Source organism: Myripristis murdjan, chromosome 1, assembly GCF_902150065.1.
Source record: "Myripristis murdjan chromosome 1, fMyrMur1.1, whole genome shotgun sequence".
Taxonomy (NCBI): Eukaryota; Metazoa; Chordata; class Actinopteri; order Holocentriformes; family Holocentridae; genus Myripristis; species Myripristis murdjan.
The window spans coordinates 7,657,643-7,786,432 of NC_043980.1; the positions used below are offsets into that span (position 1 = coordinate 7,657,643).

Sequence of the window (128,790 nt, forward strand, 5' to 3'; positions counted from 1 at the left end):
CGATCTCTGAGGCAGACAAAAACAAACAGCCACTCATCTCAACCTCTGTGCGCATACCACCCACTCACACACACACACACACACGTACACACACACACACACATATATATACAGAGCTTGCAGAGCTGAGCACCCAAACCACCCACACACAGTGACAGGCATGCGCAGTTGCTACATGAAGCCAGACACACACACACACACACACACACGTATGCAGCACATAGATCTAGACGCAGACCCGGGCTGGCATAGGCATGCGCATTAAACACACACACACACACACACACACACACACACACACACACACACACCCTCTGTGCTGCTGTCAAAAGCTCTTCGTGTGAGGAGGCAGACATTAACACGCATGACTCCATAAATGGCAATGGAGGGAAGAGAAAGGGAGGAAAGGAAAAAAAAAAAAAAAAAAGTAGCATACATACATTAACACACATGCGCACGCACACACACACACACACCCACACACCCATTATGCATACACACACACATTAAACACACCCACGCATTATATTCGCCCACAAACACACACACAAAGCCTTTACAAACAGCGCCCGAACCCACCCAGCACATCACACACACACACACACACACACACACACACACAGCAGTATGCATGCATGCATTCACACCGAATCATCCAAGCATCCCGTCCACCCCCCCCCCTCCACCCCCCACCTCGCTCGTCCCTCCTCCCCGGAGAGACTCTCCTCTCTCTCTCTCTTTCAGGCACAGACTATTATTTTTTTTTTCCTTTAAGGCGGTGGTTTCAAACGTCGCGTTTGAAAATAAACAAACGAAAAAAGAAAAAACAACACAACGAAATGTGCAAATTTCTCTCCCCCCCACCCCTCCACCCCGCCTCCCCCCCTCAGCCCCCCCGAAATTTATTTTATTTTCTCTCTCTCCTGCCTCATTCCTGTCGGTCCTCAGTCACTGAACTTGGTTAAGTCTTCATGGGTCGTACCATGTGCTTGGTAATAGAGAGGAAGGGTGTGTGTGTGTGTGTGTGTGTGTGTGTGTGTGTGTGTGTGTGTGTGTGTGTTGATTTAATACACAAACACTTTTTCAAAAAATTGAAATGAAAACAGGACCGCCCAACCCTCCCTCTCCCTCTCCTCCTCCTCCTCTTTAGCCGTTTGTGTTATATAAAAACAGGAAGAAAACAAAAATGATACAAATATATCAAAACAAAACCGACAGTCACGTAAACATCTCGTTTCGAAAAAGCCAGGACCTTAAAAAAAGCAGACAAATTATTTTTTTTTCTTAATAACACTGATCTAAAAAAAACATTGGTTCAGGTGAATGACGACAGGTTAGACGACAACTCGATGGCTTTTTTTTTTTTTTTTTTTTTGGTTCGTCTCCGGGGGGGGGGGTTTTCCAACGTCGAGATTCAACATTTGTGCCGTTTCTGTGTTTAGCTTACGCTGTGTGAAAGTGTGTGTGAGTGTGTGTGTGAGTGTCAGTCCGAACATAAATATAAACCTGCAGCGATGTTACACAGACCGACGCCGCTGCCCACTTCTGACGCCGTGTCGACGATAAGGTGCTCGAGGTTTCTCCTCTTGTAAACGAAAGAAAAACAGCAACACAGGCCAAACCTTCGTTAAAAAAAAAAAAGCAAAACATCAGCGGGAAAAGTCTTAGGGTTCCTGTCCGTTTTACATTTTAAATGTCCCCTTAGCTTCTTGCCTGGGTTCGGTCGGTGTAACAGTGAAGAGGCCGTGTGACTTTGGATCTTCACGACAAAAATCAAAAACAAAAAAGGATCACGTAGATTTTGCCCCGGCTTTCCAAGTTTCCCTACGTCTCTGCAGAAACTCAGGAATCCGAACTGCGGGCCGATCTGTTCCTCTTTGCCAAACCCTCCAGCGGTGCCACACACACACACACACACACACACAGAGAAATCCAGAGAGTTTCCCCCAGTCGTGTCACTGAATATTTTCTCTAAAAAAATCGTCTTGAGATGCTGATTTGGAACATGACATAAGCAAATACTACAGTCATGTTTTCTAAAGCTACAAAAAAAAAAAAAAAGTCTAGTCCATTTGATAAAGCCTTCGATTTGGCCGCATCACCAAAAAAAAAAAAGTGAACCGTTTCTCCAGCCTCAGCTCAGTTTGTCGTACCTGAAATTTCTTTTATTTCAAGACTGGACGAGATTATCAACGTGGTGCCGCCGCATTTGATTTTTTATTTTCTTTTTTTAGTGAGATTTGATCTCACACTCCCTTCATGCAACGGGAACGCAATTTCGAGGCAGACCGACCCCTGATTTTGATTGTCCGGCTTCGTCTGGGCTGGGGTTCGGGTTTTTTTTTTTTTTAAACTCTGCAGCACCATCTAGTGGCAAACAGAAATAAGCAAAGCTGCCTGATAAAAATCGATGGCATCGCTTACTGTAGCGGATTATCTGTAGCTTATCCTAGTGAAAATAGTAAGAAGCAGGACTAAAATATCCACTGCTGCTGCCATCAGTGCCACAACTGGGGAAAACAAACAAAAAAAAAACAGTCTGGAGCCCCGGTGTCCGAGCTAAACTACGACAAAAGGCGCTTGTTCAGGATTTGGTTGATCACAGTGTTTGAGCTGCTTGGCGAGAGAGCGGAGGCGTCAAGGCCGCGTTGTGAATCTGGACTCGGCGGGGCGGCAGAGGGGAACAGATTTATTTCACTATCTTAAAAAAAACGTCCTTCTAAAAAGCTAGCCTCACGAATAGGAGCATCAAGGTGAATTTCACTCTGAAGGGCCGTGATTATGCAACTATTTTATTCACAAAGCAGGTTCTCTTTTTCGTGATGTAAATGCCTAACAGATACAGGAATGTGGCTTTTAATTTTGCAGTTTTGGCTTTCCTAAGATCTCGAGAACTCAAAAAAAAAAAAAAACAGGGAATACGTTTTTCCTACTTTTGCTGACCGACAAGCCTTTCCCTTCTACTTTGGTGTAATTCCCCTTTAACCACGCTGATGTGGTGGACTGAGGCTGATCCGGCTGACAGCACCCAAATGTGTATTAGCGTGTGTGTGTGCACACAGCGGTGATGGATGAATGACTCGACCATGCGTGTGTGAAAACACGCCGTCTGGCCTCTCTCTCTCTCTCTCTCTGCCGCAGCACACGTGACCACACACACACAAGCAAGCCGTGTGGCCATTCAAACACACACACACACACACACACACAGCTCTATTCCTTGCTGTGTACCGATGCCTGAATTAGCACCTTTGTCCATGGCAGGCGAGCGTGCATCCAGCCGGCAGAGCTCGAGGGCACTTCTGCTGCTCACAGTCGTGGCCATGAATATTCTTAGGGAGCAAATTAACACACGTGGCGAAAAAACAAAACGTCACCGCTCTATTCTCACACACACACACCGACGCCCACACACACACACAACTCCGTGCTAAGCTAAGAAACTTCTGACTTTCCCTCAGTTTAAAAACAAACAAAAAAAAGGGTGTTAAACAGGTATAAATTGGGATTTTAGCTCGTATACACTTTTTTTTCCTCTTAATAATAAAACCACCCTCCCCACCCTCCCCTCCCCCCCCACCCCCCTTCTCTTTCTGATACGTACAAAAACGTAGCTCGATTGTACTCATACCGCAGGAAAAATGAACACAGTGCATTTTTTTTTTTTTTTTTTTTAAATCACTCGCGAACTCGGCGCGCCGCTCCGCCCGGCGATCGTCGTAACAGATTTCCTCTCCTTTGCAAGCCTTGCCAGCAGAAATCACACGCGAGAGGATGATTCAGAAATCAAACGCGTAGAAAAAGTACACAAGCAAAAAAAAAAAAAAAAAAAAAAAAAAAAAAACAGAAAATGGTCGTTTTTTTTTTTTGTAGGATCAAAAGTGGGGCAGGGGATTTAGAAAGCAAATCGTTTTGGGCTGGCGAATCCCGACGTCCACCAGCCAATCAGGTTTTTGAGATTATGCGAGCGCCTAAAATGAGCATTTACCATTGTTTATTCTCTGATGGCTGGTGGGCCGTTCCCTTCCCAGCATGCCACTTGTAAGGATTTAAAGAGCGAGGGGGGGGGCAAAATGGGGGGCGAAGGGGCTGCAAGGGGTGCGAGGGTTCAAAACCGTGCCAATATACATATTAAAATCGTCGCAACCCCTTTGCCGCCGCCCGCCGCCGCTGCTTGTCACTCTCTGCAAAAGCTTTCAATCTGGACATCCAGCGTCTTGGTTAACAAAAAAAATTTAAAAAGAAAATTAAAAGAAAAGAAAAGAAAAAAGCCCGGGACAATCTCATTCAACCTCCGCTGGCAACGCTGTGGTTCGGATGCATCGGCACGCGTACATTCAATATCAAAACGACAGTGTTACCGGACTCTGGGGGAGGAAATACCACTTTCCAAAATGTTATCACCCCCCCCTCCTCCCCTCCCCCCATTTTGGATCCCCAAAGCAGGCTTAGCTCCCCTCCCGTCCCCCCCACCCACCCCGTCCCATTAGGGAATGTGTGTGATTGAATATGGTAAGGAAAGGCCTTAGTGACAGTAAACACTTTTAAAAAGAAAGAAATATATATATATAAGGGTTGACACAATCAGAAGAGTCTCGAAAGGTAGGAGCAGAGGAGGGAGGTGTGTTTGTGTGTTGGGGGGGGGGTGCAATTTGTCATCAACCTCCTCTCTCTCTGCCCCCTATCTTTCTTTCTCTCCTCCTTTCGGTCAGTCGTTCTGTTTCTCTCCGCACGGAAAGGAAGGAAAAGGACCAGAGTGAGGCGTTCTGGGCCGCAGAGAGAGACGGAAACGAACAAAAGGAGTAAAAAAAAAAAACGAGTCGCGGGTAAAAGGAAAGCGTTAAGTGAACGACGAGGAAGTGAAAGAAAAGAGAGGAAGAAAGAAAAAAAAAAAAAAACAACAACGACAACAAGAGTTCCCCAAACACGTGGCGGCGAGGGGGAGGAGTGATATCACGACCACGGTGGCCATCGTTCTTGACTCGTCGCCCCCAGAGAAACCATCCCTCCCTCCATCCCACTCGTTCCCTCCCTCCCTCCCTCCATCCAATCCATCCAGTCTGTCCGTTCACTCGTTCGCTCGTTCAGCTGTCCGCTCGCTCGCTCGCTCACTCACTCAAAACAAAGTGCTGCTGTCTCCTCCCGCCCCCTGCAGGGCGTCCGCCGGCGTGGCGCCGCCTCCCGCGTCGTTACTGTTGCCCGCCCCCGCCACTGCAGCCGCGGCCTCCAGGGAGGCGGGGTCAAAGCCTTGCTCCGCCCCCAGCGCGTCGGCCTCCATCTTGACGCTGTCGGCCAGGAAGGCGGAGTAGGCGTCGCCCTCGGCCATCAGCAGCTTCAGCTTGGGGATCCAGCTCTTGCGGACGACGCGGCGGGCGTTGGTGCACATGTCGGCGGCGATGGCGTTCATCTCGCTCTCCTTGAAGCTCGGCGCAAAGTTCTGGCAGTAGACTAGAGGGAGACGGGGGATGAAAACGACAAAAAGATAAACCGGAGAAAGCATAAGGCAGAGGAGAGAAGCAGGGGAAAGAAAATAAAGACCAGTCTAGCGGCTGCAGATGGACGTTCACGTCTCCAACTGGCAGTCAGATCAAGTCTGAGCTTCAACACCAAAACTGCGTGTAACGTGGAAACGACGGCACACATTGTACGCTCATGTACGCTCATGTTGTACGGAGGACAGAACACAAATCTCAAACAGACTCAGACTCAAACCCTCCTGTTATGTTTAGGGCCAATTTGACCCCATTCAATGTTTAACATCTCTACATAAACGATTAACATCATTTTTTTTTTGCTTCATATTTAATGAGTGTTCCTAATGTAATGGGTTCTACCGGGTAAAGATGAAATTCACATGATGATCTGTTTTCAATGTCCTGTACACACTTTGTAACGCATTGGTTATAAATAACAAAAATCTCTACTTAGAAATAATACAAAGCCATTAAAACACCAAAAATTAATCTTTCTTTCCGATTTTAGGTCAATCAGTGAGATTTTATGGTGATTTGCATATTTTCCCATTGTCGCGTAATAGGAATACTGGATGTATAAGTGGGGGTGGATGGGGTGGGAGGGGGGTTATGTTTTATTTAAAGGGCTATTTAGGTCGTCAACAAAAAAACAAAGTACCTGACACATAAACTTTGATAACCATTTTCATTATAATAATTTTGTGGAAGTTTAAACTGCTGCGGTGAAATTGACCCCGAACATAAAAGATGTTTGTAAATTTGAACATAACAGGGGGGTTAATTAGGTTTAGGTTTCAGATTTTTACCTTTTTCCTACTAATTTAAACTAGGGCTGTCAAGTGATTCATTATCAAAATCGTGTTAATGACATGGATCAATCACAAATATATCACGATCATGTTTTAAACTAGTGGCTCGCTTGCCCTGTCGCTGTTTGTGTTGTGTGTTTTGTGAACAACTGTTGCTCTTCAAGGGGGTTTACATGATGGATTTCTCTGATGCAATCTGCATGATGCTTTTCAGCCCGTTGTCTACAACAACACTGGCAGGCCCACAGTCCATGGAAATCCATTTAGCGGCTGCATTGGTCGATTTTTTTTTAATATATATATATATATATTTTGCGTTGACAGATTTTCCCCTTTTCATTTCTCGAATGTCGCCTGACAAGCCCCCGCTGCCCGTCGCAGTGCTGCTGCTACAGTCAGAGGCACAATCAAAAAATGTCTGGCAATTAGGTGATATTTTAAACGGGATGAGCTCCGATAGCACGACATTTCACTGCTGCGGTGTATCCATATCTGTGTTTCTGTCCACAGATCCATCGGGGTATTTGACGGAAAATTTGCCATTCAAGTGGGCCGCAGGTTGTCTGGTCATTCATTTTCTCTGCTGTCTGTATTCAGCTGCTTTCAACACTGCGTTCATTTTTTTAATAACGCGTTACAACCCTCCAATTAATAACATGCATTAACGTGATAACTTTGACAGCCCTAATTTAAACAATTAACTGATACTGGAAGTTATTAAAGTGGTATTTAAACTATTTTGGATTAGGTTTTTGGATTATATCGACTGATACAACAATCGGTTAATTGAGCAATATCACATGAGAAACAGCGCTGCTCTACCGAATATTTGCACAGCTGTGATTCCGTCACAGGTCGAAGGTAATCACAGCTGTTGTTTGTGAAACGGTTCTGTTAACGACGCCATTCATCAGTCAACGGCAAGTTGTATAGGCATTTTGTGACAAAAAGGGGCTGAACCTAGGAAAAATTGCAACAGAAACTCTTTCAACTTTTTTAGTCTCATAAATATGTTGGTTATAACATATCAAAAGTCCTAAGAAATCCCAGTGGTGGACAGTTTTGAAAATCACCTATTTATGACCACATATTACCAAAAACCACTGTTTTTAACACACAGGGGAAAGGGGTTCAAAATTTTACTTTCAGATATCACTATAAAAACTCACAAATTGATTACACACACAAAGACAATGAAATAAAGTCATTTACTAGTTCTTTGAATTATTCTGTTTACACATGCATATCACATATTATCTGATTTGATATGCGCTAATTGGAATATAAGGAATAAATGCCAGAACAGATATTTAAACAGTGAATTTAAAGGTTACTATATATACAGTAACCTTTTAATTCACTAATTCAAGGTTACTATATATATAGTTACTATATAAAAGTTGAGTTTCTGTTGCAATTTTTCCTAGGTCACTTTGCATAATGCCTATACAAAAGGAGCGACAGCAGGTTAACCGATTTATTTGTTCTGTTTTAGCTCCGCCAACACAAACAGCTCGGCAGAATTCAAGCTTCAACTAAACCGAACACAAACGGCTTCGCGACTTGTATCTGCTCATGGTGCTGTGTTCCTCATCTTAACTTATGGCCCTAAACACAACCTTAACAGCGCTTTCTGCAACAAGTGACAGCTTCCCATCAAATGTTGATCCCCATGCATGAATATACATATACGTCTATAGCATGTGTGCAGCATAGGACCACTAACTAAGCTAGCAACCAATGTGATTTATGTCACACGCCAACAAATCATTTGATCGGATCTACCTGTGGCATAATTTACAACCTCCCTTCATTTTTCAAATTGGTGGCGGGCGTTGTGTTAAGTTTATTTTAGAGCCTAAAGCTAATTTCAAAATATAAATGCCAGGTTTGATGGAGGCTCTGGCTGACGGCGGTCAGTTTTGGATCCGGTTTAGCGGCTTCGGCGAGGTCGGGCTTCACATTTTATTCTGGTTTGCAATTTGGGTCGCGCTCCGACAAAAGTTTTCTCCGGCACAATCAGGCTGGCTTCAAGATATCAGGCCTGATTCAAGCTCACGCTCGGTAAATTGGTCACTTTGCTATTTTGATTCATGACTTCCTCTGGGTTCCTAGCAGACAACATCGTTTTCTTTGGTCAAATAAGCCAAAATTACAGACTCAATTATGGCGGGATGGGATAAACTTCACTGTTGCAGCCCGACTTTGTGATTTAGACTGAGTAACGGGTTACTTTTACATAAAATAGTCAAGCCTGAAGTGCCTTTATGAAACACTACATTCGCTGTAATGGTGTAAAGTCATGATGACAATGGAGGTGCACGGAGAATATTTTTGGTATTTAGACGTGGTGCCTCAAGGCCTCCAAGGACTCGGTACACGTAGCTGTTTTAACATTGGTGCTTTAACAAAACCGCTTTGGTGCAGCAAAATACTTTTCCAGTGGAAAAAAAAGAAAGAAAGAAAGAAAGAAAGAAAGAAACGTCTGCAGCGTGGCAGTTCAAAGTGCCAGCTGTGCCAAGCTGAGGTGTCTGACAGAGTTGAGACGAAGCAGCTCCTTCACGGCAGCCAGAGACAGAACAATACTTCAATTAGACAATCCCGCCTTCAAAATAGAAGTGTTTACTTTGTCACGGTCACTTTGGAAAAAAAAGAATTATTCATTTATGTTGGTGTGAATATATGGTGTTAACAGGACTTCATGAAGAAAAAAAAAAAAAACAGGTCTTTTTTAATTCTCTATAGAATGCCGTCTTAAATATATTCATAAGCTTGAGTGCAAAATGTTTATCGATATGGGTTTTATTCTGAAGTTTTGTCCAAAACGTTGACTGGTGGTGGAACCAGCATGAAAATGCCAGAACATCAGCAGTGGGAAAAAATAAATAAACAAACAAACATACTTTTATCAGTTAGAGTCGGGCGATAAATCAAATCACAGATTAGATATCATCTGGGATTTTGGATATTGTAATATTGTGATCTGACATAAGTGCCGTCTCATCCTGGATTTAAAGGCTGCATCTCAGTAAAGACATGATTTTTTTTTTTTTTTTTTTTTTTTGGCTGTTGTAGCTGTTATGCTATTTGGCTCTACTCTGCATTATTACTTATTGTTTATCAAAAATCTTGTGTTCAAATATCTCATGCAAGCACCAATAGTCACCCATGCTGTACTGACACTATACTGATGTTGATGTGTTCAGTCAAACATACAGTGACATTTGATTTTCTCCAGACCACCCAGCCCATATATATATATATATATATATATATATATATATATATACACACACACACACACACATATATATATAAATAACACTACATGCCTGTAGGTGGCATGAATGATGGGTTATTGAGTGGCCACCGCTCTTATCAGCCGATCTACTTAATAGAAGGACCCTGTTCTCATATCAGTTCTGAAAAAAAGGCACTGGAGCACAAAAAGATAAGATGGAAATCCAATGATCCTGGTGGGGAAATTGGATTACAAGGCTGTGCGAGGTAACGGCGGTATAACTGCTGATGTACAGAGAAACGTGCAGGCAGAATATGTACAATATGAAGATGTGATAAAATTATGAAAATGAGATGGACAGGAAAGTGTGAGCAGACAGATGTATGAATTTACAGCAAATGGACATGCAGGACATGCATCACGCTTAGATTAACCAATTAACACACTCTTTCTACGTGTGTGGAGAGAGAATGGAGGTACGATGTGAAAACTACACAGCTTGTCAGTGTTTTCACTGCAGTTGCAGATAAAATACAGTAGGTACAGTATGAGCTGATTTGGATGTAAAACTCCAGATGGAGGTACCATATGTACAGAAAATGACAATGTGTGATCCAGTAGCTGTGTGTGTGTGTGTGTGTGTGTGTGTGTGTGTGTGTGTGTGTGTGAGAGAGACTTACACTTGACAGCGTGCAGCACTCTGTTGTCCAGGGGTTTGCGACTGGGGTCGTTGGTGGAGGAGCGGATGCCGGTTCCACAGCTGTTAGCCAGAGTGCTCCTGAACACACACACACACACACACACACACACACACACACACACAACCAGATATCAATATTAGGGATTAGGTTTTGACTGATAGGCTGATGTCTTCCGATTTTTGAGGTTATTCTCAACTTCTTTTCTTTTTTTCTTTTATTTAAAATATTTTTTGATCATACCTCTCACCTTTTTGCAATATTCTCTTTCTTAGTTTGGTATATTCAAACATTTCATTAAGAATAGATTACTCTAGCAGTAGTTTTATTCTGCTTTTTTTTTTTTTTTACTTAGTAATTTTCATTTGAATAGACTGAATTAATAAAGGCACCAAATGCTGGTTATTGGCAGCTTCAGTAATAATACAAATAACATATCAGGCTTGTGCATTTCAACTAATTTCAATGATGCTTAAAATTAAATTTGGCAAATTATTATACCACTAGCCTAAAAGGAAAGTTTTCAGAAAACCCCACTTCTCTCTGCAAGGTCTAACACAGTTGGAAAAAAAAAGCCTGTATGTGCAGTAACAGCTGTTGGAAAGGCTTGGGCAAACAGGCCAATTTTTTGAAATCCTGTTGAAAAATGGCACACTATTGAATGTGTGCTATTATGAAGATGCATCACAGTGGCAGTCTGGGAAAAAAAAAAATTACGCTACATATCGAGCCACAGCTCATTGTGAGCAAAATAAGAGACGGATTAATAAAACTATTCATGAAATTAATAAAACGTGCCCAAGAAATTAAATGAAAGTGGCCTTGGCATATGAGTGTGTGTGTGTGTGTGTGTGTGTTCCTTCATAGCCACTGCACGACTCCCTGCTCATTGTTAATTTTAATGTAAAGAAATGAAGACTGCAGTATTTCCAGCAGGAGCAGCGACATTTCGCCGTGCAGTCGCCCAGTTCTGCAGATCCCTACTTGATATCTAATACAAAACTGGTGAGCTCCGATTGCAACATACACCTATGGATTCGGAAATTCAAAAACACTAGAACAGGTGTGCACACTAACACACACTAACACACACACACGCACTTCCCATTCAAAATCAATTTAGAAAGTCGATTCTCTTCAAAATCCAAAAGGCTTTCTTTAACACGGTCAGATCAGCGCGGGACCTGATAACCTCGGGTGATTCAACGCCAAAAGCGGCGAGCGCTTTAATAAATGACCTGTCTTTTGCCACAAAACGGTATATATCCAGTTTTATAAGAATTTATTGCGAAAGAAACTCCTCCCGTTGGGCAATCTGCAGTCTCAATTCACCTGTTAAATTGAGTCAAATGAAAGTGAATTGACTAAACCTGACACACACAGCCTCGTCTCTCGCAATGAGGGACGTGAGATCGGCGTATATCCCCGTTTATCTGCAGATGGCCGCCGAGAAGGGGGGGTAAAAAACCAACAAAATAACAGCATGGCAGACACACATTAGTTTACATTCTATACTGTCAACAAACCACATCTTAGTATCTATTTTACGTTCCTGTTCATGACTTTGACCACCACAAATTTGTTTCTTTCTGCAGCCAAGAGCCTGCAAAAACGGTGAGGATCAACCAGCGGCGAATGCTAAATTTTAAGTTTCTTCTTCTCTCCTCCCTGTGGCATTTAACTAACTGTAGTTCAGAGGTCCTGTTGAAGGAAAATCCACCACTGAAACTCAGTTACTTGATACGATCAATCTGATTTTCATAAAGTAAAACATAAAGTAAGAACACACGATGAAAAGTATGTGCATATCAAGCTGTGGGGCGACTTTGTGGAACAGTTTGGAGCAAGAGATAAAACAAAGTACAAACATAAATATATTTAAAAAGAGGTACAAAAAATTATTTATAAATAGGTATATGGAAGATGAGGGATAAAATAAATTGCTAAACTGATAGGGGATAAGCGGATAGGGGTAATTATGTAGTATAGACCAATGATTATATAATTTAATGGATGTTTATTGATGTGGATATCTATGTAGCATATATACAGTGATATGGATAAAAATGTAGTATATATATAGATCTATATATAGATCTATATCTATATATATATATATATATATATATATATATATATATATATATATAGATCTATATATATATATATCTATATCTATCTATCTATATCTATATATCTATAGATATATATATATCTATAGATATAGATATAGATATAGATATACACTATATTACCAAAAGTATTCGCTCACCCATTCAAATGATCAGAATCAGGTGTCCTAATCACTTGGCCTGGCCACAGGTGTATAAAATCAAGCACTCAGGCATGCAGACTGTGAAACAAGACATTTGTGAAAGAATGGGCCGCTCTCAGGAGCTCAGTGAATTCCAGCGTGGAACTGTCATAGGATGCCACCTGTGCAACAAATCCAGTCGTGAAATTTCCTCGCTCCTAAATATTCCACAGTCAACTGTCAGCTCTATTATAACAAAATGGAAGCGTTTGGGAACAACAGCAACTCAGCCACGAAGTGGTAGGCCACGTAAAGTGACGGAGAGGGGTCAGCGGATGCTGAAGCGCATAGTGCAAAGAGGTCGCCGACTTTCTGCACAGTCAATTGCTACAGAGCTACAAACTTCATGTGACCTTCAGATTAGCCCAAGTACAGTACGCAGAGAGCTTCATGGAATGGGTTTCCATGGCCGAGCAGCTGCAGCCAAGCCACACATCACCAAGTGCAATGCAAAGCGTCGGATGCAATGGTGTAAAGCACGCCGCCACTGGCCTCTAGAGCAGTGGAGACGCGTTCTCTGGAGTGATGAATCACGCTTTTCCATCTGGCAATCTGATGGACGAGTCTGGGTTTGGAGGTTGCCAGGAGAACGGTACATTTCAGACTGCATTGTGCCGACTGTGAAATTTGGTGGAGGAGGAATTATGGTGTGGGGTTGTTTTTCAGGAGCTGGGCTTGGCCCCTTAGTTCCAGTGAAAGGAACTTTGAATGCTTCAGGATACCAAAACATTTTGGACAATTCCATGCTCCCAACCTTGTGGGAACAGTTTGGAGCGGGCCCCTTCCTCTTCCAACATGACTGTGCACCAGTGCACAAAGCAAGGTCCATAAAGACATGGATGACAGAGTCTGGTGTGGATGAACTTGACTGGCCTGCACAGAGTCCTGACCTGAACCCGATAGAACACCTTTGGGATGAATTAGAGCGGAGACTGAGAGCCAGGCCTTCTCGACCAACATCAGTGTGTGACCTCACCAATGCGCTTTTGGAAGAATGGTCAAAAATTCCTATAAACACTCTCCTCAACCTTGTGGACAGTCTTCCCAGAAGAGTTGAAGCTGTAATAGCTGCAAAAGGTGGACCGACATCATATTGAACTCTATGGGTTAGGAATGGGATGGCACTTCAGTTCATAGTATGAGTAAAGGCAGGTGAGCGAATACTTTTGGTAATATAGTGTATATAGATATATAGATATAGATAGATAGATATAGATAAAGTTGTAATAGATATATAAACTATAATGGGTAGGGAAGGGGTGGGGATTTTAAAAAAGTGCATACTTCTTCCCACTCCTGTTTCGAACTTGTGTTTATTATGATTTGATGATGCTTGTATTATTATTTTTGTTTTGTTTTACGTATGCATGCATGTATGTATGTACATACACTTTTTGTTTTAGTATTTCTTTCTTTCTTTTAGACATATTCGAAATAAAAGTTCATTCATTCATTCATTCATTGCTTTTCAGGAGCGCTGTAATTCACCCTCTTTCCCCTCAGCCTGTCTGCCTCGTCTTAGGGAGCTCTTATAATTTCCCAAAATGCCTTTCGATAACCCTGAGAGAGAGAGCGGGGTTGATGCGCCAGGCTGTGAGTTACACCTGGAGGCGGACGGAGCGATTATGATAGTATAGTGAGAGTGAGCGTTTCCGGCTGAGAAAGAGCGAAACTGGCACCTGTTAGTCAGAAAACAACGAGACGCGTGGCTGTGTGGCTTTTCTTTGCATTCATCCGACAGCGGCTCCTCAGCCGATACACAAAAAACGTGCACATGCATGAGGCCGTTTTCTGTCGACAATCAGCTTGTGTGTGTTCATTTTAAAGTTTTGCATTCTGATTATAATCCTCATTTAACGTTACGCCATTTTATCATCCAGACATCGGCGAAACGGGACCAAAAGTCTGCAGCCGTGTCGCCACATTTGCCTCTTTTTGGGCGCTCCCATTTTGTGCAGAACAGCGTGACAGGAAGCAAATCAGGAGCCTGCTAGATGCAGATTGTTTTACTTTGATTTGACTGGCTCACAATCACAGAGTTAGAGACGGTATATAACCTGTGGGGCTACAAATGATGATTATTTTCATTGTAAACCAGCCCAGAGGTTCTCAAACCTTTTTTTCAGTAATGTACCGCCATTGAAATATTTTTGCAGCCAAGTACTCCCTCACTTTTTCTCCCAAAAAAAACTCCATCAGCGTCTGAAACAACAACCTGATACTGAGGATATTTAGTCGGCTCTGTTTTTGCTTCTTTTTCTCTTCTTCTCCCTTGTTTTCAGCTGCATCGCTGCTACGCTTCAACCACTAATCCATTTTCTGGATTTTTTTTTCTTTTTTTTTTTGTCTTGGGGTCCTCGGTCATAGTGAACAAACGTCCTCGCTCGCCGACCACAGCAGCCGATTCAAACCACAAACACACACACATCTGACATCTTCGGGAAAGCCGGAGGAAAAACTGAATCCTATTACAACACAGGCTACTTATTTTAGGAATTGTGAATGACTCATTTTTAAAATCAACTTTTAAAAAAAAATCCTATGTACTCCCTGCAGTACAACAACGCACCCCTAGGGGTACGCACACCCTCATTTGAGACTCACTGAACTAGTCTAGTTTTTGACACTTGATATACCAAACGATTAATCAGTTAATCAACATAAATGAAGACAAATGCACATGAGAAGTCAGCAGAGCCCAAAGTGTTGTCTTTAAATTACTTCTTTAGTCGGACAAGCTGCCAAAAAAAACCAAGGTATTGATTTTATTATGGGAAAAGTAAGCAAATTTTAGCATCTTAGCAAAGCTGGAATCAGTTTTTTGGGGGATTTTTTTTACTTGATGAAACACTCAATATCAAAATTATAACTAATCAATGTCGTGTTGATTGACTTACTCGACATTTCAGCGCGAGTAACTGATGAATCCCTAAGAAAAGTCGACACGGTGGGTGAAACTGTGAGGCTTGGTGGGTGTCGGCTGTGGACCCTGACCTGTCAAAGAAGGCGGCCAGCAGGCGTCGGAGCAGCACTTTGTGGCGGGTGCCGGCGCTGACGTGGCAGTTCATGAGCTGGGCGCGGGAGATGAAGACGCAGGTGCCGGTCACCAGCTCCAGCTTCTCGGCCGGGTCCCCCTCCTCGTACAGCTTGGGGTGGCAGCGGTTGCCGATCTGGCTGATGAGCTCGGCGGGCAGCGACGCCAGGTCCTGCCGGGAGCGGCTGCCTCGCCCGCCCCGCCCGCCGCCGCCGCCGCCCGACTCGGCCGCCAGGTCCGGCAGAGCCTCCACCCGCTCACCGGCAACTGAGGAAGACGGATCACGTGTTATTTAGAGAGCGGAAGGTCGATTTACATTTTCTGAATTACACTCTGGATTTAGACAGTGGAAGGCTGAGAAGTTAGGCAGAGGAAACTCTACCTCATACACTTTTTCACCAGTTATTTTCAGCGACTTCTTCATAAATTTTAGCTCATTTTCATGATGACATGAACTACGCTTTAAAGTTGCCACTGCACTGCAAAAAGTCAAAATCTTACCAAGATTATTTGTCTCATTTCAAGTAAAAATGTCTTATTTCTAGTCAAAATATCTCATTACACTTAAAATAAAACACGATCAGCTCAGAAATTACTTGTCTTTAGACAATTTTCACAACAAGTAAAAATTTGCTTGTTCCATTGGCAAAATTTGTTTCTTGTTTCAAGCTAATTTTCCCTTGTTTCAAGTAGATTTTCACTTGAAACAAGTGAAAATTGTCTAAAGACAAGTTATTTCTTAGGTGATCATGTCTTATTTTAAGTGTAATGAGATATTTTGACTAGAAATAAGACATTTTTACTTGAAATAAGACAAATAATCTTGGTAAGATTTTGACTTTTTGCAGTGTGCAAGGGTTTTAAAATGATATATGTTGTGAAACTTCATCTATATTTCAAATATTATATATGAGACTCTCTTGCACAAATGAGTTAACACACAGACCTCCATATGTGTGTTGATGTTTTAATTCCCATCCAAGCTGAAAGAGCATAATTAGCAAGTGTTTTGACCTGAAATGCAGGTAGTATTTCCTTGCAGAGGTAAAATGAGCTATTTTCCATTTTCTTCACCAGAGTGAGACTTTTCAGATTTTTTTGTGTGACTGTATGAACCCTGAGAACAGAAAGCTCTCGAGGATTCATTTCAGATTCGAGAGGTAAGGAAAAAGAACGACATGCACGATGCAACTCTTCAAAATCAGGAATCAGGAATCAAACCTGTGATCCTGTGGTCTACCTCAGACACTGATACTGAGGTCCAAGTAACGGCCAAAACACGCAGCGTGCACACATGTTGTTAGGCTGACTGGGAGCAAATGCAGCTCAAAGCCTCTGATTCATGCACGTTTCATATTTTGGACAAACTGGAGTTCAGAATTTCTGTCACTTTTTTGGTGTGGTGAAATATTTCACTCCATGCAGCGATCTGTGCCTGACACGTTGGAGTTAACACACTATAAACAATTTAGAAGTTGAGGACGGGATCCTCAGCTCACACGTTTCGGTGTTTTTGAACATGTCACTCTCCCAAACAACCTCCATTCCAGATACGTTTGGATAAACAAACTTTATAGGACTTGTAAACAAACGACAACAAACTCTAGCAAGAGCTTCTGAGTAGTTTGCAGAGATCAGAAGATTAAAAAAAAAAAAAAGCTGTATTTTTGCATGGAAACTCAGTAACCTTAAAATGAACTCACCCTCTCTCTCTCTCTCTCTCTCACACACACACACACACACACACACACACACACCTCAGTTTAATGCTTTCATGTGCGGTGTGTTTACCTGCGGCTCCGACGTTCAGCATGCTGTACATGGTGTACATGTTGCAGATCTGTCTGTACTGCTCCTCGGCACTCTCGTCCGTTATGTCGTCCTCCTCCTCGTCGTCGTGGTAACTGATGGGCGAGTCGCTCGTGTACATGCTCAGCGTCCCCGGGCTCGTGCCCTCGGGCGTCCCGCCGTTGTTGTTGTTGTTGTTTTGGTTACTGTTGAGCCCGCCTCCCACGGGAACGCCGCCGCCGCCCACCATGGCCGTGCCGACCGCGGAGCCACGCCCACAGGGGTCCTGGGCGGCGGCCGAGGAGGAAGAGGAGGAGGAGGAGGAGGAGTAACGTGCGGCTTTCCTCATCCCGCCTCCCCCGCCCCCTCCGGACCCTCCTCCCCCATCGCGGTTGCCCCCCTCCCACAGCCGCTTGGCCACAGGGGTGCAGACCACCGAGTAGGGAGACGCCTCCTGTTGAGGGGAGAGAGAGAGAGAGAGAGAGAGAGAGAGAGAGAGAGAGAGAGAGAGAGAGAGCAGTTGAGTTCAGTTTATTAGACTACATAAGAAAGACATTTACATATCTTAACCGTGTTTGTCGAGGATAAAGAAAGCATTCAAGTGCATCACTCTAAAATGAAGTTTAACAAAAAAAAGAACAAGAAAAACAAAGATAAGAATATTCCAAATGCATTAAAAAAAAAAAAAATCACACAAAAATGGGTGTAAAATACTGCAGCTATCCATAAACCTTATATCTTATCAAGGAGCCGCTCCTTGACTTTCACTCTAAAACTACCTTCTCTTCACTGGAAAACCTGTATGAACTTTAAATTTTGTTTAACAGGAAGTAAAAATCATGTGAGGTCGTTTCATGGGGAATTTAATGTGTCATGTCTGGTGTCAGAAACACTGCTGCTTGAGGCTTGAGGACTTTTTGGCCTGCTGGTGGCGCTGCAGCAGAAAAAACAAAACAAAAAACAACAAAACAACAACAAATCATTACCCAAAGTTTTATTAAATTTGAGCGAAATACTAAACGTGAGGCTTAGGGCGCTGTAGGCCTGATGGTGGCGCTGTAGAGGGCCAATCAGGATTATATTCAAAACGCCAGACCCCTAATCAATGTCAGAATGCATCATTCCTCACAAAATGCAATTCTTAGCACTGGCCCCTCCATGATGTTTGATCATGACGGATAATAAAACGGATTTCACTTTCATTTTTCATTTTTTCCACTCGTCAGTTTGTACCTTGGTTTTTAGGACGGTTCAGCCTCTATCACGCTGACCTGACGCTGAATTCAGATGCTAAAACATTGATGCCCAAAGCATTTGTTGACAAATGTGCACGTCTGATGCTCAATTGCCCCTCCTCCTTATCAAATCTGAAGATTTCTGATGATCACAGCACGGCGTTGCCTCTCCCTCCACAGAAAATCTGGCAACACTGCTTCAAAATTTTCCTCCTTGGACTTTAACTAGCCAGACATGAGTAACGGAAACAATTCCTGCATTCACCTCAAAATGAATTATAAACACAATCCACGGCGTGAGTGAGCGAGCAGATTTTTAATTAATACTCTCAACTGTCTGCACTATCTGCACATTGTACATACGTCGATAAATAATTAAACAGCAAAAAACACTAACAGGGTGACACGTTTTATTAAAAACCTGTATTACATTTGGCCAGTAAAAATTATGCTCAGCAGGCAATTTTTTTTTGTTTTTTTTTTTTAGTTTTACAGTTTTACTTGTGGCATGTGAACCGGAGTTTGTCTTCACAGTTTCCTGATGTGTGTGATTTCATGAATTTGGACACTTTAACACATTATAAAACTTTAAAACTCTTATCCTTCAAAATTCAGCAAAATTCAATTCAGCAAAAAAAAAAAAAAAAAAAAAAATACAAAAATAAAAATGAAATAAAAATAAAAAAAAACATAAAATAAAAATAAATAAATAAAAATAAAAATCACCTTAAAAAAAAAAAAAGATTTTTCAAAATAACTGATTGCACAAATTTTAAATAAATGATGTTGGCTTTTGAAACATATCAGATGATTTCCTGGGATGACACAATGATAATAATCCTCTTTATTGCGGTAATACTTAAAGATAACCTTCAGGTAAAGGATATCGAAAATGGAAGCGTAGCGTTTTGGAGAGGAGCCTTTCAGCTGCCATTACAATAGATAAGTAGATTAATTTGTTGGAGCTGCAGCTATCTGGAATAGCAGGAACGGGCTTTCTTTGAAAATCTTGTCAAAGCCTTTTTTCGAATTTCTAACTCCAAACCAAAAGCAACACCCACTCACGACCTCATTTTTAAGTGATGTGACACTGAATGCCCCTCCACCTCTATACGGCTCTTTTTTCTTAATTCAAGGCCGTACAAGGCGAGAGGCTGTGAACGTTCGGCTTGTAAGACGCGGCGGGTCCTACCTGCTGCGGGGCGGGCTGAGGTGTGGTGGCCGTCTGTTCCGTCTTCACCTTGGACACCAGGGAGAGGGGCGTCAGGCAGGAGGCGGGCCTTCCCGCAGCCGTGGCGACGATACCGGCTCCGCCCCCTCCCACCGTTTGAGTGACGGGGCTCTGGGGCTCGGAGGGCGGGGTTTCCTCGGAGTGGAGCCCCTGGGAGTCACAGCTTGGAGATGAAACCTGGACACGGGGCGGTGGCGGCGGCGGCGAGGGGACGGGAGGGGGGGGAGCGGGGACAACGGAGACACATGCATCAAACACGCTTGATATGCAAAGAGTGATTATGTGTAGTGACCTGCACAGATGTAAATAGTATGGAAATAACAACTGCTATCATCCTTCGTGCTTCCGCCGTTTCAAAATGTCACAATTCCCATTCTCATGTTACTGTAAAAAGCTCATTGGTCAATCAATTCTTTTCGGGCTGCAACGACTGATTAGTTTATTTGTTGATTAACATACTGGATATTTTTTTCAATTAATCAATTGGTCTATAGCGTGTCAAAATAATAAGTCATGTCCAACGTGATGCCTTCAAATTGCTTCATAATTTCTGACTAGCAGCCAAAATTGATTGAACCCTGATTTTGTAATAACAGCAAATAAAGTTGAGCGAATCTTAAGAGTCTCACTGATCTTGGTGATGCTTAAGTTGGCAAATATTTGGCATCGCCGCTTAATTATGAACTGAAATGGTGCATCGCTTATCAAAATGATAATTCTGTTATTTTCTGTTGATCGTTAAGCAATCACTTCTATTCATTCGCTCCTTCATTCTCCTAACAGGACGCTATTTCTTGTTTTCTAAAAAGTCAGCTCACTATTTTTCAACTTACATTTATTTTTAGCCTCAGAGACAACTTCCAAACTGTACTTGGCTACCGGCCAAAGCAGCTGGTAGACTGAACAGACTCTACAATACCCAACAGGGCTGACAGATTACCAACATTTGACCGGTGGCTGGTGTTTATTTCCAAATCTGATACAAACCGAGAATTCGTGTCGGCTCATTATTGTTGGGCCTGCGGGGGCTCGAGAGCACTTTTCTGACTCGTGCCTGTTTTAACTCATCTTGGTCACTACTAGATGGACCTTTTTCCTGCCAAATATAAACAAGAGTCTCATCGGTCTCACCATAACCACCACGATAAATTCGACATCATCAATTACGCTAATGAGGTCATAAATTAAGGTATTAAATGCATTTATTAGCAAATGTTCCTAGGTTAGCATAGTTATCTTGGCGTAACACATGGGAGGTGTTAATATGAACTCTGTTGGAGTTATAGTAAGTTGAAGGAAATCTATCTTGCCTCATTAATATGCAAATGCTTGCAGCTAGGGTGCTCCAAATCTAATCATTTACTCTGCAGGGAAACCCGTGGTGAAGTTTCTATTGTATTATATTGTATATTGTTTTCACAAGAACCTGTCCATACAAGTTAGACGCCACATGCTCTCCCCGTGCACCAGCAGCCATGTTGGCAGGATGCAAGAATTTATTTATTTTAATCGATAATAATAAATGATCTCACCTGTGGAAACACATGTAACGAATGGTCATTGATTTCTTATGTACTGTTTAGTTATTTGCCAACACATCTACGCCTTTGTTCATACTTCAAAAAAAGGATTTTCAAAAAACAAAGAAAAAAATTACATCAAATTAATAAATTAGCTTGTAATAGCCAAAAATGTATAGGTGGTGGACAGGTACACAATATTAGAATATGATATACATTTGTTTTCTTTACATTTTGAGTGTCTTGTTCATTTGGGGATAATTACCCAAAAAAAAAAAAAAAGCATAATCTTCTTTCAAGAGATGTGAACAGTTTACATGACATTTTGGTCTTGGTCTTAAATGAAACTCATCCACCTGCCCATCACGCACAAGAGTCAAATATAATGGTTTTAGAGACACATTTTAGTTAAAGACTTTTTTTTTGGACAAATCGCGTCTTCATTATTCAAATAAGCAAAGCAGTTTAAGCTCTGAATATTTTGTGCAATGCAGAGGTCAGCTTTAGGTAAGAATATGGCCAGTTAGATGATTTTATGATCTGTTATTACAACGGTTTCTTTTAGGTTAGACAACAAGATGCTGCTCTAATACATGTAACCAGGACCTTTTTCCACAAAGCGTGTGCCCTACTTTTTGTGGTAAATAAAAGGATTTTCTTGGCTTTCTCTCTGCAGGTCAGTATGGCCAGTAAGTAAAGCGTGAGTTGGTCATTTTCCCAGCAGGTGAATGCAGCAGGTCAATATAAAGGCAGGATTCAGCTCAGCGGTTTTGACATCACATTTATTCCGATGCATTTTGACTAAAGAAACACATGCGATAAATGAAATTAGATTGTGTTTGTAGACATTAAGACCTGATAAATTCAAATCTAAGACTTCATATTTTTAAGAGTTAATATTTATAAAAAAAATAAAAAAAAACAGGCTGGTTACCTTGAGGAAAAACTCGGTGCCTTTCTCCATGATCTGCTGGATCTGGAGGAAGCCGGCGGTGTACATGAGGAGGAACTGATCCCCGACGTTCATGCTGAGGCGCCCTGTGTAGCAGAAGGCCAGGATCTGCTGGAAGCTCTGCGGCTGCACGGCTGGAGGCAGCTCCACCACCGAGCTCTTCCCCCCGGCGTTGAACAGATCACGGAAGTAAGAGCTGCTGGCTGCCAGCACCGCACGGTGGGCCTGGGCGGCAGGAGAGGGAGAGGTGAGCCATGTGGCCAGAGACAGCACAGATAAATGACTTCATGTTGTTTAAAAGCATGACCCCAGCTATTTTCCACTGTGAACCACGTTTGTCCCATTTTGCTGACTGATTTTGACCAACGTCATGTCCGGCTGCTTCACTACAGAGCGGATTCTGTCTTGCTGTAAACTCTACAGTCCAACAGGGTCGTGCTCTTAACCCAAGGCCGACAGTCTGCAGCTTTTCATTTCAGCCAAAACAATCCACCAGGTGGCTTCACTGATTACAGGGTTCCCACTCTGTCAACTGTAAAATTCCCTAACATTTCCATGACTGTGCATGGCTAAAATAAACATAACACGAGTTTTTCTTTGATCATCAACACAATGGAAAATAGCCTAAATATTTGATTTGGTTTGATTTCTAACTAGTTACTCGTTTTTATTTTTAATTGAAGCTAACAAAATGTCATAGTATTCTATGACTTATCACACAGATTGACCAAATTTCCCCCATCTGGAAAAGACTTTTCAAATTTCCGTGACTTTAAAGAAATTTCTCCTGTCTGGTTAAAGGTGTTAATCGATGAAATCACTTTGACTGTGGTCTGTATCTTCTTAGCATGTTAACCAGTGGAACAATCCACCAAAAACTTCTCATGTCTTCCTTTAAAAGAACACTTTCCTTGACACACGTTGAGCTGTCTTGAATATCTCACAACTAATGTTTTCAGTCACACACTATTCTCTTGGAGAATAGTTACAAACACTGTAGCCATTTCTGGTCAATTTAACAGCTGTGTGTCAAAAGTACACTGGTTTGGGATGTACAGAAAACACAAATTCAGAGATTATGCTGCAAGGAGAGTCTGAGAATGTGAAAAGCACATTTTCATACCTTTTTGAGTCACTGATCAACTCGTTTTGAAACATTTAAGACAACTTAAATGAGTCAAAATATCGTTTTTGGGTGAAATACTCCTTTAAGCAGGACACTTCACCACTGGTTACTCTAGTGGAGATGCTCAGCAGCCAAGAGCACAAATCTGTGGCTGTACTGGTCAGCTCCCAGGTGACAAAGTGTGACCTATGGCTATAAATCACCCTGGATGTTAAAGAAATAAAATAAATAGCACGGCACCTTGAAGGCGTGTCCCTTGACAACCACGGACACATCACAGTAGAGGCCCTGCAGCCGCTGTTCGTTCAGACACTCCAGGACGTTGTTGCCAAAGTTAGGGATCGCCATCTGCAGCGTCTGAGCCATAACGCTCTGCCCAGCACCACAGAGTCTACAGGAGAGACGGATGGAGAGAAGATAAGACGGATGGAGGGATGGGCCGGGGAAGGCAAGACCACAGGGGAGAAAGGAGGGACGGTTAAATGGGCATTAAAAAGGGCATGAGTTGCAAAAATGACAAAAAAAAAAAAGCGAATGAAAAGAAGTGAGGACGAAGCGGGGAGAAAGCAAGGAAGAGATGGGTGGATGGAGAGAATGATAAGAAGAAGAAATTGCAGGACAGGAAAGGAAGAGAATGGAGAGACGGGCGATGTAGAGGAGGAATAATGGTGACAAAACATGGATGTGTAGGAAGCAGAAGAAAAAAAGCAGGCGAGACAGAAATGAAGGAGAGAGAGAGCACAAAAAAGGAAATGGGTAAGCAAAGTCTATGATGATTAATGAATTAAGTATTTGGTAAACAACTTTAATGCATAAATCTAAGTTTGAAAATGAAAGAGAATTTTGGGCCACCAGCGACAGTTATATAAGCCGTCTTTCTACTTTTTTTTTTACCTTGTTTCATTACATCTAATTCACAGTTAATAGACTCTTTGGCGGCTTTTGGCCTACTTTGTTATTTTCTCATCGCTCCCTCTCATTCAAAACACAGCCGCTTACATAACTCGTCTATTTCACTTGTCTTCGTCACCATCCGCCGAAGAAGCCTGTGATCAAAAGCGGAGGAACTGTCAAACTTGCCATGCAAGAAAAAACAAGGAATCTATATAAAAATTAAAACACATCTCTGCTTGGGAATGAACGCATCACTTTAGGGTGGACTCTTTTATGTTCGTTCATAATCAGACACAAAATAGATGTATGGCGTTATATTCTTTCTAGGTAATTAGAACCATATTTTCTAAGAAACTGAGAGAATGCCTCAACCAGCGAGGCAGCACGCCAACTATTTTGTTCGCCGGCCACAGCGACTAGAACATCGCACTATTTTACATAACAATCAGATTTTTTTATCCAAGAACATGACCTCTAAGTACTGGATGGTTAGCTGCCAGCGCAGAAACGCTTACTGGACACACTGAAAGATTTAGCAGCACTTGGCTAGTAGCTGGCAGAGAGGTCCCGCCTTGGCTACAACCCAAAACAAACCACTAATAGGAAAACTATAAGGTAGTGATTACCCTCGTCCATCCAGGGGGAAGAAGAAGACTTCCAGACTAGACCTAGTAACCCAGAAAAAAAAAAAAAAAAAAAAAAAAAAAAAAAGCAGGCTGCTACATCATCTCCACTCCTCCTCATCAACAGCAGAGAGGGAGGACGCTGATGCAGCAGCAGAAGCCCTGAGTTTGGAGAAACAGACAGGGCGCCAGAAGCTTCAGCTCACTGTGATGGCTATTCTCACAGCTGCAAAATTTAAAAAACACAACTCCCCCCATCCCTCAAAAAAGGCAAATCTGAGCCGCAAAAAATTTGCTCATTTGCATAAGTACTGATACAAATTAGCATAATGGCATAATCAATTATATACATATCCTATACATATCATATACATATACATATCCAACTTTCGTCTGCAACTCTTAAACTGCAACACCTGCTACAGCCGTTCCTGGAGAACAACACCTCGACCGGACGAACCTATAAATCTGAAGGAAAAGGTGTCCACAGGTACATTTAATGCCACAAAAAAAAAAAAAAAAGGCATACAGGAGCACTGTGTTGGTCTGCAATCAGGTAAACGAGAATCAGGTGCTTGTCTTTGGAGAGGGTGAGATCAGCGGAAAATGCTTAAGTTCATCTCCATCCTGTGGAGAATATGACCGGCAAACTTAAACAATATTCAAGGCATGGTTGGAAAAAATAGTTTAAAGCCTTTATTATTACATGGTTAAGCACAATGTAAAAAAAAAAAAAAAACTGGATGCTGACCAACATGTTTCAGCTCTGGGAGCCTTCATCGGGGGGAGAAGGGCTACCTAGTTACATTTAATGCTTTTTAAGAGAAATTTTACTGAAATTTAAAACTGGCTGTTGGACAAATCATCTTTGTCTTATTCAAATAATAATAATAATAATAATAATAATAATGATAATAATTGCAGGCAGGTATGAAGGTAAGTAGAACATTTGGTCCAGTGCAGAGATGAGTTTTATGTAGGATGATGGTTGGTTATTAACTAGACTGATTCCATAAACTCTGGTTATTATAACAGGTTGTTTAAGGTTAGACAGCAAACTGGCATAAGTCAAACCAGGACTTCTTCCACAGAACTTATGTCCAAGGATTTTCTCACATTTCTCTCTGCATTTTTAAGTATGAACTAAAGCTCATACTTAACCTGTAGAGAGAAATGTAGCCGGCCATTTCCCCAGCAGGTAAGTGCTGCAGGTCAGTGTAAATGCATGATCGACTTCAATAGAGAGATAGAGAGATTAATAACACCAGAAATACTGATTCTGATGCAGAAAAATCAGACTCGTTTTGACAATAAGGAATGCACACATATGAACGAAATTGTATTATATTATGCAGATAAAAAGGTCTGTTGGAATTAAGACTTCATTCTAAATTGGATGACTTTTAAGGCCCCACGTGATGACCTGTAGACACCCAGGAGATGTGCACTCAATCAACTTCACCAGCTCTCTTCTTCAACAGCCGCTGTCAAGGTGTCAAAGCCAAAAAAAAAAAAAAAAAAAACACCACTAAAACACATAAATTTGTGATGTACCTTCAATTTCTGGGCCCCTTTTTTTTTTGTTGGTGCATCTGTCTTATTGTAACTACTTGCAGGTGATCTGCCAACACATCGAGACAGTTGTCTGATAGCAGGAAATTTTTCAGCTATCTAAAATATGATCAGCTTTCGGCGTCTGCACCTCAGAATCAAAGCCGAGTCGACCTTCAATAATCATACAGAGAGAAATGCATTGTAGGAGTAACAGGGAGAGCACTTTCTCTGCTCAGAGTAACCTCAATAAACCAGAGTGCAGTGCAACCACACTCTGCATCTTTGCGGATCTGTTGCCGGCAACATGTGAAATACAGCGCCTTCTTCAATGGCTTTTATGTTATTTGAACATCCAGGCAGGGCAGACCGCAACATTGTTCTCTCTCCACTCTCACTTTTTCTCATCTGGAAAAAAACACCAACACCATTGCTACACCTACACACATGCAACACAGAGAATCCCCTTCTCTAGCAGTTGTTGAAAGTTGCAAAACTCCATCACAAAATAACTCCCAAAGCGCCCTGAACATCACAGATAGATGTTATATAGCGGTGTAAGAGTATCAGACGGTGGAATTTTCCTTTAAATCCAAACTTTTCCTGCGGAGCCGCTCGCTGACCGACAATAAAGACTGTGGTTGTACTGGGAAGCTCCCAGGTGTGAATGTGAAGCTGGGTGTTACTGAAAAGGAGCATGCATGCTCAGCAAACCTTCACTAGATAAATAAAGGGTAAAAAAATATGTGGGCTAAAGCAATCCTTGGCTTGAGCCATATGACTACATGAGGGCAGCACAGAGAGTAATGTCTCATTACAGAGCCTTGAGCATTTCAGCATAATTAATTTTTAACTGATTTATAGCAACTAATTAACTGTGATAGATATAGGCATATTAAGATAAGGCACTGGGGCTGAGTAAAAGGGTAAAGCCTGCCTCCTCGCAGTTCCAGCCCTACATATTTCATCGACATTGTTTCACGATTAAATTGCCAGAAAATGCGATCATAATTATTCATAATGATGATTTTCAGGAACAAAAATAAGCACTTCTGGCATCTGACACCAACATCTTTGATTATTTTTTAACTACAGCTGGCATTTCATTGAAAACGAAATGCTTCTATATTGCCAATATGCCAATATTCAATGAGGACTAATTGTGGAAACTACAGTAACACACACACACACACACACACTGCTTATTGGACTGGGAGCAATTTGTACTATTTGGAACTGAAAAAGATCCCCATTATCGCAAAACACTGTAAATCAAGTGTATGAATGAAGTTGCTAATGTGCAAGCATCTCTTTTTCCCTACTTATTTCAATAAAATCAAAAAATATATTGGTATAACTAAGTTATTGTTTATCAGCCACTGTACTGTGGCAAAAGTGCACTGTGACATTTTGTGCCATTGTAGAGAAATCAATATGCATTAGACTAATGTGATTATAATTCAACCCAAGCAGCTTGAAATGAAATTTTCTCCGTGTATTTTGGGTCTCGTCCAGGATTTGTTTACATATATTAGCCCTACTTAAATGATTAAATAACAATCTATAAGATAATAACTTGTGGATTTCCTTGTCCAACCAAAATGGTACAGAATGACTGGGCATGTGGCGGCAGGAGAGTAGCGCGGCAGGCTTGTGACTCAAGAAGCTGCTGGTTCAAATCCCGGGACTGAATGGGAAAACTCATGGCAGTGAAAATGGATTTACTGGCTACACTTAAGGTGGCCTTGAGCGAGGCGCTGAACCGACAACCTGACTGCGGTTACATGGGCTGTTTCCAGGTATGAATGTGTGCGTCTGCGTTAAAAAATAAGCAGGACGGCGCTAAGAAAGAGCATTTGTTTACGGAAAACCATCCACAGACAAAACAAAAGAGGAAAAAACAAAGCGGTAATTCAATCACTGAGCCCGAAGCCGATTCTCATGAAGCCACACTAAAATGTGTGATAAAATTCATAACCATGAATCGCCCACAGCTAATTAGCCCGTGCGTTTCTATGTGAACTGCTTGCTTGATTTGACTTGGGCGCACTGAAAAGCACTGAGATGTCATCCAAGGCCATCCTATTAGCATGGGCTACCGTTTCCTCCTCGCAGGTCACAGGGGTCACCACAACTTCCAGGAAACATAAAGGAGAGTTAATTTCCACCACTTGACCTTTGGCCTGTGGCCCCCATGTGCTCCATTATGTGCTCTCATGACACCGACATGCTAACCAGCGTGTGACTCTGTGTGTGTGTGTGTGTGTGTGTGTGTGTGGGTAGTGCAACTTGCAAAATTAAACTCAAATTCACCTCCAATGCCACAAACTCAGACTTACTTTTTACATGCAGACTGATCACATGCTATACAGTGCTTTTTCTTAAAAACTAATTTTGATAGCTGTGCACTGAACATGTTGGCATAAAACCGATCAATACTTGCATTTAGATCAAAACTAACACAGGCATGTGATATCCACATCAATCACTAACTAATCATACCCAGTTTCCTGGTTTAGGGAGGTTAAAGGTGGCCTGTTAGCAAGTAGCAAGCTAAAGCTAAGGCTAAAATATGCATTAATAAAATTAGGTACCCATGTGTGTAATTAATGAACACGCCTGTAAATCACGTGCACTCACTTTCGACCTTGTGTAGTTGTGACTTTAAAAACATTGAACGCCGAATAAGAACTGTTTATCGAGACTTTAGCTACATAGTCACACACACACACACAAAAAAAAATGTGGCTACAGTGTAGCCTCCCCTGAGCACGACCAGAATCCAAACTTCAAAAACGGGATTATTATTATACATGCACTTATTAATTATACATTAATTAATCTCACATGAAAGTCTAGCAGAGCCGATGTCTCGCCGGTAGTCGCCTCGGGAGAGAAAGAGAGTGCCGCCAGCGGGGCAGCAGGGCAGTCGGAGCGGGCAGAGAGCTCTCGGTGCCCCGCCGTGTGCCAGCCTCGATGCCCGGTAGGATTTGGGAGTCCTCGGCTGGCCCGGGCCGGTGTGTGCGAGTGTGTGTGTGGCGGAGAGGCGGGGAGGAGGAGGGGGGGCAGCGGACAACGGACAAAAAAAAAAAAAAAAAAAAAAAAAAAAGAAAAAGAAAGATAGCTCCCCGCTCCTTTCTTTTGTATGTCAACCGGGTTTCCACTCCCCCCGCCTGTCCGACGACAAACCAAATCTGCCACAAAAATAGTCGAGGGGATAAAATATTCAGCAGTTGTGCGCTCTCTCCGCTTCCCCTCTCTCCGTGCCAGCGCGGTGTGATGTCGGTTAGCCCGAGTTGCCTCCTCCTCCTCCGGCCTAACAGCAGCTACCGATACGGGACAGACACGCTGTTACCCCCCCTCGAAAAAAAAAAAAAAAAAAAAAAAGAAAGAAATGTCGCTTATGTTATAGTCACGGCGATTTAATTATTTAATTAACCTCAGCAACACACACACACACGCACAAATCTATACAATAACCTGTGCAACCCGCGTTCACTTAACTTAATCCAGCGTAAATCTTCACGGGTTAATTTTTTTGTACCGGAGAGGGGGGGTCTATAGCGGAGGGCGATCCTCGCACTCCATCTTTAGCCGACATCAACAGGTCATCCCGGGACACAAATGCGCTGCAACTGTGGGCGAGACAGACGGATGGATCCGGCATGGCGAGAGGAGAGAAAGGGAAGGGAGGGGAGGGGGTTGGCTGTAATCTTAACCCGTTTACCGACAGGACAGTGATTTGCGTCCCTTAAAAAGAAATTAATAGATTCAACGCAATCCGCGTTGACTGACTGTGTGTTAACGGTCGAGCAAATGCATGAGATGTGCATGTACCTCCGGCTGGTGTTTTATTATTATTATTATTATTTTTTTTTTTTTCTTGACAAAAAAAAAAAGTTCAGGAATGCGGAGAAAGAGCAGCGGAAGACTCATCAAGTCATTCACCGAGGAGAAAGGCGACAACCCGCGGCGATGAGTGAAGTCGGTGAAGTGGTTAAAGTTTGGTTGCCTGCCGTCCCTGCCTGCAAGCCCATCCCCCATAGTAGCACACCTTCCCCAAAAAAGAAAACAATAGCTAACCCCCACTTCCACGCACCACACACACACACGCACGCACACACACACACAAAACACCACCACCACCACCACCACCCCTCTTCAAATTCACCCAAACCGAATTCAGACCCCCCTGGACGGGCACCATCACCGACCCGCTCACGCCGGCTGACCGCGGCCGACCCGCCTCACCGACCGAGCCCTTGTCCTCGGTGACCCGCCGTGTTCAACTCACCCCCTCGCTGTATTCCGCCGGTGAGTGTTTCAATGGAGGAGCAGCGCAGAAGAAGCGGTCTAGTGTCTCCCTCCGCCTCGCTACAGGCAGCCATTCATTGTGACTGAACCAGCAGCCGGAGCACGCACACCACCACATACATACACACACGCGCGCATAGGCTACATATACACACACACACACACACACGCACACATACACATACACACACGTAGGCGAGACGAGGAACGCAGAGCTATCGAGAGGGGACGCAGAGCGTTTTTTTTTTCCTCCCAGGGGTTGCAGACAGATCACAGAGCAATCGATTTGGCAGACAGACATGCAGACAGACAGACAGACAGGAGGAGAGACAGTTGTCTGTCTGTAGTTACTGTACTCTCATTAACATATAGTGTAACAATTTTAAGCCTTTACCGGTAACATTACAGCTACATGCAATAGGTGTAATAGTAAATGAAAAGGCCAGGTAATAGGCCTATAGTATATGAACAGAATACAAATTAAATTAAAAAGACCATGATTTATACTTTTGCCACTTTTAAAAGCTTATCTTCTCATAACTTGTGTCACTTTGACACGACCACATTGCTTTGGTGCACAGGCCTAAGCTACTATAAACTTACCCCATAAAGATGGATGGCAGCCTACAAAAGGTGGTTTAAACTCTATTAGGCCAAGCCAATTAAAACCATACACCCCTGATTACAAATCGAAATAAAATGAGTCGTTACTTTTGTTTCACGGCCTTTAAAAGTCAGACTGCATGTGAGTTACTGTCCATCCACTCCCACTCCCAATTCGTTTTCTTCCTTATTACATGAGATGTATAAAACAATTGTTCATAATTCGTTGCCTGTTAGCTTGAGTGTATCCGACAAAATGAGAAGACTCAATAACACTGAATAAATTCTGCTTGGTTGGCAACGAAAGTGATTTGATATACTACTTTTACTTAATTTTATTTTTATTTTTAATAATCAGGGCCATAGAACCAGACAAGTAAGGGAAGGAAAACGCACACTGAACAGGGGCTGCAATAATTATTCTCATTGTACATTAATTTACTTATTTTTTGTCTGAAATGATGGATTAATAATTTTAATTATAACATATGCCAATGGGAACGCAATGTGATGCCTTCAAATCACTTATAGTCTTACCAGCAGCCAAAAAAAAAAAAAAAAAAAAAAAAAAAAAACTAAATATTTTAATTTTATGATGATATAAACAGACAAAAAGCAAGCAAATATGAGTATATGTACTCTAAGTGAAGCTGTAATCAGCGTTTAACTTGAGCTAAATGACTCCAACTATTAATCGGTTAAGGCAGTGCCAATCGATTAACCGACTCAGCACTGGAATCGGGAGGTAACTACAGAAACACGCCGAGGTTACATTTGTAACGAGTGGTATCCGGGTAATAGAGTAACACTGCAGGTAGGCAGGCAGGCAGGCAGGCAGCGTCCTCAGCCGACCCGACTGCCCGAGGCGCTCAGCCCCACCCACCACTTACCAGGGCGCCTTTCTCCCTTGGGTGGGACTGGCTCTCCTCCCTCCCCGCCTTCAATGCAGACACCGGGCCGTGGAGCCGGAGCCGCCGGTTCGAGCCCGAGCGCTATCTGCCTCCGACCGTGCGTCTGGTCTAGACTCGGGGCAGGTGAGCCCTCGGAAGCCTCGAGGCGGTGCAGCGCGCGCTGAATACTAAACAGGAGACTGAGGAGACTGCATGCAGGCAGGGAGCGGAGGGAGGGGGAAGATGGAGAGGGGAGATGGGAGGGATGAGGGGGGGGCGCCTGCTCGCCCGCCCGCCTGTACCCCCCCTCCCTCCCTCCTCTCCACTCCCTCTGTCATGCCAAACACTATTAACTCTATAATTCTTCAGTGTCAGATGTATAGCACGACGCTGTGTGGACGCTCATTGTCATAGCGCCTCTCCAGATGCTGCAGGTTTACGTGCACGCAGGGTGGTGCAATTATTATTTTCCTTATATAGGCCGAATCATCCGTGAGTCATTTTATTGTTGGGAGGAAGTGGGTGCAAAAAAAGAAAAAAGAAAAAAAAAATCACTAAACTAAACACAGTAAGTCATGGCACTGAGCGATGCGTGTTTCTACAGTGATTGTTGCAGCACTAAAAATAAAATAAAAATAAAAAATAAAAAAAGTAGTTAGCCAGCATCATGTTGATGCCCTAATAAAACAGTATTGCACTGCTCATGGCTTTGCGGTGTGCCTGTAGTGAGCTTTCCCCCCCCCCCCCCCTATACTATTAGTGTTTTAATCTCCTGATAGATTGTTATTCTTTTCGTAAGGGTTCGCCGCGGACTAACAGGCACGCTAAGATTAAACTGGATTATTCATAAAGGCTGACTGGTGGATTTTTTCCCTTCCCACTCTGCTCACATGTTCACTGCGGGGAAACTAGGCCAGTGTGTACAGCGGCTGACTGAACGACCCTCTCTGTCCTCACATCACACCGCTTCTGACATTACATGGCACCGCCACAGGGGCCCGGCTCCCGTCCTCAGCGCACACTGCACGACTTGAACCGTGCGGGCTTCCATAGTGACGCCGGCAAACATGGCTGCGCCCTGGTGCTAACGTGAGTGCTGGGGCTTGGGGGAAGTGTGTGTGTGTGTGTGTGTGAGCCCATAGCCGGCGACAGTAAACACACCACCGCTTGCATCGCTGCTTAAGTTAAACCCTCGACGGAAAATAAATAAAAGTAACTTCCGCCCGGTGGAGGTGAGTAAAAATCCGTTCCACTGCACTTCGCCTGGTTAGCAAAGTGGCTAAGTTGTGGTAGCTTTGGTAGCCTGCAGCAGCTGAGGTGCTTTCCCCCCTTTCCCTGCAGTTTTGCTCACCATGACTTGGTTGTTTTGCTAAGAAGCTGACGTTGGCTTGCCTAACCTAGCCGTATTAACAAATAAATGCATTTCTCATTAAAGTGTCATGCACATTTATGCCCCATCCCGCACGGAACTGCAAGGCAGCTTTTAGAAAGCACACTAACCAGCAACACACAGCCATGTGTGCTAAATAAAACAGATTCCACACTAATTTAAATATCCTGGAAATATGTAAGAGTAACGGTGTTGACTTGTTAGCTCAATGCTGTGTTTGTTGCCAATGAGATGAATCACTGCGTCATTATGCCATTTGAAGTAAAGGTTCATTTAAGGTGGTGTGTTTCAAGTTAAACCCATTGGTTGAAGCCTTTAGTTTCTAGCTACAGCACATTAAAATACAAAGTGCTGCACAATGTCAGACAGATTAAAAAAAACAAACAAACAAAAAAAACATTAGAACAAATGTAAAAACAAGTTGAAACCAAATTAGGACATTAAAATTATAAATTTAAAAAAAAGTTGCACAACATCAAATGCGAGTAAAGACTTTCAAACAAAATAAAACAAGTTAAAAAAAAAACAAACAAAACAAATTAGGGCCTTAAAGTGAAGTTAAAAACAAATTCAGATTCAAATTAGGTGACGGGAGCAAGTTTACTCAGCTGGTTGCTGATCTGTGCTCTCGAACCCTTTTAAGACTGGCGTATGTATGTGTAATATCATAATCTGATTAAGGTTCGGGGGCAAAATGAGGTCATTTGTAGTTTGCAAACTGCATTTTTGGCCTGTGTGCCACTTTAAACAGCAAAACAGCATGCAAGTAACAGACATTTATGTATTTTTTTTTCTGAGAAATAAGAATACGAAGATGCTCTGTTTGGCACAGTGTGGTTCGATACACGACGCCGGGTTCACATGATAGAAGTACATAAATCCAAGTTAAAAGACAGCAAAGCATGACTCAGCAGATTTATGTTTATTTCTTAAGCCACGCATTTTCTTAGCAATGACACCGGCTCGCTAGAATGTAAACACATAATAAATATTGTCAGAGAGAGGGAAAATAATAGAGTTTTAATGAAGGACTTGTGACGGGAAAGATATCTTTTGGGATTACTACAGCAGAATAAAACACATTTTTGCCCCATTATGCACAATGCCACATTTTTACATTGCAGTATCTTAATAAAGGACAGTTTCGGCATTTCCAAAAGTAGGCTCAGACTGGTTTCTGTTGGTAAATACTACAGTGGCTGATCATGTTAGTAGTGAAAAATTTAAAAAATCAAAGTGTTGTCCCGATCCTACTAAGAAGACATTACTAATGCCTTGACTTTGTTGTTTCCAGGAGGAGGTTTCCACTTATGCTGGTGCAGACAGCCCGGCTGCTCCCCCTCATCGGCTCCCATCACCTTTACCGTTCCAGCGGCTGCGCTGCCAGGAGGAGGCTTCGCTCGATCCTCAGCGGTGCTGCTGCCGACAGGGGACTGAGATCCATGGAGTCCCACCGAGCCGCTCAGGACCCCCAGCTTCCCGGCGCCAAGCCTGCGCCACCACCACCAGAAAAAAGTGAAAACGTGACGGCCACGGACTCAGAGAAGCCGCCGCAAACGGGGCTGTTGCCCGGGGAGACGGTGGTCAGGGAGGGCAAGGCGTCCATCTTGTTCCCCAGTGCCAATGAAGTGTTCTACAACCCGGTGCAGGAGTTTAACAGAGATCTGACGTGAGTACGAGCGCCGGCTGCTTCAGTCTTTACATAAAGGCCATGAGGAATCTCCCAGACGCAGTTCAGTATAAATCTCCATACAGATAAGGCGTAGATAAATTTGACCCATCACTAGAAATATGAAAATGAATCGTTGCTGAGACTATTTGTCAGGGTGGAATTAGAGGCACGATGATTCTGTCAAGATCATTTCAGGCATCTCCTGACAAGCTCGGGTCATACAGCTACTTGCAAATGAGGATAGCATGAGAATGACACTGACAGGAGAGTGAAACTTCATTTTATGTCATCAGGTAAACAACATCTGGTGACTTTTGGTGCCAGTTTTCAGCTTAAGAGTTGGGACAAACCTATATGACCGTGACCTTCTGACCTTTGGGAATTACAGTGGCTGTAGAGAGAGGATAAATTCACACGATCACTACTGTTCGATTAAATGAATTGATTATAATGGATAATAAAGGATTCGATATTGGGAAGTACAAAATCCCAGCTCCCCTGAGAGGCTAAGATTGCCGTCCTCGTTTCTGTTCATATCGTTATTATAAAATTAATGTTGTGGATTTTTTTTTTTTTTTTGGCTGCTGATCGGACAGAGGAAGCAATTTGAAGACATCACTTTGGGCTCTGCCAACGTCCCATGAGATTTTGTCATTATTTTTGTCACGTTGTAAGACTAAATGACTAATTCATTAATTCCAAAAAATAAAAAATAAATTAGTGCTTTAATCGACAGTGAAAGTAATCATTAGTTGCTGCCCTAATGAAAATATTCCACATATCCAAATGGGTTCAGCTGCGGGAAGTGATATTGTTTCTGTAAATCAAACATATTGTGACAGATGTGGCGACACGAACATTGTTTGCGGATGACGTCGCTGTGTTTGGTTTGATGTGAAATATAAATTCAAATATATCACTCAGAAGTGTCACTCACAATGTACACATGTCATATGTAGGGGGAAAAAAAACAGACAGTAACTAGTAATTAAGCAATCAGCATCTACAGAGAACCGCAATCAAATGAGTGACTGACACTTTTTAGTCGGTGGTTTGTGCCGAATATTCCCACAGCAAGTGAGAGCAGCACAACCTACAGATGCTAGACATGAATCAAAAAATGCAAGAAAAAGACACAGTGCTAGACAAATCAGTATTTTCCTATTTCAGTTCCTAATATATATGTTCACCTCCATTTATTTTTTAAATTTTTTCAAAGCAAGGATATTTAGCAGGGCTGGGCGATACTGACAAGTTCAAATACCTTTATCAGTAGCTGAACATGTTGATAGTGATGTTGCAATGATATTCTAGGGACTGTTTTTGGTTTCATAAGGTATTTACACACAAGACATTTGATAAGCAGCCATTAGTAATGTGGATTAGAGTGCGGATCAGGCCGCATATTTTTGTCTGAACCCGACCCGAGGCGGGGGCAAAGTAATTGAGCCCGACCTGAACCTCAACCTTTTTGTGTCCCGACTCGACCCGAGCCCGAGATTGTGTTTGTCCTCCATCACCTCCATTTACCGTCTGAAATAGCCTACATGTTGCCTTCAGTGTTGTCACGTAAACTCCAGCACTGCCCAGAGCAGTCAGTAGGTCTATCATTTTCATTTATTTTACACCAGAGTTGAATTTCTAAATTTTTGTCTGACGGGCTAGAGCAGTCTAGTAAGTTGAGTAAATTTCCTCTCTTTACTGTGATGCAGCCATTAAAACAAATAAATATTACATTTGAATATTAATAAATATTGTCAGAGAGAGGAAAAATAATATAGTTTTAATGAAGAGCTTGTGACGGGCAAGATGTCTTTTACAATTTCTACAGCAGAATAAAATAAATTTTTGCCCCATTATACACAATTTTTGCAATGTGATATGTTAATAAGGGACAATTACTGTATTTTGGAAATTAGGTTCAGACTTCCCTGCTCTTGTGGTTTCTGTTGGTAAATACTACAATGTGGCTGATCATGTTAGTAGTGAAAAATTAAAAAAAAAATCAAAGTGTTGTCCTGATCTTACTAAGAAGGCAAATCACTATATTATGATGTCCAAATCCCAGGCGGTATCTACGATATGATACGATACGATACGATACGACTTTAATTGTCAGCTTACACTGAAATTTGTTTTGCCTCCATGGCATCAACGTTCACAATACAATACAAACAGGACAAAACTGATTACGGACAAAACATTGCAGTACATTACAAGACAGACGATGGACAGGACAGGACACTGGAGCAGAACGAGCAAAACACCAACCCTCTCCTCTAAATCATCGATTTTGGTTTAAAAGCAGGACAGACTGGTATACAAAAGAGTTCTTTAGTCTGTTTTTCTTAAATTTCGGGACTCTGAACCGCCTCATGGATGGCAATAGTTGATATTCACCATTTAAAACATGTAAGGGGTCCGAAGAGATACTGTTTGCCAGTCTAAGCATGCTCTTAGTGTGGGCTTCTTTGAAAGAATGTAGCACAGCCTCAACAGGCCTACCAGTAATTTTAGCACAGATCTTAATTTGGCTATACAGTTTGTTTTTATGGGTTATTGATAGGCTGTTAAACCAGGCCGTGCTACAGTACAGCGTAAACGGGTCTGCCAGGACGCGGTTCGCAGCTGGGCCGCGCACCGGAAGTTGACACCAATCTTTCCAGTCTTTCACCACTGTAGTGATTTAATAGCGATGTATCACCTGGCTGATACACGTAAGGCTCTCAAGTGCAAGAAACACCAACTTTCTAAGTGGAGACCAGAAAAAAAAATGTTTTCAAAACTGTTGTCCAAGTGGAGCATGAACTCGGGGGCATCTAAGTCCTGAAAGAATGGACGGCAGACGTTTTGTTTTCGCCCCGTCGTCATGATAAATGGGTCACGTCTGAGCTCTCCTCCGCGCCCTCTGCCCTGCCCAGATGTGCGGTGATCACGGAGTTCGCCCGAGATCAGCTGGCTCAGAGGGGGCTGAAGGTGCTGGTGCCCGGCGAGACGGAGAGAGTCGTGGTTTCTCTGGCGGAGGAGAAGAACGAGGCCGACGCACAGACGGAGGAGAAGAAAAACGGCGGCGAGGAGCCCGCAGTGACCACAACAGTGGGGGAGAAGTGCGAGGTATGGGGGGATCAGATGCACGATGTAGTGAGTTTAGTGGCACAAATATCTCAAGATACATATTTAATATTCTACAATTAATTCCCTCCAAAGTGATGAATAAACTGAATATAGTGTCAGAATTTTATTTGCAAAAACAGGACAAATGAAATGACTGACTGCAGAATGCTGTGATCGACCGATCAGAGTTGAATAATCCGCAGACCTGTGTGACAAATTGTGATTTTATTCTGATAAGACTTAAACATATTTAATTTTAAAGGGCCATGCCGGTGGTTCTGCATGTTTGCCATAATATCAAAATGTATAAACCTCTCATTTCTGGTGATCTTTTCCCAAAGCAAGCAGTCGATGTCAGAACTCCAATATCATTTTTCCTCAATTTTTATCCAGCCATTGGTTTCCATTCATTCCATATGAGAATGAACTTTCAGAGACATCTCCATAACAAAGTCCTCCACATTAGTTTTCCTAAAAGCAGCAGCACTGTTGTGTTTTGATGACTAGAAACTGGGCGGAGTCAAACGTTCTGGGAAAAAGATTAGCTCTGCCGATTATGAATGGCGATGACTTTGTTAGCTGCAGAAGAAGAACATTATAAGGTGGGGTGTTTAAATTTAAAAAAATCAAATTTGAAAAGAGGACTTTGATGATGTTTGTGTGATCTTTAGTACACCTGCATGATTTGCAAAATAGTTTGTTGTGATGTAAAATTAAATTAAATTGAATTAAAAGTAAATTGTAGTAAATGGGCCGAACCATTTAAAAATCACTGGTATGGTCCTTTTAATGATAAAATGGCATTGTATTTCTCTGATTTGATGAATTTTCTGCTATAACAGGATGTTGAGGGGAGAGATTATTCAAAAGTATAAACCATTTGGGTGAAAAACTGTATTTGATGGGATGGATGATGGCTGGCACTGTTAAAAAAAAATTGTGAAGGTTTTATTGGTTGAATTGATTTTACGCCCACTCTTGCAGCATGAAGTCACCCTTAAAAAGAGGCACTGTTTTTTAGGAGGGAAAGGTTTCATCGGGACTTAATTTCCTCACCCCCTCCCTTTCAGAACGGCCTGCGCGTGCTGGAGGCGCTGGCGGCGTCGGGCTTGCGTTCGGTGCGTTTCGCCCTGGAAGTCCCGGGCCTCCAGAGCATCACCGCCAATGACTTCTCCACCCAGGCAGCCGCGCTCATTTCCAGGAACGCCCAGTACAACGAGGTCAGCCACCTGCTGCAGGTGAGCTGCAGGGACGCCAGGTACGACCGCATAGCAAAGCCAGTGTCGTGCTTCTTGGCTCGTCCTCTTCCCTTCCCTTTATGATATACCGTTATCCCCCATTTTCCAGTATGCTGATGTATGAGATGCGAGGGAAGAAGAATCGCTATGATGTCATTGACCTGGACCCCTACGGTAGCCCCGCCCCTTTCCTGGACGCCGCCGTGCAGGCCATCAGTGAGGGAGGTGGGTAGTGGAGTCCATCACTTCTGCTGCTCATCTCTGTTTCCCTCTGGCTCAGTCTTGGTTTAAATAAGCTGATTTTGGGATTTTAACAGCACGTTGACAATATTAGCTGGGTTTAGGGGTTTGTAAGATACATCGTCTACAATTATATAATATCGTAATTGTTGTTTTAATGATGTGTGAAATGTCAAACTCGAGTATGGCACTCATTTTGCAAAAAAAACAATCAAAACACGCCTTTAGAGTCCACACACATTCACTGCAAGGCAAACAGGACAGATTACCGTGCATGCGCATTGAGAACACATGCAGTGTTCAGGCATCACAACAAGCTTAGTTAAAAAGTTAAAAATGAGTGAACAAACGGCGCCAGGAGACAAAACACAAACAGCACCAGCCTCGGAGTCGACCTCGTTAGATTTAATTGCTAGACGCGGATCATCCTCCCTCGCGTGGAGGCGGGTTCGTTTCAAAAAGGACGGGTGTTGCTCAAAAGGCGCCGATCTGCAGACCGTGTCGGAAAGCTGGTTGACCTTAGAGGCAGCTCCACGGCTCACTCGTTTCGCCGTCTGCAAATTAACCAGCGCAGAGAATATGACGAGCCGACCACGACCGAGCAGCTGAGGTACGAGCAAAAAAACAAAAAACACACTCAGCAAAGTTTGGCTGAGTCATTCTGCAAAAGAGCGCCGTACAACAAGAAGCGCAAGAAATACTAAACGCTGTTGCCAGTTACACAACAACGTTTTGGATGATATCATTAACAGCATCTAATGTACTTTTAACAAGAGCGAACTAGTACAATCAGTGGCGGATTTAAGAAATTTGGGGCCCAAGGCAAAGGCAGGCATGGGGCCCTCTGAAATGAGAAGACAACACACAAAACAGGGGCCCCGAGACACATGCCATAAGCATTCTGCTGGCATTTTAGCGAAAGGATTTCAATCAAAAACATAATTCATGTGCGCAAATAAGTAATAACTGTATTAAGCATAACTGTATGAGGAGTTTTATGGGGCCCTAGGCAACCGCCTAGTTTTGCCTAATGGTAAGTCTGCCCCTGAGTACAATACAAGACTTTTACAAACACATATTTTTGTTATTTTTTTAAATTACACATTTTTGAGGGATGCAAAATATCATCAATTATTGTCATCGGCAAAATCCCCCAAAATATCCAGATATTATTTTTTTGTCAATATCGCACCCCCCTAGCTGGGTTTCCATACTGGTGTATTCTATGAATCTTAATTTGGTGAATCATAAAAGTGATTAACAGACTACCGCACACTGTGTTGACTTTACTAGTTTTTATGTCAAGCGAACAACGTGTTTCACCTGTAGCGTCATCAGGTTCGCTCAGGTATGGTCTGAGCTCACTCAGGTGTGACTAAATCACCTTCCAGTCACATGACCATTGGTTCTTAAGTCATAATTTTTCAAAATGCAGTATGATCAGGTGAGATACCCTCCCGTGTATAAATACAAATTACGTTACATAATAAATAATAGTCTCTAGTAAAAACTAATCAAGCAAGTGGCCAACATTTTAAGCTTATTACACAAAGTCATCACAAACATCCTAACCGGCCTAAGATGAGCAAATAGTCCTAGAAAAATATACCATCTCCATACCATAATGTAAGTGTAGTGTTTAAACACCAAAATCCCATGAAGCAATTAATTTGGTGAATTTGATTTACAATTGCTCAAGGAGGATCAATTGGCATGTGATGAAGACACAGCTGGTCTAAGCTGATCCAAAGCTAATGTACAGTTTATTCAGTGAAGATGACGTAAAGTAGATGACTGTGTGCCATGTTGCACAACGGACTCTGAAAGAAACAACATAAATGTACATTATCATTGACTGCCAGTTGACCCAACAGCAAAAGATTTGGACCATTTTATCTCAGAACAATATGCAATATAGTACATTCAGTGAATACTTTTAACCCTGCTGTTATGTTCAAATTTATTAACATCTTTTATGTTTGGGGTCAACTTGACCGCAGCAGTTTAAACCTCCACAAAATTATTATAACTAAAATTGTTATCAAAGTTTATGTCAGGTACTTTGTGTTTCTTACGACCTAAATAGCCCTTTAAATAAAACACACACACACACACACACACTCATACATCCAGTATTCCTAATACGCGACTATGGAAAAATATGCAAATCACCATAAAATCTCACTGATTGACCTAAAATTGGAAAGAAATATTAATTTTTGGTGTTTTAACGGCTTTATATTATTTCTAAGTACAGATTTTTGTTATTTATAACCGATGCGTTACAAAGTGTGTACAGGACATTGAAAACATATCATCGTGAATTTCATGTTTACCCGGTAGTGCCCATTACATTAGGAAAACTCATTAAATATGACGCCAAAAAAAAAAAAAAATGATGTTAATCATTTATTTAGAGACGTTAAACATTGAATGGGGTCAAATTGACCACAAACATAATAGGAGGGTCAAGGTGGAGTCCGGATTTGTGACAGAAACACACCAGCTGTGTTTCCATGGACAAAAGAATAGCTTCATATAATCCGGTTTCAGAGAAGTGATGAAGCCAAACTTGAGAGCAGAAGTCCAGATTGTCTCCTAAGCAGCAGTGAAGAGCTCAATCCGGAGAAAACTGGACTCACACCGGATCTTCTTCCTGTGTGTTCCCTTTGGTTTTTATTGGAATAAGGCTTTACACACAGGCCAGAATGTGCTGTGTCACCTTACAGGCTTTCTTCGCATTGAGGCACAAAATTCTCCAACGTTCACCTTTTGCTGCCAGGTGGAGGTGCCAAACTAAAAAGTCACCTCGTTGCAGCCTGAATGAAGAAATTCTTAAATAAACAGGGACGAAAACACACATTTGGCATAAATTTAAAGATGCTGGTTTGGCATCCTCTGCGCCTCGCAAGCGGTTCAGTCTCATTGCCCAGCAGTTGACAAGTAGTTTTGAATGTTTTGAAATGTTATCTGTAAAATGTCAAAAAATGTCACGCCTGCTGCCTGTCTCATGTATTTAGCAGCCGGTGTGGTTGTATAACTATAGTTACAGGCTTTAGAGTATTAGTGAGAGCATTTCTTTGTTTTGTGTGTGTGTGTGTGTGTGTGTGTGTTGTGTTTGAAAGCAGGAAACGCTGCCAACACTAGCTGTCACTTTGGAACAATAATAACAACTTGGCCAATACTTATCCCGTCTTGAAAGGCCATTTTTCTCTTGGATGTGTTTGTTTTGACAATCATGAAGCTTTTTTTTTTTTCTAAATTTTTTTTTATTCAATTCAGCCGAGACAGAAATGCACCCAAAATGCATTTTATTTTTTGTGACGTTTCAGAAGTTGGCATAAAATTCGCCTGACAGTTGGATGGGAGATATAGCTGTTGACTGCGGGGCTGCTGCCAGAATTGGGTCAAATAGTATTTTCAAATACTCGGCTGGTTTATCCTGCTTAGAGCACCAGATGGGCTTTAATAGCTAATACAATGATTAAAGTTTACGCTGATTTAAAGTCTATTTAGTGTGTTCCTCTGTGATTGACAGCTTATTTGACTCTGTCTGTTTTATCCTCATGTAATAAGCCCCACCCATCTGGTGCTTCCAGTGGACTGAAATGAACACACACACAGTCATACTGTTCAACCAGAGCCTGACTGTCGCCGTTCTGTCTCATTTCCTGTTTTTCTCCTTTTTTGTTCCTTCACTCCACTGGATTTCAAAGTGGGGCCCAGGGACCCACGGGGCTCCACCAGGGGCTTCCAGAGGGTCCTCAGGAAAATGAGCAGTGGTTTATTTTTATTATAATTTAATGCAAAGGAAATGATGTTACAGAGAAATGCATGTGAGAGTGATTTAGGGCCGCCTCTTGAAGGTACGCGGTCGGCACAAAGGATGATGTTTCTTTTTCTTTTTCTTTTTTTCTTTTGAGATAGTTATTAGGCATTGCAATATGACAACAAAAGCTATTATGTTTTTATATCCTTTTAAAACTTGTAGATTTGCAAGTAAACGGATCAATTAACTGGAGAATTGCAGAGGACAGAGCTGAAGCCACTGTCGGTGATCGATTCGTTGTATCGAAGGGCCGATTCAACGTGCAATCAACACGCGGTCGTTTTAGCACCCGGCACTTTTCTTGCGCTTTAACCCTTTGGCGCATAGCGGTCACTACAGTGGACAGCTGTTTTACAGTCATTTCTCCTAAATGCAGTGGTTTCTATGGTGGAATTGCATATCAGCTGTTAGAATGCTCTCTGCTGCTCCCCTCCATTGAGGTTTATGCAGAGACTGTCAGTTCTTGTTGCTGAAAACATATTAATACTAGTATCATAACATGGTAATGCCAGTCCTGCATCCTTAAAGAAGTATGGAGACTCACAAAAGTGTTCATGCCCTAAGAAGAGTAAAAACACATAAGAGAAAAATCTGGACTCATGCATCAAAGGGTTAAATCGCCCAGCCTTTTTGTGTTTGTGGTTCAGATGCCTCTGTGTTTTCAGTGTTAAATGTAGTCTGTGTTTTTTTTTTTTTTTTAGGATGTTTTCTGTGATGTAACCGTTTGTGTGATGGTGTTTTACCTCATTTCTGTGAAGCAAAGGAATGTGGCACTTTGCCTGAGACAAAATTTCCCTTGGGGACAATAGAGCTTTACTCTTACTCTTAATTATGAGTCAGGTCTCAATAAGCTTTTGGCATGAATGTTGAGGTTACATTATTGCCCGAGTCATGCTACAAAATATCACAGGGTGTCTGAACAATAATAACAATGATAATAATTGTGAAAGTGTAACAAACAGCCTATGCAAGTGTGAATATAAACTTGTACAATGGAATGATAGGTCTCTCTCTCTCTCTCTCTCTCTCTCTCTCTCTCTCTCTCTCTCTCTCTCAGGCCTGCTGTGTATAACATGTACAGACATGGCGGTGATGGCGGGTAACAGTGGAGAGACCTGCTACAGCAAATACGGCTCCGTCTCCATCAAGGCCAGATACTGCCATGAGATGGTGAGGGGAGGGACACACACACACACACACACACACAGACAGACAAACACACACACTTGAGCAAGCAAGCAATCAAAAATGCACATGGGCACGTCACTGTTTTTCATCTCTGCTGTTAATATTGTGTGTGTGTGTGTGTGTGTGTGTGTGTGCTCAAAAATACTTGATGCTGCAAGGGATTTCATCCTGACATGCATAAAAGTTGTACACTTGCACATTTTGTACCTTCTGTGTGTGTGTGTGTGTGTGTGTGTGTGTGTGTGTGTTCTGTATGTATGAATACCTTTTGAAAAACATCTTTTTGTATTCTGCACATGAAACAGGAATTTTACCATTATTTTTCCAGAGTGTGTGAGCCTGTTTTGTAGTTTCTGTGGTTAATGAACTTGTCCATATACAGCAACAGAAATGTGTGTGTGTCTCAATCACTCGCTGCCCCTCAGGTCGCACCGCTTCTCCACATCCTGGACGGGGAGATACACTCATGGTGAAGTGATTAGTTGATTAATTGATTCATTGGTTGACGGAAAATGTTTGGCAGAAAATAAATTGACGCTAACTCTGACAACCAGTTGGTCACTTATCAAGTAAAAACACCAAACAGTTCACGAATGCAAAGAGTTCAAGAGCTTTTCTGCATTTCGTATCATTACAACATTAAAAGTCTCTCTCTCTCTCTCTCTCTCTCTCGTTTCTCGCCCCAGGCTCTTCGTATCATCCTCCACAGTTTGGACCAGAGGGCGGCGGTGTACCAGCGCTACATTCAGCCCCTCCTGTCCGTCAGCGTCGACTTTTACATCCGCGTCTTCGTCCGAGTCTTCACGGGACAGGCCGTGGTCAAAAACTCAGCCAGGTGCTCACACGCGGCGTCACACACACACACACACACACGCACACACAAACGCTGCGCACAAGCCCGGACAGGCAGATATGATCACATGAAACTTTAATGATCCTGATTGGGAAACTGAGTCACTGCAGCAACAGGTTGTAACAGGAAACAGCAAACAAAAAATAGACCACGAAGAGGAGTATCACCAAAGAGGGTTACATAAATACAGAATATGCAGGATATGTGGCAGTCTCAATAGTAGAGTATGTTAAATAGCCGTGTGGGCAAAATAGCGACAGTAGAACTTATCAAGATGATAGAAACAGAAATGCGAGGTGGCGACATCAAGACAACGGTGCAGAAATGAATGTTGATTACAACAATTTTAGCATGCGAGGGAAAAAGGAGAATCGGAAGAAAAGCGATGTGAAACTGCAGCCGTGCAAACAGGATGTGCAAAAACACGCCCGCATAATTCACATTAACATTTCTGCGGAGGGCAAGTAGAAATATGCATGCAAATGTACCGCTATACATACTTCCAGACGCACGCATGCGGATATAAATAACTGTGCTGGACACAAAGAGTGAGTGTTTAAATGCATGCAAAGAAACACACACACACACACACACACACACACACACACACAGTGCTCAGCTCTTCCATCCCGTCTGTCTGTTTTGTGTTGCAGCAAACAGGCTCTGGTCTACAACTGTGTCGGCTGTGGCTCGTTCCACTTACAGAGAATGGGCAAGAGAACGGCTCATGGAAAACAGTAAGAAATCACACTTGGCTGTGGTGGATTGATGATGATGATGATGATGATGATGATGATGATGATGATGATGATGATGATGCCTAATACCCAGAATATAAGCAGCGTTGCCCTAAAGTGCATAAGAATATCATCACGCACTTTCATGCCCTTTTAGCTGAAACAGTCCATAAAACCTGTGATTTTTTTTTCTTTTGTGCTCATGTTTGTGGTTCATTACCAAAAAAACCAACAAAAAACCCCCCCAAAAAAACAGGTTTTTCATCGTTTTGGCATGGCTGTTGCAGTCTGGTTTATTATTTAACCCTTGAGTTACCCTTCAAAAAAATTACATCCATGAACCTCCAAGTGAACAAAAATGTCCATTTTCTGGAAAGTGACCACCAAAAGGTCACAGGGGGGTGATTTTTAGCAAGAGGGGGTAATTTTGGGTAAAATTTGAAAATCCCAACTTTCAGCATGAAAATCCATTATTTGACCCTGTAATGCATTTTTATCACATCCAAAATGACCCCCTCTTGCCAAAAATCACCCCCCTGTGACCTTTTGGTGGTCACTTTCTAGAAAATGGACATTTTTGTCCACGAAGGGTCATGGATAGGTTAAAAATGCATTACAGGGTCAAAAAATTGATTTTTTGGGCTGAAAGTTGAGATTTTGAAATTTCACCCAGAATGACACCCCCTCACCAAAAATCAACTCTGGTGAGGATGGGGATTGTCTGTGAGGGAGTTTTGAATTCTGAAAATGGACAAAAATGTCCAGGGGTCATACGAGGGTTAAATAACATTAAAAGATGATCATGGAACTTGTTCTATTTGGGAAATTATGTCATCAGAAAAAAAAAAAAAAAAAAAAAACATGCTAATCAGAGTTGGCCCTAGTTGTTTTGTATCCTAAAAAAAATTATAAAAATTCCCACACATACAATATCATCCCTGCATTGATTTGTTAGGTTGATGTGTCAGTCAACACATAACCTTCTCAAGCCCTGCGCTGTTTGTTTTTGGGCTTCATCAAAAAATCAAACTAGACATTTGTTTGGAATCTTAAATTTGCATCAATCTGACCAACCTGAACACTTGATCACTGTGTACCCGCACAATAAAATAAAAATAACTGAAGCACAACTGGGATAACTGCTCCTTTTTAAGGAGGTATTTACCAAACCAAACAAATGTCATTCGATTGGGTTTCAGCAGAGAGTCTGCGTCTTATGATGATCGAAATTGTGTTTCATAGACCTCTCCACCCTGAGAGGAATCAAATTAACTGACATGAAAATGGTCAGATTTGGAGATTAAAATAGCCACTGGCCACTTCAGTGTAAAAACATTTGGGTTCCAGCATCAGCCTCTAAAAATACTCGTCAAACCTTAAAATGTAAAACAAGGTACCAACACCAGAGCGATTTATGGTTTAAAAAACAACAACAACAAAAAAACACACACACACATGCATGGTGCTGTTAGGTGTTTTAGATATAGGCCATGTAGCAAATTGCATTAGTTATGAATAGATGAACTGTTGTCTAATCCAATCCAGCATGACTTGCCCTGTGTGTATTTTCGTTCACTCTTAATATGCAAAGCAAATTCCCTCTTGACTCCGCAGCTTAAACACATTGTTTGGGCCCCGGCGGAAGCTATAAATAACCTGAGCGATATTTGCCGCCACAAACGTGTTAATTAAAGGAGTTTGCCGGGTTCGCCGTTAAAGGTCAAGGTCGTGCTCACACACTTCCAGAGACAACAGCGATGTTGTCACTCGAGACCCATATTGGTGTTGTGCCGCCGTTGTCCTTATGATTCCAATTTGCTTAGCATGAACTCTGTCTGGATCACGGATATTACCAGAAAAATAGCTCGAATGTGGTCGCTGATAGACGTCTCACATGTCGGAGCACCATTTGACTGTCATGTGATTGGAGATGATTATGTAGAAGGTCCGCCCGCCTTATCAGCCTCCATCGCAAAAGGACGACTGCGGTTGAGGAAGAATGTTCCACGTCGGCCAAATTCAATTCTCCCGTCATTTGTGGATTCTGTCCTTAAGCGTCTGCAAATTGAAGAAATGTTTCTTTTTTTTTTTTTTTTTTTGTGGGCATAATCTTGAGCTGTCACGGATTTGGGATTCGTGTCTGATGCAGCAAAGAAATTGAATTTTTGGGGTCAACATCAGAAAAAAAAAAAAAAAAAAAAAAAAAACACCAGCATGCATTGTTAACACTCATGTGACTTTGAAAGCTCTTTCATAATCAGAATCAGCACAAAAGAAAAAAAAAAATAGTGATAGCATTATTTTGTACTTATTTTGGCACACCATGAAATAATTCAAATATACTTTGGGTTTCTGCTGTCTCTGGAAAAGCCTGTATGGAAAATGATTTTGATCATTTCCAGGTTTTGAGAAAGATGGAAAAGGAAGAGAAAGCATGAAAAAGTATTTGCATGTCCAGTCTGTCGCTTGTATTCACAGTTTTCTGGAAAAAAAAAAAGGATTTCTAAAAACCATAACTCACAGATTGCAATAATTAATCATACGAGCGGCATATTTCATATTTCAATCACATTTGGAGCGGACAGCTGAATATGTTTTCCGCTGAGTGGGCGGGCAGACTGGTTCAGACACCTGTCCGTATTACAACGCTCACCCGTCCAAAAACATTACAAAAACGGTTTTGCGAGGGACCCTATGAAAGAAAAAAAAAAAAAGCACGGTGCAAACTGTGTATGAAATCATCTGACACGTCTAACATGGGCGAGGCGGCCGTCGCTGGTCATATGGAAGGGGAGACGATCACAGCGATCTCGTGAAAGCGTCGCCGGCACCTGGCGTCTCGTCGTTTTTCGCTCGGCCCACCAACGCCAGGCGGCTGCCAGCACATGGGGCAGTTGGGAGTTTTGTGTGCATGACGAACACAGTCTGAAAAATATCCACTGGGATGTCTGGAAATGTGGCTCTGGGATTTTGAAATGGGAAATGTGCAGAAACACATAAGGCTCTTTAACCCTCCTATTATGTTTGGGGTCAATTTGATTTTGATTTTTTTTTTGCTTCATATTTAATGAGTGTTCCTAATGTAATGGGCACTACCGGGTAAAGATGAAATTCTCATGATGATATGTTTTCAATGTCCTGTACACACTTTGTAACGCATTGGTTATAAATAACAAAAATCTGTACTTACAAATAATATAAAGCCATTAAAACACCCAAAATTAATATTTCTTTCCAATTTTAGATCAATCAGTCAGATTTTATGGTGATTTGCAGATTTTTCCATAGTCACATAATAGGAATACTGGATGTATAAGTTCGGGTTAGGGGGAGTTATGTTTTATTTAAAGGGCTATTTAGGTAATCAGCAAAAAAAAAAACATAAAGTACTTGACACACAAACTTTGATAACAATTTTAGTTATAATAATTTTGTGGAAGTTTAAACTGCAGGGGTCAAATTGACCCCAAACATGAAACATGTTCAAAAATTAGGGTTAACACCCTTAAAGGCCTTATAACACTTCATAAACCCCCACGCCCCCCCACATCCACATCTGGACTCTGCTGCTTTTATTATGCTTTTATTATGCTATGGTATGCTGCTCATATGTATTTTATTTTTTATATTTATCTATTTATTATTATATCTTAGGTATGTTTGTGTTTTTTGGGGCTGCTGGATACCTGAATTTCCCTGTGGGATGAATAAAGTATCTTCTATTCTATTCTATATTGTCCTCAAGCAAGTTAAAGTGAAGGTATTTTGATGCCGAAATATAAAATGTAAAAAACAATCACGTTATTTCGAACACAGCTGGAGTCATCATGAAGTCAACAGCTGTCATCATCCGGCCAACGTGAATATCGTAACCAAATTTCACGGCAGTGCTGAAGTCGTTTTTGAGACATTAGGGGTCAAGATTAAATCGGTTTCCTGCTGGTGATGCCGGAGTGAAGGACATGGCGTCACCAAACGTGCCAGGTTTTATCCTCTAGCCAACATGAATCTTTTTTACCAATTTCCATGACAGTTCAGCATATAAATATGGAGTTACGCCTCATTTAAGATGAATAATTGTACCTGCTGGTGGGCAGATTTGATCATCGAGCATGAATGTCGTCATCAAGGTAAATACATTTGGAGATGTGGACCCAACTGAGGACTGATAAGCACCTGAACGCCACACTGACAGATAAAATGAGTGACAGCTTTATTCAAATTTATTTATTTATGTCCCCATTTATTTTTAATAAGGTGTTGAGGATGTAGAGATTAGGGAATTGCCTCGAAAGGTGAAACAGTCCCTTTGGTGTGTGTGTGTGTAAAAGCATCGTAGACGAGAGCGAGTGCGACTCTCAGTTTTGAAAATTCTCTCAGACGACCGTCCCCTCGGTGTTTTCGCCGCCGCTGCGGGTCGGACAGCGCCTGTGCTGAACTCGAGTCGCTTGTGATTTCAGGATGAAGTACTCGGCTGCCACCGGGCCGCCTGTCGGACCGGAGTGTGAACACTGCGGACAGAGACATCAGGTGACACACACACACACACACACACACACACCTGCAGCCAACACACTGACTGTCATGTATTTACCTGGAGTCGGACTGGGTGTTCATCTGTAGCAAGAATAATGATAATGATAATGATAATGATAATAATAATAATAATAATAGTAATAATAATAATGATGATGATGTAATAACAATATTAAAGATTTACTTGTACAGCTCCTTTAAAAAGTTACACTGTGCTCCACAGAAGATGTTAAAAACAGATTTTTTAATTTTGCTGCCATTGAAGTGCTTTGTGACTGTTTTTTTGTAAATGTGCTACACAGATAAAGGTTATTTTTCAGAAGCGAACACACACACACACACACACACACAGAAAATTAGAGATTTGATACATGCACTCAGTGGTGCCCATATCCAGCCACCATCTCCAGGTGTGGTGATAAGACCTGGGCTTTTGTGTGGTTTTCTTTCCTGTACATGTTCACTACTACACACACACACACACACACACACACACACACACACACACACACACAGCTGAAGCCCCTGTCGTTGCTCTTCGTAGCTGGGTGGTCCCATCTGGGCGGAGCCTCTTCACGACACGGCGTTCGTCCAGAGGGTTTTGTCGGCCGTGTCGGGGAATCCGTCCCGCTTTGGAACGTCCAAACGCATCGAGGGCGTCCTCAGCATGGTCACCGAGGTGAGGAGGGAGGGTCACGATCATCCAGTGGGGCTCAGATTCAGAAATATACATAATAAATTGACTTGCAAATAGTCTAAACTTGTGACTTATATTTTTTTTTTTGTTGTCTTGTGGTGACCCAACCTGTCTGGTACTGCAGGCAGTGTTAAAGGAACATTGCCTCAATTTGGGGCAAGGGTCCAGCATTTAAGTAAATAAGTAAATAAACAAAAGAGACACCAATGAAGGATAACATAGCATGGAATGATGATGCTGTTTGTTTTTTTTTTGCAGGTAATTCATTAATTTGCAGAATGTGGCTTCTGTATTTTCTTGTGAACTTGATTTTGAGTGACATGAAGTGGCTCTCTAGCAGTCTGGGTGTGAGCCGCTTCCCTCGGTCGGCAAGCCGATGGTAACGTGGTAACGATGTGCTGTTTGTTGCAGGAGTTAGAGGACGCACCTCTCTACTACACTGTGGATAATCTGAGCAGCACCATCCACTGCAACACACCACAGCTGCTCCAGTTCAGGTGGGAGAAACACACACACACACACACACACAATATGATGGAATATTATGGCCATTGTAGGGAGGGGAAAAATATATGCAGTTGAGAAAAAATCTGAATTCATAACTTTACAAGAAAAAAATTCACAAATTAATGAGAAAAAAGCCAGAAAATGTTGAGATCTCTTCAAAGTCCGGATGCTTATGATAATGTTGTGATTCTGTGTATTTCCTTGTTATTAAATCTGATAGTGTAAGGGGAAAAAAAATTGATTTTTTTTTCTCTCGCAAATTTGTAACTTTATAATCTCAGAACTTTTAAAATTTATTATCTCATAAATTTGTGAGTTTTTTCTCATAAATTAATGACTGTGATCTCATAATTTTTTATTTTTTTTTCCGTAAATATACCACTTTAATCTCAAAGAATATTCACGGTTTTAATTTTTTCCCATAAATTTATGAGTTTAATCTCAGAAATCTGAGGGCTTTTTTTTCCTCAGAATATTACCTCCCCTCCCCTGGCTCCATAATTTTTTTTTTCTTCCTACAATTCACAATATTGACAAAAGGTATTTTTTCCTGAATATTGCAACTGCAGTATGAAGTGCCGTGCATGTGTGCGCAACGTTTTGCAATAAATTTGTTTTTATCGAGTTAAAACTGAGTTAAAATTTAAGCGGGCGGAGCCAAACAGCCAATGTTTTTGCAGTGAAAGTAAACCATCTGAAAAATATTAAACTCGGGTCAAAACATAAACAAAATATATAACTCACCCTGACATTTTTATAGCTACTCGTTCATAACTATGACCTTGACTGTATTTGAAGGGGGGCCAGCTAACTAGCTACAAAATATTTGGTACTTCCTCTCTTAGCTTGTGTCTTTTCCACTGGTTATGTGGCTCCACCCACTGGTTTTACCCAACCAATGAGATTGCTTCTATCTCCAGAGCAGAAAAGTTGTGAAAATGAAAACTTGAATCTGCTGTTGTTGTGTTTCAGTGTTGCATTGTGAAACTTTCTTGTCATTATGGCCCTGTTTTGTCATTTGTTTGACGTTATGAATAAATTCATGGCGAAAATAAATGAATCAATGCTGTAATCCTGCAGGTCGGCTCTCCTCCACGCGGGTCACAGGGTCTCCCTCTCTCACGCCTGTAAGAACGCCATCAAGACGGACGCGCCTCCTTCAGTCATCTGGGACATAATGCGCTGCTGGGTAAACCTCACTGATTTGACACCCTGCTTCTATTTGAGGCATGCACGTGTGTGTGTGTGTGTGTGTGTGTGGGTGGGTGTGATCACAGCTATTTGGCTGAATCAGACTGAAAACACTTTGATGAAACTTCTGGAAACACCAGAAAACTTCCCGTCAGCGGCTGCGGGTGAATATTAATGTCAGTGAGGTCACATGCACCTTGATCATCGGGTCGTTTGCCCCCGGTTACTCAAACGCAGCGTAAACAACAAAGACGGTTTCCATAATTTGGACAAGAGATTAAGGGAAATGGGCGTGAGGCGGCTGGATTTCTCCTGCAGAAACGCGATTATTGCATTTTTTTCTGTGTGCTCATGTGCGAGGGGAGAGAGCAGATAAGTAAACCGATGTGATAAACAACAATAAACAGGCACACACTGTACTAGAGAAAAAACTACATGCTCTACAGGGTCACTGAGGGATGTTTAATATTTTTATGGCAACATTACGTCTGATGCAGATGCGTAATTTGCCATAGGCCCATGGGTTTTATGACCCATGGGCCCCTTTGCCTGACCTGGGGGCCCCTTGCTGGAAAAAAATAAATAATTTCACCATTTACCGTTAATATTTGTGACTTCCTTTTTGTCTTACCTAAATAATAGACGCTGTCAAAAATGATTCATGATCGCTGTATCAAACCCTTGCAGGCTACCGTCGCCTGGTTGCGTGGTTGGTTTGTTATATCTGAGAGTTCTAAAAGCCAAGCTAGAAGGAACGAGAAACCAGAACGCAACGCACGCGGTCGCTAGCTAGCTCGTGACAGTCTAACACTACTAGAATGGGGAAGAAATCGGGAGCACTAAAAAGAAAATAAAGAATTAAAAAAGATGCAGCAGTTGCAGCCAAAAAACCAATGAATACATTTTACAAAAATAAAGTTGAATCCAACGTTAGTGAGGAGGAAAGCGGAGAAAAGACTGCTGAAGGTGAGTGAAATTTGCTGTGTTTATTCTGTAATTATATGCATGTAAAATGAATAACAAATGCAAATCAGAACAGATTGACGGTCATTGACAGATTTAACAATTATGAAGCTCCTATAATACATGTAGGCTACCAACCATGCAGGATGAAGTTGCTGAAAATCGTTTTTTTGCGCACACAACCTGCTCTTTCTTGTAGGGCAATAATTGAAAAAGGCGCACCTCTCCACTGTGCGTCTGTGCGCGCATCGTTTTTCCCAAACGGGTTTTTATTACCTCTGAGGTCTGGGTTAAGAATTTGACAGGGGGCCCTTTTGATCAATAACCCACGGGGAAAAAAGTGAAATTACGCCACAGATCTGATGGAAATCTAAGGAAACTAAAAAACACATCTGCCGCCGCCTGCTTCAGTTTGAGAGTCAGGTGAAGTTGGGGGTCGGGACCTAATTACTGGGCTTTTGGGTTGATTATCTGATTTCTAACATGCATCTAAACGGAAGCGCTCACTTCATTTTGATCGGTTGTCGTCTGCCGCAGGAGAAGGCCAATCCTGTGAAGAGGGAGAAGCTGTCGGAGACCAGCCCGGCCTTCAAGATCCTCTCCACCGAGCCCAGGTGAGACAGGTGACGGGACCCGTGCACGTGGGGCGACAACTCTGATAACCTTATTGTTGTTATTTGTTTTATAACACAGCAGAGGAAGAACGACACGTTACAGAGTCCCAGAAGTAAAATCAAATGAACGAATCAGACATTAAAAGTCGGTCGGGACAAATGGGAAAACAGCGGGTCGGAACAGAAACGGATGAAATGTTAGTACACTATGATCATAACAAGATACATATAAAAAATAAAGTGATACTAGAGCCCAAACAAAAGCCAAGAGGAAATCAGATCCTGCTGTTTTTGTAAAGGGCAGCTCAGCAAATTGCAGAAATTGCCATGCAGAAATTAAACATTTAATCCCACAGCTGTATAATTAAATGTGTAATCTCTTTCAATCAAAACAATAGCAAAAGATGGTGTTTGTTGATGCCGTGAAGGAGCGTGGGATCATGGGAGATGTCGTCGTCGTTGTCAAATACAAGTTGAGGTCGACATCTCGTTGTAGCTCGAGCATCTTGTCGTATGAGAAATGCCGCTCCGATATTTAATATTTACCCTCGTTTCACCTCTCTTCTCGTCCCGTAGTCTTCTTGGGGTCGTTCGGTTCACCCGTACGTTTGTGCCTCAGCGACAGAACGTGCAACAAATGGCATCGAATAATCCCGTTCAAGCACGACTGAGCGGCGCAAAGAGCAGGAAGCAACGCTTAATGGGAACCCTAGATTTGCAAAAACTCTCACACACACTGCCTTGCTCTCCAGTAACCTTAACCTTTAACTTTGGGAAAGTTTTCTTAGGAAAGTTTGGGATACAGTGGTCCCTCGCTATAACGCGGTTCACCTTTCACAGCCTGGCAGTTTCGCGGATTTTTTTTGTGTGCAATTTTGCATGTTTTTTTTTTTACATTTTTCTACGAAGGTTTGAACTTTGAGAGTTTAAACAAGAGAGAAAAGTGAGAAAATGTTAATGCCTGTCTGAGAAAAGTGTATAAAGTGTGTAGTGAGGGGTTTTACAGCCTTAAAACATCTAGAATAATTGTAAAAAATAAAGCTGACTACTTCGCGGATTTCGCCTATTGCGGGTTATTTTTAGAACGTAACTCCCGTGATAAACGAGGGACCACTGTACTGTAGGTACGCAATTCAACAAAATATGTAGTTGTTTTTAATCGTTTTAAAGCAGAAATGTTGCGGATTATGCCTTTAAATTCATAAGCCTGACTGTGCAGCTGATTTCCAGCACAAGACAGTTGCACTGAACTTTATTCCAGGAAACATGCAAGAATAAATTTAAATGTCTTGCCAGAAGCCTTTTTGATGTAGCTGAAAATAAAGCGAGTGATTGTGTATGACTCTGTGTGCGTGTGCATGTGCGTGTGTGTGTACGTGTGTGTGTGCAGCCTGCAGGCGTGTTTCACTGTACGGGAGGACGCCAACCCTCAGTCCCGTAAACGCCACCTGACCCGCTTTCAGGAGAATCCGCAGGCCTTCTGGGGGCCAAAGGCTCGTGCAAAGGCCGGGTAAGAACCATGCAACCACATCACACACACACACACACACACACACACTGACACACACGTAGCCGCAGGAGTGATTTGGATTATCCAGGGTCGTTCAGCAGAGTTGAAACGGGCGTTTGTTGGTGCCCATCACATGCAGATCTGCCAGTCGGTGACATCATTCATCATGTCGTCACTTTAAAAAACTGATGATAATATTTATTTTTCCTAAATATTCTTATATAGATTTTTTTTTTACTCAGTAGGTGATATAATATTATTGTAATATAGGAGCTTATTGTGAGTTTAAAGTGATCAGATTGTCGCTGATAATTCATCCTGTATATGGAATCAACAATATCTTCTTAGACGGACCTTTGCTAAAATAAATAAATGAATCAGTAAATAAATAAATGCATACATGGGTCACCGTAACTGGGCTGATTTCTGCTTTAGATCAAAACACCAAACATTTCTAAGACCTCTGAACCTGAACTGGGATCATGTGATGTTTCCTTTATTTATATCAGCTGATATCAGATTTAAAAAGACAACATTTGGATCATTCATTCATTCATTTTTTTCATTTTCCTCAGCACTCACTGGGTGTAATCTTGGTATTTTAGTATTATATTCACCACCAAAATCTGACCGATTGGGGAATTTTTTTTCGAGGAGTGTGTCAGAGTGAAACTAACTCGGTCATTTTGCTTAAAAACAATCAGCTTACACCTGGAACTTTTTTTTTTTTTTTTTAAAATCTCTATATGGTTTGTCGGTTCTGCTGAAAAACACATTTGCAGATCATGCAGGACAGTGCCTTTGAGGAAAAACAGGATTAAAAAAAGTCAAAGAAATTGTCAAACTCATCAGCCATGCTATAATTTTAAATTGTTGAAATGTAAAGTGTAATGCAAAATGCAAAATGCAGGTTTTATCAGTGGATGATGGGCTCATTCGTCGCTGTGTGAGCTTGTGTGGCCTTAGGTTGAATGTTAAAACCATTTTTTTTTTTTTTTTTTTTTTTCTTAAATGTAAAAGGTCTGTGCTGTAGGTTTAACACAGGCCTGTCTGAAAAGCTCCCCCTGTGCTGCAGCCGCATTACAATTCTGATGGAAAAATTCATATCCGCGTCGGCCATATGGGTGGGAAGATACTGGATATTGGCGATGGCCTCAGAAAAACCATATCAGCGCGTCCCCTTCTTAAAAGCTGCGCTCGCTGGCAGCAGATTGTGTTTTTAGCCAAGAAGCATCGTGTAAGTCCCACCTACACAGCCGCTGAGGGGATATCTACTGCTGTTACTGCGGCTTAGCAAATTAACGAGATTACTAATGTTTGCCGCATTGCATCGAAAGTCAAAAGCTTCAAAGTGTTTCTCAGTCCTTTGTGTTTTTTTTTTTTTTTTTTTTTTTTTTTTTTTGGCCACTTTGATGACAAAAAGAGAAAAAGGCTTTGGCGGCCTACGCAGGGGAAAAAAAACAAAAAATAAAAAAATAAAAAAAAAACAAAAACCTGTGCATCAAGAATTTGCATGAACAGATTTAATTCTTAAATCCGTAATGAATATTTCCATGGAAATTCAGCTTTTTCCACTGTTTTTTTTTTTTTTTTTTTTTTTTTTCCCCTCATCTCGGTTGTCGGTCTTTGGAGTTGCCAAATGACATTTTCCCTGTTCAAATGGTGCAATTACGGTCGGTGTTCGTGTTTAAAGCCAAACACACCGACACAACATGCGACGACCGGCTCATACACACCGTCCGTCCCTCCATACGCTCCCTCTCTTTTCCTTCCCTCGCTCCTCTCTCTCCTTCCTTCCTTCCTTCCTTCCATCTATTTTTTTTTTTTTTGTGTTTCCCTAAATCGTGCTTCTTTCCCGTGTTTCTTCAACCCGCCTTCATTCGCCTGCCTTGTTTTTCTTAAGTTGCGTCCTTTCCCCGAGTCTCGGACGTTCTTTCCGAGACTGAACACCTCCTCGATGGAAGTTCCCCCCACATCCTTCCTGCCTCTCTGCACAGCCAGTCGCTGTTGGGAGGTGCATGTTTGTCGTCGTGGTTGCTTTGCACGTTGATTGAGTTTTTTCAGCTGGTGCGTGGTCAAACTCGTGCCCCTCGTGTCCGGCCACGTCTGTGAACCGGCCTTTAAACCCAATCCGACTCTGTCTTTCCTTCTGTCACCGGTCCTACCTAAAGATTTAATAGTTAACACGGTTGGGTTTGTGTTTCGATGTTTAGGCCACAGTCCGTTTTGTATCATTTGGACTTGAAAAGACATGAAAAAGTCGATAAAAGCGACGTATTTTCTTGGAAAAAGAGTTCTGCTCTAACGTTTCCTTTTCCGTTTTCTTCCGTAAAGACGTTGCAGTTTCGCAACAGAAAACCTTTGTTTCCAGCTCAATTTCTTACTTGTCTACCATTTTGCTTCCCTCGTCCGCCTCTTCGCGTCTTTCTCTTTTAACTTCTCGTCCTCTCCTCTCTCTCTCTCTCTCTCTCTCTCTCTCCCCCTCCAGCGGTGGAATCTCCGGCGACCTGCAGGACAGGAGGAAGCAGTTCCAGAACAAGAGGAAGAACCAGACCACGGACTCCTCCGAGCTGAAGAAGTTCCCCTGCAAGAGGTTTAAAAAGGTCAGTTCTCTTACCCGGAGGAAGCAGCGGGACGGGACGTTATCGGTGTCAAACAGGATTTACTGTAAACACGGGCGGCCAGCTGGAGGGGGAGGTGGGGGGACACTGACATCAGCCTGCTGGTGGTAAAGTACAAGCAGGCCGTGGGAAGTTTTTGCAGTTTCAGATACCTCCCACTTGTCTCCCACTTCTCTCGCTTTTCATGATCCGATCGTGTTAGTCTGAACAAAACGGGTCATTTTGATTTTTAGTCCAAGGCAATAAAAATCAACTGATGAAAAGCCAGCAATGTCTGCCGCAGTTTGTTTCTTGTCGTTGATTTTAAAGACGTAAAATACCTGGATGAGTTTCAGCGGACGTCTGCGAGGCCTCTGTTTTCTGATGGACTGACTGTCTTTGGTGCCGAGCTCTCGTCGCCGCGGTGCTTCTGCACTGGACTTCCCAGAGATCACCTGTCAGTCAAGCGGCGTGGGCGGGACTGACGTGTTTTTCGGCTTCAAATTTTCTGTTGAATTTTGAATTCCTGTAGGTGTTGCAGCGTCTGTGGTTGCATGTTGAGTCTACCTCTGTACGTTCAAGGCTTTCAGGGTATTTTCTTTTTCTCAGCTGAGACATAACATGACGAAGGCGGGGAAAAACTCAAAAAAATGGTCAAATGGTGCTTTTACCTGTGTTGCTTGCTGTTAAGTCTGGGAAAAATATTAATTAAAGCTTCTGGAAAGTATGGTAATATCTCAGTCCACCTTTCAGAAGCCTTATTTTTGATGAGTTTTCTTTTCGCTTTACGTCCGCTGTGAATAAAACCTCTTCCGCCCTGTCAGTCCCATCGGCGGGTCCGTTAAATGCATGCTGCGCTTTGCTCAAACCCGCAGTCCCTCATTTTAAATTCTGGTGGAGATCCCATGGTTTCCAAAGACACCAAATATATCCTGCTGAATTCCAGGGAACTGTGTGTAAAATGATGCACAAAAACATCCAGATATTTTCTCTCTTTGCTGTAACGCTGCAGCCGTAAAACAACAGCATCTCGGTTTTGAATAGTTCCCTCAGCAGAAGTGTGATGAAGCATTTCAGCCAGCAGATACAGAATATGTATGTGACATTGCTGTACAATATAGATAAAAAAAAAAAAAAAAGTTTCTTGTTCTAACATTGAAGCTACTCAAGAGGAAATTTAAGGGAAAGTCAGAGTTCAGGGGGTTCATGCAGAGGAAGTGCCAGCCTGCTTTTACTAAGCACAATTGGACTTATTGTCTCCAAACACTGGATTCCCTGTCTTTTCCTGCGCTGTTTATTGTTTTAGGAGCTTTTATCAGCCATATTTCATCAGAAATAGTGTTTGTTTTGCCAGCTTTGAACAATTTCGCTCGACATAATCACGGTTTCGACTGCAACACATTAAAAACAGCTGGGAGTCGGTTTCCCCGCAAGGAAAATCATCTCGGCACATCGTGTACTGTAGGGGAGGGACCGGGACGTGCGAGCCGAGTGGGGATTAAAGGGTGACGGCTCCCTTATTAATAATAATTACCCTTGTTAAGTGGTCGCGTCCTGGGTGGGACATGAACACCGGGTAGATTTGTCTTGTCCATCAGACGCCTTGGCAGGTCGCCACCGCTGGTCGCCTGCCAGGGTGGCTGATCACATTCACCGGCCGCAGCCAACGGTTACCTCTGTTTGCCTGATGTTTGGAGCTCGTACTCGGCTCTAACATCAGTTTGACTGGTTTGAAAAAAACAAAAAAAAAAAAGAGAGAGAGTCCAGGCAAACGTTGAAATCCACCACCGTCTGTGAAACATTACAAGGAAAGCAATCACTGCTCCGTTGTGTTCAAGTCTGCTTTGTCGTCCTTTTCCAGGGCACGTGCACCCACGGAGACGACTGCTGCTACTCCCATGACGCCGAGAAAACGGAGTGATTCTCATTCTTTTATTTTATTTTTTTGTTTTTTAACTGTTTCATCAGCCTTTTTGTTTTTATTCCTTATTTTTTTAGGGAGTTTGAATGCAGGTTCTGTGCATTCTGGACATGTTCGGACAGGGACGCAACTCATGAACTGTGCAAGAAATATACGTATGCATAAGGCTGTTTTGTGCCGCGGCCTTCTGTTTTAGTTTGTTTGACTGTTTTGGCAGTCCAATAAAGTCCTTACCCCAACTCCAGGTGTTTTGTCATGTGTTGGACAGTTTGAGCGGATAGAAACTCTTCACTTTTATTGATGACTTGGATGCTACGGGACGTTCGATTGTGTAAATACGACACGAAATTTAATATTTACTTCAACCGTGTTATCATGTCACTTGGCTTTCATTAGATTTCATATTTATTTATTACCATCTGTATACACTACTCACAAAAAGTTAGGGATATTTGGCTTTCAGGTGAAATTTCAGGATGAACCTAAAATGCATTATAATCTTTACAGGTGAACTTAATGTGACCTTCTGTAAACTTTTGAATGCACATGTCCAACTGTTCAATGTTTCAGTACTTTTTGCACAAGTTGCTGTTCTCTAACAAGGAGTTTAACGGCAAAATTCACATCAGGTGTTTGATGCTCCAGCTCATCGAGGTCGTATCATTAGGGAACGGCTGCTGGAGACTGGGGTACCTCAAATGGAGTGGCCTGCACTTTCTCAGACCTGCATCCCATAGAAAACCTATGGGATCAGCTGAGTCGCCGTGTAGAGGTTCGGAGCTCTGTACCCCAGAACCTCAATGTCCTGAGGGCCGCCCTTCAAGAAGAGTGGGATGCCATGCCTCAGCAGACAATAAGTCGACTTGTGAACAGCATGAGACATCGTTGTCAAGCTGTAATTGATGCTCAAGGGCACATGACAAGTTATTGACACTGACATTTTTTGTTGTGGTATACCCACCACTGTTGTTGGCTTTTGTTTCAAGAAATTGTTTGAGATGAGGAAATCACCAGTGTATGCTTCTACTTAAATGCCCTACTTTCATGATATAATATCACTGTAGCGTGAACATTTTACATTTTCCATAAATTTCACCCAAAAGCCAAATATCCCTAACTTTTTGTGAGTAGTGTATATAGTCTTTATTGTATATAATTCTGCTTAATTTTATTTTATTTTTATGTTTGTATTGATGCTGCTGTAGCATAAGAATTTCCCAGTTTGGGATCAATAAAGTAAATCTATCTATCTATCTATCTATCTATCTATCAGGAAATGATGCAGGAAGACTGGGACGTGCATCAAAGTGTGTGTCTCTGGAATCGATCTCCCGTACAGAAAGCCTAGCATTTGACAGTTCAGCGTAAAGCCAAACAAGCACACAATGTTCATAAATAATATTTTTTTTAAAATTCTGATTAAAGTAGTGTTTGCAGCTAACAGTTTCATGGTACTTTCGGCCGATCCTCGTCATTTCGGTTCAGCGTAAAGCCAAACAAAATGTTCATAATAAGAAATAATAAATTAAAAAAACTCTGATTAAAGCTGTGTTTGAAGCTGTTTCAAAGTGATGTTTAGGTCGTAATCGTGCAGCTAACAGTTTCATGGTGCTTTTGGCCGATCCTCGTCATTTCAAAGATTCCGAAATTTCCGAGTTTACCGCCAGAAATGTGCACTTGAACAACCAATCTACAGTAGTTGTAAATATGAGAACAAGATCACTGGTAAGCAGAATCCATATGAATTGTCTTTTTCATCATCATAATGTGACCCCCCCCTTACCACTGAAATACAAACCCCTGGTGAATATGAGTTGGTCACATGACATTTCCTGATCGTACGAGTGGATGAGGACTTTCTGAACGCAGCATAACATGTCACCTTAACTTTTTTTTAATTTTAGTGTATTTACACCGGTTTTCAGGATTGGTGCAACATCTATTCATTGCCAAAATGTTTGCTGGGACGGCTGGCTGCCCTCCGTCGCTGTGAGTTCATGCACATGTGAAAGGAAAATAAACACAACGAGAACATGAGGCAGTTTTTTTTTTTTTTAATATGAGCTGCTTGGAGATCAGTACAAAAATTTTTTTTTTACATGTATGGCACAGGCGCACGTTTGACAGAAATACAAAGATTACACTTATTGCACAGATCAGTCAGTCATTCCAAGTTGGCATCCGTTTGTCGTAGCGAGAAAAACTCGAGACCGGACAGTTTTCTGTGTGGGTGAAAACCATGTATGGGCTGGAAAAATGTGTCTTTTCTGTTCCAAAGTCGGTAAGTGGTATTTTAGCTCTCGCTTCGTTTGTGTTTCAAAGTGAGCGGGAGTCTTCTTCGGCCTCGCCGCCTCGCCCTGAGTGATGCGTGTGCGGGAGGAAAAGGCAGCTTCAGCATATATACAGAACTCACAAGTGAAAAATACTCCCTAGATTTAAAATCCTTCCACGATCCACTGTGTAATCTCCAACAAACCCGGATGTCGATGTTAAGATTAAGGACATTCTTGTAAAATTGACAAAAGATATGACAGTGCTGATTGAGGTTTTTTTTTCCCTCTTGGAAAAAAACGGCAACCTCGAACGCAGCGCATGACAATCCTGAACATGAACCAGGAACGCCCATGACTGCAAACAGCGAATCAGAATTCATCCCATTCATCAAACACGGGTTCTTTTCCACATTTTAAAAACAGCCATGGGGGGAGATCACATATTTAGAAATCAAATCTTGGTTTCCACACGCGTCTAACCCCGTCTTCACACCGAGCGAGGTGATTTACAAGCCACCGGGAAGCCCTTTGGTTTCCTGTAGAGCTGAGCGACCACAGAAACTCGGTTGAACATTCAACACGCCACAACTTGACTATTTCTGCACTTCCTTGTTTCAGCTAGACAAAAAAAAAAAAAAAAAAAAAAGTTGATTTCAAGTTTTAGCAGGACACAAGAATCATCTTAACAAAAGTGTATTCGGTAAAAATTCGAAAGGACTATTGTTTCGACATACTGCATCTAATCAGTGTGAATAGAGTGACCCAAGTGGCCTGCAGTGTGAACACAGGATAATCTCCTTGACTGGCAACAGATTTCCGTCCAATCTCAAACGTCGGTACAGCCTCGCCCGGTGGAATCAGATCCGGGCGAGAGTGAAGAGTAAAGCGGGCGGGAACGCGTCTGATTGGCATCGCATTGGCTAATTTTTGAAACGGACTTGCCACTCGGACCCCGGCCGGCGATCGGCTATCTGAGTCTGACTCGGAGCATGAAGGTGCGGATCTCCATGGGCTTCAGGGTCACCTCCCACACGGACGGGTCTGCGGGCCGCCTCGGCCGGGGCTTCTCACCTGGAAGACAGAAAGGTCCACCGTTTTACCGACAGATTTATCAAAAATGACACCGTACCGTTTAAAAAAAAAAATTACAAAAAAACATCCCATATCTTTTCGGAAAATAGCTAACATTGCTATCGAAAGCGACCTCCAACAGAATAAAATTCCAAGCCAATATCACCAACAATTTCAGAAAATAACAGTTCAAAGGTCAAATGTCAAACTCAAATAAATGTGTAAAGAAAATGGGGAAAAAATAATTAGATGTGTGGAATCATAACTTCATTATATTCAATCAATCTCCACTGTAAAAGGCAAGCCTCCTCAAATAAACCCAAGGCACACGTTTTTTTTTTTTTTTTTTTTATAAATAAAATACCTATTTTTATTTTTCATTGTAAAACTTTACAGAACACAAACGCTGCTGTGTTGCCACATTTTGATATTTTTAAAAACAGACCAACCTCGGCCTGAGCAGCCCCCCCAAACTCCTACGAACCATTTATTTATATATTTAGTTATGCATTCACTTATTCAGTCACTTACTTATTTTCATCTTTCTTATTTTCATTTTTAATTTAATGTCTTCCCCCTTTACTCCCCTAACCCTATCTTCATTCAATTCTGACTCACCCCCGCCCCCCTTCTCTCTCCCTCTATCTTCTTTTTCCTTTGTTGCAGATGCACTCACACATTGATGAACACACACACACACACACACACACACACACACACACACACAAAATCAACCGATCCTAACAGTGGTAACTGACTGGCTCTATCGTCATAATATGTATCACTATTATTATTGTTATTATTATTATTATTATCATTAGCAGTAGTAGTAGTAATAGTAGTAGCAGCATTGTCATTATTATTTTTTATTATTACAATACTGTTTTATTGTCATTCTTGCTATTATTATCGTTACTTTTTATTTTTATTATTATTTTTTTTTTTATTTATCTCTGTATTTATTTTATTATTATTTTTTATTATATTTATTATATTTATTTATTTCTCTTTCTTGTTGTGTTTTTGGCTGTTTGTTTGCTTTTATTTTTATTTTACTCTGTCTGGAATTATCTCATGCCTTTTCACCTTTTGTCTCCACCCCCGTCCTGTCTTGTGTACTTTGCACCAATGAAAAAAAAATTAAAAAAAAATTCGCCATGTAAAATAAAGGCATTTCACTTATAAGAACTGCTAGGGGGCGCTGTGGGTTTATGGGAAGAGTTCTTCCTTTCATAAGTGAGAATAAACAGTTAAAACGCTGTCATGAAATGGTTATTCCATGCATTGAGCTCCAGCAGTGACAATGAAAACCCAGCAGCACCTCCTTCCTGCCTTTTTTTTTTTTTTTTTTTTTGTAATATAAAGTTTTCCTTTGATAAACTGTGACAGGGCGCTGAAAACTTCTGACTTATGACTCGGACAAAATACCTCCTGGCTCGGCAGTAAAGCACATTGCAGGTTACAGTTACACCTATGAGCCATTAACGTTGCATTTGTGACCCATTAGAATAAACTGTCGACTTAACTGCTCCCTGCGGGGAAATCGTCTTTACGTCTAATCTGACAGTAATGGAGCAGTGATTGCTGTCCTCGCCGTGTTCGGAGGGGCCGCCGGACTCGAGCGCTCGCCCTCCACTCTCTTCGTTTTAACAGTCAAACCGAACACAACCTTCAAACTACCGGCCAAATGGCCCATCAGCATCTCTGGCAGGTGACCAACAGCAGCTTCCTGCCAAATCGGCTGACAAGAGAAGACAAATTTACCAACATTTGGCTGGTGGTTTTTTATTTTTTATTTAATTTTTTTTTTTGGGACACACTCAACTGATTCCCAAAGGAGAAATTCTCCTAAAGGAAAGTGTTTTTTTTTTTTTGTTTTGTTTTTTCCCGCTTGTCAGCCATCACAGTTGAGGTCAGAGGTCAGATAACAGAGCGGCAGCCGTGGAGCCGGTAGGGATTTGTCTTTTGCTCAAAGGTACTTCGACAGTGTGAACGACTGCCAGCTCCGGTGCGAGGGCGGTCTCGCTACATCACTACACTGTAATTCTGCTGCTGATCATGGAACCCCTTGTTTTTCATGATTAAAAAAAAGACAGCTTTCAACCCCATGACTCAAAACAGGCCAACAAAGGCGCTAAAAGTGGAAAATGTGGTCTTTCACATCAAAACGCTGCATAACGGCTGCACAAAAATAACCAAAAATAGCAGTAAATACATTTCAGTAGACCACAGACACTCTGATATTGCCTCTGCACAAACTTTGAACAAATTACAAACAGACTTTAGGTTTTGTTGTGTCCGTAATTTTAGTGCTTTTGAAATATTCACCGGTGAAAGTCGGGTAGCTCCGTTGGCCGGCGTGGGTCTGCAGCAGTTTGGCATGAGCCCGGTCACATGCCTCTCTCTCTCTCCGTGTGGATATTAATACATTCGATGCCGCTTCGTTGATGCTTGGGAAGTTGTGCTTGACCGAGCGTGTTACAGTGAGCACACAGCTACTGTAGGCCGCTCAAATATTCAAACCCGACACCAGAATGGAGCCGCTTTAACTCAAACCTGTGATCCTACAGAGCAAACAGCTAATGTAAAAGCAGGCCAGCGACCAGTAAAACCAAACCAAACCCACCTGAAATTCAAACCCACACGAATCACGCTATTTGTTTTATTTTTGTTTATTTTGTTTTTGTTCTGTTGTTATTGCTAGTCGCTATTGTTGTCACGACTGTACGTAGGTTTGTTGTTGTATAGAGTTGCATGTATGCACTAAATGGTGAATAAAAAACAAAAGAGAAAAAAAAAACTTGTAAATAAGATGCACTTGAAGGCACTGTTTTATCACCTCCTGAGCAACAGTGACAGTCAAAAAGAGCTGGATGCTTTTTCTCTCAGGTTTTGTCACCATTTGTGCCACCGTTAATAAATATACAGCAACACGTTAAAAAAACAAAACAAAAACAAAAAAACAAAACAGGCCAGGGTCTGTGTGCTAACAACTGATAAATAAAAATTAGTTATTATTTAGTCATGGAATATGGTGCGTTTTTCACCAGACTAATTTCCCTGATATTTCCTTCATGTTTTCGCTGTTGTGCTGTTCTGTTAGACCATTTTGAATTCATGTCTGGCATGTTTGCTGCATTGAAAAGTGTACGGCTGTAGTCAACCTAAGAAAATCTTGGTCGACTAAAGTCCTGGAATTTCGACCAAAAGTCGACTAATCGGGGGCGGCGGGATTACAAACAAAAAAAAAAGGTACTATTTTTAGATTAATTACTATAATAACTGGGCAGTAGCCTACCTGGTAGCCTTGTCCACCTAAATGAATTATAAATAAACATAAACAACTAGTATCTGCAGTATTTTAAATCGTTTTTGACCGAATTATTTTGCACTGAATGACACACTGGAGTCAGTCGGCTCTGACAGCGCTGCATCACGTGCACCTGTGCAACATCACAGCCTATGATTTCCGAAAAAAGCACTGTAAAGCTGCCGTCGTCGTGGGTGTGTGCGCCTGCAGTTATAAAACGATTATTAGAATAAAACTTTGAAATATGCCAATTCTGATATGTTTATACTCAAAACTGACCAAGCAACCTAACACAGACATGTTAGCTTACCGTTTTTAGGTGATATGCCATGTCGGTCGTTGAGCTGTGATACGCAAACTGCTGTTTGCAAAGTTTGCATTCGACTTTTTTTCCATCTATTTTGGTAAAATGCTGCCACACTGACGACGTCTTTGACATGGTAGAGGACTAAATGTTCATTAAACGTTCTTAATTAAGCAAACAATCGGAAAACCAGGCCTAATTTTTTCTTCCATTCATAACATACGGGCCTACCTGTCTGTCTCCAGTGGGTTGGGCTAATCCAAAACTGTGAAAACAAGGGGGGTGTTCTGAAGACAGACTGTTACCTGTGAAATAGGCTGTTCTGAAAACACCCCCATTAGCACTTAGTGATTTACTCCTGATAAAATTAACATGGCAAATAATCGACCAATCAGATTTTGGTCGACCAAGAACGTATCGACCAATAAATCGACCAGTCGACTAACAGACTACAGCCCTAGAAAAGTGCTAATATATTGAAAAACGGATTATATTTTACCAGCATTTTCCATTTTCTCTGTGGAGGTCAGAGGTCAGCTGGGCAATGCACTCACCGCACACCTGCCTCCTGCCCAAATTGACCTTTAACCAGCAGAGAGCGTCACACAGCGCGGTCACACTGGTCGTACTCTACCTGCACGGATCTTCCAATCAAAACGCGTCATCTCCTCTTTCCACTGATTGGCTGACAGGTTCAGCTCCGACGCCCCGAGCACCTCCAGAGTGGAGAACAGCTTCTGTGGAGACACGAGGGAAGATGGTGTTGACAGGTGTGTGTGTCGGGGTGTGTGTGTGTATGTGTATGTGTGTGTGTGTGTGTGTGTGTGTGAGCGTACCTATGCACACACTTCTGCATGTGTTACCATACCATGAGGATCACCTCGGTCGATAAGTTTAAGAAGCAGCTCAAAACTTATTTCTATTGTCTTGCTTTTAATTAATTACTTATGACCAGTTTTATCTCTTTTTTTAATCTTCTTATGTATTTAATTCTTTTATTTCATTGGGTTTTATTGTTTTACTGTCTATTATTTATTGTTTTTTATTGTTTTATTGCTACAAGTGTACAGCACTTTGAGCTGCAGTTTTATCTTTTTATCTTCTTATGCATTTAATTCTTTTATTTCATTGGGTTTTATTGGTTTATTATTTACTGTTTTTTTTTTTTTTTTTAACTTTTATTGCTACAAGTGTACAGCACTTTGAGCTGCATTTATGTTATCAAAGGTGCTATATAAATAAAGTTTATTATTATTATTATTATTATTATTGCATAAAGTGTGACAAAGTTAAGTCAGTAGAGTCCAAAGTTATGTCTTCAAATTGCTTCCTTAGTCTGATCAGCAGCAAAAAATAATTTAATAATATGAGCACCGAAAAGTAAGTTAGAATCAGTCGTCTCTCAAAATAAAGACTACATTTCCCATGAACCCCGCTGCTTCCTGTTGTAGAGGTAAAGTTATTCCTCGCTCCCCCCCCTCCCTCCCTCGCTCCCAGGCATCGCTCTGTGCACATTTGTTCTCTCTTTTGCTTCACTGAAGAGGATAAACATGTTGGGAAGTGATTTTTCCATCAGCGCTGCACCATCTGCCAGAAGCCGCCGCAAACTCTGAGAGCTTCGGTTTGCTCAGGACCAACGAACGGCGCCCTCTTCCTGTTTTGTGCGGTAAAGCGACGCGGCAGATTTCCTGACAGGGCGGTCGAGTTTTTTTTATTTTGTTTTGTTTTTTTTTTGGTAAGTCTAAGAATGAATGTGGTGGTGATTTTCCTAATTTAACTGATTGATATTTGATCACAGATGAAGTGTCAGGACGTCCATGTGCTCAGTGAGCCGCGCAAGTATAGCAATACAGGTTTTTGTGTCTGTACTCGTGTGTATTGTGTGTGTGTGTGTCTGACTTCTTGTGTATCGCCACAAGCTGACAGTCACAGGTTGGGAATGTGTGTGTGTGTGTGTGTGTGTGTGTGTGACCTGCCTGCGACTTGACAAGTGACAGTGGGGGAGACTGTGTGCAACCAAGCTACAAGCAGACACTGACAGGCTGGAAGTGTGTGTGTCCCTGACCTACAGCGTGACAACGACAGAGTGGAAGAGAGAGAGAGTGTGTGCGTGTCTGACCTGCAGGATGACAGTGACAGGGTGGAAGAGAGAGTGTGTGTGTGTGTGTGTGTGTGTGTGTGTGTGTGTGTCTGACCTGCAGGTTGACGGTGACAGGCTGTGTGTGCTGCTTGCTCTCTCCGCTCTGGTACTGATGCTCCAGACGCAGCAGCACCGAGTCTTCGCCCCACTGGCTCAGTGTCAGCAGGTGGACAGCAGGGGGCAGCGCATCCTGCAGCCCGGAGAACTACACACACACACACACACACACACACACACAGAATCCTTCGAGTCAGAGTTCATAGCACTTCGAGACTTTTCCCATGACTTTCCATAACTAAAATCTTGAATTTCCATGACCAATATAAATGTTACACAACTTTTTTGTTTGCTTGTTTGTTCGTTTTTATTGGCAAAATTATAAATTCACTTAACATGGAGAAGTTATTATTGAGGGAAGTGAACAGAACATGAAAACAGTTGAAAAGTTACGTCTTATGGCAATTGTCCTTATTGGATTTCACAATTAAATAAAAACAAATTGGATTACGACTGTATTTTCGAATGAATGAACACTCTTATTTTGGAGAGTGAATGCCCCAAATGGGAAGTTTTATTTTCTGTTAATCTGAGCCAACATAATGTGTCGGAATAAAGCATAAGATAATATTTTCCGATCATTTCCGACTTGATAATCATACATGTATTTTCTTTTTGGAAAATGACGTTTTAAAAAGCTTTAGGCAGTTATTTTTTTTTTAAAGAAAGCTAACTGGAAGGATATCTACCCAGTGACAGGAGGCTAATCGTTAGCACTGGAACCAGATAGCACAGTATAAATGATAGAGAGAAAGTAAAATATTGTCGTTTTTTTCCCAAAATGGGTGAACTATCCCTTTAATGAAGCCCTCTCTCTCTCTCACCTCCAGTCGTGTGTTGGGGTGCAGATCCCCGCTGGTGAACGTCAGGAGCGGCTGCAGTACCACCTCCTGTGCCAGGGGGCGATGTGTGTCGGCGGCGCTCTGCGGGCGGTCGAGGGTGAGCAGCAGGCGGCCGCGCGCCACAAGGCCTTCTGGGAAAACGTCGGAGGTCTCGTTGAGGGGCTCGCCCACCCCGCGCACATCATCGTACAGCAGCCGGCGATGGAGCTGCGGGGGGAGGAGGGAGGGAGGGAGGAGGAGCTCAGAGGGAGAGGCTGTGTGTGTGTGTGTGTGTGTGTGTGTGTGTGTGTGTGTCTCACCATGATCTCCAGAGAGCCATTCTGGATGCTGCCTCCTCCTTGAGAGCGATCTGTCACCACAGTCAGCTGGTTCACATCATCCTGGGAACACACACACACACACACACACACACACACACACACACACACACACACATACACAAAATGAACTTAGAAAATGAATCATTCCCTCCCAAAAAAATCTGTCTATTTCACAGGTTTTTTTTGTTTTTTTTTTTGTTTTTTTTTTGCTGGCTACTAAAAACTCAAAGATGATTTTTCTTGGGATACAACAACTTAGATTAGATCCTATTATTTGTGTATTCTTACATATAAATGTTGCCTAATGAAGTTTTAACAGTGACTTTAGCTTTTCTACAAGTCGTTAACACACACACACACACACACACACACACACTTGCAGACCTTGATGTAAGCCCGGGAGTTGATGGGATAGTAATTTCCAGCGATGGGCTCCGTCTGTTCCAGGTCCCATGTGGGCCGGAAGTCTTTCCTTTGGGACACGACAGCATGACATGCTCACTTAATTGAAACACACACACACACACACACAGAGCAAACTAACACGACACACAATGGTTTAGACACCTAACATGGCCCAGTTCACTAAGCCACACACACACATAAACTTCTCGCGTGTCAAACTGAGCTCATTCAACCACAAACACACAGCTATGTGACAGGAGTTCGCTTAAATACACAATAATACACACTCACACACACACACACACCTCACATGACTATCTCACTTCATACACCAAACACAACATTTAACATTTTAAAGCTGCATTACTCAGCACTGCCATGAGGGATGGGATCAGTATCGGCCGATATCAGCTTTGAAAAGAAACACAGGTATCAATCTGAACAGTATATTTATCGCAGATATTTAGCTAATTATTAAATTGGGCTTGTTTGTGACCTTTAATTTGTAGGAGCGTGTCACTCAATACAAATTATATTAATTAACAATTCTTACTTTCTTAATTCTTACTGGTATTGGATCTGGTGTCAGCCATAACACAGGAAGAAATCAAAAATCGGTGTTGGCTTCAAAAAAATATATATTTTTTTTTCTATCCCTTGTTGCCAGGAGTTCATTTAAATGAGGACCATTTAAAGTCAACTGAGACAAACAAATGGAATGAGCTCTTAATTTGAAGGTTTAGCCCGCACAGTTCTCATTGTTGGCCTGACTGGCTGATAAATTGCATGCTTATGGCGCGTTGTTCTGCCAGCTCAACGTTTAAATGGTCCTCATTTCTGCAGTTTCAATTATGGGGAGAAGCTTTGGAGCCAAATGCAGCGGCTCCTCCAATTTTTGCGTTGATTGAGATGCCTTTTTTCGTTCAGTGTGACTCGTGTATGGCGAGTGCACAGAGCGGGCTTCTGCCGTCGGGCTTCGCTTGTGGTGGGTCAGAGATTTCGTCACCAAAGGGCTCAGTGAAGAAACAACATCAGGTGAGGACAAAGTGCTAGTTTTGGAAATATTTTTTACATTAAAACCTGCCTAGAGTAGCTTCATGTACACGCATTTTTGCAGAATTTTAGTCCAGTAATTTTAGGCCCAAACTGGGGTCAACCTCGGACAAATTGCAAGAGAAGCAAACTCAACTGATTTTGTATCCCCAGTTTGTCCTGAGTGAGGGAAAAAAAAGTCCCAAGGAATCCCATTGGTGGAAAGTTTTGAAAATCACCTGTATATGACCACATATTACCAAAAAACCCCCACCCTTTTAACACACAGGGGAAAGGGGTTCAAAATTTGACTTTCAGATATCACTATAAAAATTCACAAGTTGATTACACACACAAAGACAAGAAAAAAAGTTAATTACAAGTTCTTTGAATTATTCTGTTTACACATGCATATCACACATTATCTGATTTGATATGTGCTAATAAGGAATATAAGGAATAAATAAATAAATGGTGTTGTCTTTTATACATTAGAAAGCATGATTGGAGGGGGGTGGGGGGGCAGCACAGACATGTTTAGCCATGTTGGTCATACCAATCGATTGACACTCCTTACAACTTATTTCTCATTGAAAAGGCGACTAATCAGGCTTTCTAACGGTATAAAAGACAACACCAATCGGTATTGTTAAATGGGAGAAATGATCAACTGAAAAAATATTGCAGGGGATTTTCTCAAAAAAAAATTGGTCACTTCCCACACATTTACCGGTGCCACTCATTCCAGAAATGCAGGATCCTTACAAGTTGTATCTCATTGGAAAGAGGACGAATCAGGCTTTACAACGATATAAGATACAACACTATTGGGTATAAATAAAGGGGAGAAATTATAGACTGAAAAAGCGGTGCAGAACTTTTTTTGCCTAGTTTATATAGTAACATTTTAATTCACTGTTATATAGTAACCTATATATATATATATATATATATACATATATAGTGACCTTTCAATTAACTGATTAAATATCTGTTCTGGCATTTATTCCTTATATTCCTTATTAGCACATATCAAATCAGATAATGTGTGATATGCATGTGTAAACAGAATAATTCAAAGAACTTGTAATTGACTTTTTTTCTTGTCTTTGTGTGTGTAATCAACTTGTGAATTTTTATAGTGATATCTGAAAGTAAAATTTTGAACCCCTTTCACCTGTGTGTTGAAAAAGGTGTTTTTTTGGTAATATGTGGTCATAAATAGGTGATTTTCAAAACTTTCCACCAATGGGATTCCTTGGGACTTTTTTTCCCCTCACTCAGGACAAACTGAGGATACAAAACCAGTTGAGTTTGCTTCTCTTGCAATTTGTCCTAGGTTTTTTCATTAAATGACTGGACTGTTTCTGTGTAACTTAAGCTTGTCTGCAGGAACTCACTTCCTCTGCAGCACCTCCCTGCCGTTGGAGTCGGTGTAGAAAATCCCTGAAGAGTCGATACTCGTGTCTAGACGAGTGATTACCTCCTTCCCCAGGTCGTCACTGACGGAGAGAGAGAGAGAGAGAGAGAGAATGTCTTTGGATGTTCAAATACTTTTTTCCATGAGAGTTTACGAGGCACACACACACACACACACAACTGCCAGTATTGCACACAAGACCCATTAACATTTGAATGCGCGCAGTCAGACGCTCTCCTCCCACTTCACATGTTCCATTGTGCGGCCGCCAAACACTCATCGACGTGACAGCATCATATCTGAAAGGAAAATCCATGCACTCCACCACGGGGTGCAGAGAAACCACGCAGAGGCAGCGAGACAGAACTGCAGTGTGTGGGAGGAAAAACTCTGACCCTTTTTGTCTCCTTCACACCTGCTGACAGGAGTTTGGTGGCTGTGCAAGAGGCTGTTTCAATAAAGAGGAACATAAAACCACACACACACACACACACACACACACACACACACACACACACACACACACACAAGCTATAATGTTCACATAGTTTTGTGTCTCTGAGCTGACATTGTTTTTAGTGCTGAGTCGTGACTCCCTCTACTGGTGCAACACTGATCCTGCAAGTCCTAATCATTTTTTTTAGTGTGTGTTGTTGGGTTGCAAAGTTATGGCTGAAATGATAATCGCATTTAATTTGCAAAATAATGAAAACATGCCAACTGATCACAATTTCTACTCCTGATAATCTGCGTAGCAAAGTTATTTTTCTGTGCTTTTGTGTCAACTTATATCGACATCTTGACTAAGTAATTAAATTTAATTTTCAATTAGGGAGGACATATAAAGAGAAACAAAACTATCACCAGTATGTCAATATTCTATATTTCTATGATCATTAATTGCAGTGACTGAAACTGTTATAAAATTATGGACTATTGTGACACACGTGTTACAATTTTCAACTGTGAATTTATTACCTGGATTTGTCTTTGGCAATTTGGTGCCAAAGACAAATCGAGTAAAATGCTCTATATCAAACGTTCTATCTCAGGCTATAAAATGCTCCTCTTACCTAGTATTTATTACATGATATTTTGATGCTATAACTGAATATGTCATGTAAAATGTTGCTATTAACACTAGAATGAGAGACCGATAGATTTATTCCTCAGGGAGTTAATATAAGTGCTGCTTCAAAAATGTGACATCACTGTTTGCATAGAAAGTGGATCTAAGACCAATTTGACAGCTCAGATATTTAATTTCTGAACTGACTGTCTTGACTGGCCTTACTGGAGTCAAGTACAAACAGCAGAATGTAGTGACTGGTGGTAAGTGGTGGTGGCTGTCATGTTTTATAAGGCGGCGTACGTCTCTGCTGTTATAATCCGTCGTGTTTCAAAGTGAAACGAACGCAGCTCTGTTACTCACTCGACGGGGAGCGGCCCGACCGTCCACTCCAGCTCCAGAGCCCTGCTGTCGGCGTACAGGCGAACCACCTGAGACACCCAGGGGGAAAACCACTGACGCACCTCCTGCACCACCGAGGTCTGGGTCGAGGGGGGGGATGACAAAAAGAGGGAGAGAAGGTGGAAATAAGATGGATGGAAGAAAGAATGAGCAGTGAGCAGAGGTGGGAGGGAAGAAACCAGGGACCAAGGAGAGAGAAAAAGAAAAAAAATTGAGGTTTTGTTGGAATATTAATTGATTAAGTCCATGCACATAGTAAAAATGTATGAATGAGAGTAGGAAAAAACTATGATTACAACTTTCCAATAAGTAACTGAAAAATTCTAAAAATTAAAAGCTGGAATACATAACAGATGAGGATTAAAAGAACATGAGGGGAAGAAAAACTGTAGCATATATCCTGCATTGCCCTCATTTTGTCTAATGTGGAATTTATATTACAATGGGAGAAATGATTTTTCAGGGGCTTAAGTCATTTTATTCCAAGCGAATATAAACTCAGTGGCCACTTAATGAGGTCCACCTGTACAATCTAATCCAATCCAATCCAGCTGTTCTGCCCTAAAGTTTCCTTTTCTGCTGCCTATAATGCTCAGGTTTTCTTTTTTATCACAGTAACAGAGGAGTTCATTCACTTCTATGTTTGGCTTTGAGCTCATAGTTAGTGCTGCTGTTGGACTGGACTGCATTTTATCGAGAGCTGTTTCCACTATTCTGTCCCCCCTTATGTATACGAATAGGGAGGACAAAAAATCGGAAACACCTCTCAATATAATGTAGTCCAGTACAAGACTTCTGCAAACTATGACCTCAGTAATAAATACAGAATTAAATTGACACATTCTCCACAATGTCAACACAAACTGAACATTAAAAACTTTGTTAAAAGGTAGAATTTATGGCAGAGCTGCTGCATTGAACCGCATTAGACTGGACAGGTGGAGCTGATAAAGTGGACACTGAGTGTGACTGACAAGCTCCAAGAGTTCAGCACAGCTGTAACCATAGAAACCTGAGACCGCCATTCCCAATTAAAGCAGGGGTGTCAAACTGGTGCCATGGAGGGCCGAGAGGCTGCAGGTTTTCATTGCAACCGAAAACTCCACCAGGTGATTTCACTGATCACTCTTATTTCAAGTCAAAATATCTCATTACACTTAAAATAAGACATGATCACCTCAGAAGTAAATTGTTTTTCGACAATTGCTTGTTTCATTGGCAAAATTTGCCAGTGGAAAAAGTGAAAATTCACTTGAAATAAGTGAAAATTAGCTAGAAACAAGAAACAAATTTTACCAATGAAACAAGCAAATTTTCACTTGTTTCAAGCAAATTTTCACTTGAAACAAGAGACAATTGTCTAAAAACAAGTTACTTCTGAGGTGATCATGTCTTATTTTAAGTGTAATGAGATATTTTTACTAGAAATGAGACATTTTTGACTTGAAATAAGACAAATAATCTTGGTAAGATTTTGAGTTAAGATGAACAACTGTGTGGCCTTTATTAAACTTCATATTTAAGGTTAAAAATGGCGATTGTGGAGTGGCTGCACGCTGTGGACGTGAACGCAGCCGTGCAGTCGCTGTACCTGCAGGCTCTCTGTCTTGGCCGTCCTGCTGATGACGAAGGGCGTGGAGGAGTTTGGTCTGAAGATGTAGGCACCTGACGGCTGGTTACTGACCGAGCTATTACCATCACTGGCATTGTACCTGGAACATGGAGAAAACACACACACACACACACACACACACACACACACACACACACACAAAACACACTATGAATGCAGGGAGGGGAAACACGAGCAGCTGCCATGCAAGGTCCCAGCTGCCCATCACGAGCAGTTAGGGGTCCAGCGTCTTGCTCAAGGACACTTCAACAGCTGATAGCCTCCCTTTCAGTTCAAGGTAGCAAACATTCAAACATACAAACCAAAAAAAATCCACTAAAATGGAGTTGCACAGGTTTTCTCCTTCAGTGAAATTAGTTAAAGGGAGATTCCAGTCAATCACTGAACTGGACTAGAAGAGTGCTACAGAAATGCAGTTTTAATGCAGTATTTACCATTTATAGATCTGTCTTTATTTATTTATGTGTTTATCTAAACTCGAAAATCATTGAAGGCAAACTCCTCATTTCCGATGACGTCGAGCAGAAATAAAACTAACAGAAATACAGCAAAAAGAAGAACAAACAATCAAGACATAAATACAGTTTTAAAAATGTAACACCCAAGTCAATTAGAAAACAAACAGACGGGAGTTTAAAGATTTAAGATTATGGATTTAAATTGACCGAGGGGTGCCCACAAATTAATTTTTAAAGTGCTTTACAGTGAACTCCAGGTGGAAGGTGCAAAGAAGACAAACACTGATCCTCCCAGCTCAGTATGAACTCAGGGCAGACATGAAGTCCGCTCAAAGCATGAAATATAATTTCAACTGTGTGTGTGTGTGTGTGTGTGTGTGTGTGTGTGTGTGTGTATGCATGTGTGTTTGTGGGACACTGACCAGTAGAAGTTCTGTGTCAGTCTGATGGTCTGTTTGGTCTCCAGATTACTGAGGCTGCTCAGGAGGCCTGTGTCTGGGTCAAAGGTCGCTCGTAGGAACTGACACACACACACACACACACACAGAGGGATTTCAAAACAGGGTACAGGGTCAATCTTAGCATCTTTGTGATCTCAGTGTAGTTGGACTTATTTGATAAAATGACAATTCCAATGAAAATTCCAATTTTCTTTCATTCTGATTTTTCATGTTTAACATCTTAGCTTTAGTTAATGTCATTTTACTGCATATTATACCTATAGGCTATTTTCAACAGCACTATACTCCAGTAAGCTGGTGTTAATGGCACTAAGACGCCTGCAGTGTCAGTACCTTGTTCTGGATGGCGGGCGGCGTGCGGGGCCGCGTGGAGGCGGGAGGCGGGCCGCGCCGCTGCAGGGACACAGAGTAGGTGCTGAAGCCCAGAGGGGGAGCCTGAACCTGGAAGAGCAGCTCGTTGGCGGCGGAGCCCCGGTTCTTCCTCACCTGCCGCGTGGCGCCGGACACTGGAACCACCTGGGACACAGACACACAACACACCTCCTGCATTTTAGACCAGAGGGTCGCCGGTTCACATCACACCACCGATGGGACGATGGACCGCAGAGCTAATGGTGCCTTCATGTGCACGTCAGAAATATCACATTTACTGTAGTTACAAGCACATGAACCCCTCCGACCCCTTAATATCATGAATATCTGCGTTGATGATTTGCAGAATAAAACGATTTTACTGCACTTTTAGCCTCTTATATGGACATCTTATTTACTTCCAGCTTCACCAAACAATCTAAGGATAACTGCATCAATCAGGTGATATTTCACAATCATCAACTTGTCAAATTTAAAAATTGCAATATACAGCTGTAGTCAATTCATGGTGAGATGCGCACACAAACCCACCTGGCTGTCCACAGGTTTGCCGTTAGCGTCTAACACGGTGTACGCTGTCCCGTTCACAGGAAGCCTGACCGGCCAAGTGACGGGCCGAGCGAGAGGGTTGTACACATTCACTGAGAACTGAGGGAGAGAGAGAGAGAGAGAGAGAGAGAGAGAGAGAGAGAGAGAGAGAGAGAGAGAGATGGTGGTGACAGAGCAGGACATGCGGCCTGTGCGTCATTTTTATGCGGCCTGCCACTGGCCTTGCATGGAAATGTAGCTGTTTTTCTGTGTGTTTCATTCATTTTTAGACTAGTCATGTAGCCTGTGACAAAATTATTGTTCAAACATCCAAAACAGGACAGACATTTTTAGCTTGCGGCCCGTGGACACAGCTGGATTTTGCTGAGTGGCCCCTGAGCCATCTGAAGTTGAGCGGCCCTGTGATAGAGCGTCATTCATACTGTACTGACGCTGAATTTGTCTGCTTTTTAGACAGGATCTCATGCGGCTTCATTATGTGCTATTAAATTTGGGTGTTGGCTTAGATGTGTATTTGTACTGTGTGTGTGTGTGTGTGTCACCTTGTGGCTGGACTCGGTGAGAGGACACACGCTGATGTTGAGGTTGTCACAGTAGATCCGTTTAGCAGACGAGCCGCTGAGAGCAGCCAGACTGTTACTGACCACAACCTGAGGAAAAAATAAAAATACTTACACACAAATATGTACAAAAAGTCCAAACTCGGCCATCGAGGACTGCATGAAAATAAATGACAAAGATTAATAGGATGTCACAATGTTTCGCCAGTTTGAACAGGATGTCCAGGCGGGACAAGACGTGGAGGGACTGTTTGAAGCAGACCAGAAAGTTCATGAACACTTTGAGCTCCGGAGCTGTAACCAGTGTCAGCTTCTTAAAAATGAACAACTCGAGTCAAAAAGAACTCAATCATTAGGGAAAGTAAACATAAACTGCCACGCCAACGTTGTTTAGTTGTAGGTTTTGTATGATTAGATGGGTGGGGAGGTGAGGTGGGGCTGGGGAGTTCAAATCTGTTTGATCCCAGTATCAGATGAGATTTTAACACCTAGTTTTTTAATGTACAAAAACCCTAGATTTTAATCTCTGCTTCCTGTATGATGTATTATTATTTATATTTATTTATTTGTTTATTTATTCACCCACTCATCAACCCTATTTTTCAATTTATTATCATTAGACTTAAGGTGGCCAACTAGTATGGTGTGAGTGTGCAATTGTTGAAGTGATGAAGCTGCCGCGACAATGTAACTTCCTGCAAAGGATTAATAAAGTATCATTCATTCATTAGTTGCAATCAGGCTGACAAAACACAAATTTCGGGCTGCAACTAACAATTATTTTCATTGTTGATTAGTCTATCAGTTTCTTTATTTTTTCCTCGGTAATAAACTCATCATTTTGTTCATCGAATGTTTAAAATAACGGCAAATGTCCATCACGAGTTGCCAGAGTCCAAATAAGGTCTCAGTCTGACCAGCAGCCAAATAAATATATATTTTAAAACAACGTGAAAGAGGAAACCCAGCAAACCTTTGCACTTTTGAAGCTGCACTCGGAAAATGTGGGGTCTTTTTACTTGATGAAGACTTAAAGGATTACTTGATCGTCAAATTTATAATCTATAATTTTTGGGTCGAATGACTTATTGATGTCCTAAATGTTTCTGTACTATACAAACTGCAGCTTGGGTGATATCTCCCATAATTCACAGCTGCACTTTGTAGCTATTTCATTACTGCTGTGCACATAAAAAAAAAAAAAGATGCAATAAGTTTCATTTGGAATGAGTATAACATTTGTTCTGGGGGAAACCAACCACAATATATTACACTGTCTGAAACACCTGTTCCTATGCAGAACATGCAGACATCTAATGTGCAGCATTGCTCCTTTTTTCATCGTTTAAACAAATAAATCTACAGGTTTGTGTTTATTAAAAGTATCAAACCTATAACTAGAGATCTGTGTGTTCAGTCTGCAGTACCTGACAGTGCTGCCAGCCGTCGGCGAGCCTCCTGGCGTAGTCGTTGGCGACGTGCTGCTTCTCCGTGCCCGACACGGCGTCGTGGTGCTGAGCCACCGCCATCGCTCTCCCTGCCAATCAGAGCACAGAACACAAACCATCAGGCAGGCGGGCCTCCAATCACGGGGCACGATGCTGCCACTGATCAGCTCAGCCTGCGATCAGATCCACACACATTTCCACATCGCATCTGAAGTAACTAATCACACTGATCTGCAGTGTTACAGAAAACAGAGAGGAGTAATGCTCCTTTTTGCTGTATTGTATGGTGAAGTGAAGTCGCTTGCTGGCTAATTTGATTCCTGACAAAATCCTCATATCCACCCCAAACACCCACCCCGACAAATATAATGTGATTTCATAAGATTTCATAAGTAAATTAACATCAGAACAGCTGCTTTTGAACTGACAAAGTAGAAACCACAGTGAACTTCATTGCAATGAAACTTCTAAAATGATAACTTTTGTTTTAGAGAATTATACAAGTGGTAAATTTAACTAATAAAAGGCAACTGGATTGGTAGATAAGTGGAAATCCCCGCCATTTCTAATTATATACGCTCCATGATGTCATTTGTATGATTTCCCAGGGGAAAATCCAAGCCTTTTCTCTGGGGTTTGAAGTCAGTCACTAGAGGGCGACACACTGGCTCACCGGCCTGCAGCCACCACTAATACTGTTCATAGTTCATAGTTGAATCATATTGTGATGATAACAAGCAGGGTTTTTTTTGTTTTGTTTTTTTTTTTTGTTTTTTTTTTTATTTAAAAACTAAATCAGCCGCAGAATGTTTCACAGAATTTTATCTGAGATGCCTGTTTTCTTGACATCATACCTACCATTACTTTTAGGTTCAATGAGATGAACTTAATTGATTATTTAAGGTGATTTTGCACACATGAATCACATCATGATATACTATACATCGATACATCTGATGAGTATTGTGATATTAATTAAATGTCAAAATCTTACTCATGGTCCAGCTGTCGTCGTGGCCAAAGGGCCCGCTCCCGGAGAACGGCCCGCCAAGCACCTCCAGCTGATTACACGTCTGTAGAAAAAACAAAGACGCACAGTTAAAAACACACACTGCACACCTCCTTTCTTTCTTTCTCTAATAGTTATGAGCTGCTTCGGTCAGATATTCAACATTGTATCTCCAATATGTAGGACAAAAGTAGTTTTGCTACACTAAAACTGGAGGATTTATGATATTTTCACCTGATGATCCTGAAATAAAACCTCCAAAAAGGAAAAAAAAAAAACATGACTTTCAAAAAGCAATTCTGAATATTTTCACTGACAGTGTGTCCGTCTACCTGCAAATAGCTGTTGCTGAGTCTCTCGTATCGTTTCAGAGCCGGTCGGCTGGTAAAGTAGCCCGTCCAGAAGTTATGAGCGTTGTCGGCATAGGGGAAGAAATCATCTGTCTTCAAAGACCTGGGTAGAAAAGAGGAGGAAGATGATAAGGCAAAAAAAACTGTGATTATAGATGCAACAGGGATACAGCTGCTTTTTAGCACACCTAGTACCAGGCACCTTTGAACGAAAAAAAAAAAACAATCAAACAAATAAAAACTATTCAGAGAATTACGGAGTATCTACAAGGTTATCAAAACATGCACACTGACTGAATCATTTTTAACGAGAGGCAAGAAAGACCACTAAATAGCCAGCAATAATGCAAAAATACACTATTAATCACATTTAATTGATTCAGTTTTATTATAGATGCATGCAATCTAAAACATTTCTTCTGCAGATCTGACTTTAGGGGATGTCTTGGTATGAATGCAAGCGTGTTTTGTGTTTTGATGATGAACTGATGGTATTTCAGGGCGCTTCAGAATATTTCACTGGCTTGAACACTTTCACTCCTGGTGTGTTCAGAACAATTAGCACTGTAGCAGCTTCGACTTAAATCTGCATTATCCCGCACTATGTCAAAATCCATCTCTCTCATCAGCCTAAGACAAATGGGAGATAGATAGGTATACTTTATTGATCCCAAACTGGGAAATTCCCACGTTACAGCAGCATCATCAATAAAAAACATAAAATAAAATTAAAATTAAAATTAATAAGTATATACAAATTAAGAAGTATATACAATACAATTGGGGCTGGAACAGATGAGAGAGATTTCTTGGGGTCCGTCTCATTCCCTTTAAAATGTCCCAACTTTACATCACCACCTCCTTTGTGACATGGAAGTTACCTCTCCCTGCCATTTGGGTGCGCCAATGCACAAAAAAAAAAAAAAAAAAAAAAAAAATCAGGCTAACATGTCCCAGCATTGAAATCGTCAGGTGCACATGCTTACATGGCCCCATTTTGCTGTATTCTTGTTTATGCTTCACTTGTCTTGATATGTGTTGCCATTTAGATAGATAGATAGATAGATAGATAGACAGATAGATACTTTATTCATCCCGAAGGAAATTCACAGTTTTCAGCAGTATCCACAGAGTACAAGATTAAATAAATAAAAAACAAAGAATAAAAGAATAAAAGATGACACTCGAGATCTAAAGATATAAGTACCCAATGTGCAAAAAAACAAAAAAAAACAAAAAACCAAAAAACCATTTACTGATGCAACAGCCCCACAGAAGGCTCAGCCAAGTCTCATCTGCACCTACCAGGTGAGGTTGGCCCGGTGCAGCTCCTGCAGGTAGCAGGAGGGGGTGGAGTAGAGCACGTTGACCTTGCTGCCGTTGGCCTGCCGGGCGTTGACGTAGTGGATCAGCTTGTCCAGGTTCTTGTACCACAGGTTGGCATTCTCATACTGGAAGTCTGAGCCCATGGTCATGATGATGTGGTTGGTCTTATACACCAAAGACTGGGTGAAGAAGAGGAGGACGACGTAGATGGAGATGAACATGAAGGTACATGTGGAGATGTTTGCTCCCAACCTAAACCCTCCAGCAAAGCATCCGCAGTGCAGTAGCATATTTGTTTCGGGGCCATGTTGGTGTTTTTCTGACCTGACCGCTGGCGATCATGAGGAAGCGATTCACCACGTCATCGACATTGTAGTCCTCCAGGTCGGGGTCATCTCGGATTGGCGGGTCATCACAGGACTGGTCCCAGCAGAAGCCGTCGGGGGGGTTGTACCCGTTAGGCAGGATCCCTGTGGTGGCGGGCGGATGGGACAGATCAAAGAGATATTCGTCTCAAACTGCAATTGCAAACAGTTCCCAGCTTCTCTGGACAGTGAAGTGAAGGCAAAGGTTGGGTCTAAGCGGCGGGTTAAAGGTGAGGTACCGGTGAAGAGGTCGGCCATGGGCGGCGTGAGGCTGTCGGAAGCCCTCCACAGCAGCTCCTGGTCTTTATCAGTCCTCCTGCGATCCCGGTCCTGGTAGTCCAGACGACCGAAGAAGAAGCCATCATAACCCATCTGGAACAAAACAACAACAAGCAACAGTTAGAAAATCAAGTTTGTGACAGGAGACTTGAAACTGCTCCAAGGTGTAATGACTCAGCTCTACATTTTATAGCACACGTGAGGAAAAAATGATCCCTGCATTCTGCTTTTATAAGTGAGCATGGAAACTGATTCCAAAATGAGGAAACCACCATTACAAAATATTTACACCTATTCTTCTTCCAATTTGATTTTTGGCATGAAATAGGAGCACTTTATTGGTTCCTATTTAGCATTAGTTATGGGTCATGTTAAGAACATTTCTCATAATAACTGTGGAGGACAGACTGTTTAAGGACTGTTGCCTGTTGAAACTTGGGTATGTAGTGGACCTAAAACTTGCATGCACCGGTATCTGCAGACTGAGCTACGCCCCTCTTCATCTTTAAGAAAATCCTTGACGTTCATGTATTACTTCTGATTTTAGTCTTGGTCTTAGATGGAACCGGAGGAGCTCCGCGGCTACCTGTGCAAACATGGAGGCGTGTTCGCGGGCGTGGCCAAAAGGGTCAATGTGCCAGGCGACTCGGGGGCGACCGCAGGGCCCGAACGTCTCGTTGAGGAACCGCAGGCCCATGGTCATCTGGTCGATCACGGCGCTGTAGTGCGTGGTGGCCTCGTCGCTCATGCACCAGCCGCCGTTCACAAACTCCAGACGGCCTGAAAATGAGACGAGCACGGGAGCGGTTCTGACTCGATTTTAAAGCCGAACTTGATCCAGAACGTATTTATGGTGGTTCTGCCACATCCAAATACAATCAATCAAAATGAGTTGTCATTCACCAAGTGTGTTTGTTGTAACTGCAATGAGCATGAGTGTGTGTGTAGACAAAATCTATTGTCAGGGTGCTGCAGCTCTGACCTTTGCCCTCTCACTATGATTGCAATACTGGTGATTTCACAACCGAATCTTACAAAACAGTCCTGTTATTGTATTTCTTCCACAATATCTTCACCAAGGGGAACTGATTGATCAAGCTTGAGGTCACCGCACTGTTTTCCAAGCATTAGGAGCAGCTTAAAAGCGTTTTTTCCCAACTTAAGTACGAGAAAAGGAACAGAAAGCAGAAATAAATGCTGGAAATACTGTCCTATATTGTTGGGAATGATGCTGTTATTATCCTAATGCTCCAAAATTAATATGTTCAACACCTCGGCAAGACAAGATGGAATCATCTGTGTTTTAGAGATGTCAGATTTCCTCTGTTTAAGTGTGTGTACCTTCATTCACCAGCTGTTTGACCGTCTGCCGCATGCCGTCGCTCTGCTGCTTCCACCAGCGGAAGAAGAAGGCCGTCTCCACGTAGATGAACCTCCTGTCGGGGTTCTTCAACAGCTGGTCCACCACCGAGTCCAGGATGTACTGCACACCCGCGTGCTGGATGTCGTTACGGTCTGCGAACACACACACACACACACACACACACACACAAAACTCTAATAACTAGTCAATCAGGCAACCGACAGAAAATTTATTTAGATTTTCTTCAAAACAGAGATATTCTTTCATTTATCGAGTAAAAATGCCAAACATTTTCTGATTCACTACGATGCTTATACGTGCTTTCAATTCTCCATTTGATTTAACAATTTATTCTTTTTTTTTTTTTCTTTTTGAGCTGCTAGTCAGAAAGTCATGCTGCTCCACTAAATGTTAATTTATGGGCTTGGGAGATTACTATTTTACTTTTTGAGACGCTATCTGCCGTAATAAAAAGGTAAATATGCCACCCAAAGGCACATATCATTCAGAAATCCTACTGTAATTTTAAAATCTGTTTACCCACACATTTTATGAATTATTATATTTGCTTTTCTTTCTACATGGTATGGATATCATATTTCTGGTTATGACTTTCACAACTGCACTATCTGTGGATTTATGGCTCACCAGATCACTTTTAATGTTCTTCATGTTGTTATTTTTATGTTGCACACTAATCCGGGTTGTTTTCACAGGAAGTCAGACTGACTTATCAGGCTGGTCAGGTTGGGACTGTGTGTCAGCTGTTTGTTTGTCATGCTGTGTTGTAGTGTGGTTATATTTTTTTTTTATCTGTGCAGCTGGGCTCTGTTTTTTTTTCTTTTTTTTTTTTTCTATTAATAATAAAAGAAAGGGTAATGGAACGACAGAGAAGACAGCAGCGGGGATTTCCAAGAGGGGAAGTTGCCAACAGGAAGTTGTTTGGTTATCATGTCTGGTGAAGTGCAGTGTTGATTTCCCCAGCTGCTCTAGGGATTCAAACCAGCGACTTTCATGTCTTTACTAAACTATCAGGCGACCTCTAGCTCAATAAATGCGTGTGGTGTGATTAGTTAACACAAACGCTGCCAGGGTTACAGGTTCAATTCCCACTGGACTGCAACAGGCACGTACAGTAAGGTGTGTATTATATGAAAACCTGCAGGTCACACACACACCAATCCTGTTTTAAACTGGTGTTGAATGACTAACTTTACAGTGGACAGCCACTTCAGTGGACAGAACATGAATATGAGTTGATAATAGGGCTGCAACACTTCATAGAAAAAAATGATTATTTGGAAAAAAAAAAAAAAAAAGAGAGAGAGAGATTAATTGACAATGATTAATGTCCATCACAAGTTACCAGAGTCCAAAGTAATATCTTCAAAAAATTTATTTTGTAATGATATGGCTAAAGAAAAGTGAGCAAATCTTAGCTTTTGAGAAGCTGTAGCCAGCAAAGGTTTGATATTATTACTTCCTAAATGATGAAAATGTTTTTTTCCCCATTTACCAAAATTATAATCAATGAACCTCAGCACAAAATTTTTTTTAACGTGCATTGATCCAGAGAGGGTGAACTGCACAAAAAAGCCCTTTTCTTACACAACCAATTCCCTCACATTTCCACACAAACACACACACACACACACACACACACACACACATGTACAATGCAAGTCATCTGCACTTACACAACCAGACATAAACCAAAAGCCACAGGTCAAGACTTGATGATCACCTGTACGAAACACGGCTATCTGCTCTATAAAAAGTCTTATGATGTTAAAATACACAAGCTGTTAAAGACCTTGACGCTATAAAAGTATTTTTTTTCAGCGCTGGCTCATGCTGACCACTGACAAAAGGAATTATAACAGCACATAATATGACCACGTGAGGCATGCGGAGGTCATTTCCAGGATGTCATGCGCCTGTTGTGGGGGGGTGGGGGGGGAGTGTTTACCTGAACGCCATTACGCAATATCTGCAGTGTTTTATGCAAAAGTGTTGCCATTTTGTCAAACAAGGACTTAAGTTGCATTCTATCCCCGTCAAAAAAAACACTATCATATCCAGTGGTGTGAAAAAGTGTTTGCCCCCTCCCTGATTTCTTATTTTTTTTGCATGTTTGTCACAATTAAATGTTTCAGATTGTCAAACAAATTTAAATATAAGACAAAGATAACACAAGTAAACACAAAATGCAGTTTTTAAATGAAGGTTTTTATTATTAAGGCAAAAAAAAAAAAAAAATCCACACCTACATGGCCCTGTGTGAGAAAGTGTTTGCCCCCTAAACCTAATAAGTGGTTGGGCCACCCTTAGCAGCAAAAACTGCAATCAGACGTTTGCGATAACTTGTAATGAGTCTCTTAGAGTGCTGTGTAGGAATTTTGGCCCACTCATCTTTGCAGAGTTGTTGTAATTCAGCTACATTGTAGGGTTTTCGAGCATGAACCGCCTTTTGAAGGTCATGCCACAGCATCTCAATAGGATTCAGGTCAGGCCTTGGACCAGGCCACTCCAAAGTCTTCATTTTGTTTTTCTTCAGCCATTCAGAGGTGGACTTGCTGGTGTGTTTTGGATCATTGCCCTGCTGCAGAACCCAAGTGCGCTTGAGTTTGAGGTCATGAACTGATGGCCGGACATTGTCCTTCAGGATTTCCTGGTAGAGAGCAGAATTCATGGTTCCATCAATTATGGCAAGTCGTCCAGGTCCTGAAGCAGCAAAGCAGCCCCAGACCATCACACTACCACCACCATGTTTGACTGTTGGTATGATGTTATTTTCATAGATAGATAGATAGATAGATAGATAGATTTTATTGTCATTGCATATACATCATATATGTATAATAATGCAACAAAATTAGGGCTCAGTCCTTTCGGTGCAGGGGAGAATAGAAAGCATCGTGCATCTTGCTAGTTGAATAGCCAAGTCCAGTAATAGATGGCTGCAGCCATGTCTCTGATATCAGAAAAAATTCAACAGTCACGGAAACACTTGTTGGATGTGCAAGCACAGTTCGTCATCCTGTGTTCGCCATGGACCTGGTGCTGGAAAATGCTGGGAGGCGGCGGCCCAAAGGGCTGTCCTTTCAGCCGTGTCAACGCGCCGGCCCTGCAGCCTCGGCGTCCTCCGGAATGTCCTGGCAGCGACAAAAGTCCGGTGAAATTGGCATCCCGCAGCGCAATCCCAAGCTCAAAAGGTCCTGATAACTGTTGTTTCCTTTGCTTGTTTACGTTTCCTCCTGGACTTGTCACTGGGAAGAACTATCCACGGAGACCCCGGTGTTCTAACGGTGTCCTCCGGAATGTCCTGGTAGCGATGAAAGTCCGGCGAAAAAGGTACCTCGCAGCGTAATCCCAAGCTCAAAAGGTGCTGACGACTGTACGCGTACATTGCCCAACATAAGGTGCTGTTTTAAGCTAAAAACACAACCGTTCACACATACAAAAACATATAATACGCCACCGAGAGTGGAGAGCTGTAGCCGCTGCGTCTATGCGCGCCGCCATGGCAACCAACCAATCATGAAATGCTGTGTTAGTTTTATGCCAGATGTAACGGGACACACACCTTCCAAAAAGTTCAACTTTTGTCTCGTCAGTCCACAGAATATTTTCCCAAAAGTCTTGGGGATCATCAAGATGTTTTTTGGCAAAGGTGAGACGAGCCTTTGTGTTCTTTTTGGTCAGCAGTGGTTTTCGCCTTGGAACTCTCCCATGGATGCCATTTTTGCCCAGTCTCGTTCTTATTGTTGAATCATGGACACTGACCTTCACTGAGGCAAGTGAGGCCTGCAGTTCTTTGGATGTTGTTCTGGGGTCTTTTGTAACCTCTTGGATGAGTCGTAGCTGCACTCTTGGGGTAATTTTGGTCGGCTGGCCACTCCTGGGAAGGTTCACCACTGTTCCATGTTTTCGCCATTTGTGAATAATGGCTCTCACTGTGGTTCACTTTATAAAGTCCCAAAGCTTTAGCAATGGCTTTGTAACCTTTTCCAGACTGACAGATCTCAATAACTTTCTTTCCCATTTGTTCCTGAATTTCTTTGGATCTCAGCATGATGTCTAGCTTTAGAGGATCTTTTGGTCTACTTCACTTTGTCAGAGAGGTCCTATTTAAGTGATTTCTTGATTGAGAACAGGTATGGCAGTAATCAGGCCCAGTTGTGGGTAGAGAAATTGAACTCAGCTGTGATAAACCACAGTGAAGTTATGTTTTAACAGGGGGGGCAAACACTTTTTCACACAGGGCCATGTAGGTGTGGATTTTTTTCCCCCTTAATAATAAAAACCTTCATTTAAAAACTGCATTTTGTGTTTACTTGTGTCATCTTTGTCTAACATTTAAATTTGTTTGACGATCTGAAACATTTAAGTGTGACAAACATGCAAAAAAAATAAGAAATCAGGGAGGGGGCAAACACTTTTTCACACCACTGTATTTGAACATATTAAATATAAGGCCTTCGTTCAGAGTTTAGCTCTCTCATACCTCCCTGATGCATTCACATGCTGTTGTAAACACCGAATTTATTCATTCACAGCACATAAATGCATAAAGTGGTAAATAATAAATAATAAAACAGACGTGAGACATTTACGAGGCTGAGCGCATATAAGCCGTAGCACTTTTATGGCAATAATAACATAATAAATTATAAGCCTGTGTGGGATGTATTACTTTGCTGTTGTTTGGAATCACACGTAAGAGTGTATTTCAATTTTTCGCTGTTTAATTTAGTCGCCACTGCTTCTCCAGACATAATTTACATACCTGACATCTTCCTCTTTGTTTCACCCCCCCCCCTCACTGTAAACAGCACTAAACACTTTCCATACAAAGACTGTTTTAGAGACGGGGTCTGTTTTTGGTAGGCTGTTATTTCTGACCAAAAGCACTTGAATGCGTGACACAGGTCTGGGAATTTTACACGTAGGAGTTTAGAAAGAGCACCTGAAGGCACCAGGGGAGCTTGTATCAGCTGTGTGAGGTCTTCATCAACAAATCAACAGTTTAAATGGGATCAGCAGAGCACAAGCACGACTCTTATCACTTACAGTGTGTGTGTGTGTGTGTGTGTGTGTGTGTGTGTGTGTGTGAGAAACAGACCTCCATAGTAGTACTGGTCCACTGTCTTGAGCCAGCCGACATCATCGTGTGTGTGAGGGACCAGGTGGACGTTGAGCATGTTGGGCATCGTGGCATGGCATGACTACACACACACACACACACACACACACACACACACATATATATATAAAGACAGAGAGCCAGTGTAGAGAGTTAAAAAAGAAGCAGTTTAATTTTACTTCCGTTGGCTAGTCACTGGTATTGTGACTCTGGCAGCTGACAGAGCAGTTTTGGAAAGTGAAAGTGAACACACACACCGACTTTTTCGCGGATAAAATGCGCTTTAAAGGTTCGTAAATTAAACGTATCTGACCTCGTATCCGCATGTCGCAGCGTGCGGGACGTCCTGGCCGAGAGGGAAACTTAAAACTCCGCTTTGAATCAGCAGGAGACCAACAGCCAGCCGCAGCGACCCGGCCGCCATGTTGGAAAAAAAACACTAACACCGGAATCATATGACATCTGTTTACATGAGTCACGTGACCAAGCCAAAGACGCTGCCAAAGATCGTCTATGTTAAAGAAGATGTTCCACTCGACAGTTTAAAAAAAACAACATAAAACTGAACTAGTTGCTTTCAAAGGTGTGCGGAAAGTGGGCATGGCACGGTCCGCACGCATGCGCTCCGCTCCTCCCGTTTTTTGCCCAGGTGGTGTGGTGCCGTTACCACAGCAACCGACCCAGAAACACACCACAAATCCTAACCAAAGTTTTTTTTTTTCTTTATCATTCCTAATCTGTGAAAATTAAATGAAAAATAGCACCTGAAAATATCACTACTGTTATTAGCCAACTAATAAGAATAAAAACAAGAAGCTACTGGTAAAAAAAAAAAAAAAAAAAAACTCTGAAAACAAACTTTATGAAAACAGTGTAAGTGGTCACCGATACAGGAACAAACATAAAAATGAGTAAATGATAGATTAATCAATAACAAAGACAAAACATTCAGAGCTTAATCATCATAGGCCTGCCAATAATATGAATATGTTTATTTATTTTATTTATTTATTTTTTGTGGATTTACTGTGGATTTACCATCACGAGTACAAAAAATATGCCAAAAGCTGAGGCACAAAACATGTCAGTGGTGTACTTTAATTATAATCACTGTCCAGTCAAAGCCTTGCATCTCCAGTTTTGGTGATTGCCATGTTTTAAATTAATTTGAGTGTTTACTTTTCAGGGTTCATTAAGCTCTACAACCCCTGCTGTTATGAAACCTTTATGAAACTGAATATACATAAACTGAAGAATGTACAGTCATCAACCTGGAGAAAATGAGGTTTTTGTTGGACGGCAGTGTTCTCCAACTTTTTTTTTTTTTTTTTTTGTAATGTCTGTTTGTTAATATACTGTGTTTACAATATGAAGCCCAAGAAAAATTCGGAGACTGACGATTCAAACGTCCATGGTTGTTTTTATTGGGAGGTAAAGTGAACTCAACTAGGAGAAAAGCAACACTCAGGACACACACACACACACACACATTAACAGAGCACATTTCACAGTCACCTTACACAGGAATAAAGGAAGCACAGAGAGTGGAGAGAAGAAAATGCTACAAGGAGGGGAAATGGGAAATTTGGTGTAAGAAAAGCCAGCATGGACAGCGCTGTTCAATATTACAGTTCTTTGTGTTATGGAATAATAAATGCACTTCATGGCAAAAAGACGGATCTCGTCATCCTGCGGCGCGACCTGCCAGACGACGTCGGGCGGCATCTTGTTGAAAATCACTTCATAAATACACATACACACTTATGTTCATGGAACTGTGTTACTGAGACATTTCAAGTTAGAATTAAAGCTTTTTTTTTTTTCATGGAAATACTTTTGATATGCTCTTGAAAGGCATTTTCCAAATAAAGTTAATTGCTATATATACTGTATATATATATGTATATATTTTTTTTTTTTTGTACCTATATGATATCCTATTTTGTCTTTGGATTGAAGAGTGCTGATCCTTTGATGTTTTCACTAGGTTATGCTGAGAGGCCTTATACAGTGCTTGGTCAAGAAATCACAATCTTTTCTGGAGTAGCACCATTTAAAAACAAACAAACAAACAAACAAAAATAAGCAATGCAGCATAGAAAAAACAGAATGAAACATCATAACCTGGGAAAAGCACTTGCTACTGTATGGCCACATTCTCAGTCTCAGGGTGCGGTTCGTCTTACGCTTGATAATTTCTTGATGATTATCTCGGTGTGAAACGGTGATCCTGCGTCTTAGCAGAGGGTTGGAAATCCCATTACAATTACACTGCAAGCGGATCCTTGTCCTCTTCAGCGTTATGATCAAACCGCTGCCAAATGGAAACCAGATCACAGGGCAGAGAGACAAATCAGTAAAGTAGTAACCAGTAAAGATGTCAAGGTCACATTCACACTGCAGCCGAAAGTGTCCCGATTCTGTTTTTTGTTTTTGTTTTTTTTTCCACTTCACATAAGACAGGTGTGATGTTTTTAAATGTGCTGCAATGTGGCACAAAATCAGATCCTGAGCCGTGAAAACTGTGAGCGACGTCGATTCAAAGGCAGCGAATGTGGTCTCAAACAGTTATGAAGTGGTATAGAGTGATGATTACCACCCAATTCTCGAAATAATATAACTTAAAAATGCCTCAGGAGGTCATGACAACTGTTTTACCTTGTCATAACTCAAAATATAAGAGCATTTCAATCCATCCCTTATGAAAACATAACATGAAATAAACCACATGTGGGTTTGGGATACATGTCGTCTACAACCATGTGTTATTTTGACTTTTTCCACATATATTTTCATGTTGGTCTTTCCACATGTGGTCTGAAACCCAGTGTTATTATTTCACATGTGAAAAAGCAACATGAGAAACACACGTTCCAAAACCACAACATGATTTTATGTTGCTGTCACATGTGCAAATTCTAGTTCAGAAGCCGATCACATGTGAAAATGGCAATTCCACATGACTTTGTGGAATTGTATATTTAGTTTTCACATGTGGAAAATTTCAAATCATGTGAAAATAGCAAATCACGTGTGAAATTGTCTGGGTCACATGTGACATTGTTTTTTTCGTTTCACATGTGAAAGAAAATCAAATGTGAAAAGTTCAAGTTCACATGTGACATTATTTTCTTTTCACATGTGTAAATGTTTGTGCACATGTGAATATTTGCAGTAACATGAAACACGTGAACTAACATTTACACATGTCTACAATTGTAACTTCACATGTGAAATTTAAATTTTCACATGTGAAAAGGCATATTTCACATGTGATATTTTTGCAAAGGATTTTTTTATGATTAGGTGTTCATTTGACATCAAACATTAGATTGAAGTCGTGAGTTTAAAAGTGCTACATTAATTTTTGGGGTTTTTAGTCATCCTTAACATCAGCGAACAAGCGCCGTGCCCTCCCATTTGAAACTGCACTGAAAATTTCTCCTAAAATCTGCTACAATTAGAATTCGCCAGCACTGGCATGACACTGAGTGAATGTTAAACCATCAACCTGAGAATTTCAGGATTTATTTGGCCACCGAATTGTTGTCGTTTTGGCACCACGGCGGCAGGGCGGAGCGGCGTTAGCATGTGCTGGTGGACGACAAAGAAACAAGGGGAAGAAAGACAAACAATCGATTTCATTGGTATTTGGGGAGACGTCTCGATTTAGTCAAAACTGACATTCAATGATGGTGTTTTAGCGGAAAAGATTTTGGAGATTCATGCTGTCTATGTTTAGCCATTTACTGTCTGGAGTAAGACAATTACACCACCAAACAAAATGGACCCAGAAATAAAATTAGAGTTACGGGTGGATTTATCCTACAAGCAGAAATATGTCAGAGTTGATGGTCAGGATGGAAATTACTCAGTGTGTTGTTTGCTGTGTTTACATGCACCTCAGTAATCGGCTTATTCTCCAGGTACGGGAAGTTATCTGATATCTCAAGTGTAATGCCAGCAGGAAAGGCGGGTTCCATAATCAGAGACAGAAATTGAAAAGAAATCAGGCTGAGAGAGTCAGCTTTTTGCCGGAGAAACCCGATCACTGGGCCGTGTAAAACCTTACTCGGATTTCTGAACGGCTTTTTCTGTGTGCGCTCGTGCACGAGGGGAGAGCAGAGAAGGAGTAAACACACACTGTCCAACCATAAAGAGGCTAAAAAAAAATTCATTGAGGACCGTTGAACAGTTTTATGTCAACATTACCTCTGATGAAAACATAAACTGGATTACTGGGGGAGCGAATGTGCACCAGGGGTTTCGAGAAATGAGTGTAAAGTGACACATGTAAACACGTAACCTGATTTCCTGCGTGCATGTAAACGTAGTAGTTGAGTAAATGTAAGTCTCAGTGTTAAGTGATCAGTGTTAAGAGCAGGTGTGTAACGAAAACAGGATTTACTACCAAAATGTGACTAACTCAACAAAATATTTCTGTTGACAGATGATCATACCCACTTCCAGCACATGGACAGCTAGATTTAGGGTTGTGTTTAAGGGTTATTTTTATGGATAATTAATATATTAATCATTTGATCAACCAATTAATCATTTAGTCTATAAAGTGTCAGAAATAGGAAGTGATCAGAGCCCAAAGTGATTGTTGCCCAGCAGGCAACAATCCTGACTTTTATAAAGACATGAATGGAGAAAAGTAAAAAAAAAAAATCTTAGCATCTTGGTGATCTTAGTGAAGCTGGAATCAGCAAATGTTTGGGATTTTTTTGATTTGGGATTTTTTTTGTTTATGGTTAAAATTATTAATCCATCATTGAAATAACTGGTTTTCAGGTGTTTGACTGGTTAATCGATTATTCGTCTGATGGTTTCGGCAGTGGTTACGTGAGATCACTGTGGATCAGTAAAGAGTCACAGCGATGAGAGCAGAGCTACATTATAGTTAGTAAGGAATGACGTGATTGGCAGTTTACAATTAAAGACAAGCGGCCATGTCATCTGCACGGTGAACACACTCAGGCTTCCTGCACATGTTCATTTTCATTTTCATTTTCATGTCCTTCCACACCTTCATTTCTTGAATACATGTGATGTTTTGGTCAGTGTCCTATATGAGGTAAAAGCAACATGACTGTTCACTCTGTCATGCCGCTTTACGGGTGAAGCCTGTTGTTCACAATAAATAAATTCCACTAAATAACCGGCGATACAGTTACACCACGTAATGGCTTTAAAAAGTATTCACCCCCTTACCTTTTGGCACATTTTCGTATGCTACAAAATGAACTCAGAATACATTCATTTGGGATTTTTGGTCCATGCAAAATCTCTCTATTAAAGTGGTGTAGAAATTCGAGGGATTTATACTTTAAGTGCCTTCGGTAAATCTTAAAAAAGCTTTTAGTAAGGTGTAGATTGTGTTCTGCCTCAGAATTAGGAACAAAAGTGGTGGAAAACACCTGTGCCACTTATGAACGGCGCTGCGTCCAGCTTCTGGTGTATTGAATTACTACATGTAAGAAATGTTCTCAATAAAAAGTAGATACATTTAGGGGAAGATTTGTAGCACAAGAAAAAAAATGGACAAAAAGTCAAGGGAGGGATACTCTTTAGAGTCTCTGTGCTGCACGTCCACGCTGGGAAGAGAAAAATAAATCACACATTTGCCCATACTTTCTTTTGTCATTCCCAATTTTTTTTTTTTTCAAAAAGTGAAAAATAAATAAATAAATGAATGAATCAAGACATTCCAGATGTGCATAGGAGCCTTACACACAGAAAATGGTTTGTGCAAGTTGCTAACATCCATTAGAGCACTGGTTTGTCTAAGATTTTTATGCTGAATTTTTAAAAATATAGCTACAGAGTGTGCTGTACAGCTCAGCATGAGAGATATCCAAAAAAGTGCTTTTTTTTTTTTTTTTTGGATAAAGGGATGCCTGGTTTGGTTGAGTGAAAGAGACAGAAAGAGAGAGAGAGAAAGAGAGAGAAAGAAAGAGAGAGGTGCTCTTCTTTCCCTTTGTCACATGTATGCATAAGGAGGAGCGTTTGATTCCTGACTGCGGTGCTTCTTCCTGACCGTGTTGCCGCTGCACCAGTAACCTCTTGAGTGACCATTTTCATTTTCATGTACATGAGAGGAGGGGACAGCCCTTTTGTTGCAGTGGAAAATAAAAGGGTCCTGGACGGGACAGGGTGGGGTGTTAGGGTACGTTTCCGTTGCCCCCCTCGTGTGGACAGATGAGCAGGGTGGAGTCCAGGTCTAGACGGAAAGCCGGGTACAGCGGCTGGGAGAACGGGCAGCGGAAAGTGTGCAGCAGCACCACCGTGTCTGACACGCCGTAAAAGGACAGTGCCCCCTTTTGGCGCTCCAGGAACACGCCGATCCTCGGGCAGGGCGGCGCGGCCACCGTGGTCTTGCGGTTGTCGTGCCAGGCGGCGTAGCCGGCGTTGGTGCATCTCAGCCTCCACGAGTTCTCGTTGCGCCCCAGCAGGCAGGGCTTGCCGCCGCCCTTGCGTCCGATGCCGCGGTAGGTGACGCCGATGTCCACCCAGCCGCCGCCCCGCCACTCCACCTCCCAGTAGCTGGCCCCGCCAAACTGGCCCTCTCTGCACAGGACCTGAGCCACCGAGTCGAAGCGCTGGGGGTGAGGGGGGTAGGACTGGGGCTCCTCGCCGCAGTGGGCGCCCTGGGGACCTTCTAGCAGGACCAGGGTGGGGTGGGCCGTGTCCGGATCCAGGGAAAGACGACAGGAAACTGGAGGGAGAGAGAAATGGAAGTCAATCGGTGGGAAAGAGAAGAGACAATTAAACCTACAGTGAGTAATATATTCATGAGAATGCCTTTTCTAGCTTTTCTAGCTCCCCATCATCCAAATAATAAATCATTTTCTCACCAGGAGTTGTCATGAATGTCTAACAAATAAAGTTTCAATGGTAAGCCTTACAGAAAATCAAGGTTACAAACAGTGTAGCTGGTTCTCTTTGGGCAAATTGAATCGTAGGCAACTGGACTTGTATTTGTCTTAGGAAGACGTTTTGCCTCTTATCCAAGGGGCTTCATCAGTTCATGCGCATCGGTCTTTCTAGTCCGCACTAGTCTGATGGATAAGAGGCGAAACGTCTTCCTAAGACAAATACAAGTCCAGTTGCCTACGATTCAGTTTGCCCAAAGATAAATGATAAATGAGAATATCCATAGACAAGTGTAGCTGGTAGCTGCTCTTCATGCAGCGTGACACAAGGCCTGACTCTCCATTCACGAGTTCAGGACATCCCAAACCAATATTTTCACAAAAAACACTGCTAAATAAATCATTCCTGGAAAATGCTCTCATGCACAACCAAAAATGCGTGACTGGCCTGCACATCCAACTGAACTGAAGACACACCTCCAGAAAATTTTAAAGTCAGTTGAAGACTTTTTCACTGCACATTCCTGAGAACTCGAGGTGACAAAATAGTATAAAGAATTTATACTATTTACTATACTATACTATTTATACTATACTATAACATTAAGTTACAAGGGGGGTTTGTTATTTTATGCTGTATGTATGTTTGCATCCCGTAACTATTAGTCCAGTCATTTTATGAAAAAACCTAGGACAAATTGCAAGAGAAGCAAACTCAACTGATTCTGTATCCTCAGTTTGTCCTGAGTGAGGGGGAAAAAAGTCCCAAGAAATCCCATTGGTGGAAAGTTTTGAAAATCACCTATTTATGACCACATATTACCAAAAAACACTGTTTTTAACACACAGGGGAAAGGGGTTCAAATTTTTACTTTCAGATATCACTATAAAAATTCACAAGTTGATTACACACACAAAGACAAGAAAAAAAGTCAATTACAAGTTCTTTGAATTATTGTGTTTACACATGCATATCACACATTATCTGATTTGATATGCGCTCATAAGGAATATAAGGAATAAATGCCAGAAGAGACATTTAAACAGTGAATTTTGTTAAACAGTGTTTTTTGTTAATATGTGGTCATAAATAGGTGATTTTCAAAACTTTCCACCAATGGGATTTCTTGGGACTTTTTTTTTCCCTCACTCAGGACAAACTGAGGATATAAAATCAGTTGAGTTTGCTTCTCTTGCAGTTTGTCCTAGGCTGACCCCAATTTTGGCCTAAAATTACTGGACTATATCCTTTTCATTTTATTCAGAGACTATATTATTCTTCATGCATCACTTGTGCATCAGGCAGGTCATCGCACTACATGGACACCACCAGGCGCCACCGATCAGCGGGCTCCGGTCCAGGTCGGGACCCGGTGATGGTTCCTCGCGGGCGACAAAGAGACAGTTGGCAAACTTTTCCTTGGCGTTGTGGTTTGTTGTGACTACTGTATCTGCGGGTCTTGTCCAACCCTGTGCATTATTTAAATCGCTCAACTGTCTCGGCCAGCGACTGCACAGCAGGAAGCGCTTTGTTGTATTCAGCTGAGCGAGAGAAGCAAACATAGAAGAAAAAGTCTTCAAAATAATCACTTTGTTTTTAAACCGGTAAAACTACTGTGTTTTTGCTAAGTCTAACTGCCACCTCAGTTTTGCATCAAGCATTTAATATTACTGGTAGATTATTCATAAACTGAGTTCAGATGAGGACAGAAGTGAGCAGTAATTCATTTTCACTCTTATTTTTTAAGGGAAAGTCATTTTGATGCTTTTATTTGTGAGTGGGCCTGGTTATTTATTTTGTTTTCTTACTTTTACAATGAGTCTAATGTGAGAATGGCTGGGGAAATACTTATTTTTGATGTGCACCTTGTTACATTTTATAGTTATACACACACACACACCTATAGACCATCAACACTACATTCATATAAGCCAACAAATCACAAGAAAAGTTGCTGAGGAGGATCTTTGAATAACGGGATCTCCTAAAATTTTAATTGAACACCCCAGCTCTACATATTATAGTTTTGTTTATGTGTATTTATAATGGACCACAGGTATTGTGTGTTGTTGCTTAGTAATTTCGTTTACATGTTGACTCTCAGCGGGATGTGTAACTCTGATAAATTACACATCTTGTTATCCTACACGCCTGCACAGGACCAAAAAATCTGGATGTACGTGCTGCCCACAGGTTTATGATTGATAATTAGTCATATATCATTTTAGGATTGATTTTAAAGTTCTTTTATTTGTTTACAAGGCTCTGAATGGGTTAGGATTGTCCTACATTACTAATTCTTTGTCGTATTATTATCCTTCCTCTTAGATCCTCTGCTGCAGTTTTTTTTTTTTTAATACAAACTATCACATAAATAAGAAAATCAGCAGCTCAGACTTTTTAACTACACATCAAAATTATGGAGTTCCCTATTCAAGGCTATATGAGATGCAATAAGCTCTGTGAACATTTTTAAACCACAATTAAAAACGTATTTATTCATTGCTTCCTTTGTTTCATTCTTTTATTCTGATCTTTTACATATATTACTGTCTTTATGCTCTCCTTTTTTTGGATTTTTTATGTCTACATATTTTACTGTTTCTATATCTTAATTTGTTTTTATCTCCATCCCTTATTTTACCGCCTCTACTCTTTGTTTTTCAGTCAATTCCTTGGTTTTATCACGCAGTATTTTAAATTGCCTGTTTTATACTCTTGTTTTTTTCACTTTATTGGAAAGCATTTTGAGCTACACCCCCTGTATATAAGGTGTTATACAAATAAAGTATTATTATTATCACATTGTTATTAATGATATAGCAATAGCTAATGATATAACCAGGAGTCGGGTTCTGTCATTTGGTACATTTATTTATATATGCTTCTTATATCTATTCATACACACTGTTTATAAACCGGTAAAATTTCATTTTGTTTTATCCTCACTTCTATTTTTTTTTTTTTTTTAATTTTATTGTATTTAATTTTATTATTTTATTATTTTTATGTTGTTGTTATTTTATTTTATTTTATTGTGAAGCACTTTGTAACTGTGTGTTTTGAAAAGTGCTATACAAATAAAGTTATTATTATTATATCATATATACACTGTTTACATTTACATTTACATATAGGCTGTTTATATTTATTTACATATACTGTTTATAGTTTATACATACTGTTTATATTTATACATATTGTTTATAATTGATATATGCTGTTTATACTTATATATTTTTATATTTTATATTAACATTTCTTTTTTTTTTACCTTGCTTTATTTATTTATTAAGGCTTATACTGGGACCTGAGTCCTAATTTCGTACCACTAACATGTAAATGTGAGCTGGTATGACAATAAAGTTCCTTGAATCCTTGAATCCTATATAGTAACAAAGCATGCTATATAGTTTTTGGTTGAATTATTCCCTCTTCTCAGCTTATCGTTGAAGGGATAACCTCAACAGTCCTGGGCATTAAAAGGTGAATGTGTAATCCAGGTTTTAGTGTACATCACAGAATATTTGAACATATAAGTGATTCAGTACATGATGCAGTGAGGTGTTGAATGTCTCGCTCAGGTCTCCCACCCTGATAAAGAAAAAGACCAGACTTTTTGCTTTTTTTTTTTTTTTTTTCGAGTTGTGGAGGAACCCTGCATGCACCCACCTTCACTCCTTCATCAAAGCCAAAGTCTGGACAGAGCGAGCGGCGGACGTCCAGCCAGCAGCCCAGGCTGACGTTCTGACATTAAGGCGATATATGACACACCTGGCCTTAATTCTCCTCTGACCTCATGAATTATTGACACCTAACAAGCTGCGGGTGCGCTGTCGCCTTGTCTTAACAATGGACCTGGGTGTCATAAATACAGTATGATTGCCATCCATCATTGATGAGCTCTCTGGTTGCCCAACAGGGACTCTCATTAACTGGTCGACTGGACGCACCGAGAGGAGAAAGGAATGGAAAAGGAGGAGAGAGGGGTGGAAAGATGGAAGGGGAGGGGGGGGTCAAAGAAAGAGGTGGGTGGACAGAGAGTCAAGTGAGGAGAGCCAATAAGGCTGTGAATGACACAGGAGAGGGTTTCATACTGTATAGGGGCACTAAAGAGAGAAAAGAGGACAAACTCTGAGGGAATCAGAGAGAAAAAGCCGAAAAAGAAGGAATTAAGAAAGACAGATGTTGCTCTCAAGTTGCTCCATAAGCTCGTCTTTACCTGATCAACTGGAAGTAAGGAAAGGAAAAATATGAAGGGATATCGACAGAGTTGCTGAGAGCAAGAAAAGAGAAAGGAAAGAGAAACAGGGGGCACCCCAGATAGCAAAAGTTGTTAAATCAACATTTATTTATGGTCAAAAATGTTGATTTTTGGTTGATTTTTTTGCTTCTCGCTTGGAAACATGGAGGGGAAACAAGGTGGTGATGTACTATTACTGCAATCATAAAGGGGGAATGAGGGGGAAAATGGCTATTTGAGAACCCAGATGGCAAAAGTTGTTAAATCAACATCGATTTATGGTAAAAAATGTTGATTTTTGGTTGGCTTTTGGTTAAAGATCAGTGGTGGATCAACCACTGAAAAGATGAAAGGTTGGCAAGATATTGTTGAATCAACATTGTATTATGGTTGAATAATAATTGAATGGCCAACACTGAATCAGTGTTGAGTCTATATTGTAAACCGGAGGGTTCCCGGTTCGATCCCCGGCTCCTCCAGAGTGTGTCGAAGTGTCCTTGAGCAAGACACTGAACCCCTCACTGCTCCTGATGGACAGCGAGGCACCTTGCATGGTGTGTGAATGTGAGGCAAACGTTGTAAAGCGCTTTGAGTGGTCAGTAGAGTAGAAAAGTGCTGTAGAAATGCAGTCCATTTACATTTTGATCAGCTATAATGTACGTGTAGATAACCTATCAGATGATGGTTGAATCCATATTGATTCAGTAACACTGTTTCAATGTATGATCAACTAAAATTTTAATGATGGTTGAAGCAACATTGATCCAGTGTCAGCTGTGGTTGAAAATCCAACATTGATTCAACGTCAGACCTAGGGGACACTTTCTGTATAATTTCAATGTCGGGTTTCAACGTGGATTCAATATTTCTGCCTGACCACATTTCAACATTGTTTCAATCACATTTTGCCCTCTGGGACTGAGCTGAGCGTTTGACTCCACAAACGCAATGCAACTTTTTGTGACTATGAAATGAAGCACATGGTACGACATGCCTGTTTAGTAAATTATCATTATTATTATTGTTGTTGATGTGACCTGGCCAGACTTTCTGCAAACTTTTTGGCCCAGTTCCGTTCACGACGTGAGCTGCTGTACTTACACCTGAGGAAAGCTGCTCTCATCCTCTGGTCGGCCGGCTGCAGGGACAAGGAGGAGAGAGGGAACGATGCCGGTACCGCTACAGAGGAGAGAGAGAGAGAGAGGGAGAGAAAGAGAGAAAGAGACCGGCTGCATTTACACCAAGTCTGATGATTCATAACACACATGGCAACAGGCCATATTGAACTGAATGGGAGTGACAAGTGAAGAAAGGGAGGAGAGGGAGAAAAGGAGCGTAAGGGAGTGAGAAAAAAAAAGATAAAAATAGATATGGCAGAATAAAAAGGCGAGCAAAGTGGACGAATGGGGAAGGGAACATTCATAACAAAGCAAAGCACCATGGGGCTTTAAGGGGGGTAGGAAGGAAGAAGGAAAATCTTTTAGGGCTTTGATTTCATGTTGCAGGGCCTCAGCACTTGCAGGAGAACATCTCACACTGTTTCTAAAGAGCGCTCTAATCTAACAGTAATGCTAGATTACTGATCATTTCATCACTGATAAACCTGATTGATCTTATACTGCCTTGTAAAATGACAAATCTTTGGTTGTCTTTCTGTAAGTCACACAACTGATTGGCAAAGTCTGTAAAACCGAGGAGCCTAGCGTCATTTTGTAGTTAACGAGGTATCAAAACCAAACCTGCGCTGTTTCTGAGCTGGAAGCATATAAGCATATATGAGTTCAAGTTCATGTTTATTTAGAGCCCTAAATCACAATCAGAGTCTAGAGAGGTTTTACAGGCCCACAGTTTGGAGAAAACAAAATGACACCTGCTTGCTTAAACCCTCGTAGCAGGTGAGAAAAAAGTAGGGGAGAAGGGGAGGAGGATGACAGAGTGAGGGGAGCCGCTTCCAGGCTGGCCAGCACTGCAATGTGCAACAGTTTAAATAAAAATGAATCCTATTGTGATATATCTTGATCTCACAGTATCGAGACACTCTACATGACAGTGGAAGTCACAAATTCATTTCTACAGGAATGAATTCAGCCAAACTGAAGTGATTTGTGCTGATTTAGGCCGCTTTGCATTGCGCTGGATCGAACTGATTAGAGCAGAGTGGAGTGGGACTGAGCTGGAGTCGGGCCAGAGTGTGTTGTGTATCAGACATCGCTCTGTCCTCTTCTGCCTGAATAATTAACATGTGACCGTCCTGCACAGTGTTAAATACCCTGTCAAAACCTGCAGCCTGGTCAAACAGCTCACCTCAGACCTGACATTGTCACAGAGGGTGTGTGTATGTGTGTGTGTGTGTGTGTGTGTGTGTGTGTGTGTGGGTCTACATGCCTGTCTATGTTTCGGTTTGTGCTTCATGTTTCTCACCTTTCTCACCTTTAACACATTCTCCGCCAGACACGTAGTTCTCATTGACTAGAAAACACACAAAAACATTCGTGTGAGAGGGTGTGTGTGACTGTGTGTGTGTGTGTGTGTGTGTGTGTATGCATCTACCATTTTGTATCCTGAAATGCCTTTTAGCCTGAACCTTTGGAATATTTGCCTGCTATGCAAACCACACATTAGCACATAAACATGATGTTTGTGAACGGATTACTCATTGTCTTGTATCTGCTTGTAATTTGTGATGGTGACCTCACTCCCATTGGCTTTAACATCCATCTCGGGCGATCCGATCACAAGCGGACAGGTGTGAACGAGGTGCACTGCAGCTTAGAGACGCGTTATGACCCCAACACTCAAACCACCTTCGGAGATGGTGGTTTGAGTGTTTGGAAAAAAAAAAAAAAAAAAAAAAACAGAACAGCACAACTGGGCTGGAGATAAGGAACAGGATGGGTGTAGTGCTGGGTATCGATTCAAATTTCAAGAATCGATTCAATTCCGATTCACAAGATTCAGAATCGATTATCACAATCTGATCCGATTTTGATTCGGTTAGTTTTATTAAAAAGAATTTTGCGCTGTTACTGAATTACATGCCTGTCTAGTTATGCAACACATTAATACTTGTATTATATTGTGTCATTTGACAACAAATTAATATAGGTATTGATAATTAAAATGGCTGTAAGACTGGTAAAAATGGCTAGGACCACCTTTTGTAGCCCAGAGGAGATATTTTGCTCAAACACTCGGTATATAGTGTTAGTGTATGTTTATGAGTTGTAGAACATAATAAATTATCTTGCAGTAGTAGATGTTTACCAGTAAGCTGGACTCCAATCATTTAACAGTATGTTAAATTATTATTTGTTTTAAAAATGTAAATTACTTATCAAACAGACCTAACAATTCAACTACCAATGAATGAGCATTAGTTTGCCTGTGATAACATAGATAAGTCAAAAAAAAAAAAAAGCTAAAGTGATAACTCTTCTCTGAATAGACAAGCTAAGCCAGTGTGCTGCTGTCAGCCAGTGAAAATAGAGCGGAGTGGCAACTCTTTATCTGCTTTTTGGACTCGTACGGTGCCGGTGCCGGTGCAGTTGTTGTAATGTTTTTTTCTTGGTGGTGCAGGTGCAGGTGAAACCACTGGAGGGGTTGTGCCACCCAGATTTGCTTCCCTCCATGTAATTTTCCCTAGACATACGTTCATATTCCACTCAAAAACAGCATATACATATATATTTATATATATATATATATAATCAAAGTAAGAAAAAGAAAGTCATTCTGGTGGGTCTGAGGTCGATGACAAATCCAACCACAAGTCGCTGGCGATGCATTTGAGACGCATGATAACGCCAGGTGTTACCAGCGATCTGTATCGGGTGTCGCCTTGTGATCAGATCACCCGAGACGGAACCACCTCTGAACAGGGTCTTTCTGCCCGGCCCGTCTACCTGCTCATCTGCCCTGTCTCTCTGCACATCTCCTGCTGTACCTGCACGGCTGATCTTGTCCACCTCCTCCCGGCAGACCTCCTCCATGCGGCCGCGGAGGTGGCACAGGGCCCTCCTGGCGGCGCTGAACGCCTCCGTCGGCAGGCTGAGGGCTCGGGAGCGCCGGCCGGCGGTGAGAGGGACGCACATCAGCGGCGCCGCCTGGCCGTTCCAGGAGAGAAAAGGAGGAAGAAGAGAAGGAGGTTGAAGGGAGGGGTGGAAAATATAACTCAACATAGCAGCTTCTGCCCTCAATCCCTTGCTCATTCTTCCACTCTGCGACTGAAATCTAAAATAGCACTTCGGCAAACACGGCGTTTTTCCCCATTGGTCGCTGCTGACTCATTCTCTCCTCTCGTCCCTTCCATGTCCCCTCCTTCCTCGTTACCTGCAGGAGGCTGACATTGTCCTTCGTCCGTAGGAGCTCATTAATCTCTCGGGAGCTTCCCCAGTATGTTTTTAAGGTCAGTTTGTGCAAACTCTCGTGTCCTCAGTGACACATTTGCTTTAGTGGGTGAAAACCAGAGAATTCACACACGCTGCGTCGATACTTAGAGAGACAACAGAGAAGAGCGTCTTGAAGGTCTGAGATGGACTGTGTCCCTCATGTTTTTCAATCAGTAAAGACAGAAAGCAGTCCATTTTCCTGTTTGTTTCAACTGGGACTATTATGCTGGATGTGATGTGATCCGCTGTTCTTGCAATCAGTCCTGGGGCTTGCAGTTGTTCTCATTTGGCCACAATGCAAAAACTCAAAATCTTCTCAAGAATATTTGTCTTATTTCTAGTCAAAAAATCTCATTACAGTTAAAATAAGACATGATCACCTAAGAAATAACTTGTTTTTAGACAATTTTCACTTGTTTCAAGCAAATTTTCACTTCTGGGACCTTTTTCACTTCTCTTTTTTTGCACTCTTTCATTTGAGAATCACACTTTAGCTAATGAATATTGCATCAAATCGAGAGTTTTTTCTGTTTTTTGTCCTACTTTGCACATATTTCATCCAAACCATTCCTCATTTCTCCGCTGTCTCCTTCCTCCTTCCTCCCACATGCCGCCTCCCGCCTCCCTCCTCCCCCTCACCTGCAGGAAGTGGGTATTATCCTCAGTTTGTAGGAGCTCGCTGATCTCCTGGTCTCTCCTCCTCAGCTCCTCCAGGTCTTTCTCCAACATCTCCACGTCTTTCTCAGCCCGTCCCACCACGGCCCGCTCCTTTGCCTCCAGCCTGGCACGGACCTACGGCACGCACAAAGTGCTGCAGGCTCTTACACAAAGTGCTTGAGTTAAAGTTTATATGAACTGTTACCTGGGTTTTATATCAAAGGAAAACTCCAACATTTTGGGCAAAATCCACCCCTTTTCAACGTAACCAGACTGAAACAAGATGTTGGATACCATTTTCACCTCTGTAACGTCCAGTGGTTCAGTTCCTATGGGGAAGAATTTCACTTCATGGTTCCCTCCAGGTTTATTTTTTTCACTTTGATGGACCTAGGCTAATGACTCCCATAGACTTCAAGTCTTTATGCTAAGCTAACATGAAATAGAAACTGAACCACTGGGCGTACAGAGGTGAAAATGGTATCAAACATCCTGTCTCAGTCTGTGCAAGTCAGAAAAATAGTGTTTTGCCCCAAACTTTGGGGTTTTCCTTAAACTATCAAAGGAAGACATCACGGTGGCTGCATGCAAGCAGGTGCAAGCTCTGGAAAGAAATGGCAATTTAATCTTCACAGAATAACACGGCATAATGGGGCAAATCGAGGCCGTCTGGACTCTCAGCGCAATTATTTGACTCCAAAACATCCGAATTATGCTGCATAAATGTCAAAGGTTAAGATTGTGTGCTTTGAAATGCAACATTCACTTCAACTGTGTGGAATAAGGCCAGGATGGAGCCGCAGGGGCCGCTCATATCAGTGTGAGCACATCATGAAAGAACATTCATTTTGGGATTAACTTTTCTTTCAAAGGGTTGCTAATGCACATAAAAGAATTTCAAGAGTTTCAACGCCGTTTGAAATTCACACTCCACTGCTGTTACTTGGCTGCTGCTGCTCACCTCCGCCTTGGTCTTCTCCAGGCGCACGGCCATGTCAGCGAACACCGCCTCGCTGTCCTCCAGCACAGCTGACGCCGACACCTGAAACACACACACACACACACACACACACACACACACACCAGAACGGGTTAGAGAAGTGGAGTGGAAAACTGTAAATACTTCACGTCCCCGGCATTCTGCTCACCAGTGAGTCGCACAACATGCAGCACCGGAGCATCGTGACGTGAAAAACAACTTTTGTCATCAGCCATGAGAAAAGAGCAGATGAGTGGATGTGCAACCAACTGGAGAAGGATTTGGCCAAATTTGACAGATTTAATGACAAAAAAATGATAAGGATTCAGCGATAACCAAGAATTTTTCGGTGGTAGGGTGGAAAAACCATCATGGGGACAAAACAGTAGCCCCATAATGCATCACCTGTTCAGTGATATGGTAAACTCTGGGATGCATTGCTGTCCTGAAATGAGGATTAAAATGACAAAAAGTCAGTAGTTAAGTCAAATAAAATTGATTTGCAGGTTTTACAGGTTTTATTTATCTGTGCTCAGGGATGAACAGTGGACAACACTCCCTGGCCAATATTCAATATTTTAAAAAAGTGCCGATGTTGGTCTGCTATATCAGCAAACTGGTGTAGTGGTGGAACCCGGAGCTGAGCAGTCACAGGCTGGATGGATGGAGGCGAGCGGATGAGCGGAGACGGCAGACGAGTCATTCCAGGAAGACTAAAGGAAACCTACCGTAATTGGAACTAAAGCTAGCTTAGCAATGGAAACTGATACAGCAGCTCCTCTGGGGCATGCCGAGTGTGTGTGTATGTGTGTGTGTGTGTGTGTGTGTGTATGTGTGTGCGTGCATTTGTCACCAGAGGAACGGTCTTTGCTTTGAACCTGCTTCTGTGTGTATACATACATGAGTGCATAAATTAGTGTGTGTATATATATTATTGGTCTAAACAACTTTCCATGCAAGGATTCATGTGTGTGTGTGTGTGTGTGTGTGTGTGTGTGCACGCCAGCATGCACACCTCACCTTGAGGGACTCCAGGCTTTGCTGAAACTCCTCCAGCTCTCTCTCTCCGGTCCGGATTCTCCCCTGAAGCAGCCTCTGAGACTCCTGGAGCTGGACCTGGAAGACAGACAGACAGACAGACAGACAGACAGACACACACACACACACACACACACACACACAGGCAAACAGACAGACAGACAGGCAAACAGACAGACAGGGAGAGTGACATAAGCCCTTGGTAATTCTTGATAGATGACCCCGTCTTGCCGTCCCCATCAAAGGAGGGCCGACAACAGACACACAGGCAAAACTGGGTCTTAAAGGGACAGTCAACTCAAAATATTAAATTAAAAAAAAAAAAAAAACAGTTACACCTAGCGCAATGTATCTATGGAGACGGTTTCCATGTGAATTAGCAAGGTTTTGACTTTTTCGTCCCACCCCAACACAGTGGGGCTGGATGGGCGCATGTTTGTGGAGCTCAAACCGTCAAAAATCCACAAGAGAAAAACTCAACAGCAGCTGCTCTTTAAAAAAAACAACAACAAAAAAAATAACAACAATGACACACATCTATCTGCACCAAAAGAAGCAGATAGAGACAGTCTGCTGATGTTCTTCAGCGAGAAATAGTTCCAAACAAAACCCTTCATCACTGAGGGCTACGGACTATGCCACGTATATGAGCTGTTCCTGATGAGTTTTTCACTTCTTTTTTTTTTTTTAATGGTTGTACCCATCTAACCCCATCGTACAGGGGTGGCAGGAGAAAGTGAAGATCACAGAAAAACCTCAAACTTTGCCAAACCACACAAAAAATAACTGGTTGGATAGAAAATGTGAGGTTTTTTGAATTTCTGGTGGAGCTTTTTCAAAATTTCTGGTGAACTGTCCCTTTAATAGCAAAAATGGCTGAATATGGTTAGGATTTTCCAAGAGAAAGACAAATCACTGGGAAACAACAAGTGCCAGTTTCTTCCCCACAGCAAAAACTATTAACTGACATTTAAAAACTTTCACAAGAACCACTTTTATTTTTAATGACATAGTTAAAAAAAAAAAAAAAAAAACTATTTCTATTTTTTGGAACTCTTATTATTAGTATTTTAACTATAACTATGAGGGCAGCAGAGACAAAAAAAAATGAAAAAAGCTTCAAACTGAAGGGATATGAATGATGCCTTTGGGTGTAACTCAGCACTCAGGTGTTATTCAGCACCTGGCATAGAGTGCAGTATATTTTTTTTTATTTCTTATGTATTTTTTTTTTTTTTATTATTATTTCTTGATTTACTGGACAGCTGATAACAGAGCGAGACAGGGAGGATGGGAGTCCCAGAGGCGGATGGCATGCAGCGAAGCTCCAAAGATAGCCGAGGAGCGAATGGAAAAGGATAAGAGAGGTGAAGGAATTTTTACCCCTCTTTCACTCACCCTCAGATCATTCGTCTTTAAATACACTTGTGCTTTTATTGCAACTCCTTTCCATGAAAACATTTCCCTTGCAGGGCCTGAAGTGTATTTGTGAAGTACAGTCGACGGACAATTTCAAACTCACAGGGAAACGACTCAATGTTACACCAAATAATAATAATAATAATAATAATAATAAAATAAAAATGAGCTGATTCTAGAAAGGTAATGGCAAAATTGTCTTTGTTGTTTTTATGTCCACTCACCCTTGTTGTTTCACCACATATTTCACTTTTTTTTTTTTTTAAACATAAGGAGTCTTTCTCTTCTCCTGATGCATATTACTCCCACACTTGTAATATAATATTCTGCTCCTCTTGTGTCTTGTTGCTTTTATCACGACTCTAAGCTGTTTTTAACCACGTTTGTAAAGCACTCTGGCGTACAGTGTGCCATGAAGGGAGCCTCATAAATAAAATTTGAATTGATTTTGATTTGATAGAAGAGAGGCTGATATGTACTCCTTGGTATAATTTTACTCTCTTTTTTTTTTTTTTTTTTGAAAAGGTGATTTCTCATCACATCATCAGTTTATTTCACGGGGAAGGCAAGACGGCCTTTGGAACCGGGCCAAACCGGTTTCCAGTGTTAGGCTACAAGTCGATAAAGTGGAAAATGGCCTGGCAGCTCAATACATTTCAGACTTGCTTATTCGCTATGAGTCAGCCAGGTCTCTGAGGTTTTCTGGCTCCGGCCTCTTAGGGTGCAATTACACCTCCAGTTTGTTTTCTTCAACTCAAACCACAGTGGAAAGTTTACTTCATTGCATTTTTTTTTTTTTTTTTTTTTTTGGTTTGTTTATATTCACACTGTCTAATTACAAGTCAACAGAGACTAAACAAAAGTCACACAGACTCTCAAGTAGCTCATTTCCTGTATGATGGACTTGTCTGCACCATTCCTTTAGTTTTTTATTGAATAAGGCCAGTATTCAGTATTCAGTATTCAATAGGGCTGCACAATATTGTAAAAAAAAAAAAAAAAAAATCATATCACGATATTGAGATTGTGATAATATTTTACATTTTTGGGCGCCCCAGTAGTTCACCTGGTAGAGCGCGTACCACTTGTTAAGGCTGAGTGCTGATGGCAGCGTCCTGGGTTCACATCTGACCTCAGGCCTTTTGCTGCATGTCATTTCGCTCCCTGTCTCCCCTGCCTTTCCTGTCTCTCTCTACTGTGACTGTTACAGAAAGCAGACAATGCAAAATAATAATAGCAATAACAATCTTAGGCATATGCAATTTTAGTGGGAGTGATCATTTTTGCATCATAAATTTCGAGAAAAGAAAATAGTAAAATGAAGATGGTTTTGAGGATTATTTTAGCTGGGGTCTCCACCAAACTATCATTTTTTTTTAATATCTGGAAAATATGATTTGTAGGCCACAATAATGCATTTATGATGGAATGCTGTCATATTTAACCTTTATCAAAAAAAATTGCAGCTTCTGCAATTTGGATATTGCACTTATCTATAATGCGATTTTGATGTGATTTCCATTTCCAATCACCCAATTACCCCCCGGGGATCAATAAAGTATTTCTGATTCTGGTGCCGATTGTGATTTATTGTGCAGTGCTGCTAATCAGATCAAACTGATCTGGAGTCTAGAGTCCTCGAGGGAAAAAATGGGAACTCCTGGTCAGTCAGTCTGCTGATGTTCTTCAGCGAGAAATAGTTCCAAACAAAACCCTTCATCACTGAGGGCTATGGACTATGTCACGTATATGAGCTGTTTTTTTTTTTTGTTATGGTTTGTACCCATCCAACCCCATCATACAGGGGTGGCAGGAGAAAGTGAAGATCACAGAAAAACCTCAAACTTTCCCAAACCACACAAAAATATCTGGTTGGATAGAAAATGGGAGGTTTTTTGAATTTCTGGTGAACTGTCCCTTTAATAGCAAAAATGGCTGAATATGGTTAGGATTTTCCAAGAGAAAGTCAAATCACTGGGAAACAACAAGTGCCAGTTTCTTCCCCACAGCAAAAACTATTAACTGACATTTAAAAACTTTCACAAGAACCACTTTTATTTTTAATGACATAGTTAAAAAAAAAAAAAAAAAAACTATTTCTATATTTTGGAACTCTTATTATTAGTATTTTAACTATAACTAGGAAGGCAGCAGAGACAAATAAAAGGAAAAAAACCTTCAAATTGAAGGGATATGAATGATGCCTTTGGGTGTAACTCAGCACTCAGGTGTAATTCAGCACCTGGCATAGAGTGCAGTATATTTTTTTTATTTCTTATGTATTTTTTATTTATTTATTTATTTTATTTCTTGATTTACTGGACAGCTGATAACAGAGCAAGACAGGGAGGATGGGAGTCCCAGAGGCGGATGGCATGCAGCGAAGCTCCAAAGATAGCCGAGGAGCGAATGGAAAAGGATAAGAGAGGTGAAGGAATTTTTACCCCTCTTTCACTCACCCACAGTCCTCAGCTCATTCGTCTTTAAATACACTTGTGCTTTTATTGCAACTCCTTTCCATGAAAACATTTCCCTTGCAGGGCCTGAAGTGTATTTGTGAAGTACAGTCGACGGACAATTTCAAACTCACAGGGAAACGACTCAATGTTACACCAAATAATAATAATAATAATAATAATGATAATAATAATAAAATAAAAATGAGCTGATTCTCGAAAGGTAATGGCAAAATTGTCTTTGTTGTTTTTATGTCCACTCACCCTTGTTGTTTCACCACATATTTCACTTTTTTTTTTTAAACATAAGGAGTCTTTCTCTTCTCCTGATGCATATTATTCCCACACTTGTAATATAATATTCTGCTCCTCTTGTGTCTTGTTGCTTTTATCACGACTCTAAGCTGTTTTTAACCACGTTTGTAAAGCACTCTGGCGTACAGTGTGCCATGAAGGGAGCCTCATAAATAAAATTTGAATTGATTTTGATTTGATAGAAGAGAGGCTGATATGTACTCCTTGGTATAATTTTACTCTCTTTTTTTTTTTTTTTGAAATGGTGATTTCTCATCACATCATCAGTTTATTTCACGGGGAAGGCAAGACGGCCTTTGGAACCGGGCCAAACCGGTTTCCAGTGTTAGGCTACAAGTCGATAAAGTGGAAAATGGCCTGGCAGCTCAATACATTTCAGACTTGCTTATTCGCTATGAGTCAGCCAGGTCTCTGAGGTTTTCTGGCTCCGGCCTCTTAGGGTGCAATTACACCTCCAGTTTGTTTTCTTCAACTCAAACCACAGTGGAAAGTTTACTTCATTGCATTTTTTTTTTTTTTTTTTTTTTGGTTTGTTTATATTCACACTGTCTAATTACAAGTCAACAGAGACTAAACAAAAGTCACACAGACTCTCAAGTAGCTCATTTCCTGTATGATGGACTTGTCTGCACCATTCCTTTAGTTTTTTATTGAATAAGGCCAGTATTCAGTATTCAGTATTCAATAGGGCTGCACAATATTGTAAAAAAAAAAAAAAAAAAATCATATCACGATATTGAGATTGTGATAATATTTTACATTTTTGGGCGCCCCAGTAGTTCACCTGGTAGAGCGCGTACCACTTGTTAAGGCTGAGTGCTGATGGCAGCGTCCTGGGTTCACATCTGACCTCAGGCCTTTTGCTGCATGTCATTTCGCTCCCTGTCTCCCCTGCCTTTCCTGTCTCTCTCTACTGTGACTGTTACAGAAAGCAGACAATGCAAAATAATAATAGCAATAACAATCTTAGGCATATGCAATTTTAGTGGGAGTGATCATTTTTGCATCATAAATTTCGAGAAAAGAAAATAGTAAAATGAAGATGGTTTTGAGGATTATTTTAGCTGGGGTCTCCACCAAACTATCATTTTTTTTTAATATCTGGAAAATATGATTTGTAGGCCACAATAATGCATTTATGATGGAATGCTGTCATATTTAACCTTTATCAAAAAAAATTGCAGCTTCTGCAATTTGGATATTGCACTTATCTATAATGCGATTTTGATGTGATTTCCATTTCCAATCACCCAATTACCCCCCGGGGATCAATAAAGTATTTCTGATTCTGGTGCCGATTGTGATTTATTGTGCAGTGCTGCTAATCAGATCAAACTGATCTGGAGTCTAGAGTCCTCGAGGGAAAAAATGGGAACTCCTGGTCAGTCAGTCTGGTGTTTGACACATGAAAACTTTCCAAGTCCATGTGGTGTTGATCTGGATACTGTTGACAGGAAGGCAGGTGGGAACTCCTTGAAAGTCAGCTGATGTGTGGGCCTTGAAATGGTTAAGTTTGAGAGTCCCTCTTCTAATGTGTATATAAGATAATCGTTGGGAATCCCTGATCCATTGGGTGTGAATCTGGAGTTTGTGGGTCCTAAACATGGAAAAGGTTTGCTGGTCTGAAGCATAGCCTACTCACAGGGGGTCTGGGACTCCCAGGCATGACGAGGTTTGGGATCCACTGGTCTAAAGCAAACTGGACGTGGTGTGGGAGTCCTGTATATGAAGCATGATGATTTGCAGACTCTTTAAATAAAAAACTTTGGAAGCCCCCGGACTAATGTGCATTGACCCAGGATGCAGGGATCCTTAAGTTTTGGGACTCTGATCTGATGCCAGTTTGGCGGCTGGATGTCCCAGCAACGGAAAACAAAGTTTGTTTTGCCTCCTACCTGTGTGGCCTATAAATGCACATACCTGCCTCCTGGCTCTCTGCGCGTCTATATTATGCAGCTCCTCCTGGTCGGACTCGCACAGCAGACAGTCTCCGCTCCACTCCAGCGGGGCCTCCCCCTCGGAGCCGCTCCCGGCCGGCTCCAGCCCCAGGCGGTGCTGCGCGCACAGCCGCTCCGCCAGGCTCTCCACCGCGGCCACCAGCTTGTGCCGCCGCAGCGTGCCGACCTCCCGGTGCGGCAGGACGTGCAGCTCGCAGAAGGACGCCAGGCACACCAGGCACGACTTGACCGCCTTGAGCTTGCTCTCCACCGGGCAGAAGTCGCAGGGCACGTCCCCTACGCCCCCCAGGTAGAGCTCGGGCGGCGCGGCGGACGCGGTGGCCATTTCGCTCAGCTTGAGCTTGTCGACGACCTCGGCCAGCACCGTGTTCCTCCGCAGCACCGGCCGGGGGCTGAAGGTCTCCCGGCACTGAGGGCAGCTGAACTGGCCCGAGTCCGCCTGGTCCCAGTAGTCGTTGATGCACGCCATGCAGTAGGTGTGTCCGCACGGGATGGACACCGGGTCGTTCAGGATGTCCAGACAGATGGGACACTTGAACTGGCTCTCCGTGACCGAGATGTTCGCCTGGGCCATGGCCGCGGTGCAGGAGCTCCTCTCACGGCTGACTTGTTCCTTTTTCCTCCTTCCCGTTATTCTTCCGTCACGTCTGCCTCTCTTATCTCCCGGTGTTGTTATTGCGACTGGGAGGCAGCGGGAGAAGACAGGAATAGCTCTTCCGGTATGTCACCCATCCCACGGGCTTAAAGCGCGTTTCAGCCCTAAACGTTGTCTTACAGGAGACGGCATTCCTGCACGGCTGCCACATGATGCTTGATGGTGTTATGATGAACATCAGCATGCATAGACAATGAACGGGGCACAAATTTTATTGATAAATGAGCGTTATTCTTTATAACTCCACAATAAACCCTGCAGTCACATTTTGATTGGCTGAGAGGCATTCTGATAAGAATCAATAAACATTTCTACACCTATTGTTCAAACCCCAGGTGTATTCAGTAAATTGCATACAATTGCACCTGTACATACTAAGCTGATACAAAGTAACAGCTGATCTATCAAACTGTAGCAGCTGAGAGACAATAAGAGATCAATCTAATGGCTGCAGCAATGAATTACAGTGATTTTATATCGTGAAAAAGAAAGAAAGTGCTAGAATTTGCTGTAACTTGAGACCAGCCTTCAGCCCAGTCAAATGATTTATTGAAAGCACCGACTAGGATGCAGCAGCAGCAGTGATTTACTCTGTTGCTTGGTGCTGGTTAAATAGCAACAAAGCCAACAGCTGCAGCATAGATGGAGTAATTTTTCTTTGAGGGAGTATTTTTGCAGAATAAATCCTAAAAAAAATAATTCTGAAATGATGAAAATGTTGCATGATTGAAGCAATCTGCAGGTCTCCGCACTCTTATTTTTCGGGTTGGGATATGGCATTATCAAGAACATTTTTTCTTTTTTCTTTTTTTTTTTTTTTTTTGCAGTGTCTTAGACCACAGGGATTGCATGTGTGTATTACTGAAAATGGGTGGTGTTCCTCTTTAAATTTCATTCCGCTGGTGTGTTGGACTTTAAAAGGTACACTCTGTGCTAAAACTTGGATTCGGGCACAAATAAGGTGCATGCAGTTTTGATCTGGCATAATGCATATTTCATTTGTCAAATCAACGATGTACACTGCATGGAGTGTTTATAAAGCCATATATGAAAAAAAAAAAAAAAAACATGAAAAAAATATCGATTGACTGATTGATTTCCCGTGCTTAAATTAGGATTCAAAAGCCTGTAAGACGGTGATGAGGGTTTACACACCCTTTGGTCCCCACGGAGACCGGTTACTATCATGAAAGTATAACGGGAGAGAGGTAAACACAAAGCCTGACGTCAGCTTCCCGACCGTACCGTAAAATTTAAAGTACATGCGCAAAAGATGTTTGGATAATCAGTCAGTTTCTCAGTCCCTGTTGCACCCACCTGCACAGGAAACGGTTGGCAGGTGAGGTCAAATTAAAAGTAAACATCAGATACGACAGCATGCGCGACTTTTATCTAATTCAGTGTCCCAAAACTGAATAAGACAAGAAACCTAAGCCCAAAATTCAAAGGGCAGATGATTTTCTTCTCATTTTAAAGAGGACATCAGCATAATCATAAGTGCATAATGTTCAGGTTAGTGAGGTAGAAAACTGATGTAATCTCTTGTCAATGTGCTACATACAAATTGGAGAGAGAGAGAGAGAGAGAGAGAGAGAGAGAGAGAGAGAGAGAGAGAGAGAGATGGATTTTATAGAAATGCTTGAAAGTCAAAACATCAGAGACATTCAGGACGCGGATTATGCTGACATACCTTCATAAATGATATTGAAATAAAGATCTCTCAATATCTGGACACACTCGGAGGACGAGCCCTCTAAATTCATTTTGGTCAGAGACAGCTCCGCAGTCAAAAACTGCTGAACCGTGAAAAGCTTTCCCCCCCAAGTCAACCAATCAGAACACACAAACCAGCCTCGGAGAGCGCAGCTTACAAATTAAATGTCAGAATCGTTCAAATCAGCAACCAAGGAAAAAAAAACATAAAACATCGCACACAGAACCAAATCACAACAATTTTTTAGCCTCCTAAGCGAGAATATAAAGTGTCAGCGTATCTCTGCATTTTGAGGGAATTCAAAGCAGAGTGGGATCTCTGCCAGGTTCAGGCTCAGTGACCACGGGCACTCTCACTGACACGGCGATAAATTTGATGATGTGTACAAAGTATTTTTTTTTTTTAATAATGCACAAATGTCTTTTTCCTTTTAATGGAGGTATGAAAAACTAAATGTGTTCCTGGTGGACGCACGGCCTGAAGTAATGACAAATTTGAAATAAAGTTGTATTTTTTTTAATCAGTCCTCATTTAGCCTAATTAATTTGTATTCTAATTGTAACTACCATACCACAATTAAGACTAACCATTTATCTCCATTGTTTACAGGCAAGTCAGGCCTATTGTAAACCGCCTTGGAGGTATGGGTTTATTTTTAGACAGGCATGATGATGAAGTTTCTTTGAATTTGAATATTTGATTATTGCTGTACTTGATATATTACTTTTTCATATACTTTGATGCCATAAACGTCAGAATGTGCAATACAGGCTGACTGTCTTGCACCCATAATCCACCTTAATTGTCAAATCCAGTGACAGATGGACAAACGCACCTAAAATCAATTTTCCCTCATCTCATTTTCAGTTTTTAAGGCTGATCTAAATCTTGATCAAAATCATGATATATGTCCTGATCATGGTGCAGGTTGTATATCACTGCAGGAATCACATGGATCCAAGTGACATGAGGCTGATATCTTGAGTCAGATACTATCATCATTAAATTATGACTGAATGGAGATCTGAGTTTAAACATCAATCCCCTTCCCTGCACAGAAAGTGTGTAAAATGCGCTCTCAAAATCATTCCGAGCAGTTGAGAGTGTCAGAGGTGCTGATATCTGCACACAGTGCAACACTGCCATCTAGTAGCACGAAGCTGTAAATCCTCAGGAGGAGAAAAAAAGGACTGCCTCACAGCATTTCTGTGTTATAGATTTCACTGAACGCTGTTGATTCAAACTGTGGGACATTTACTATGATTTCACGGGTGCATCAGCAACGTAATTACGTCTGGAGCTCATCCTGCGTAATGTGTGGGGTTCATATTTAACATGAAGAAACCAAGGAAAGCCCCTGTCAAATGGGCCACTCTGTGAATACTTCACCATCGTCTCACTGCTTGAATTTAATCTTTTATTAATTATGCAGTTAAAACAAGCTTCTACAAGCCGTGTGACGTCTCGGTGGTGGCATTTCATCAGTGTGTTGCAGAGCGAATACGAAACTCTTACGACTAACCGTGTCTGATAAGTTTCATCTCAGTATTTTGGAGCCCATGGGATCCCTGCATAAAGCTCTGCACACACTTTGCAGCATTAAATGCATTATGGGAAAGCCAGTCAGCTGAACTGGCTGCTGTGGAGGGGAATCTCGCACGCACTTCTTAGCTCTAATCCAAATTGCTGCTTATATTTTATTTATTCATTTATATATGTATTTATTTATTTTGATGCCACCCTGTGCAGTGTTTTGCTGTTCATATTGATCAGAAAATATGAGATGTGTTGCATGTGTGCATAGGAAAAATCAGGACTGGAGTCTACTTTTCCTATGAGTATTGCAAATTTCAGTTTTTGCATGAATTTTGACACATCACTGAAAAAAAACTATGAAAAACGGCTTGACAGTTTTTCAGAAAATCAGATTATGGGTTATTTTCGCCAAATGTTTTGCAGTCAGTTACAATTAATTTAATCCAGAGCAACATCTTCAGTAGGGTTCAGTAATGTTAAACCAAAGTACACCATTTTTTTTGAAGTAAATTTAATTTCTCCAGTGATGTGCAGCCGTCTCCATCCTTCTCTGTTCTGCTGCCCTCTGTGATAATTAAATCGAGGGCTTTTAGCTGGCGAACGTCTGTTTTATGTTGTCCGGTGTTGTGTGAGATGAACTCCGTCGTTTTTCCGGCGGGCTTGTAAACTGAATTTCCCCCCGGGGACAATAAAAAAAAAAAAAACGAGACGTGATCATAAATCAGCGCACGTACTGACTTAGTGAGTGGAGTCGGTTCAGGAGGATATTGAAGGTTAAGAGGGGGGATTTTCAGGTACTTAAGCTTTGCTCTGACCAAGCCATATCACACACACACATACACACACACCCACACACACAGAGAGGTCACTTTCCTTGCCTGTGGAGTTAAGTGGTTCTCTCCACGGGGGTTTAGTTTGCCAGGCTTAGCCCTCTGTACGGGGAAAGTTAAACCATGTCCCCTTAAATACACCTACTATTACACAATGTTTGATAGCAAAAAAAAAATTAAAAAGTGGTACTTTTAAAAGGATAGCAATGCCACTTCTCCTGACAGAATCCCCTACATTTGAGCGATAACACTCACCGGTGAAAAGTAAAAGCGAAAGCAGGATACCATAATGGAAAATGCTCCGTTAAAACTTCTCTGTGTTTACTGAGGTGAAAGTAAAGAAGTGTTGGCAAGTGTAGCTGACAATGAAAAGTAAAAGTAAAAGTAGAAGCAGACTGGCTCCTGACACACTGTGTAATGATATAGGAAGTATTTTGATGTTGTGGCTCGCATTGCTCCTAGTTTTCACTCTAAATATATTAAGTTTGATATTTTGCATGTAAAAGCTCGAAAGCTAAAAAGTAATTAACTCCGGACATCAGATTAATGTAGTGCAGTGAAAAGTACAAGATTTCCCTCTGAAATGTAGTACAGCAAAAATATCACGTGTCAGAAAATGGAGGTACTCATGTAAAGTGATAGTATTTGTATTAGTACGTACAAAATTGTGCCTGCATGCTGTTCTTGACTAAATGTTCTTAGTTACTGTCCGCCTCTGACCCGAACCCTGTTGTAAACAACAAGGCATGATTGTTTTATGGATTTTTTTCCCTTAGTTTGGCTCACCGGACAAATGATAAAACATGAAACCCTGGTTTTATGACTTCCTCGCTTGTTTATCGGTGATGTTCCTCGAGTCTCAGAGCACCTGAGAGCGGTCCAAGCCTCTGTCTGGCTCCGAGCTCCGAGCAGGCAGACAGACAAAGCCCTGAAAGGGGGTCTGGTCCCTCGACTCCTCTGGCTCTTTGTTCAAAGTGGGGTTGTGATGTACTTGCTGTTTTAAAAAGGGCCCTTTTCAGCTAGGCCGTAAGGCGATCCTGGGCCTTTCCTAGCCAGGGTGTGCCCCGGGCGTCTCTGGTTTACCTGGGGGACCGCGAGGGGCGGGGCGGGGCGGGCCGAACCGGACGGGGCTGGGTTGGGTGTGCGGCGGAGGGAGGACGAGAAAGAAGACGGAAGGCAGCTGGTCAGTGGGAGAGAGGGAGAAAGAGAGAGAGAGAGAGAGAGAGGGAGAGAGAGGAGGGGAGGGATGGAGGGATGGATGTAAGGCGAGAACGCTGAGAAAGGACAAATAAACAAAGGTGGCGATGAGGGTCTGAGGTGAATTAATTGTATCGAGCTCTTTCTCTCTCTCTGGCGGCGGTCTCCAGAGACGGCAGCAGAGGGAACAGTAGACAGGAGGGACAGTAAGGGACTGCTGGAAACAGACTTCACACAGAGACCTGCGCCTCGTGAGGAGTCAGCCCGTCTGGTCAGCGCCTACATGTCGTGGTTCCTCCTCAGGGCGGCTTGTCCCATCAGTGGCCAAGCTTTGTTCAAACCCACAGAACTTTATTTTCAGTTCTAGTGGAGATCCAAACCTTTCCAAAGACACGTAAATTGAAAATATATACACTACTCACAAAAAGTTAGGGATATTCGGCTTTTGGGTGAAATTTCAGGATGAACCTAAAATGCATTATAACCTTTACAGGTGAACCTAATGTGACCTTCTGTAAACTTTTGAATGCACATGTCCAACTGTTCAGTGTTTCAGTACTTTTTGCACAAGTTGCTGTTCTCTAACAAGGAGTTTAACGGCAAAATTCACATCAGGTGTTTGATGCTCCAGCTCATCAAGGTCGTATCATTAGGGAACGGCTGCTGGAGACTGGGGTACCTCAAATGGAGTGGCCTGCACTTTCTCAGACCTGAATCCCATAGAAAACCTATGGGATCAGCTGAGTTGCCGTGTAGAGGCTCGGAGCTCTGTACCCCAGAACCTCAATGTCCTGAGGGCCGCCCTTCAAGAAGAGTGGGATGCCATGCCTCAGCAGACAATAAGTCGACTTGTGAACAGCATGAGACGTCGCTGTCAAGCTGTAATTGATGCTCAAGGGCACATGACAAGTTATTGAAACACTGACATTTTTTGTTGTGGTATATCCACCACTGTTGTTGGCTTTTGTTTCAAGAAATTGTTTGAGATGAGGAAATCACCAGTGTATGCTTCTACTTAAATACCCTACTTTCATGATATAATATCACTGTAGCGTGAACATTTTACATTTTCCATAAATTTCACCCAAAAGCCAAATATCCCTAACTTTTTGTGAGTAGTGTATATAAAATGCACAAGACATCTACGTATTTTCTATTTGATGTGATGCTGCAACCATAAAACAATGGGCATCTTGGCTCTGAAGATTTCACTAAAAATAAACGTGATGTAGCTTCAGTGTGGTTTTGCAACCAGCTGATATAGAATGTGTATGTGGCACTTTGAAGCTACCTAAAGGGAAATTTAAGGGGAAATCAGAGTTCAGGGGGTTAAAGGAATACTCTAACGGTTTGGGCAAAATACAAGGATACAAGGAAGTTTATTGGTCATTATACAACAGGTTGAATAATGAAATTAAAGTGTGGTTCCCTCTTGATTGATTAACTGATTGTATAGAAAATAAAATGATTAAAAATACCTTGTTTCTGACTTACCCCAAGTGAGACAAGATGTTTGATACCGTTTTCACCTCTGTACCTCCAGTGCTTTGGTTCCTATTGGTAATATTTCATGTTAGCTTAGCATAAAGACTTGAGGTCTATGGGAGTCGTTAGCCTAGCTCCGCCAAGGTGAAAAAATAAACCTCACAGCGCCTCCAAACCTGTCTTATTTACAGTGTATCATGTGGATTTGAATTACATACCATCCAAAACTGCATTTCAGGAGAAGTTAGATGGTGGAACTGTAAACATATTTATCCTTCCGTCTATCGCAATGATCCATGCACCGCTGAAACTTTAGGAAGATCAGGCACCAATTAACTTCCGCTATATGAAATCTCATTTATTCTTTTGTAAATTCCAAGAGGTGTATTTGAAATGCACATGATGCAATCTGTACACAAGACGACTTCAAAGTTGCTGCAAGGTTTATTTTTTGACTTTGACATAGCTAGGCTAACGACTCCCATAGACTTCAAGTCTTTATGCTAAGCTAACTCGAAATGCTCTGTCTGGGTAAGTCAGAAAAAGGATATTTTGCCAAAAACATTATAGTATTCCTTTAAAGGAAAAATCGTTCCTAAAACTCCTAAACGGTATTAAAAAGATCCTGTTGCTTGGTATGCTTTTCTTATTCCTGTGGATAACTCGCCAAATGTGGACGAGTTCGACAGCAGAAAATGTTTCAGGAATTTAACACCAGGATTTTTTTTCCGCTGCAGGAACACAGAAACACCTCTGAGGAACCCATAGCCTTGTTTCCAGGAACCGGTTCTTATGGCCAAAAAACGGTCCTTCCAGCTGAGGCGGTGCTCCTCTGGGGACTGTCGGGTTCGATTTTTAGTGCTGAACGTCCCCGACTGGCCAAATGTGTGACACAACACAAGTTTGTCTGGTAATTGGGAGACAAAAATCCATCACAGTTGATCTCCAGGCATTCCTCAGGAAATCTGAAGTAGTAGTAGACGAGACAAGTTTAGGGAAAGTGGCCACGCTCAGGGAGTAAATTACAGCGTTTGGTGACAAAATAACTCCTGGCAGAGCCGGGCACCCAGAGCGGATTTTCTTCTTAAATGAATTGTGCAGATCAGATGAAACTTTAATGACGCCTGCAGGGAAATTAGGTGATCCACTACAGCGTTATTACAGCGCCTCCATCTTCACGGCACACAAAGTTTAATTAGAAATTTGTGTCCTGGCACGTCCCACTGACACACACACACACACACACACACACACACATATGCATGTGTGATTACAGCAGAGATGGCGGCGCACAGAGGAAGGACGCTGCAGTGAACAGTGGCTGATTGTGTTGCTTTCCTCCTTTTGTTTCTGTTTTTTTCATGAAGTTGCAAAAACCCTCAGCTTGAAACCTGCACGAGATGAGCTATCCATCACAGGGAACATCCTGCCCTGTTTCATTTTTGTCCAAGTTAACTTATTGTTGTACATACTGTCAGTGTTAATTTCGTCAGACGAGACTAGACGAAATATATTCGTCAACGATGGTTTTTTTCATGACGAAAACGAGATGAAGACGAGACGAAATCAATACTCTTAAACACTGACTGTGACGAAACTAACGCGCGTTTTTTGTTGACGAAAAAAGACGAGACAAAATCTACTTCATTAAATAAAAACTTAATAAAATGTGTCTATCCTTTTTCGTCATAGACTTACAATTACGATCCAAAAAGTGCATTCATTGGATGCGTGTTAGTTTTTTCTCCTGCGCTGGCGTGTGTGTGTGTGGCGCTGTCTGAAGCTTAGCATGGCAAGAACAAAGTTAAAACAGTGGCCCACTGACATAGATTGTGTAACAAAACGAAGAGTTGCCACTCCGCTCTAGTTTCACTGGCTAACAGCAGCACACTGGCTTAGCTTGTCTGTTCAGAGAAGAGGTATCTCTTCGGCTTATTTTTCATATTCAATCTGTGTTATCACAGGCATACTACTGCTCATTCATTGGTAGCTGAATTATTAGGTCTGTTTGATAAGTAATTTACATTTTTAAAATAATACTAATAATTTAACATATTGTTAAATAAAAAAAAGCCAACATGATGCAGGCCAAAGACTAAAAAAAGACTGTTGACTAAAACTACACTAAAATACTTTGTAATTTAGTCGACTAAAACTAGACTAAAATGCCAAGACTTTTCGTCGGCTAAAATGTGACTAAACAAAAAAGAATACAAGTTGACTAAATATGACTAAAACTAATAAGGGCATTTGACACAAGACTAAGACTAAAACTAAACTGAAAAATAGCCGACGAAATTAACACTGCATACTGTTATTTATTTATTTATTTATTTTTTTAATTCTGCTGGTCCTGGTCCGACTCTTTGTCATACAAAAACACAAAAAAGGAAAAGAAAAAAATCAGTCCTGAAGATGAATGATAAGCAAACAAAAGCTAATGTGATTGTGGCTCCTCTTCATTAAAAATATTCTGATTTCTGATTTGGAAGGCAAATTCACACATGGATTTTATGGATTTCCACAGGAGTCACGTTCATACCAGGTATTGACCTTTTGCAGACACGTCACAATTATCACGTGACATGGGAGGCGGCGCCATGACGGACGGCAGAAGAACAGTGGACGTCAATTTAAGACAAGGAGGCGCATTGTAGTTCGTGACATTCCATGGTTGTAAATACCGTAATTTCCGGACTATAAGCCGCTACTTTTTTCACACGCTTTGAACCCTGCGGCTTAAACATGATGCGGCTAATCTATAGATTTTTACGGGCTAACGGCCTCCAGGGGGCGCTCTAGCAGGAAGCGCAAGAGCAAGACAGACAGGTGGAAGAGATGATGCGCCGAGGAAGACGCTAGTTTGATTGTGTTTTGAACAGTCATTTTGCGCATCATGCACACCATAGATGCACACACCCTCATCATGGAAAACACATGAAGAAATGCATATGTTGCAGCTTTTAAGTTGCGTGATGAAGAGGACAGCACGAGCACAAATTCGCCTCGAGACGAAAGTGACATTGAGAGCGACAACGAAAGAGAGACTGAGAAAGTGTGTGACGAAGTCATTCTGAGGCTTTTCAGTTCCGACACTGAAGAAGACGACTTCAGTGGTTTTAGTGCGCAGGAGGAAGATGAAGATAGCGATCATTGACTTTTCTGGTAGGCAAACGGCCCACGGCTGGTAGGCTGGTAATTTTTTTTAACCAGCCGTGTTGCTGCCGTTTTACTGTCGCTGTACTGCCGTGTTACAGGCGCTGCACGGAAAAAAGCATTTATTTAAAGTAAAAATTTAAAAAAAAAAATCTTTCTGTGTACCATCTTTCTGTGTAAACATCTCATGTTACAACGTGGACACCTGCGGCTTATAAAGAGGTGCGGCCTGTATATGTACAAATTCTTTTTTCTTTTTAAATTTAGTTGGTGCGGCTTATATTCAGGTGCGCTCAATAGTCCGGAAATTACGGTAGTTTTTAATTTACCTTTATGGTGGTAAGATGGTGATTTCCTGCGATGTAGCGATGCTAGCTACTAACGTTAGCTAGCTAGTCCTTCTCAGGACTCTGTTCATATTAGCTGGCACTCCTAATTAAGCAATAAGCCCCGAGAAGCCGTGGGTTACAGTGATTTTACAACGGCTGAGGGCGCAGCTGTTGGCTCCTCGGGGCTTATTGCTGAATTAGGAGTGCCAGCTAATATGAACAGAGTCCTGAGAAGGACTAGCTAGCTAACGTTAGTAGCTAGCGAGCATCGCTACTAGTAAACAAACCCTACTTGAGTTTGTTAGCTAACGGTAGCTACGTTAGCTATCTACACTGAATTTGTTTTGACTGACTCTAACACAGCTAACGTTATATAAGTCTGATAACGTTTTAATATGAAACTTACCTTGTAAAAAATGTTTGCTGCAGACCCGGGAGTATTTGGACGGCTGCCAGTCCTTACGACTGATAGCAGCTACCAGGGTTGCCAACTTTTCAACTTGGAGTGAGATTTCATGGAGCGGGGGGGTGGGGTGGGGGGTGGGGTACAGGCACTCACGCACGAGCACATGCACAGTCATGCACGCAGCGCGCGAACGTGGATACAACGTAAATCATGCCGTCCTCCTGCTTCCGCAAAATAGTTTAATGCACGCAGTGCGATTAACTGCGAGTCGCGGCATTGCACAATCAATAATCAACTAATAATAATAATCAACCAGATCCAGCACACCTGACCGGATGGAGTGGAAAAATTTACAATAGAAAACAAGTCAGATTTGGCGTGAGAGTTGGCAACCCTGAGCCACCCGCATCAAAAGGTCTCCTGTAAAAGGCTAGATTAGGCTTACAGCCTTGCCTGTTGGCGCACTGCACGGAAATCACCATCTCACCACCATAAAAGTAAATTAAAAACTATCTTCAACCACGGAATGTCATGAACAATAACGCGCCTCCGTGTCTTAAGTTACCGTCCGTCATGGCGTTCATATTTCGCGCGAGTGGAACGTGACGTCACGTGCAAAGGGTCAATAACTGAGGCCAGTGGACCATGTGTAGACACCATGTGTAGAAAATAAATAGAGAGATGAGTGCTTGGGACATGGCTGCCTGCACTAATAACCACACGTCATGCGGCGGCGGCGGCGGCGGCGGCGGCGGCGGCGGCGGCGGCGGTCATTATTCTCAGATGAGCAGGGAATAATGTTTCCACAGCAAAGCTCCGCTCACTCATGAATCCTCGATGGATGCCGGAAGTTCACAGTTTTCCAAACCTCTCGCTGCCGTTCGGAGCCGCCAAAAGCACAAAGCTGCCTCATGCGGCTTCGTGAGGAAAGTGAAATAGGAATTCAGCGCCTTGCTCAAGGACACCTCAGCAGGGTAAACGCTTGTTTGTCAAGCGCCAGTGTCAATTGATTTCCCCCTTGCTCTTGCTCTTTCATCGCCCATCATGTTGACCTTTGCAGGAAAGGCTCATGAGTATGAACTCCAGTCAGTTCAGGTCCCTGGAAATGAGACACAGCTTGCACCAAGGTGATTTATGACTGTAGATGATGCATTTTCATACGTACGTGATTTCGTGCTTTCACTTCCCGACATATTCTCATGAGTCTGTAGTTCACTGTGGTGTCGGAGCGGTGTTGCAACCCTCGAGTGCCACTTCCGTTCGCAGACTGTGCGTCATAAAAGTCAGCCTTTTGTGGGATGGGATCCCGACAGACACATAATATCGCAACAATTTCCTTTCAAAATGAGATGCCCGCTGCTCAAAAAACAAATGACGCCGACTCTCCTGTTTGCTGGCATGAAGCGGATGAAGGTTATGAGCATCGTGGGACTTTTGCTTTCAAAACTGCTGTTTGGATAAATAAACTTTCCCCCAAAAAACCCATCTAATTTAAGCTTTCACTTAAAACGGCCTCTTTCCCACAAATAACCTTATTATAATAAGCATCTAAGAGATATATCCTTCTATTTTCTGTTTCGTTTTTTGCATTTTCCTCATACTTTTACTTTTATTATACGTGCTTAGACACTTTTTGCTAAGTAGAATGAGCTGATCAAAGTGGATCAAGGGGGTCGGCTGTGGTGTACATCTCCAGTCTATTTGCAAACACATGATTTTAAGGCTTCATATGGCAGTTGTGCATGAAAGTGAAGCTCTCTGTGCAGACTGAGTGCAGCCAGACAGTTGGAGCGCTGCAGGGGAAGGAAGGAGGCGGAGTGTTTCGCTGTGGTTTGCTGTTTCTGGCTGAGTGAACAGACGACACCATTTAGTCTGTGATAACTTGTCTGGTACACGGCTTGTGACTAATGTTTTATACTTTGTGGATTTCTGCCAGATTTTTTTTTTTTTTTTTTTTTTTTTTTTGATATACATACATGGTATTTTACAGTACATTGACTTACAAAGCTTTGAGTGTATGCTGTGGAATAAACAAAGCTTTTTTTTTTTTTCCCTTTCCTGCAGAATCTCTCTTAAATGTGCAATGTGC

The 128,790-nt window shown here is 41.8% G+C and overlaps 4 protein-coding genes across 9 annotated transcripts; 1 reads left to right on the forward strand and 3 right to left on the reverse strand.

Moving 5' to 3' along the window:
- Nucleotides 1-1,354: 1,354 nt before the first annotated feature.
- Nucleotides 1,355-30,918, reverse strand: nacc1b (nucleus accumbens associated 1, BEN and BTB (POZ) domain containing b). 4 transcript variants are annotated; one of them, XM_030070136.1, is made up of 8 exons: nt 30,785-30,918; nt 23,663-23,813; nt 22,279-22,521; nt 19,786-20,001; nt 17,362-17,812; nt 15,531-15,837; nt 10,205-10,302; nt 1,355-5,448 (listed from the first exon to the last, which is right to left on the reverse strand). In XM_030070136.1, the coding sequence occupies exons 2-8, from the start codon at nt 23,786-23,788 to the stop codon at nt 5,117-5,119; spliced, it is 1,773 nt and encodes a 590-aa protein (XP_029925996.1). In that variant the 5' UTR covers nt 23,789-23,813; nt 30,785-30,918; the 3' UTR covers nt 1,355-5,116. The 4 variants fall into 4 exon arrangements, with proteins under 4 accessions (XP_029925996.1, XP_029925823.1, XP_029926079.1 ...); XM_030069963.1 differs by having other exon boundaries at nt 17,362-17,815; XM_030070219.1 differs by having other exon boundaries at nt 30,781-30,918.
- trmt1 (tRNA methyltransferase 1) lies at nt 30,596-61,337 on the forward strand. Of its 2 annotated transcripts, none has more exons than XM_030069686.1 (16): nt 30,596-30,804; nt 34,982-35,356; nt 38,281-38,473; nt 39,544-39,731; nt 39,821-39,936; nt 44,838-44,950; nt 45,655-45,803; nt 46,475-46,558; nt 51,019-51,088; nt 51,639-51,773; nt 52,203-52,288; nt 53,379-53,487; nt 54,990-55,066; nt 56,457-56,576; nt 59,065-59,179; nt 61,038-61,337. In XM_030069686.1, exons 2-16 carry the CDS (start codon nt 34,998-35,000, stop codon nt 61,095-61,097), a joined length of 1,974 nt encoding a protein of 657 aa, XP_029925546.1. In that variant the 5' UTR covers nt 30,596-30,804; nt 34,982-34,997; the 3' UTR covers nt 61,098-61,337. The 2 variants fall into 2 exon arrangements, with proteins under 2 accessions (XP_029925546.1, XP_029925460.1); XM_030069600.1 differs by lacking the exon at nt 30,596-30,804 and adding an exon at nt 33,343-33,529.
- A 1,784-nt stretch (nt 61,338-63,121) lies between these two features.
- Nucleotides 63,122-91,491, reverse strand: man2b1 (mannosidase, alpha, class 2B, member 1). Its single transcript, XM_030069470.1, has 23 exons — nt 91,375-91,491; nt 91,041-91,143; nt 85,894-86,067; nt 85,139-85,332; nt 84,513-84,645; nt 84,233-84,378; nt 83,888-84,087; nt 82,565-82,685; nt 82,218-82,296; nt 81,203-81,312; nt 79,758-79,865; nt 79,198-79,314; nt 78,628-78,810; nt 78,256-78,353; nt 77,334-77,454; nt 75,704-75,822; nt 74,252-74,353; nt 71,799-71,886; nt 71,394-71,474; nt 71,077-71,301; nt 70,251-70,400; nt 68,690-68,792; nt 63,122-64,441 (listed from the first exon to the last, which is right to left on the reverse strand). Exons 1-23 carry the CDS (start codon nt 91,483-91,485, stop codon nt 64,338-64,340), a joined length of 2,970 nt encoding a protein of 989 aa, XP_029925330.1. The 5' UTR covers nt 91,486-91,491; the 3' UTR covers nt 63,122-64,337.
- Nucleotides 91,492-92,461: 970 nt separating this feature from the next.
- On the reverse strand, nt 92,462-116,109 carry LOC115372061 (E3 ubiquitin/ISG15 ligase TRIM25-like). 2 transcript variants are annotated; one of them, XM_030069844.1, is made up of 8 exons: nt 115,356-116,109; nt 109,228-109,323; nt 108,190-108,270; nt 107,211-107,363; nt 106,127-106,286; nt 104,614-104,652; nt 103,285-103,362; nt 92,462-97,782 (listed from the first exon to the last, which is right to left on the reverse strand). In XM_030069844.1, the coding sequence occupies exons 1-8, from the start codon at nt 115,965-115,967 to the stop codon at nt 97,229-97,231; spliced, it is 1,773 nt and encodes a 590-aa protein (XP_029925704.1). In that variant the 5' UTR covers nt 115,968-116,109; the 3' UTR covers nt 92,462-97,228. The 2 variants fall into 2 exon arrangements, with proteins under 2 accessions (XP_029925704.1, XP_029925662.1); XM_030069802.1 differs by having other exon boundaries at nt 104,605-104,652.
- Nucleotides 116,110-128,790: the final 12,681 nt, after the last annotated feature.

What these genes read in the sequence shown, in the direction of transcription:
- man2b1 (XM_030069470.1), bottom strand. Translation starts at nt 91,485, where the DNA reads ATGGCGGCCGGGTCGCTGCGGCTGGCTGTTGGTCTCCTGCTGATTCAA. An exon ending in CACCGGGCCAACCTCACCTG is followed by an intron (nt 82,686 to 83,887) that starts GTAGGTGCAGAT and finishes TTTTCTACCCAG; the next exon opens with GTCTTTGAAGACAGATGATT. An exon ending in ACGGCTGGCAGCACTGTCAG is followed by an intron (nt 79,866 to 81,202) that starts GTACTGCAGACT and finishes TTTTTTCCTCAG; the next exon opens with GTTGTGGTCAGTAACAGTCT.
- nacc1b (XM_030070219.1), bottom strand. Translation starts at nt 30,878, where the DNA reads ATGGCTGCCTGTAGCGAGGCGGAGGGAGACACTAGACCGCTTCTTCTG. An exon ending in GGAATACAGCGAGGGGGTGA is followed by an intron (nt 23,814 to 30,780) that starts GTTGAACACGGC and finishes TCTCTCCTGTAG; the next exon opens with ACTCTGTGGTGCTGGGCAGA. An exon ending in GCTGAACGTCGGAGCCGCAG is followed by an intron (nt 15,838 to 17,361) that starts GTAAACACACCG and finishes CGTCTTCCTCAG; the next exon opens with TTGCCGGTGAGCGGGTGGAG.
- LOC115372061 (XM_030069802.1), bottom strand. Translation starts at nt 115,967, where the DNA reads ATGGCCCAGGCGAACATCTCGGTCACGGAGAGCCAGTTCAAGTGTCCC. An exon ending in ATAATACCCACTTCCTGCAG is followed by an intron (nt 106,287 to 107,210) that starts GTGAGGGGGAGG and finishes TGGAACGGCCAG; the next exon opens with GCGGCGCCGCTGATGTGCGT. An exon ending in ATGTGTTAAAGGTGAGAAAG is followed by an intron (nt 103,363 to 104,604) that starts GTGAGAAACATG and finishes TCTCCTCTGTAG; the next exon opens with CGGTACCGGCATCGTTCCCT.
- trmt1 (XM_030069686.1), top strand. Translation starts at nt 34,998, where the DNA reads ATGCTGGTGCAGACAGCCCGGCTGCTCCCCCTCATCGGCTCCCATCAC. An exon ending in GTGAGCTGCAGGGACGCCAG is followed by an intron (nt 39,732 to 39,820) that starts GTACGACCGCAT and finishes CCCATTTTCCAG; the next exon opens with TATGCTGATGTATGAGATGC. An exon ending in ACTGCGGACAGAGACATCAG is followed by an intron (nt 51,089 to 51,638) that starts GTGACACACACA and finishes TGCTCTTCGTAG; the next exon opens with CTGGGTGGTCCCATCTGGGC.